Source organism: Oncorhynchus mykiss, chromosome 15, assembly GCF_057628025.1.
Source record: "Oncorhynchus mykiss isolate SJ-2025 chromosome 15, ASM5762802v1, whole genome shotgun sequence".
NCBI classification, from domain to species: Eukaryota; Metazoa; Chordata; class Actinopteri; order Salmoniformes; family Salmonidae; genus Oncorhynchus; species Oncorhynchus mykiss.
The window spans coordinates 55,844,093-55,988,271 of record NC_143036.1 but is presented as its reverse complement, the minus strand read 5'-3'; the positions used below and the strand labels follow the sequence as shown (position 1 = coordinate 55,988,271).

The window sequence follows — 144,179 nt, the reverse complement described above, 5'->3', positions numbered from 1 at the left end:
CTTAAAGATATCCATAAAAAGTGTTGTTTAAAGGTTGCCACAAGCCACCTGGGAGACACACCAAACATGTGGAAGAAGGTGCTCTGGTCAGATGAAACCAAAATTGAACTTTTTGGCAACAATGCAAAACGTTATGTTTGGCGTAAAAGCAACACAGCTGAACACACCATCCCCACTGTCAAACATGGTGGTGGCAGCATCATGGTTTGGGCCTGCTTTTCTTCAGCAGGGACAGGGAAGATGGTTAAAATTGATGAGAAGATGGATGGAGCCAAATACAGGACCATTCTGGAAGAGAACCTGATGGCGTCTGCAAAAGACCTGAGACTGGGACGGAGATTTGTCTTCCAACAAGACAATGATAAACAACAGCGTAGGGTTGGCTAATAAGTCCTTAGTTATGGGGTTATGCTCAGGTAAAACAATTAGACTAATCTATATTTCCATACAGTATTTCCAAGTCCTATTCTTGAAGATCAGGGGATATAACATTTATTGGAATGTGTCATGTATTGTCATGTTGTGTCTTGTTTCTGTCCTTTCCTTTCACCCTGTCTCCCTCTGCTGGTCGTACTAGGTTACCGTTTCTGTCCCTCTTTCCCCCAGCTGTTCCTTGTCTTCTCTGACTACCTCATTCACCCCTTTTCCCACCTGTTCCCTTTTTCCCTCTGATTAGGTCCCTATATCTCTCTCTGTTTCTGCTCCTGTCTTTGTCGGATTCTTGTTTGTGTGTCTCATGCCTGAACCAGACTATCATCGTGTTTGCTGCAACCTTGTCCTGTCCTGTCGGAATCTACCTGTCCATCTGAGCCCACGTGTGTTCATCATTAAAGAAACTCTGTTTGTTAATTCGCTTTTGGGTCCTCATTCACGCACCTGACAGAAGAATCCGACCAAGAATGGACCCAGCGACTTCGGATCCTCTCCACTCAGCCGTCGAGATCCAGGGAGCGATGCTAGGCAGACACGAGCAGGAATTGTCTGCTGCTCGACATGCCGTTGAGACCCTGGCCACCCAAGTCTCCAACCTCACAGAACAGGTTCACCATCTCCGCCTCGATCCACCGGCCACTTCCAGGGCTTTCGAATCTCCGGAGCCCAGAATCAATAACCCGCCGTGTTACTCTGGGGAGCCCACTGAATGCCGCTCGTTCCTCACCCAGTGTGATATTGTGTTTTCTCTCCAGCCCAACACTTACGCCAGGAGCACTGCTCGTGTCGCCTACGTCATATCTCTCCTTACTGGACGGGCTCGTGAGTGGGGCACGGCAATCTGGGAGGCAAGGGCTGAGTGTACTAACCAGTATCAGGACTTTAAGGAGGAGATGATACGGGTTTTTGATCGATCTGTTTTTGGGGAGGAGGCTTCCAGGGCCCTGTCTTCCCTATGCCAAGGTAATCGATCCATAACAGACTACTCTATTGAGTTTCGCACTCTTGCTGCCTCCAGTGGCTGGAACGAGCCGGCTTTGCTCGCTCGTTTTCTGGAGGGTCTCCGCGCAGAGGTAAAGGATGAGATTCTCTCCCGGGAGGTTCCTTCCAGCGTGGATTCCTTGATTGAACTCGCTATTCGCATTGAGCGACGGGTTGATCTTCGTCACCGAGCTCGTGGAAAGGAGCTCGCGTTCTCCGTTGCCCCCCTCTCCGCATCACTACCATCTTCCTCTGCCGGCTCGGGAGCTGAGCCTATGCAGCTGGGAGGTATCCGCATCTCGACTAAGGAGAGGGAACGGAGAATCACCAACCGCCTCTGTCTCTATTGCGGTTCTGCTGGTCATTTTGTCACTTCATGTCCAGTAAAAGCCAGAGCTCATCAGTAAGCGGAGGGCTACTGGTGAGCGCTACTACTCCTGTCTCTCCTTCAAGATCCTGCACTACCTTGTCGGTCCATCTACGCTGGACCGGTTCGTCAGCTTCCTGCAGTGCCTTAATAGACTCTGGGGCGGAGGGCTGTTTTATGGACGAGACCTGGGCTCGGGAACATGACATTCCTCTCAGACAGTTAAGGGAGCCCACGGCCTTGTTCGCCCTGGATGGTAGTCCTCTCCCCAGGATTCAGCGTGAGACGCTACCTTTAACCCTCACTGTTTCTGGTAATCATAGCGAAACCATTTCTTTTTTAATTTTTCGTTCACCTTTTACACCTGTTGTTTTGGGCCATCCCTGGCTAGTTTGTCATAATCCTTCCATTAATTGGTCTAGTAATTCTATCCTCTCCTGGAACGTCTCTTGTCATGTGAAATGTTTAATGTCTGCTATCCCTCCTGTTTCCTCTGTCTCTTCTTCACAGGAGGAGCGGGGGTTTTTTTTGTCAAGAAGAAGGACGGGTCTCTGCGCCCCTGCATAGATTATCGAGGGCTGAATGACATAACAGTGAAGAATCGTTATCCGCTTCCTCTTATGTCTTCAGCCTTCGAGATCCTGCAGGGAGCCAGGTTTTTCACTAAGTTGGACCTTCGTAACGCTTACCATCTCGTGCGCATCAGGGAGGGGGACGAGTGGAAGACGGCGTTTAACACTCCGTTAGGGCACTTTGAATACCGGGTTCTTCCTTTCGGCCTCGCTAACGCTCCAGCTGTCTTTCAGGCATTAGTCAATGATGTCCTGAGAGACATGCTGAACATCTTTGTTTTCGTTTACCTTGACGATATCCTGATTTTTTCACCGTCACTCCAGATTCATGTTCAGCACGTTCGACGTGTCCTCCAGCGCCTTTTAGAGAATTGTCTTTTTGTGAAGGCTGAGAAGTGCACTTTTCATGCCTCCTCCGTCACATTTCTCGGTTCTGTTATTTCCGCTGAAGGCATTAAGATGGATCCCGCTAAGGTCCAAGCTGTCATTGATTGGCCCGTCCCTAAGTCACGCGTCGAGCTGCAGCGCTTTCTCGGCTTCGCGAACTTCTATCGTCGTTTCATCCGTAATTTCGGTCAGGTGGCAGCTCCTCTCACAGCCCTTACTTCTGTCAAGACGTGCTTTAAGTGGTCCGTTTCCGCCCAGGGAGCTTTTGATCTCCTCAAGAATCGTTTTACATCCGCTCCTATCCTTGTTACACCTGACGTCTCTAGACAGTTCGTTGTCGAGGTTCTCAGCGCTCCCTCTCTGACGACAAGGTCCACCCATGCGCGTATTTTTCTCATCGCCTGTCGCCGTCGGAACGTAACTATGATGTGGGAAACCGCGAACTGCTCGCCATCCGGTTAGCCCTAGGCGAATGGCGACAGTGGTTGGAGGGGGCGACCGTTCCTTTTGTCGTTTGGACTGACCATAGGAACCTTGAGTACATCCGTTCTGCCAAACGACTTAATGCGCGTCAGGCGCGTTGGGCGCTGTTTTTCGCTCGTTTCGAGTTCGTGATTTCTTATCGTCCGGGCTCTAAGAACACCAAGCCTGATGCTTTATCTCGTCTCTTCAGTTCTTCAGTAGCCTCCACTGACCCCGAGGGGATTCTCCCTGAGGGGCGTGTTGTCGGGTTGACTGTCTGGGGAATTGAGAGGCAGGTAAAGCAAGCGCTCACTCACACTCCGTCGCCGCGCGCTTGTCCTAGGAACCTTCTTTTCGTTCCCGTTCCTACTTGTCTGGCCGTTCTTCAGTGGGCTCACTCTGCCAAGTTAGCCGGCCACCCTGGCGTTCGGGGTACGCTTGCTTCCATTCGCCAGCGTTTTTGGTGGCCCACCCGGGAGCATGACACGCGTCGTTTCGTGGCTGCTTGTTCGGTCTGCGCGCAGACTAAGTCCGGTAACTCCCCTCCTGCCGGCCGTCTCAGGCCGCTTCCCATTCCCTCTCGACCGTGGTCTCACATCGCCTTAGATTTTGTCACCGGACTGCCTTCGTCAGCGGGGAAGACTGTTATTCTTACGGTTGTCGATAGGTTCTCTAAGGCGGCTCATTTCATTCCCCTTGCTAAGCTTCCTTCTGCTAAAGAGACGGCACAAATCATCATCGAGAATGTTTTCAGAATTCATGGCCTTCCGTCAGACGTCGTTTCGGACAGAGGTCCGCAATTCACGTCTCAATTTTGGAGGGAGTTTTGCCGTTTGATTGGGGCTTCCGTCAGTCTCTCTTCCGGCTTTCACCCCCAGTCTAACGGTCAAGCAGAACGGGCCAATCAGACTATTGGTCGCATCTTACGCAGTCTTTCTTTTCGAAACCCTGCGTCTTGGTCAGAACAGCTCCCCTGGGCAGAATACGCCCACAACTCGCTTCCTTCGTCTGCGACCGGGCTATCTCCTTTTCAGAGTAGCCTCGGGTACCAGCCTCCGCTGTTCTCATCTCAGTTCGCCGAGTCCAGCGTCCCCTCCGCTCAGGCTTTTGTCCAACGTTGCGAGCGCACCTGGAAGAGGGTCAGGTCTGCACTTTGCCGTTATAGGACGCAGACTGTGAGGGCTGCTAATAAGCGTAGAACTAAGAGTCCTAGATATTTTCGCGGTCAGAGAGTTTGGCTCTCCACTCAGAACCTTCCCCTTAAGACGGCTTCTCGCAAGTTGACCCCGCGGTTCATTGGTCCGTTCCGTATTTCTCGGGTCATTAATCCTGTCGCAGTTCGACTTCTTCTTCCGCGATACCTTCGTCGCGTCCACCCGGTCTTCCATGTCTCCTGTATCAAGCCCGTTCTTCGCGCCCCCGCTCGTCTTCCCCCCCCCCCCCCATCCTTGTCGAGGGCGCACCCATCTACAGGGTCCGTAGGATTTTGGACATGCGTCCTCGGGGCCGTGGTCACCAGTACCTCGTAGATTGGGAGGGGTACGGTCCTGAGGAGAGGAGTTGGGTTCCCTCTCGGGACGTGCTGGACCGTGCGCTGATCGAGGATTTCCTCCGTTGCCGCCAGGTTTCCTCCTCGAGTGCGCCAGGAGGCGCTCGGTGAGTGGGGGGGTACTGTCATGTATTGTCATGTTGTGTCTTGTTTCTGTCCTTTCCTTTCACCCTGTCTCCCTCTGCTGGTCGTACTAGGTTACCGTTTCTGTCCCTCTTTCCCCCAGCTGTTCCTTGTCTTCTCTGACTACCTCATTCACCCCTTTTCCCACCTGTTCCCTTTTTCCCTCTGATTAGGTCCCTATATCTCTCTCTGTTTCTGCTCCTGTCTTTGTCGGATTCTTGTTTGTGTGTCTCATGCCTGAACCAGACTATCATCGTGTTTGCTGCAACCTTGTCCTGTCCTGTCGGAATCTACCTGTCCATCTGAGCCCACGTGTGTTCATCATTAAAGAAACTCTGTTTGTTAATTCGCTTTTGGGTCCTCATTCACGCACCTGACAGAATGACTGGAATTCTGATAGACTTTGGTTTTTAATGCAAAGATATAATTTAATAGTATTATTATGTTTAGTAGAAAGCAATGGTTTAGAAGAAGCCTACGTAACCAACCTATAAAATTTAACATCCATATGGCCAGCTATGTAAACCTTAACATGCAATAGATGCAATAGATGTCGTTCAATTGCTAACATACATTTGTGTCTTCTTCTAATGCCTCTTAAGGGGAACGTAATCTAAAAGTAACAATGTAATCAGATTACGTTTCCAAGTTTGGGTAATCCAAAGGTTACATTACTGATTACAATGTTGGACAGGTAACTGGTAACTGTAATGGATTACATTTAGAAAGTAACCTACCCAACCCTTCTCATGAATCATGAGACCAACAATTGACATGTTGCGTTTGTTTTTGTTCAATGTATCTCGGACACATAAAACCCTGAAGGGTTGTTGCTGGATGGTATCTGAGTGTTGCCTGTGGCGGTGTATGTACTGTACATTTTTATCATAGATCATTAGCGTAATGCTCTTTGACTAAGTCTCCCCTGTAGACATGAATGTTTGCCTGCTCTCTTCCCTGCAGATACTGCTAATAACATCCCTTTGGTTTGACTCACTCACTCATGATATCATAGTTGAATCTAATAATCTGCCTTTCATTTTGTGTGTGTGTGTGCGTCACATGATGTTAGGGGAATTCTGTCTGCTGAGTGCTCTATACGGACACATACAGTGAGTCTCTCGCTTGCTGATTGGCTGAGACAGCCAGTGATGCTGACAGGACCATGGGACTGAAAGGAGGGAGGAGAGAGTGGGAGAGTGAGTGTGTACATCACAGATGACGGGCATTGCCAGTGATTGTCTGCCAGCGATGCTGAGTGTATGTTAAGAAGTGCTCACCTCAGTTACTGCCACGGTAAGCATCTATCTACTGCTCTTTCTTGAGAGTGTTGTCATCTCCTTAGGTTAAAAAGAGACTGCCTCGTAATCACCATTGTGTCTCCTGGGCTATGTTTGACCTGTGCTTCATCTCTGGTTTTATATTATATTTATATTCAGCAGGTGCATTAATGTATCTACTCTCTCTCTCTTTCTTTCTTTCTTCTTGCTCCCCCTTACCCCCTCTAACTGCCAAAGCCAGGTTTATTGGGATGAATATACAGGTTATTGTGAATTTGAATTAGCCTGAAAGGACAGTCACAGCAGTACAGTAATAAAGTCGACAGAAGGGGACACAACTATAATGAGTAGAAAGGACGTTCCCATTAGCTCAGTTGACAGTTTGTCCTCTGTTGACAGATCCCTAAGAAATCCTGATTGATGAGTGTGGACCACTGGATGTGTGCATCCTCAGACGAAGTCAACTTGTCCTGGAAACAAATGAGTGAAACATTGCATACTACATCCTCCCTGACATACATACAGTTAAAGTCGGATGTTTACATACACCTTAGCCAAAAACATTTCAACTCAGTTTTTCACAATTCCTGACATTTAATGCCAGTAAACATTCCCTGTCTTAGGTCAGTTAGAATCACCATTTCATTTTAAGAATGTGAAATGTCAGAATAATAGTAGAGAGAATTATTTATTTCAGCTTTGATTTCTTTCATCACACTCCCAGTGGGTCAGAAGTTTACATGCACTCAATTAGTATTTGGTTGCATTGCCTTCCACAAGCTTCCCACAGTAAGTTGGGTGTATTTTGGCCCATTCCTCCTGACAGAGCTGGTGTAACTGAGTCAGTTTTGTAGGCCTCCTTGCTCTCACACGCATTTTCAGTTCTGCCCAAACATTTTCTATAGGATTGAGGTCAGGGCATTGCGATGGCCACTCCAATAGCTTGACTTTGTTGTCCTTAAGCCATTTTGCCACAAATTTGGAAGTAATATTGGGTCATTTTCCATTTGGAAGACCCACTTGCGACCAAGGTTTAACTTCCCGACTGATGTCTTGAGATGTTACTTCAATATATCCACATAATTTTCCATCCTCATTATGCCATCTATTTTGTGAAGTGCACCAGTCCCTCCTGCAGCAAAGCACCCCCACAACATGATGCTTCCACCCTCATGCTTTACAGTTGGGATGGTGGCCTTATTCCTCCATACATAACGATGGTCATTATGGCCAAACAGTTCTATTTTTGTATCATCAGACCAGAGGACATTTCTCCAAAAAGTACAATCTTTGTTCCCATGTGCAGTTGCTGAGTGGCCTTTCAGGTTATGTCGATATAGGACTCGTTTTACTGTGGATATAGATATTTTTGTACCTGTTTCCTCCAGCATCTTCACAGGGTCCTTTGCTGTTGTTCTGGGATTGATTTGCACTTTTCACACCAAAGTACATTCATCTCAGTTTTAATGACTCCAATCTAAGTGTTTGTAAACTTCCGACTTCAACTGTACATACACACATGCCAGTCTGTTCCAGTGACAAACACGTCACCAAACATACACCAGTCCACCCCAGTGACACACACACACGTCAGGTCTCTCCCTGGACTCAGACACCTCTTTGCACGAAAGACAACCCTCTGTGTTCCACTGTTGTGATATGTTTGCAATATTAATATGACACATGGCTTAATGTCATTATTTGTGTGTGTGTGTTTGGCATTTTGCTTGCTCCTCCCTCCGAGATCAGTTTCTTGTGACAATGACCAGGCCTGCGTGTGCATGTGTGTGAGCGTGACACTGCTCTGGGCCTAAGTCTAGCTAACCCCCAGCCAGCCCTGTGGTTAGATAAGGAATTGATGTGCGTGGTCTGTGAGCTGCCTTATCCCAGGGGCCCATGCTCTCAATAGAGAGAGAAGAGAGCAGAGAGCGTGTGTTATAAAACACATCATCTGGCCATGGTCCACAGGCTCCAGAGCACAATTCTTGTCCCTACATGCTGTACATACGATTCTGATTGGCCCATTTTCTGCCAGTATACTGTACATACAATTATGATTGGCCTAGGTGCAATACCATTCCCTCAGCCCATTGGCTCTTAATTCAGTCCCAATTCACATTCAAAGTTACCTTCCATGGTGGGCACACCGGCAGCCATATTTGGTACATAATTTGTAATCTGCCAATAGATGAGTATTGAATCACCTAGTTGAATAGCTGTCAATGACAGTAAAGTGTAACATAGACATACATGCCAGTTGAAGCTAATTCTGTTTTGACATACAGCAGAGAGTAAGAGAGTCGGCCCACAGTAGTGTGCCTTCGTCATGTAAAAAACTGCAAATGAGTGATTCCTCACGAAACTAGAACAAAACAAAAAATACAATTTTCACAACATTTAATCAATAAAAGCGTCATTTGGAGGAAGGATTGTTGACATATTTTTGACTTTAGTACTGTATCTTTAAAACATAATTGAAGTTGGACTATTTGTGACATTTTGGCCATACTCAGGCGTCCTTTAATAATACTCCATAACGTTTCATCTGTAGGTGCTACAAAACAAAAATTGGTGTCATATGAAGATTTACCGCTTGAAAATGGATTCAAAAGGGCCACCTTCTGCTGTTGATTAGCAGGATGTGCAACGATACAAGTAAAAAGAGGGCTGTGATTCATTACATTGCCTACTGTGCCAATTTCTCTGTATAAAATGGCCCGTAACTTTAAAACTAGCTCAGATTCCACTCTGTAGAGTATATTATGTTCAACAATATATTGAAACATTTGCAACACCAACATTTCTATATTCATGTTTATATTTTTCAAAATACATATATTAATGTAAGAAATTGTAATGGAAATCACAATACCTCTCATATTACAGAGCAAGTGGTAAAGCTTCATGACACCAAATTCTGCTTTGTAGCATCTAGTCTTAAAGGAGGCCTGGCTAAAGCCAAAATGTCACAAATATTCCAATTTATGCTTTACGATACAAATGTTAAATATATGTCAACAAAACCTCCCTCCAAAGCTCTTTTTTTTTTGTTCTAGTTTCGTGAGGAATCACCCAAAGTGTATAGTGTGTAGTGTTTGTGTGATGTATGTGTGTGTGATGTGCAGTAACAGTGCAGCTGAAAGGGGAGAGTGCAGTAACAGGCTTTTTTTTGTGCAGTGCGTTTGTTTGGTGCTTCACATGTGGCGTGTGTGTGCTTCTGTGCGAGCACTCGTGCATATGTGAGTAAATGTTTGCATGACACGAGCGGTGTGTGCATGAAGCATTGTGTGCATGAAGCATTGTGTGCATGAAGCATTGTGTGCATGAAGCATTGTGTGCGTGAAGCATTGTGTGCATGAAGCATTGTGTGCGTGAAGCATTGTGTGCATGTGTGGTGTGTGTGTTCTGTACAATAATCCTTCAAGAGGTGAAATACTTTCTAAGCATATGCTTTCATGTGAGGAAGTTGAAACACCCTATGAACACACACAACACCATACAGAACACCATACAGAATATCATAGTGAATCTCCCCATTGGCTTTCACTACCCAGGCAGCCGTTCATTGCATGCCTTCCACCCTGAATGTCTGACTCGAGAAAATGTAGCATGGAAATGATTTCAGCTTTACTATCATCAGGCTGTGTAACATTGGCATAACCCTGTGAGCGTCGGTGCAGGGCTTGGTCCACATCGTGCCCGCTGCCCAGACCATCAGACTGCTGCCACACAGGAAACAGCAGGGCAGACATGTTTCCAATTACATGCTATGAACCGACCTGCGCTGCAGCCATCTATGGCAATGTGCTGCTGATAAACGTCAAACAGCAGATTCTTTGAATTATTAATGGTGAGGAGGGAGCAGCGAGTGACGACAATGCATAGATGAAGCTGTAATTTAGGCACGACCTCGTAAGTGCTCCGCTCACTCACTCCGCAAAGAGGGGAATGCGCACACACCGCTTTTTTCCATTAGCTTTTGCAAAAGCTGGTAAGCTTGAAACATGGCTGATGGTACTTGTATGTTTGTGTGTGTGATTTTAATCTATTTGGTGAACAACAGTTCAGCTCAGTAGGCTAATCTGAAACTCCTTTGTGTGTTTTTGTGTGTGTTTACATTGTTATGGAATAGGTTAGGTAGTTTGGACAGCACACTCCCACACTCCATTCCCCCAGGGGACAGCACACTCCCACACTCCATTCCCCCAGGAGGCAGCAGCTACCACGTCCAGATGCTGAGCCTGGTTGATAAGGAGACGGTTGCTGCTAATTTAAGGTGGTCGTCAGTCAGAATGCCAGCTTGTAAAGCCGTGAAGCTGCTGGTTGGTTTGGTGGCTGGTTTGGTGGCCATGAGGCCTTCGTTTGGTTTTGAATCTTTAGTTTAGGTATGCCTGTTTGTAGTTTCTTTATTGTATATTTTTATGTTTAGCCACCATCTGAACAAACAATAGTTCGCTTGGAATGGCCAACCAAGAGGTCAAGAGAGACAGAGCTGGCCCTGGACCAACGTACGGTGACGGTCTCTCTGGGCCTCTGGACCAACGTAAGGTGGCGGTCTCCCTGGGCCCCTGGACCAACGTACGGTGACGGTCTCTCTGGGCCCCTGGACCAACGTAAGGAGGCGGTCTCCCTGGGCCCCTGGACCAACGTACGGTGACGGTCTCTCTGGGCCCCTGGACCAACGTACGGTGACGGTCTCTCTGGGCCCCTGGACCAACGTAAGGTGACGGTCTCCCTGGGCCCCTGGACCAACGTAAGGTGACGGTCTCCTTGGGCCCCTGGACCAACGTAAGGTGACGGTCTCCCTGGGCCCCTGGACCAACGTAAGGTGACGGTCTCCCTGGGCCCCTGGACCAACGTAAGGTGACGGTCTCGCTGGGCCCCTGGACCAACGTAAGGTGACGGTCTCCCTGGGCCCCTGGACCAACGTACGGTGACGGTCTCCCTGGGCCCCTGGACCAACGTACGGTGACGGTCTCCCTGGGCCCATGGACCAACGTAAGGTGACGGTCTCCCTGGCCCCCTGGACCAACGTAAGGTGACGGTCTCCCTGCGCCCCTGGACCAACGTAAGGTGACGGTCTCCCTGGGCCCATGGACCAACGTAAGGTGACGGTCTCCCTGGGCCCCTGGACCAACGTAAGGTGACGGTCTCCCTGGGCCCCTGGACCAACGTAAGGTGACGGTCTCCCTGGGCCCCTGGACCAACGTAAGGTGACGGTCTCCGTGGGCCCGTGCACATTCAACACATTCGCTGATTGTTCACATACAGTGCTGAGAAAAAGTATTTGCCCCCTTTCTAATTTACTCTACTTTTGCATATGTTTCATACTGAATGTTATCAGATCTTCAACCAAAACCTAATGTTAGATGAAGGGAACCCGAGAGAACAACTTATTTGATTTATTTCATAAACAGTTATGCAACACCCAATGCCCCTGTGTGAAAAAGTGATTGCCCTTTTACAGTCAGTAACTGGTTGTACCACCTTCAGCTGTAATGACTGCAGCCGAATGCCTCCTGTGGTTGTTGATCAGTCTCTCACGTCTCTGTGGATAACTTTTGGCCCACTCTTTCATGCAGAACAGCTTTAACTCAGTGACGTTTGTGGGTTTTCAAGCATGAACTGCTCGTTTAAAGACCTGCCACACCGCCTCTATTGGGATTAGGTCTGGACTTTGACTAGGCCATTCCAAAACTTCAAATTTGTTGCTTTTTAGACATTTTCATGTAGCCTTGACAGTGTGTTTTGTATCATTGTCTTGTTGCATGACCCAGCTACGCATCAGCTTCAGCTCACAGACGGATGGCCTGACATTCTCCTGTAGAATTCATGGTTCTTTCTGTTAAGGCAAGTCGTACAGGTCCTGAGGTAGTATAGCAGCCCCAAACCATCACACTACCACCACCATGCTGACCCCAAACCATCACACTACCACCACCATGCTGACCCCAAACCATCACACTACCACCACCATTCTGACCCCAAACCATCACACTACCACCACCATGCTGACCCCAAACCATCACACTACCACCACCATGCTGACCCCAAACCATCACACTACCACCACCATGCTGACCCCAAACCATCACACTACCACCACCATGCTGACCCCAAATCATCACACTACCACCACCATGCTGACCCCAAACCATCACACTACCACCACCATGCTGACCCCAAACCATCACACTACCACCACCATGCTGACCCCAAACCATCACACTACCACCACCATGCTGACCCCAAACCATCACACTACCACCACCATGCTGACCCCAAATCATCACACTACCACCACCATGCTGACCCCAAACCATCACACTACCACCACCATGCTGACCTCAAACCATCACACTACCACCACCATGCTGACCTCAAACCATCACACTACCACCACCATGCTGACCCCTAACCATCACACTACCACCACCATGCTGACCCCAAACCATCACACTACCACCACCATGCTGACCTCAAACCATCACACTACCACCACCATGCTGACCTCAAACCATCACACTACCACCACCATGCTTGACAGTTGGTATGAGCTTCTTACTGTGGAATGCAGTGTTTGGTTTTCGCCAGGCATAATGGGACCCATGTCGTCCAAAAATTGACATTTGTTTGCTCATCTGTCCATAGAACATTCTTCCAAGAGTCTTGATGATCATTCAGGTGCTTCCAGGAGCTTTTTGGCTAACTTGAGTCAACTTTTTGGACGACATGGGTCCCATTATGTCTGGCGAAAACCAAACACTGCATTCCACAGTAAGAAGCTCATACCAGCGGTCAAGCATGGTGATGGTAGTTGAATGGTTTGGGGATGCTATACTACCTCAGGACCTGGACCACTTGCCTTAATAGGAGGAACCATTTCTGCTCTGTATCAGAGAATTCTACAGGTGAATGTCAGGCCATCCGTCTGTGAGCTGAATCTGAAGCACAGCTGGGTCATGCAGCAAGACAATTATCCAAAACACACAATCACAATCAAGTCTTTAATCAGGTTACAGACCAGTTAACTAGGCCTAAGACCCCTCGACTTAGTGAGTGCACCAATATTAGCAGGCTAGTTAATGGTTTCATAACAACTCTCCTGGTTTTTCACACAGTTTGACCCTTTCAGTATAGGTCAATGGGATTGGGAGATACCAGGGCCTGTGGTCTGTGACTTCTTCTCTCAGCCCCACCATCTCTCTCTTCTTCCTCTCTCACATTCTCTCTTCCTCTCTCTAGCTCTTTCGTCCCCCCTTTCTCTCTTTTCTTCCTCTCTCTCTCTTTCTCTCTCCACTTCCTGTCGGACTCTGTAAGGTCACTGTAAGCCCCCAGCCCCCATGGGGAGGTGTTGGGTCGATATGAAGCAGGCGAGCAAGAGGGGAAAGAAGTAGGGATGGAGAGGAGAAAGGAGAGAGAGCGAGGGAGGAAGAGAGAGAGAGAGTAACATGGTGAAACAGCTGAGTCCAGTGTTCTACTCTCTTTATTCCTGATGACTCCCAGATGTTTCAACAAACTCCACTGACACTCTTGCTCTCTGGCCCTGGATAGGCTTGCAGTACCATTCTCAGGACATGTCCTCTTATTTCATCAGATATTTCCTCCCCATCCCTATTTCCCCTGCCTCTCTTTCCCTCTTTCATCCTCTCGATAATATCCCTTGGATGACAGGCATGCTTTTGTATTTTGAAATTCTTGTGGACTTTTATACATTCTGAAAGCAGTCAGCTTGAACAGAAGAGATGGATGCCATGGACAGTGTGTTATTTTTTCCTCTCACAGCGTTGAGGCTGACACCAGTACCGGATCATGCTCTACTGGGAGTGTGTAGTGACTGGGCTGTGCTGGTGTGAGTCTGCGTTGTGTGTCATACAGTTCTCTACTCTGTGTGTGTGATGGGGTTTAGTTAAGCATACTGTATTTTTCCCCTGGAGGAACAACAGGAGGTGAAGAGCAGATGATGGAACTTATTTTGACCCCGTCACAGCTCTCTTCGGGGACCGATTCCATGTAAATGAAGTCAACTTCTCTGCAGACTCCCGGGGATTGAGTGCAATTACCAAAATGCGCGTATCCACACACGCACACACCGACACACAAAGACTTCACATTCTGAGGTAGCTTGTTAATATTGAAGAACACAGTAAAAGTGCCCGGGCTTTGTTTTTTGTCAACCAACCTAAAAAAAAATTCTCTCCACTATTTCTAGTTGTAGTTGTTTTTTGGGAGCCGTATCACTAGGTACCGCCTGGTTAACGTTTTCTCATAAACCCGCTCTGGTGAGGAATGTTTATTGCTCTGTTTCCACTGTATTGTCCAGGAGCCATTTCACAGAGCAGAAAGAGTGTTTGTCAGTACTGAGGGAGTGAGTGGGACTATAATTGTTTTCATTTTGGTAGAAGTACAGCTCTAATGCTTCAGACAGTAAAAACTCTTCTTTCCTCTCTTTTTAACAGTGGCTACAGTTTCTGGCTCACAGCAAAATCACAAATCTGCTTTTATGAGCCTGGGGGCCTCCCGGTTTCACAGCCCTGCTCTGGAAAGCAGAGTGCACTGCCAAATGATTAGTTGGAGGGATTGAGATCTTGGAGGGATCGAGGTGGTGTGTGTTCCTTAACCGGCATCATTATTCAAACCCCATGATGAGACCTTAAGTGGATACATAAAACCAGTCAATGTGGGTCAGAACTCATCTACTGCTCTTTTCAATTAGACAGTTAAGTATGATGTCAGAGCCAGTTGGCCCAGACCTGAGGTCATTGTCTTCTGAACGCTGTGTGTTTTTTTTACATTCTCCACAGTCAGAAATATGCTCGGTCCCCTCATGTTACTGTTGTTGTTCTTCTGCACCATAACATGACAGTAATATGGGAAAGCAAGATGGTGGCTACCATCCCACATGAATAAACACTACACTATATAATACTACAGTACTTACTATAGAATTCTATAGTAAACTGTAGTATAATTTAGAATACTATGCTACACACGGTAGTATCCCTCGATCATAGTACTTTCTGTAGAATGGAATGTTGTAGTATATTGTAGTAAGTTCTACAGTATCATCCAGATGACAAAAAACACTGTAGAAAATACTACAGTATTGTCCAGAAAACCAAACACTTCTTTAACTTTAGGAAATACTACAGCATTTCATTAGCATATACCCTTCCCATTCCCCTCCCCCATATTGCAATTTTTGCCACCAATAAGTGAGAAACCAATTATAGACCCTATATCCAGCCATACCTACCTACAGGTTATACATTTGCTATTTTAGAATTTCTCCAGTAGATTTTCTGAAGGAGAAATCCTCCACTTCTAGGTCAAAGATAATAAAACAAAAACACTACAGTAAAGTCTGCAAAAACACTACATTGACTACTGTAGGTTTATGCCATAGTTTAATATAATATTTTTTTTCATGTGGGATGCAGCTGCACTCATCAAGCAAAAGACACACACGGACCATTTTGGACTAAGTGACTGACTGATTGACTTACTGACTGACTTACTGTCTGTTTGACTGACTGACTGACTCTCAATACGCTCCAATTCTTTCTCAATGTCCCATCACACAATGCAACTCTGGCATAACATAACACACAAAAACCACCTACTCAACATCCATCAGGATTATATTAGAAGCTCAATGATAACCCCATTACCCATGGATAGCCTCACATTTGGATATTCTCAATATAGTGCTCTGGCGCTACCCTGTATGAATCCTGTCCACACACCCTTTCCCATTAGATGAGCTCTTATAGATCCAGAATAATCCCTATAACTCCTGGGGACTTAGTTTGGTGAACACTGCTGGGTCCATCCCATTACGAATCAAGGAAATTTGATCTGTTCCACCTGGTTCTGGCAGGGTCTGTGCCCCAAATGACACCCTATTCCCCACGTACTGCACTACTTTTGACCAGATCCCTATGGGCCCTGGTCTGAAGACGTGTGCTATATAGGGAATGGAGTGCCATTTTGGTGGCATCCAGAGACAGTGTTATGGGTAGAGTGTGGCAGTAATGGCTGTGCCACAGATTAGCTCGATAAGGATGATGAGTAAATGGACCAGGCTTTTCCTGTCCTCCTGCCCGCTGTGCCGTGTGTGTGTGTGTGAGTGTGTGTTTGTGCGTCAGAGTGGGGTGGTATTTTGGGACTGGGTATGGTGTCTCTTCCAGCTGTGTCCTTGTAGTATTTATCGTACTCCAAAACGACCTCATCCACCTCCCCCTCGATTCCCATCTCCTTCTCTCCTTCACCCTCCCTGACTTCTCCTCCTCTTCTCCATCACACCTGCACCTCTCCATAGCCGCGGGAAGTAGGGGGGATGAGGGTGCACCCCCTAAAAAAATTGTTTACGCAATGTGTATGTGTAAATATATATGTGTGTGTGTGTGTATGTGTATATATATATATATATATGAGAGAAACTCTTTATTTTTACTTTTTTCTACATTGTAGAATAATACTGAAAACATCAAAAATTTGAAATAACACATATGGAATCATGTAGTAACCAAAAAAGTGTTAAACAAATCAAAATATATGTTATATTTGAGATTCGTAGCCACCCTTTGCCTTGTTGACAGCTTTGCAAACTCTTGGCATTCTCTCAACCAGCTTCATGAGGCAGTCACCTGCAATTAAGGATTTTTTTAAAAATGAATTAAAAATAAATAACAGAAATACCTTATTCACATAAGTATTCAGATACAGTGAGACCTGAAATTGAGCTCAGGCGCATCCTGTTTCCACTGATAATCCTGGAGATATTTTTACAACTTGATTGGAGTCCACCTGTTGTAGATTCAATTGACTGGACATGATTTTGAAAGGCACGCACCTCTCTATATAAGATCCCGCAGTTGACAGTGCATGTCAGGGCAAAAACCATGAGGTCGAAGGAATTGTCCGTAGAGCTCTGAGCTTTGTGTCGAAGTACAGATCTGGGGAAGGGTACCAAAGAATGCAGCATTGAAGCTCCCCAAGAACATAGTGGCCTACATCATTCTTAAATGGAAGAAGATTGGAACCACCAAGACTCATCCTAGAACTGGCTGCCCAGCAATCGGGGGAGAAGGGCTTTGTTCAGGGAGGTGACTAAGAACCCGAATGTCACTCTGACAGAGTGAGTCTGCAGAGAGTTCCTCTGTGGAGATGGGAGAACCTTCCAGAAGGACAAGCGTCTCTGCAGCACTCAACCAATCGGGCCTTTATGGTAGAGTGCCAGACGGACGCTACTCCTCAGTAAAAGGCACATTACAGCCCACTTGGAGTTTGCCAAAAGGCACCTAAACTCTCTCAAACCATGAGAAACAAAATGCTTTGGTCTGATAAAACCACAATTGAACTCTTTGGAGTTCCTGAATGCCAAGCGTCATGTCTGGAGGAAATCTGGCACCATCCCTACAGTGAAGCATGGTGGTGGAAGCATCATGCTGTGGGGATGTTTTTCAGCGGCAGGGACTGGGAGATTGAGGGAAAGATGAACAGAGCAAAGTACAGAGAGATCCTTGATGAAAATCTGCTCCAGAGCCTTCAGGACCTCAGACTTGGGCGAAGGTTCACTTTCCAACAGAACAGCGATCCTAAGTACACAGCCAAGACAACTAGGAGTGGCTTCGGGACAAGTCTCTGAATGTCCTTGAGTGGCCCAGCCAGAGCCCGGACTTGAACCCATTCGAACCCGATCTCTGGAGAGATCTGAAAATAGCTGTGCAGCAATGCTCCCTATCCAACCTGACAGAGCTTGAGAGGATCTGCAGAGAAGAATGGAAGAAACTCCCCAAATACAGGTGTGCCTAGCTTGTAGGAACCCAGGAAGACTTGATGCTAAAATCACTGCCAAAGCTGCTTCCAAATGTGTGTAGGTTGATGAAGGAAAAAACAATTTAATCAATTTTAGAATAAGGCCCTAGTGAAATGTGGAAAAAGTCAAGGGGTCTGAATAGTTTCTGAAGGCACTAGATTTTTATAAATAAGAAAACTTTACTTGTCCTGTGTTAGCTGACCGATAAACAAAATAATTATGCCCCCCCTCTACCCACAGCGATCAAATCGCAGCACCTCTCTCTTCAGACCACCTAATATTTCTCCTTCCTCCACCACTTCCTCTTCATCTTCGTCCTCCTTCGCTCTCATGATTTAGATAAATGCTGCAGGTCCTCCATCAAAAAATTATCTCTGGATTTCAGAGTGTGGAGGGCTCTGATCATGAGATGGGTGTTGAAATTGTTTACTTGTGTGACTGTGATCCCTCCAGTGAAAATGATTTCTGTTGACAGAGGAGAAGAGAGGCAGTCACACGCAAGCAATGTTGCATTTCAACGTGACACAGAGACCGTGTAGTTATATTTAGAAGACATTATGAATTATATACAGATAGACATTTAACCCTAGGATGCATAGTAAACATGGCGCTGGGTCAAAATGACCCAATAATGTAATATCTGTGTTTTATTTATATGGGTCTAAAATATTATCCATTTTGTGAAACACAATTATTTTGAGTAATGATTTGGATAATTATTTTATTGTTTGCAATGTTTTTAGTTGCTCCTCAACAGTTTGATACACAAATTATGGAAATTCATAATGGCTATTGAAAATATTAGCATATTTTTCTTATAATCAATCTTACAATCAAAGTTTCACATTCAACCTTTTAGTGTGAAGAACAAAATAAAACCACCTTAGGCATGTTTTATAATATTTCAAAAAATTTATTTGAAAATCACCCAGGACAGATTTAGCCCAGAGAGCCCACATCAAAGACAGAGCACTACTACGTACCCTTACCGCAGTGTATAGGACTCTGTATGCTGTGGGACCTACTGATAGGACTCTCCCGCCTGTGCTGAATGCTTTCAAAGAAGGCACCCAGGGAAATAGGGGAAGGGTGGAGGGGAGGGAAGGAGGGTCTTTCTCTTGGCCAGGTCACAGTTGTAAATGATAACTTGTTCTCAACTGGCCTACCTGGTTAAATAAAGGTTAAATAAAAAAATAAATATAAAATAAAAGGGAGAGAAGTGTGTGGACCAGAGGAGGCTGGTTTGAGGAGCTATTGGAGGACGGGCTCATTGTAATGGCTGGAATGGAATAAATGAAACAGTATCCAAAAGCATCAAACATATGGAAACCCCATGTTTGACTCCGTTCCATTTATTCCATTCCAGTCATTACAATGAGCCCATCCTCCAATAGCTCCTTCCACCAACACAAGATGCGTGGCAGAGTGCGGCTGTGTGTACGTGTGCATGTGTGTGTGTGTCCGTGCGTGTGTGTGTGTCCATGCATGCATTAGTGCATTTGTGTCTGCATGCCTCTGTATGTATAAGGCTGGGTAAGGTCTGTCAGGGACAGGAGGAGAGAGGGGAGGTGAGAGAACAGCTCTGTCAGCAGAGCTGTGATGTCTGGGGAATATGCTCCCTTTCAATAATGATGAGTGTCAAAGACAGCCGTTTACTGTCCTCTGCTCTGCCTGCCTCTCTTCGCCTCTCTTCCCATCCACATACGGGTGCTACTGCCTGGGGGCTACACTGACCTAATAACAAGAGCCAGGAGGAATCTGCATTCCTTTTTTTGTGTGTGTGTGCCCGTTGTGATGCATGCTCTCTGTGTGTTCTACGAATGCAAGAACAACATTGTTTTAAACATGAATGGTGAATTGCAGTCAACTAATAGATTTAATCAAATCAAAATAACATTATGTTTGTCACATGCGCTAAATACAACAAGCCCTAAACTTACAAGTCCTTAACCAACAATGCAGTTTTAAGAAAAAAAGACATAAAAAATCAATACAAGTAACAGGTAGTTAAAGAGCAGCAGTAAAATAACAGTACATAGGATAATTACAGGGGGTACCGGTCCAGAGTCAATGTGCGGGGGCACCAGTTAGTCGAGGTAATGGAGGTAATATGTACATGGTAGGTAGGTAGAGTTAAAGTGACTATGCATAGATAATAAACAGAGAGTAGCAGCAGCGTAAAAGGGGGAGGGGGGGGGGGGGGGGCAATACAAATAGTCTGGGTAGCCATTTGATTAAATGTTCAGGAGTCTTATGGCTTGGGGGTCGAATCTGTTTAGAAGCATCTTGGACCTAGACTTGGCGCTCTGGGATCGCTTGCCCGTGCGGTAGCAGGGAGAACAGTCTGTGACTAGGGTGGCAGGATTCTTAGACAATGTTTAGGACCTTCCTCTGACACCCCCTGGTATAGAGGTCCTAGATGGCAGGAAGCTTGGCCCCAGTGATGTACTGGGCCGTACGCACTACCCTATGTACTGCCTTGCGGTCGGAGGCCGAGCAGTTGCTATACCAGGCAGTGATGCAACCAGTCAAGATGCTCTCAATGGTGCAGCTGTAGAACCGTTTGAGGGTCTGAGGACCCATGACATATCTTGTCAGTCTCCAGAGGGGGAATAGGTTTTGTCATGCCCTCTTCACGACTGTCTTGGTGTGCTTGGACCATGTTAGGAACCTGAAGCTCTCAACCTGCTCCACTGCAGCCCCGTCGATGAGAATGGGTCGCGCTCGGTCCTCCTTTTCCTGTAGTCCAAGCTCATCTCCTTTCTCTTAAATCACGTTGAGGGAGAGGTTGTTGTCCTGGCACAACACAGTCAGGTCTCTGACCTCCTCCCTATAGGTTGTCTTGTCGTTGTCGGTGATCAGGCCTACCACTGTTGTGTCATCTGCAAACTTAATGATGGTGTTGGAGTCGTGCCTGGCCATGCAGTCATGGGTAAACAGAGAGTACAGGAGGGGGCTGAGCATGCACCCCTGAGGGGCCCACGTGTTGAGGATCAGCGTGGTGGATGTGTTGTTACCTACCCTTACCACCTGGAGGCAGCCCGTCAGGAAGTACAGGATCCAGGATCCTATGGTGTTGAACGCTGAGCTGTAGTCAATGAATAGTGTTCTCACATAGGTGTTCCTTTTGTCCATTTGGGAAAGGGCAGTGTGGAGTGCAATAGAGATGGACTCATCTGTGGATCTGTTGGGCGGTATGCAAATTTAGGTGGGTCTAGGGTTTCTGGGATAATGGTATTGATGTGAGCCATGACCAGCCTTTCGAAGTGCTTCAGATGTGGGTGCTATGGGTCGGTAGTCATTTAGGCAGGTTATATAGTGTTCTTGGGCACAGGGAGTATGGTGGTCTGTTTGAAACATGTTGGTATTACAGACTCAGACAGGGAGAGGTTGAAAATGTCAGTGAAGACACTTGCCAGTTGGTCAGCGCATGCTCGGAGTACACGTCCTGGTAATCCGTCTGGCCCTGCGGTCTTGTGAATGTTGACCTGTTTAAAGTTCTTACTCACATCGGCTTCTGAGAGCATGATCACACAGTCTTCCGGAACAGCTGATGCTCTCATGCATGCTTCGGTGTTAAGTAATTTAGCTCGTCTGGTAGGCTCGTGTCACTGTGCAGCTCGCGGCTGTGCTTCCCTTCGTAGTCTGTAATAGTTTGCAAGCCCTGCCACATCCAACGAGTTTCAGAGCCGGTGTAGTATGATTCAATCTGAGTTATGTATTGACGCTTTGCCTTTTTGATGGTTCGTTGGAGGGCATAGCAGGATTTCTTATTAGCTCCGGCAGCTCTACCCTTTAGCTCAGTGCAGATGTTGCCTGGAATCCATCGCTTCTGGTTGGGATATCTACGTACGGTCACTGTTGGGATGACATCATCAATGCACTTATTGATGAAGCCAGTGACTGATGTGACTGATGTGGTGTACTCCTCAATGCCATCGGAAGAATCCCAGAACATATTCCAGTCTGTACTAGCAAAACAGTCCTGTAGCTTAGCATCTGCTTCATCTGACCACTTTCTTTTTGACTGAGTCACTGGTGCTTCCTGCTTTAGTTTTTGTTTGTTAGCAGGAATCAGGAAGGTAGAATTATGGTCAGATTTGCTGAATGGATGGCGAGGGAGAGTGTCTGTGTGTGAAGTAAAGGTGGACTAGAGTTTTTTTCCCCCTCTGGTTGCACATTTAACATGCTGGTAGAAATGAGGTAAAACGGATTTAAGTTTCCCTGCATTAAAGTCCCATGCCACTAGGAGTTCCGCCTCTGGATGAGCATTTTCCTGTTTACTTATGGCCGTACACAGTTCATTGAGTGCAGTCTAAGTGCCATCAACAGTGTGTGGTGGTACAGTGTGTAGACAGCTACAAAAAAATACAGATGAAAACTCACTTGGTAAATAATGTGGTCTACAGCTTGTCATGAGATTACCTCAGGTGAGCAAAACCTAGAGACTTCCTTAGATTTCGTGCACCAGCTGTTTACAAATATACATAGATCACAACCACTTGTCGTACCAGAGGCCGCTGTTCTATCCTGCCGAAAAAGCTTCAAACTCGCCAGCTGTATGTTATTCATGTCGTCGTTCAGCCACTCCTCGGTGAAACAGAATTTATTACAGCTTTGACTGTTCCGTTGGTAGGATATCCATGATCGTAGTTTGTCTTTTTTATTATAGATTGATTGTACGTTTGCTAATAGGACCAATGGTAATGGTAGATTACCCTCTCGGTGACGTATCCTCACAAGACACCCGGATCTTCATCCACGATACCGCCATCTCTTTCTCCTGCGAGTTATGGGAATGAGGGCCTTGTTGGGCTTCTGAAGTAAATCCTTCCAGTCCTACTCGTTGAAGATATCAATCAGTTGTTTAGCCATTTATCATAATTGGAACAGACTGAGTGAATTACAGGGTTTAAACTAAGTCCAAATCTATAGCTAATTAATTAGCTTGTAATATTGTTGCTCACTCTCCCTCCGCTATCACTGTTTGGCCCAAAGCTTTCCGATTCTATTCTAGTGAAGCTGGGAGTACTGGTGCTGGATGACTTTGTGTCGTTAGCAGCTTTGATTAGTGCCATGTTTCATTGGCCTGTAGTGTTTTATATGGTTCTCAGAGTGATCACTGTACACAGAGAGGTGATAGATGGCAGGTGCAGAGAGAGAGGTGCTCTGTGGGAACCAAATTAACACTGTTTTGAGACTGAGAGCTTTATGACTGTGTTGCTGGAAGGTGATGAGCTGGGTTTGATGTTTATCAAGCCTGGCACAGTTATATTGACTCGTTTGATTTTTCTCTCTCTCGCTCTCTGTCTCTTGCTCGCTCACTCTCTTCCGCACTCTCTCTTGTTGACTCCCCCTTTCTCCCTCTCGTTCTCTCTCTTCCTCGTGCTCGCTCTTGCGCTAGCTCTCGCTTACTCTCTCTCTCTCGCTCTCTCTTGCTTTTCCTCTCTCTCTCTCTCTCTTCCTCATTCTTTTGTTGTTTCTCTCTCTCCCTCTCTCTCTCTCCTTCTCTTGTCTCTCTCTCTCCCTCTCTAGTCTCGTATCTCTCTCCCTCTCTCTCTCTCTCTCTTGCTCTTTCTCGCTCTCTCTATCTAGCTTTTTCTCTCTCTCGCTCTCTTCCTAATTATTTTGCTGTCTCCCTCTTTCTCTCTCCCTCTCTTCTTCTCTTGTCTCTCTCTTTCCCTCTCTAATCTCTTATGTCTCCCTCTCACTTCTCACTCTCTCTCTCTCTCTCTCTCTCTCGCTCACTCTCTCTCTCGCTCACTCTCTTTCTCACTCTCTTGTTGTGTCCCTCTTTTTCCTCTTTCCCCCTCTCTCTCTCTCTATCTCCTTTTGTATCTCTCTTTCTCTCTTTCTTGTCTCTCCCTCTCCCCCTCTCTCCTATTCCTACTCTCTGCTCAGTAAAGGTGTTGTATGGGCCTCCAGGTATAGTCCCTTCCTGCAGGTAGAAACTCCTCTCTGAGCTGATTCATACAAGGACTCTGAGTTTTGCCAGTTCATTAACCTAATCAAACTCTTTGCCTCAGAGCCAATCCCAGCCCTGTAGAGTGTTGTGTATGTCTAGAGGTTAATGAGTACCCTGGGTGGACAGGCTGTCTGCTAGGTATGAAGTCTTTACGGCTTCATAAGAGCCTGTAAATGTCCTGGGGCTGTTATAAACTTTATCAACTCATTACTACTGCTATCCAGACCAGAGACTGGACTTTCTCACAGTGCTGGACTATACAGTGCATTACGTTTGGCCAGAGTAGGAGTATCAACCCCTACAAATTTGTACATTTAATTATAATTAATCATATCTAAATAATAATTCACATTTCCTGTTGCTGCAGGACTATTTTCCTGCTTTAGAAAACTTTCTCAAATTAAGATCTTAGGTTATAGGATGCCATTTCAAACACCCCATTTGAAGATTACTGAGGTAGTAAACGGGGCTATTTCTTTTGGGAAATGCAGGTGATGTGATTTAGAGTGTGTTGTATATGTGTCACCAAACAGCCTGGTTTCATATACTTGCCATGACATGGTAAACGTACATCTGGGACACTAATGAATATGATACATTACGTTTGGTAGGGTTGCATAAGGCAGATGGTTACTTAAGGCAAAAACAAAAGTGTGCAGTTGGTCAGGGTGGATGGGTGTGTGCATAATGTGAATGTCTAGCAACCCAAAGGTTGTGAGTTCTAATCTCATCACGGACAACTATAGCATTTTTGTTAATTAGCAACTTTTCAACTACTTACTACTTTTTTATCTACTTTACAACTAGTTAGCATGTTAGCTAACCATTCCCAAGACGCAGGCCTCCTAATTGTCCCTAGAATTTCTAAGCAAACAGCTGGAGGCAGGGCTTTCTCCTATAGAGCTCCATTTTTATGGAATGGTCTGCCTACCCATGTAAGAGACGCAAACTCGGTCTCAACCTTTAAGTCTTTACTGAAGACTCATCTCTTCAGTGGGTCATATGATTGAGTGTAGTCTGGCCCAGGAGTGGGAAGGTGAACGGAAAGGCTCTGGAGCAACGAACCACCCTTGCTGTCTCTGCCTGGCCGGTTCCCCTCTTCCCACTGGGATTCTCTGCCTCTAACCCTATTACAGGGGCTGAGTCACTGGCTTACTGGGGCTCTTTCATACCGTCCCTAGGAGGGGTGCGTCACTTGAGTGGGTTGAGTCACTGATGTGATCTTCCTGTCTGGGTTGGCGCCCCCCCTTGGGTTGTGCCGTGGCGGAGATCTTTGTGGGCTATACTCGGCCTTGTCTCAGGATGGTAAGTTGGTGGTTGAAGATATCCCTCTAGTGGTGTGGGGGCTGTTCTTTGGCAAAGTGGGTGGGGTTATATCCTTCCTGTTTGGCCCTGTCCGGGGGTGTCCTCGGATGGGGCCACAGTGTCTCCTGACCCCTCCTGTCTCAGCCTCCAGTATTTATGCTGCAGTAGTTTATGTGTCGGGGGGCTAGGGTCAGTTTGTTATATCTGGAGTACTTCTCCTGTCCTATTCGGTGTCCTGTGTGAATTTAAGTGTGCTCTCTCTAATTCTCTCTTTCTCTCTTTCTTTCTCTCTCTCAGAGGACCTGAGCCCTAGGACCATGCCTCAGGACTACCTGACATGATGACTCCTTGCTGTCCCCAGTCCACCTGGCCGTGCTGCTGCTCCAGTTTCAACTGTTCTGCCTTATTATTATTGGACCATGCTGGTAATTTATGAACATTTGAACATCTTGGCCATGTTCTGTTATAATCTCCACCCGGCACAGCCAGAAGAGGACTGGCCACCCCACATAGCCTGGTTCCTCTCTAGGTTTCTTCCTAGGTTTTGGCCTTTCTAGAGAGTTTTTCCTAGCCACTGTGCTTCTACACCTGCATTGCTTGCTGTTTGGGATTTTAGGCTGGGTTTCTGTACAGCACTTTGAGATATCAGCTGATGTACGAAGGGCTATATAAATACATTTGAATTGAATTGAAAATTGAATTCCCCTAACATTAACCCTTTTAGTTAACCCTTGCCCTAATCCTAACCCTAATCTTAACCTTTTAACCTAACTCCAAAATGTTACCTTAACCCCTAGCCTAGCTAACGTTAGCCACCTAGCTAGAATTCTTAACATATCATACGTTTTGCAAATCCTGAAATAAACTATGTTTTGCAAATTCGTAACATAATACGGATTATAGTTCGTAACATATCATACGAAATGGGTCATGGACATCCACAAATGAATACATACCATAACATATCATACTAAGGGCATCTTGGATTTACATACAGAATCATTTGAAATGCTGTGAGACCAGGTTGCACCAAAAAAAATCAAGTGCTAAGGGACACAATAGGTCACCAGTATTCAAAAAGAATCTCAGACTAAGTTTGCTGATCTAGGATCAGATCACCCCGCTCCAAATCATCTTATTAATTACGATCTAAAATGAAAAAAACAATCCTAGATCAGCATGCCCTGTTTTTGAGTAGTTTTGACTCTAGAGTCACATTAACATGAAATGGCTGTTTAAATTGGCCAGCTCTAGGGTCAGCCAATCACAACTGTGATCACTTCTCATTAGCTCAAACATAGATTAATGAGGACATCACCTAATTAATTGGGGATCTGCCAGCTCCATGTGAAACTGAATCTGCCTAAAATTGTGAAATATAGAATATATCCGCACCCCAGAAATCAAACTGGCAATAAGTACTGCCAATTACAGGATGTGTGAGGTGTCCATGTTTGGTTATTGTCATGAGAAGCCATTGAGATGCTTGGTCAAAACATTGTATGACAAATGTCTCTCCAGACCCTTATGGTAGGTGTCCACAAGTGGCACCTCAGCTGAGATGATATGGGGTGTCTTTGACTTCATAGAATGTCTGTCTGTTTAGGCTCAGGGGCATGTTGAAATTCCAATTCAATACATGGAATTCAACACTCTTTAGTTATTGAATTTTCAATTAATTTCCTGAATTGACAATAGAACTCCACTTGAAGTCATTTAGCAGACTCTTATCCAGAGCAACTTACAGTAGTGAGTGCCTACATTTTCGTACTGATCCCCCATGGGAATCAAACGAACAATCCTGGCATTGCAAGCACCATGCTCTACCAACTGAGCCACATTGTAAAGTGAGTGTGTTTGTCTGTTTGTATCAGGCCCTTTAGCAGCCAGATCTGTGTCTGCAGCTGACATCTCTGTCCCAGTCCCATTCCCAGACGTCTCCCTGTGGACAAGACCATTAACGGCCTGAGGGAATGTCTGTAGTGTTTCTATCTGTCCCAAACCGTCAATCTTCATGTCAACTGATAATGACATCACCAGAGCTAGACAACCCTGACATTTCTGGACCTTCTCTTACTGATCCTGGCTGGGGCTGGGACTGACTGTGGAAAAAACAACCTGGCTGGCTGTTGATGGGAAAGGAACAGAAACGTTGAACATGTCCTCTGTTCAGCGGAAATGGGACCAGTTCAAAGCTTGTGTTCTTCCAAACTTTCTCAATACACATTGAGACAATCGTCCTGGACTAAAACTCCTTTATAACTACAATTTGCTACTTATTTTGACAACATACAGCACATCTATCTTGGCTGTTTGCTGTGATTCCCACACCAGGACGTTACGATTGCTCAGGTATTCACTCTTATATTCACAAAGTAAAAAACAACACACGTTTATACTTTCCTAAAGGGTGAAATTGTCACGTCACCTCCCGCTCCTCCTCCCCCTGGCACTCAAGGGTGCCAGACTGCCCTGCATTATGCACTTCTGCCACCATCATTACGCACACCTGCCTTCCCCCGTCACACGCATCAGCCATTATTGGACTCACCTGGACTCGATCACCTCTGTCATTACCTCCCCTATATCTGTCTGTTCCCCGCTTCAGCATTGATTGTTATATGTCCTTGTATACCCGTGTGCTGACGCTCTTCCTGTCTTATTTCATGTCTGTTCCTGATTAAATGTTTGACTCCCCGTGCCTGCTTCTCTACTCCAGCGTTGGTCCTTACAGAAATGGCATACTGAGCGTTGAAACGACAATCTCTTCTTCATTCAGTCAAATATTGTTATTTCTTATCATATTCTATTTGATATTGCATGGATGAAAGACCCATATAGCTGATGTCAGGATATTTTGCTGTGCTGCCCTTTTGTCATATGCTGTTTTGTTATGGAACTTGGATCTGAACTTGATGTAATCCCTCCACAGAAGTGGCAACTTTAAATGTAATATAAATCTATCTAGTGCCCTCTGAACTTATGATGTTGATAGTCAACATGCAGTGGTTCCTAATCTGCCATTAGAGAGAGCGATAATCTTCCTAAATCCTCTTAGCTAAAGATCAAGAACATAACAATAGGTACATATCCTTACATGTCCTTTTGACCTCTGCTTTCTCTGTCCCAAAGTATTCTGGGATAAGGTTCTGGGACAACAAATCCAACTGCCGACATTCCATCTCATTCTGTGTCAGTAAGCTTAGCATTTATCCTTTTGGGCATAAAACAGATGTTTATATATGTTTATATATATATATATATAAGAGTATGTTCCTGTGATTGCTACATCCTTTTCTATAATGTAAGTCTCTAGAATGATTTTTGATAAGAACGTGGAAACAACGTTGGTTAAATCAGTGCATGCGTAGTGGGGAATGTCTAAGATGAAGAATATAGGTGAATACATTTAGTAAATCTATTGAGTAAAAGTGCCGGCCACATCTTTTCTTTGTGGCAAGGTAAGAGGGTTAGCAAAACAATAGCTCTGACTGTAGAGCATATCATCTAGTCTTGCTGTTGTGGGATAAACAACATATAATCCAGAATATCAATCAGGTATTTCAATTAGCATAATGTTCAAAGCAACCAGAGAGTTGAATGATGCTGCGGATCTATGCCAGGATGACTACAAGGGCTCTTAGTCAAACACACAATGCTGATGAGTCTTGATATCACCCTCCCCCTTCTCAAGTACAGTCTGGTTTAGTGTGTGTGTGCACATGAGCATATACTGTATGTATAAATGCTGATCAGTCTTTAAGCCAGGCTCTACCCTCATTTCCTACTACCTCCCCTATCTCCTAATCCACGACACTAATACTACCAGTTGGCCCCAATCGAACCATGTTCAAGGGTTTTTGTTTTGGCCAGTTATGCAAATGTGTTGATTTACATATTGACGAAAGGCATGGATGGATATTGAGGTTGTGTGTGTTTGTTCGCGTGCATGAGTGTGTTATGTATGTGCACGTACGTGTGTGTGTTTTATTCATCAGTCGGCATGCTTGCTACATGGATGGCTACTGCCCTTGTTAGGGACTTATTTCATGGGTTGATGGGAAAACTGATTCTGCCATTATTGTCCAATATCCACGATAATAAAGATCAGATATCTTCGCTTGTGCATAGTTATCCCTTCCACTGACAATATGTCTTTGGTCATGGTGCCGACAAAGATAGTCGCCTCGCTTCGCGTTCTTAGGAAACTATGCAGTATTTAGTTTTTTTATGTATTATTTATTACACTGTTACCCCAGGAAATCTTAAGTCTTATTACATACAGCCAGGAAGAACTATTGGATTTAAGAGCCACGTCAACCTACCAACATTATGACCAGGAATACGACTTTCCCAAAAGGGATCCTCTGTTTGGACCACCACCCAGGACAATGGATCGGATCCCAGTAGGCGACCCAAAACAACGGCGCTGCAGGAGTTGCAAACGGAGCGGTCTTCTGGTCAGGCTCAATAGACAGACACATCACTCACCGCTCCTGAGTATACTACTCGCCAATGTCCAGTCTCTTGACAACAAGGTAGATGAAATTTGAGCAAGGGTTGCCTTCCAGAGAGACATCAGAGATTGTAACATTCTCTGTTTCACGGAAACATGGCTCAATTGGGATACGTTATCAGAGTCGTTACAGCCACCCGGTTTCTTCACGCATCGCGCCAAACAGAAACAAACATCTCTCTGGTAAGAAGAAGGGCGGGAGGGTATGCCTTATGATTAACGAGTCGTGGTGTGATCATAACAACATACAGGAACTCAAGTCCTTTTGTTCACCTGACCTAGAATTCCTTACAATAAAATGCCGACCCCATTATCTACCAAGAGAATTCTCTTTGATTATAATCACAGCTGTGTATATCCCCCCACTCCCAAGCAGACACCTCGACGGCCCTGAAAGAACTTCATTGGACTCTATGTAAACTGGAAACCACATATCCTGAGGCTGCATTTATTGTAGCTGGGGATTTTAACAAAGCTAATCTGAAAACAAGGCTCCCTAAATTATATCAGCATATAGAATGCGTGACCCAGGCTGGCAGCATTCTGGATCATTGCTACTCTAACTTCCATGACACATACAATGCCCTCCGTCGTCATCCTTTTGGGCAAATCTGACCCGACTCCCAGCCTATAGACAGAAACTAAAACAGGAAACGTATCCCCCTATCCCAGTCTACTGTTCCCACATGCTTCAAGAGGGCTTCCATTGTTCCTGTTCCCAAGAAAGCTAAGGTAACTGAGCTAAATGACTATCGCCCCGTAGCACTCCGTCATCATGAAGTGCTTTGAGAGACTAGTCAAGGATCATGTCACCTCCACCCTATCTGACACCCTAGAGCAACTCCAATTTGCTTACCGTCCCAATATGTCCACAGACGACGCAATCACACTACACACTGACCTAATCCATCTGGACAAGAGGAATACCTATGTACGAAAGCTGTTCATCGATTACAGCTCAGCATTTAAAACCATAGTACCCTCCAAACTCATCATTAAGTTTGAGACCCTGGGTCTCGACCCCGCCCTGTGCAACTGGGTCCTGGACATTCTGACGGGCTGCCCCCAGGTGGTGAGGGTAGGAAACAACATCTCCACCCCGCTGATCCTCAACACTGGAGCCCCACAAGGGTGCATTCTCAGCTTTCTCCTGTACTCCCTGTTCACCCATGACTGCGTGGCCATGCACGCCTCCAACTCAATCATCAAGTTGCAGACGACACTACAGGGGTAGGCTTGATTACCAACAACGACGAGACGGCCTACAGGGAGGAGGTGAGGGCCTTCGGAGTGTGGTGTCAGGAAAATAATCTCACACTCAACATCAACAAAACAAAGGAGATGATCATGGACTTCAGGAAACAGCAGAGGGAGCACCCCCCTAGCCACATCGACGGGACAGTAGTGGAGAAGGTGGAAAGTGTTAAGTTCCTCAGCGTACACATTTATGGACAAACTGAAATGGTCCACCCACACAGATGGTGTGGTGAAAAATGTTCAACAACCCCTCTTCAACCTCCGCCCACAACCGTAAGGCTCTCCAGAGGGTAGTGAGGTCTGCACAACGCATCATCGGGGGCAAACTACCTGCCCTCCAGGACACCTACACCACCCGATCTCACAGGACGGCCAAAAAGATCATCAAGGACAACAACTACTCGAGCCACTGCCTGTTCATCCCGGTATCATCCAGAAGGCGAGGTCAGTACAGGTGCATCAAAGCTGGGACCGAGAGACTGAAAAACAGCTTCTATCTCAAGGCCATCAGACTGTTAAACAGCCACCACTAACATTGAGTGGCTGCTGCCAACATACTGACTATAATCTCTAGCCACTTTAATAATTTAAATTTGGATGTAAAAAATGTATCACTAGTCACTTAATAGAATGCCACTTTATATAATGTTTACTTACCCTACATTACTCATGTCATATGTATATGCTGTACTCTATACCATCTACTGCATCTTGCCTATGCCGCATGGCCATCGCTCATCCATATATTTATATGTACATATTCTTATTCATTCCTTTACACTTGTGTGTATAAGGTAGTTGTTGTGAAATTGTTAGATTACTTGTTAGATATTACTGCACGGTCATAACTAGAAGCACAATAATTTCACTACACTCGCATTAACATCTGCTAACCATGTGTGTGACCAATAAAATTTGATACGCCATCCCATCTGGTTTGCGCTTAGTGGGACTATAATTTTGTTTTTCAACAGGACAATGACCCAAAACACACCTCCAGGCTGTGTATTTGACCAAGGAGGAGAGTGATGGAGTGCTGCATCAGATGACCTGGCCCCCACAATCACCCAACCTCAGCCCAATTGAGATGGTTTGGGATGAGTTGGACCGCAGAGTAAAGGACAAGCAGCCAACACATGCTCAGCATATGTGGGAACTCCTTCAAGACTGTTGGAAAAGCATTCCTCATGAAGCTGGATGAGAGAATGCCAAGAGTGTGCAAATCTGTCATCAAGGCAAAGGGTGGCTACTTTGAAGAATCTCAATATAAAATATATTTTGATTTGTTTAACACTTCTTTTGGATACTATGTGTTATTTCATAGTTTTGATGTCTTCACTATTATTATTCAATGAAGAAAATACTTTTTATTTATTTTTTATTTAACCTTTATTTAACCAGGAAGGGCTCATTGAGATTTAAAATCTCTTTTTCAAGAGAGTCCTGGCCAAGATAGGCAGCACCAAGTCATTACAAAAATTACAGACAAACAACATGAAAAACTACAAGTAATCTAGTAATGTCACGTTCTGACCTTAGTTCCTTTGTTTTGTCTTTTGTTTTAGTATGGTCAGGGCGTGAGTTGGGTGGGTTGTCTATGTTAGTTTGTCTATGATTTTCTATTTCTGTGTTTGGCCTGGTATGGTTCTCAATCAGAGGCAGCTGTCAATCGTTGTCCCTAATTGAGAATCATACTTAGGTAGCCTTTTCCCACATGTGTTTCGTGGGTGTTTATTTTCTGTCTTTGTGTATGTCACCAGACAGGACTGTTTCGTTTCGTATCATTCTCGTTGTTATTTTTGATTTAGTGTTCTGAGTTGAATAAATATCGTCATGAACACGTACCACGCTGCGCTTTGGTCCGATCCTTGCGACTCATTGTCAGAAGAATAAGCCGAGCGTTACAAGTAAAAACCATAGAATTCACAAGAGTATAACAAAATCAAAAACAGCAAATTAAAAACATTGACAGGTCAGGGAATCAGTCTCAAGATCATTCATCAGTGATTTAAAAATACCAATCAGGACAAGTGGTTCTTCCAGTTTAAAAGTATTTTGTAAGGCGTTCCAAGACGATGGCGTAGAGTACATAAAAGTCCTTTTACCAAATTCAGTTCGGACATTTGGAACAGTTAGCAGGATAAAGTCCTGCGAACGAAGAGAGTACCCACCACATTTCTGAACAATAAAAATGCCAAATAAAAAGGTAGTAAACCCAAAATGGCTTTGTAAATAAAAGTATACCAGTGTCTGAGCCTACGAGTGACTAGAGAAGGACATCCAACCCTGGAATACAAAGTGCTGTGGTGCGTAAGGGTTTTGCAGTTTAATATAAATCTCAAAGTGCCATGGTAAAGGGTGTCAATTGATCTCAAACACTGAGCGGAAGCATTCATATATAAAATATCCCCATAGTCTAGTAAAGGCATAAATGTAGCTGATACTAGCCTCCTTCTGGCTTCAAAAGAAAAACAGGCCTTATTCTTAAAATAAAATCCCAATTTCAGTTTACATTTTTTTGTAAGTTGTTGAATATGCAATTTAAAAGAGAGGCCATCATCAATTAAAATTCCAAGGTATTTATATGAGGTTACAACCTCAATCTCCTTGCCTTGACAGGTAGTAAGGTGAAAGGTTCAGAGGTCTATTTCTTGCTTTAGAAAACACCATTAGTTTAGTTTTGTCAGTATTGAGGATAAGCTTCAATTGACACAAGGTATGTTGAACAGTATAAAAAGCAGTTTGCAAGTTCTGGAAAGCTTTTGTAAGAGACGAGGCACAACAGTAAATAACAGTATCATTAGCATAAAAAGGAAGTTGCGCATTTTGGACATTTTTGTCTAAATCATTTTTCTAAATAGTGAATAAGAGAGGACCAAGTACAGAGCCTTGGGGCACACCATTAAAGACAGACAATTTAATTCTAAAAATAAAGAAAAACCCTGGAATGAGTAGGTGTGTTCAACCTTATATACTGGTACTGTCTGATACTGTACATATAAGTAGGAAGAAGGTGACAGATAGTAAACAGTAGCAGCAGCGTATGTGATGAGTCAAAAAAGTTCGTGCAAAAAGGGCCAATGCAGATAGTCCGGGTAGCTATTTGATTAGCTTTTTAGCAGTCTTGTGGCTTGGGTGTAGAAGCTGTTCATGGTCCTGTTGGTTCCAGACTTGATGCATTGTTACAGCTCGCTCTGCGGTAGCAGAGAGAACAGTCTATGACTTGGGTGACTTTGAACAATTTTAGGGTCTTATTCTGACACCGCTTGGTATAGAGATCCTGGATGGCATTCTGCTTCTTTCCTCTGTGTGTTTGCAGGCGGTAGGAACCCCTCAATGGCTATATCAATGATCCCTATAGTCGTGTTGAAGGTCAGGTGAAACTCTGCTCTATAAAGAGAGTGACCAGCAGACTGATGTGGAGGAGATGGAAGGTGAGGGATTGGATGGTGTCCACTAGGATCCAACTGGTTCTCGCTTCCTATCACCTCTCTGATGAGTTCATGTGTGTGTGTGTCACAAAGAAACATCGAAAGGGACGTTTGTATGTGTCTGCAAACATATAGACATACACACACACACCGTCATGTTCCCAGACTCCAGACTCTCTCTCACCTCACCTGTACGTAGTGGTCTCTGAGCAGGGACACAGACAGGAAGGGAGGGTGGGGCGAACAGCCCCAATCAGCTGCTGATAACCAGCCTTTTATCCCTGGATTCCTAAATGGTTAGCAGCCCTGGCTTATCTCCTGTTGACGCAAGAGAGGTCCGCACCGCAACGCTGCCTGGAGGAAAGGCTGTTTTTTCTATTTAGTCCAGCTAGTGAGAATAATAGGTTTTCCTTGGATTCCCTGCAGCTGTGTAGATTAGATCACAGAGTGATTGAAACGTCTGGGCTGAGAGAGGAGATGGACGTCACTGACTGAGTGGGTAGGAAGTCTCCTATCTCACTTTGGGTAGTCAGGGTTGCTCATATACAGTGGGGCAAAAAAGTATTTAGTCAGCAACCAATTGTGCACGTTCTCCCACCTGAAAAGATGAGAGAGGCCTGTAATTTTCATCACAGGTACACTTCAACTATGACAGACAAAAGGAGAATTATGGTGGAAAATAAGTATTTGGTCACCTACAAACAAGCAAGATTTCTGGCTCTCACAGACCTGTAACTTCTTCTTTAAGAGGCTCCTCTGTCCTCCACTCGTTACCTGTATTAATGGCACCTGTTTGAACTTGTTATCAGTATAAAAGACACCTGTCCACAACCTCAAACAGTCACACTCCAAACTCCACTATGGCCAAGACCAAAGAGCTGTCAAAGGACACCAGAAACAAAATTGTAGACCTGCACCAGGCTGGGAAGACTGAATCTGCAATAGGTAAGCAGCTTGGTTTGAAGAAATCAACTGTGGGAGCAATTACTAGGAAATGGAAGACATACAAGACCACTGATAATCTCCCTCGATCTGGGGCTCCACGCAAGAACGATCACAAGAACGGTGAGCAAAATTCCCAGAACCTCACGGGGGGACCTAGTGAATGACCTGAATGACCTAGTGAATGACCTGTAGAGAGCTGGGACCAAAGTAACAAAGCCTACCATCAGTAACACACTACGCCGCCAGGGACTCAAATCCTGCAGTGCCAGACGTGTCCCCCTGCTTAAGCCAGTACATGTCCAGGCCCGTCTGAAGTTTGCTAGAGAGCATTTGGAGGATCCAGAAGAAGATTGGGAGAATGTCATATAGTCAGATGAAACCAAAATATAACTTTTTGGTAAAAACTCAACTCGTCGTGTTTGGAGGACAACAAATGCTGAGTTGCATCCAAAGAACACCATACCTACTGTGAAGCATGGGGGTGGAAACATGCTTTGGGGCTGTTTTTCTGCAAAAGGACCAGGACGACTGATCCGTGTAAAAGAAAGAATGAATGGGGCCATGTCTCGTGAGATTTTGAGTGAAAACCTCCTTCCATCAGCAAGGGTATTGACAATGAAATGTGGCTGGGTCTTTCAGCATGACAATGATCCCAAGCACACCGCCCGGGCAATGAAGGAGTGGCTTCGTAAGAAGCATTTCAAGGTCCTGGAGTAGCCTAGCCAGTCTCCAGATCTCAACCCCATAGAAAATCTTTGGAGGGAGTTGAAAGTCCGTGTTGCCCAGCAACAGCCCCAAAACATCACTGCTCTAGAGGAGATCTGCATGGAGGAATGGGCCAAAATACCAGCAACAGTGTGTGAAAACCTTGTGAAGACTTACAGAAAACGTTTGACCTCTGTCATTGCCAACAAAGGGTATATAACAAAGTATTGAGATAAACTTTTGTTATTGACCAAATACTTATTTTCCACCATAATTTGCAAATAAATTCATTAAAAATCCTACAATGTGATTTTCTGGATTTTTTCTTCTCATTTTGTCTGTCATAGTTGAAGTGTACATATGATGCAAATTACAGGCCTCTGTCATCTTTTTAAGTGGGAGAACTTGCACAATTGGTGGCTGACTAAATACTTTTTTGCCCCACTGTATATACACAGACCTAGGTTCAGATTTGCTTACCCAATAGGGGAGGGGCTACTAAACTGACCTAAGATAAGTGTCTAGGGACTAGGGAGTTTGAGTTTATTTTATTTTTAAAGGGACAGTGCACATTAATCAACGTTTCAGTAAAGGTGCCGGTTTTAGCCAGCCGGCTAATTTTCAACAGCAATCCCTGGGTAGGTTATTAAAATCAATTACATTATAGACAATCATTGACAGGTGGGAAAAAGGGCTACCTAAGTATGGTTCTCAACCAGAGACAACGATAGACAGCTGTCGCTGATTGAGAACCCTACCCGGCCAAAACATAGTACTACAAATAATAGAACATTGAATACCCACCCCAAATCACACCCTGACCAAACCAAATAGAGACATAAAAAGGATCTCTAAGGTCAGGGCGTGATAGTAGCATACAGAGAGGGCAACATAGAACAAAAAGCAGCAGGACAAAATTCATAAAAGCAACAGTGTTTCCACACCTCACAAGCAACAAACAACATGGAAAGCGACAATACACAGCAAGGGATTATGTTCACAAATCTGATTGACCTTTAGCCATGTTTTCATGCATTTTGTGAAAGTGTGATGTGTGGTGCAGTTATGTGTGTCTGATGGCAGTGTATTCCAGACATGGGAAGCTCTCACAGAGAAAGCGGATTTACTAAAGGTGCTTTTCCTTAAGGGAACTATACAGTCACCTCTCATGGCAGACCTTGTGGATCTGCTGCCATATGTTTGGGTTTTCTGTTTAACAAAAATACTGAGTGGAGGGGGAGCCAGGCCATTTAGGATCTTGAATACAAGACAGGCCTCGGTGTATTGCACAAGATTTTCCCAACTCAGGAGCTCATGCTTTCGGAGGATATAACAGTGATGATGGCTATTGGGCTTCCTATCAAGCACTTTGAGAGCCTGTTTGTAGACAGACTGAATAGGTTTTAATGTTGTACAGCAAGCTTGGGCCCAACTAGTCAAGCAGTATGTTAAGTGGGGGAGTATCATAGATTTGAAGTACAGTTTTGCTACCACTGTAGTCAAACAATTTCGTATGAATCGAAATTAGCTAGGTTGAATTTGGTTATTTGAATTACCTTTCGCACATGCTTTTTAAAAGAGAGGTTGGAATCAAGTATGATGCCAAGGTACTTAAAATCAGATACCACCTGGAACTTCTCCCCTGACACGTAGACATCTGGCTCAGTAGCATCGGTTGCCTTCTTTGTGAAGAACATGCAAACAACTTAATCCATCTCATTAAGGAAAGGAGCAGAAGTCTAGAATGCAACTAAGCCAGCACATAGAGGACGTGGGGCAGGAAATGACCTGTTACCCAGCAGTAACACTTTAGAGGTCAGAGGTCAAAATCATTATGAGCGTGGGTAATGTCTCAATAGTCTGAAGTAGTCTAAAATAACTCCATTCCCTTTCTAACAAGGCCCAAGTACGCACACAGAGATACAGGTATTTCAGCAATCCATGGAGGACAGTCTTGTACATTAAAATGTTAACCATACTGTTGGTGTGAACAGGCCTGTCTGTGTAATTTACACTGCAGTACAGGAGAGAAAACAGGAAATGGAGAATTTTCTGCTCCACCAACGCATAAACAAGCCCTCTATCGTAAGGAAACAATTAGCAGAGGAGAAGAGCAGAGCAGTAAGAAAGATAATAAAAGACAAATCCAGTTTGACTATAAATCTCTACTCTCTCCTGGGGAAAAGAGTAAGCCTTGAAGCAGGAATTACTGGTGGTAATCTTTAAAGTGTATAGATTTAAAATCTATAGCAATGTTGAAACTGCTCTGTTCTAGGTTTACATAATTTTTAGTGGCTAGTTTGTCATTCTTATTTTTGGGATTTGTTGGATTGAAGCACAAGACAAAGCTGTCAGGGGCACAACTATACTGAAGAAAAAATATAAACGCAACATGCAACAATTTCAATGATTTTACTGAGTTACAGTTCATAGAAGGAAATCAGTCAGTTGAAAACAATTCATTAGGCTCTAATCAATGGATTTCACATGACTGGGCAGGGGCGCAGTCATAGGTGGGCCTGGGAGGGCATAGGCCCACCCCTACACAGTGGGCCAATCAGAATTAACTTTCCCTGACAAAAGGGCTTTATTTATATATACATACAGAAATACTCTTCAGTTTCATCAGCTGTACGTACGGGTGGCTGGTCTCAGACAATACCACAGGTGAAGCCAGATGTGGAGGTCCTGGGCTGGCGTGGTTACACGTGGTCTACGGTTGTGAGGCCAGTTGGATGCCCTGCCAATTTCTGCAAAACGATGTTGGAGGCGGCTTATGGTAGAGAAATTAATATTCAATTATCTGGCCCCCATTGATTTTTGTCACTCTAACTCAGATATCATATTAACAAGGCATAAGACACAAGTCATTGCGAAATGTGCAAAAATACAGGAAATTAGCTGTAAAACTGCAACATCAAAAAAATTATGCAAAGCAGTTATTTGTTTAACTTTTGTTAACAAAATACTTTTTCTGCTAACCTATCCCTTTGTACGCATTCAATTATAGTTTTTAATCCCGGTTTTCCAGAAATCCTGGTTGGAAGATTTAGGATCTTTGGCTTTATTCCCTCCTGAATCTGGGAATCTTCCAGCAGAGTTTTCTGGAAAACCGGGGAATTTTGGGAAAGTGAACATATTTTTGAAACCCTAAACAGGAGTGTGAGAAGTTAATTGCAGAGGTTGTTTTCTTGGAATGCAATTTCTAAACCGTTGTAAAAAATATGCACCACAAATCATGTTACCAAAAGTGTCTCTCTGAAAAAAAGTGAAAAAGCGTCTTAAACGCTTTGATATTAAAATCAGTACCCTCCATTAATCTTCAGGCTGAGGAACCAAGGACTCTTAGTAGAGGTTTAATAATCTCTGCCTGTCAGCAAAGTGATGAAAAATATATAAGTATATAAAAAATATGAAATCATAATGTACCTAGATCTCTGGTTAGGAGCAGCTTCCTCTAGCAGTAAAAACACTGAATTCTTAGCAACTCGAAAACAAACAGAGAGGGTCCACTTCCTCCAGAAGTTTGAGTGACCTATATGCAAATGCACTGTTGTGTCATCTATCCACAGACCTAGGCTGAATAGACAGTGCCTTGTGACAGTTATAGTTTTCTAGGGATATGTTTGCATGTGTGATAAAACCACAAGCGGCCAAGCAAAAGGTTGGTGGTATGTAAATGGTCAAGTGTTTGTTGAAGCCCTCTGTTACAGTATTGGTCAGCTAAAGGTGTTGAGGCCACACACACACACACACACACACACACACACACACACACACACACACACACACACACACACACACACACACACACACACACACACACACACACACACACACTATGTTTGTGAATTGAAGCAGATGAGCCTCCAGCTGGTATGGCTGCCCTCTATAATTGCTGTGTCCATTAGTATGAGTCATTGATTACAGTAATATAGTAACCATGCTGTAACCATGCTGTTACTGGATCATGTTCTCCTCAACAGACTGCAGCATGTGAAACCCTCAGATGGAATCTGTTATCACGCGCTATCATCAAAACCCATTCATGTTTATCTTCTCCATTTATAACAATACTTCGGGGATTAATTGTAGGGATACTGTAGCATAAAGGTACAGTTGAAGTCGGAAGTTTACATACACTTAGGTTGGAGTCATTAAAACTCGTTTTTCAACCACTCCACAAATTTCTTGTTAACAAACTATAGTTTTGGCAAGTCGGTTAGGACATCTACTATGTGCATGACACAAGTAATTGTTTCAACAATTGTTCACAGGCAGATTATTCACCTTTAACTCATTGTATCACAATTCCAGTGGGTCAGAAGTTTACATGCACTAAGTTGACTGTGCCTTTAAACAGCTTGGAAAATTTGAGAAAATGATGTCATGGCTTTAGAAGCTTCTGATAGGCTAATTGACATAATTTGAGTCAATTGGAGGAGTACCTGTGGATGTATTTCAATGCCTACCTTAAAACTCAGTGCCTCTTTGCTTGACATCATAGGAAAATCAAAAGATATCAGCCAATACCTTAGAAAAACAATTGTAGACCTGATTCATCCTTGGGAGCAATTTCCAAACGCCTGAAGGTACCACGCTCATCTGTGCAAACAATAGTACGCAAGTATAAACACCATGGGACCACGCAGCCGTCATACCGCTCAGGAAGGAGACGCGTAATGTCTTCTAGAGATGAACGTACTTTCGTGTGAAAAGTGCAAATCAACCCCAGAACAACAGCAAAGGACCTTTTGAAGATGCTGTGGGGAAGCAAGTATAAAAGTATCTATATCCACAGTAAAACAAGTCCTATATCAACATAACCTGAAAGGCTTCTCAGCAAGGAAGAAGCCACTGCTCCAAAACTGACATAGAAAATCCAGACTACAGTTTGCAACTACACATGGGGATAAAGATCGTACTTTTTGGAGAAATGTCCTCTGGTCTAACAAAAATAGAACTGTTTGGCAATAATGACCATCGTTATGTTTGGAGGAATAAGGGGGAGGCTTGCAAGCCAATGAACACCATGCCAACCGTAAAGCACGGGGGTGGCAGAATTACGTTGTGGGGGTGCTTTGATACAGGAGGGAGTGATGCACTTCACAAAATAGATGGCATCATGAGGTAGGGAAATTATGTAGATATATTGAAGAAACATCTCAAGACATCAGTCAGGAAGTTAAACCTTTGTATCAAATGGGTCTTCCAAATGGACAATGACCCCAAGCATACTTCCAAATTTGTGGCAAAATGGCTTAAGGACAACAAAATCAAGGTACTGGAGTGGCCATCACAAAGCCCTGACCTCAATCCTATAGAAAATGTTTGGGCAGAACTGAAAAAGCTTGTGCGAGCTATGATGCCTACAAACCTGACTCAGTTACAACAGCTCTGTCAGGAGGAATGGGCCAAAATTCGCCCAACTTATTGTGGGAAGCTTGTGGAAGGCTACCTGAAACGTTTGACCCAAGTTAAACAATTTGGGGCCTCCCGGGTGGCGCAGTGGTTATGGGCGCTGTACTGCAGCGCCAGCTGTGCCATCAGAGACTCTGGTTTCGCGCCCAGGCTCTGTCGTAACTGGCCGCGACCGGGAGGTCCGTGGGGCGACGCACAATTGGCCTAGCGTCGTCCGGGTTAGGGAGGGCTTGGCCGGTAGGGATGTCCTTGTCTCATCGCGCACCAGCGACTCCTGTGGTGGGCCGGGCGCAGTGCGTGCTAACCAAGGTTGCCAGGTGCACGGTGTTTCAGGGAATTTTTACTAGGATTCAAGGTGGCACTCCACTCCACTACTAATTTCTACTAGGAATAAATGTCAGGAATTGTGAAAAACTGAGTTGAAATGTATTTGTCTAGGGTGTATGTAAACGTCCGACTTCAACTGTAGATCACGATATAAGTATTCCATAAATACTCATAATAATGAATGCTCAAGAACAATCTCCCTATCCACCTTAGTAATAGGAGTAACTATACTGAAAATGTTTACAAAATAAACATGTTCTGTTTACCAGGCTAACGTTTAACACAACAAAATGCAGCAGCATCGCTCAAAACTGCTGATTTGAGAAAATCAGTTAGGAAAATCTACAATCTAGAATCAGTTTAGAACATCTACATTTCAGAACTGTACACAGAGGCTGTTTGTGGGTGACATGGCTCAGAGAGTAAAGCAGTGAAACAGGAGGTTTCCTAAATATGTTCTTGGAGGTTTCTTAAGCACGTTTAAGTGTGTTCCCCTGGACCACTGAGTGAGAGCATCAGAGCAGCACCTTCTAACGACATTCCTCAAGTTCAGGAAAACATCTAATCGCCCCGGCAGGAACAGAGCTGAGAGTGAAGTCATCTCTTTCTGGGCCACTGGAGCCCCCCCCCCCCCCCCCCCCCCCCCACACACACACACACACACACACACAAACACACTAACCCAGTGTGGTGTGCCCTCTCTCCTACAGAGGAGGGGGATGCTTGCTGTTTTTCCTGGCAGCTATTGAGCAAACACCGGTCCTATGACGTCGCACTGGCCAGAGAGTCAGAACATGACAAATAGTTTTATGTGGTATTATTATTCAAAAGGTTGTGGCAATAGCAGTGCATTCTGAATTGACCTGAGAAGCAGAAGTATTCCATGTACATACAGTGAAAGTGTAAATCTTGTTATAGAATAAGTGTCTTGTGACCGCGAAGCAAACAGGCGGCACTCCACTCCACTACAGCAGACTAGCCTCTCCCAGACATTCTGGTGGGTTTAGCCTGAAACAAAAACAAATCTCCACTTGTCCACTAAAAATGTATAGATCACCAGAGCATGTAAGCATGTTAATATAATATTTTTACTAGTATAATTGCAATGTTTCTACACGGGTATAAGTGGAATTCATTTTGAGTAAGTGTAACCAAAATATTATTGTTGATATTAAAAGCTTTTAATATTAATTACGACAGTTTCTTAGGAATTGACACAGCTGTGTTGATTCATTGGGAGTATGGAGATTCAAAATGTCCCCTCCTTTCTTTGCGGTAGCAAGCTGAGGCTGGGGGCAGTGTCTGTCTCAGTTCTGTAGACACACAGGGGCTGCTGATGCTCATTCAGCAAGCTTACAACATAAGTAAGTCTGGAGCAGACAGTGTGTGTGTGTGTGTGCGTGTGTGTGTGTGTGTGTGTGTGTGTGCGCGCGTGTGTGTGTGTGTGTGTGTGTGTGTGTGTGTGTGTGTGTGTGTGTGTGTGTGTGTGTGTGGTGTGCATGAGAATGTGTGAATGTGAATGTATGTGTCAACTATAATGAGGAGAGGGGGAGGAGAGGAGACCCATGGACATCAAAGTGACCCTGGTCATGTATACCTGGGAATCATCCACCTGGATATCTGCCATCAACATAATGATCTGCCCATGGGGTGGATTGAGTGCTGAAGTCCATTGTGAAACATTAGTGCTTTCTAAAAGTGGATATTTTGTCTGGTTGATGAGTCATCAGTCAGGCCTATTGACCGAGGGGAGCGTGCTCTGCCCTGTTTGCCTGTTTAAAATGTTCACATTCATACCCTGTAGGCTACCCAGAGCGAGAGTGTACCAGGCCTTCCTCACCTCATAATGTGTTATTTGACCCCGTGTGACCTTCAGTTCGACGAGCCAGTCTCTACACAACTAGCCTGGTTTCCTGAATGTTTCTGCTTAAACCAACAATGACTAAAGCCAACACATGGATAAAGAAGTGGCATCCAGTCTACTAACTACACAGCATAGACCACACAGGAGATTTAGGTACGTAGCCTCAGGCCTCTGCTCCCAGGGTCCAACCTTTATTTAACTAGGCACGTCAGTTAAGAACAAATTCTTATTTACAAACACAAGTCAACCTCGTTATCAGGAACCATGGTTTAACTCAACCGTGATATGAACTCATTATTGACCCTTAATTTAAACCCTGTTATGGTTACGAATCGCTGTCATTTGGGAAGGCTAAAAAATTCACGGTTATGTTTGGAAAAATATGGGATGTTTTTAGTAGCTTTTTGCTGCTTGGATGGAGGAACCTGTATCCCCTCCAAATGCTACATTGTTCCCAGAAATGGGATGTTTGATTTGTTGATCCAGTTGGGCTGGTCGGAGAGGAGTTTGAACTTTGAGCTCTGGCTGATTAGTAGGGGATAATTAGGTTCAAAAGTGGGCTACTATGTGTATCATAACACACGGCTCATACGGTTTATTAGTAGAGTTGTGCAGTCCCTCCTCTCCTCTCTTGTCCTCTCCTCTAATCTATCCTCCCCTGGCTTTTCCTTTTCGTTGCTCTCCTCCACTCTCTTCTAATTTCTTCTTCTCTTCTCCTTTCTTTTCTCTTCTTCTCTTCCTCTCTGACCGTTTCCTCTCTCCACTCCTTTGTTTTCCTGACACAGCTCCATCAATGCCTCCTCCACCCTCCTCTCCTCTCCCAGTAGTCTTCAGGGTGAGCCAGCTCCTCAGATTCCTTGATTCCCATTTGACCACATGAGTGTGTCTAGAGAGGACAACATGAAGGACCGGGACTGAAGGTTAAGGATAGTTTATTACCCCAGCCTGTCCCCTGCCAAGACAGGATTCATGTCAGCACCACTGATGTACCAGCAGTCAGAATTTAACCCTGTCCCAGGTTGGATTCTCCCTGTGCTCAGCCGCCCACCTGTAATGGGTTTCAGAGTCACGGATTTGGCTCTGGGATACAGTCACAGAAAGGGCAGGATTATTTCTCAAAACCCCAGTGCATAGCAGGGCATTGGCGGGAGAATCTTGTCTGAATGTTAAACACTCTGTCGCTGTATTTAGGCTTCTTACAGAGCAACAGGAGAAAGGTATTATTATATATTCAGTATCAGTCAAAAGTTTGGACACTCCTACTCATTAAAGGGTTTTTCTTTATTTTTACTATTTTCTACATTGCAGAATAATAGTGAAGACATCAAAACAATGAAATAACACATATGAAATAATGTAGTAACTTAAAAATCAAAATATATTTTATATTTGAGATTCTTCAAAGTAGCCACCCTTTACCTTGATGACAGCTTTGCACACTCGTGACAGTCTTGTCCCATCGCTGCAACTCCCGTATGGACTCGGGAGAGGCGGAGGTTCGAGACACGACCTCCGAGACACGACCCCACCAAGCCACACTGCTTCTTGACACACTGCTCGCTTAACCTGGAAGCCAGCCGCACCAATGTGTTGGAGGAAACACTGTACAGCCGGCAACCAAAGTCAGCGTGCATGCTCCAGTGATTCCACAAGGAGTCACTAGAAAGCGATGGGACAAGGACATCCCAGCCGGCCAAACCTTCCCCTAACCCAGACGACACAGGACCAATTGTGTACCGCCTCATGGGTCTCCCGGTTGCGGCCGGCTACGATACAGCCCGGGATCAATCCCGGATCTGTAGTGGCGCCTCTAGCACTGTGATGCAGTTTCTTAGAGTGCTGTGCCACTCTGGAGGTCCAGGAGAAAGGTTACATGGTCCAGCAGAGACAGACAGGGCCGTCCTGCCAAGGTTACAGAGACTGGTCCGACTTTGCATTACATTGACCTTGTATAGTAATAACGTTGTAATAATGTTATTCGGTATTACCATCTAGGCAACTCTTTTGGTTGGTTTGAAATGGATTTGTCCTACTGGGAAATGGAATTGGTCCTAATTGTGTTGAATGCTAGCTATTGTGTCTCATTAACAGCAATGCTGCACCCTTTAAAAAGGGGTCTGCCCTCAGCACCATTGAGCAAAGCATGGCTAGACAGAGAGGAGAGGTGCTGCACTCCAACCAGCCATCTTTACAATAACATTGTAACACCTATTAAAGTACAGTGTATTTACAGTGTAGGTATGCATAACAAGACTGTCTATGAACCATAAACAGATGATTTCAGCCTTCGTGGTAGGGCTCCGATGTAACACTCATAAAACTAGGCGACCAAAAAATACCTCAGGGTAATCACAACATGTACAGAGGTCTGCCTGTGCGTGCACACCTCCTTGTATGTTCTGATCTGGAGTCAGTCACGTGTTTATTTTAGCTTGGGTACATTAGCGGTGGTCTCTGTTTGACACATCACACTCTCTTCATCTTGGACTGCTTGGCGCTGTTTGCTTTGAGAAAGGGTCCTTGCCATGTGAGATCCATCAGCTTAGGCCTATTCCGTTCTTTTGTCCAATAAACATGTTAAGGTTAAGTTGGAGAGCAGGGATTTTCTGTTCATTTTTAAACGTCTTTTAGTGTTTTTGTATAACACCTGAGTGCCAATGTACAATGTTGCTTTTAAAACTAAGCAGGGTTGGTCCTGGTCGGTCCCTGGATGGGAGACCAGATGCTGCTGGAAGTGGTGTTGGAGGACCAGTCGGAGGCACTCTTTCCTCTGGTCTAGAAAAATATCCCAATGCCCCAGGGCAAGGATTGGGGACATTGCCCTGCGTAGGGTGCCGTCCTTTGGATGGGACGTTAAACTGGTGACCTGACTCTCGGTGGTCACTAAAGATTCCATGGCACATATCATTAGAGTAGGGGTGTTAACCCTTGTGTCCTGGTTAAATTCCCATTCTGGCCCTCATACTGTATCATCATAGCCACTTAATCATCATCATAGCCACTTAATCATCCCCAGCTCCCAATTGGTTCATTCATCTCCCTTCCTCTCCCCTGTAACTATTCTCCAGGTTGTTGCTGTAAATGAGAATGTTTTCTCAGTCAAATTACCTGTTAAAATAAGGGTTCAACCAATAAATAAAAAGTGCATGCATTAACAAGGTACAATGTGACAACACAGAGCTGGTAGGGAGGGAGATTGGATGTGTGACCTCTACCTGTGGCTCACTGTAAACACAATCTCAAACACCTTTCCTCTCTGAATACACTGCTCCCAAAAGTTGTTCTATTCTACCAAAATATGTAAGGAGTTTATATTCCAAATCCAACTTGGGTCCCAAATGGCACTCCTTCGTTATATAAAAGCACTATTTTTTACTATATAGGGAATAGGGTGCCATTTATGCCACTTCACAAACCTCAGATCCAGTCTTACATCAATCACATTTATTTATAAAGCCCTTTTTACATCAGCCAATGTCACAAAGTGCTGTACAGAAACCCAGCCTAAAACCCCAAAACAGCAAGCAATGCAGATGTAGAAGCATCATGTGAATTGCCCTTCAGTTGCCTGGTCTTCTCTTTCATGACAATAGATTTGGCTTACCCTAAAATAATTAACGCTGATAAGATCATAACAAGTGAAAGATAGTCTAATGGTTACCTTTTGAAGTTAATTCCTTTCATGAAATACGCTATGAGAGAAGAGGTGTACGTTGAGCTCATCTTTTTAGGATATGGATTGGATGACGTAGCCCATGATGCAAGTGAGTTTAATATGCATTATTCAAGGTACACCTTCCATAGAAAAAAACGTGGGATCTTCTGCCAGCGGTTTCCAACTGCACTGGGAATCTCACGAGCCATATTCTACTACCATGACATGGTATTTATTTCCAGCAGAGCATACAGAAAATGTTATAATTTAATTGATGAAATAGGCCCAATTATTGCAATCATTACCATAATTATAATCAATACCATCACGATCATTATTGCTTTGTTTTGTGACGCCTTTCGAGCCACCGGACCAAGCCGGGGATCTATTTCATCTCCGTAAAAAAATTATAATAATACCTCAGGAAATCTCTATGTAAACATGGTTTACGTCCGCGCAGCAGTATGCCACGCTTCGGCAAACTCCGCTGCTGTTCCTTCAATAGGAGAGTAGTAGCCTAGCCTATGAAGAGCAGAAGAAACGTGAGGGAGAAATAACACCGAGAGAGAAACAGACGGAGCGGCACAAAGGAGAGAGGAGAGTGTTGTGCGAGAGGGCGATATAGAGGGAGATGAGAGGAGATGCAGGCAGTGGCCTAGATGTGCGAATAGCCAAGAGTTGCTCTTTCTGGTTCACTGGATGGAGGCTGCTCCCGCGCAGGGAGGACTATAGAAAATATGGGGATGTTTTACGCGGTTTGTTGAAGTCTACACAGTGAACCGTTACTTTTTTTTCAGTACGTTTGTTCGTTCATTCGTGTTCTGTATTTTTATGTAGCCTACATTGTGTGTTTTGGGGAGAAATGGGTCAATAATTTGGAAGCGCCCATGCAGTAGCGCACACACACACTGCCGCGCGTTATGGCTCTCTCTGTCAAACATGGTATGAAAATGCACTGAGCCTTTTACATTTACACACGGCAAATATATAGTTCACGCCGCTTCCTTCGCTCCCCCTATGTGATGGCGATGGAAGTGGAAGCTGACAGCGGCAGAGGTATATCAAGGAGCGCTCATGAGAAATGCCCGCGGGCTGTGGAGCGCAACGGCTATGTGAAAACATGTGTCACCCCTCTGTATCAGGACGCAGGCTGCCAGTCTTGGCTGAGACTCGCAGAAATATGGAGTTCCCGGAGACTGTCGTCCGCAGTGTGTGTGGGCTCTGTATCGGTTATTCTCGCTTTGCTGGTCAGATTGGTTGACTGGGACGTGGAGCAGCAGAGTTGCGGCAGTAACAGCGAGAATAACGGCGAGTCTGGATCTCTAGTTCATTTCGTGGCGAGCTGTGTGGTGGAACTGTTGTTGAACATATGGTACCTGGTGTCCCCTGTCTTCACTCTCGTATGTGCCTTCTTTTGGGTTGGCTTGTACCTGATCCGTTGCGGGGTGCTGATCCGGACCGCCGTGTTTCTGTTGGCAGTGTGTCACTTGGGCGAAGCCGCGGCGCAGTCTCTCCTGCACGGTGCGGAGGACCAGTTGCTGTCGTTTACCGCCACCGTGGTGGTTCTGTCCTGTCTAGCCAGCGGGGCGCTGATGGTGGTCAGGCTCGGACAGGGGATTTCCGTCATCGTCTTCATCAGCATCATCAGGACTGTGTCTCTCATCTCCCTCAACAAGGTCCGGGCCAGCTGGAGACCCTACCTGGCGTACCTGGTAGGAGTGCTGGGGGTCCTGCTAGCGAGGTATGCTGACCGGCTCCTGACAGGCTCAGGGCCATTCGGGGCGGGTTGTTGCTACGTGACAGCGGGGAAGGAAGATAATATCATTCCCGTGTTTAAAAGGCGACGGAGGTCCAGTTCGGTGGTCTCTTCAGAGATGGCGCACAGTCACAGCAACAGCAAGTCCCACCGAAGGACCTCGCTCCCATGCATTCCACGGGAACAGGTAAAAGATTAGCTATAATTTGAATGTTTGGCTTTTTTTTTTAGGGCAAGGGAATGGCACAAAAATATGCCCACAATTAACGCATTGTTCCCAAATGTATTATTATTAATATGATTATGATTATTGTTATTATTATAAGGCCTATTATTATTACATTAGACGGGTCATTCGAGTTACTTTGCGGGATGCCTCAAAGCTCAGCTTCTTCTCCAACGCATATTCCTATAGGCTACTCTGAATATCGAACACATGTGTTAACTTGTGCTGATTCTATCATGAGCACTTTATCTAAGCTATTAAAGGGAAATACTCTCAGCATGCACGTTCCCAACCCCTTTTCCCTTTCCCGTTCTATTTTAAAGTTGGCCACTGTTCAAATGGCAAGTATGTGTTTGTGCTTTTGATAAACAACTGTATGCTACTGCCCATTGGTCAGTATAATGTATATACTGTCCTACCAGGGTGGGGAACCCGAGACAGAGTCAGGGCTGATAACCAGCCCTCAACCAGATAACCAGCCCTCAAACCCAGCCTTTTGTTTGACCTGGCTAGGTGGCTGTGGGTCGGAGGAAAGGCTTTTCACGTCAGCTCACACCAATTCTAGAAGGTTATCAGTAGTTAGAGACTGATATCAAACACATTTCCGCATGGTTTACTGTAATTGGTGTGCTTTTATACAGTAGTTACCGGGATTTGCATTCTCCAGACCGGCTTAAATGGATAAGGAATGAATCTTAAATGTGAAGGTACACATTCTAGAGTAGCTTTTTATTGTATTCAAGTGCATTTACTGACCTCGCCTATTGTTTTATTCAGCCTTGTGCTTTGTTTATTTTATGTCTAAGGACACTGTGTATCCTGAGAAGGGTTTCCTGTCTTTCAGGACAGATTTTGTTGGACTTTTAAAAATATCTCCCGATGTCTTTTCTCATCATTGAATTGCAATCCAAAGTTAGTACAGCTGCTACGTTTTAAATGCAGATGCACAAGTTGTGTATCCTCCTCAGCGTGAAGGATGTGAATGAACACATCCATATGAAGCTGAGGTACTCTAGTATGTCAACCAGACCTGTGGGTAGTGTTCATTAATGCATCATCTCCACTGTGATTTCTTCAACAAAGTGAATCAACAACGACTGATCTCTGTCATACAACAAACACCCTTCGCTCATAAATGTTGGATTTGTTGTCCCTGATCTTCAAGGGTAAACAACAGCTCTACCTCCTCCATAGCCTTCTCAGCAGTCACTACTGTGTTGCCTCCCAGGGAAGTTACGCCCTCTAGTGATAGATTAGAATAAATCAAAAAATAAAAAGGTGTCCAAATTGAGATAATATCCAAGCAGACGTTTTTGTGTTGGCAGAAGGCACGTCACACTATTAAAGATGGGATACGGGCCACTCCAAAGGGTTCCAACTTTATTTGTCCCAGAGGGCAATTGGTTTGGCAGCAAATGAGCATAAAAAAACAACATTGAACATATAAAATCCTCATGGATATCCACCAGGATTGTACTCTGGACTAGCACACTGTCTAAAGTCTCGACTATAATGACTTCTTTTTAAGTAAGAGGCCCCAGCTGGCCCATAGCTTCATATGGGTGTTTATTACAACATGTTTAGGCCATGTGTTTTAGTGTTGACTGTTGAGTGACTTTGGGCACATCCCTTTTGAACTGTACATGGTGTTAGTGATGGGGTCATCTGATCAAATCGTGTTCAAAGATGCTGACCAACCTCACTATCAACACACGACGACACGAGGTCTGACAAATTGTCCCCCTTCTCTCAGAGCACTTGGTTACGGGGGCTTTGATTCTCAAGAGACCTTGCGATTGGTCAGGGTGAGTGCTGTGCGGAGCGACAGGCCAGGCAACATGTCCCGTCCTCCACAGGCGTTTCCTTGACGTGAGTTGCGTGAGCCTCTTGAGAGAGAAGGCTAGCTACACCAGGAGAGGCTCGCTGGCTGGATCAGAACAGGTCTGTCTGTTAAACAAGGCCTGGTCGCCGGTCAGCAGAGTATGTGCTGTACAGTATGGGAAATGATCAAATGTCACCTATGATGGTAGGACATTATTCTGTATTCTCCATAGTGAACGGCTTTTTAGTGCAATACAAATGGAAGAGGGTATCATTTTTGAAGCAGCCTTTCGTTTTTCCTAAGGATTAAAAAAGAAAAAAAAATTTGTTTTGTGTGTGCGTGCGTGCTTGTGTGTGTGTGTGCGTGTGTGCTTGCATGTGTGTGTGTGTGTGTTTGTGTCTAGCTCTCCTCTGGGTGCAGGTCTCGCCCAACTCAGAGAAGCATAGATTTTCATAAACCTGCCCTCCTGCAGTATTTATGAGCCAGCCTCTGCTGACTGCCTGCCAGAATGTGTTCTTGCTTTACATTGCAGCATCCAGCAGCCCCAAGAATTCCTCCACTGCTACTTCAAACTTTCCTGTCACCATTGTTTTGCTCTCTGTAGCCATAATGTCAAGTTTACAATGCGTTTATAGATGTGTAAGATAGGCTTTATGAACAGTCAGTTCTTAGTAAATCATTACCATCTGTATAATATAGCATGTATAGTTTGAGGAAAACACTGTAATGTCAGATGAAACCGTTTCAGATAGATTACCGCTTCATAAATAGCTTTTTAATGAATTTCTGGGGGGGTTTAATGATTTCTTAGAACGTTAGAGCACTTCTAACAACATATCATGATATAAATCTCTTTTTAGACAGTGTGAGTAGCTCTGCGGTAGCGCTGCAGTGGACTAGCAAGCTGCAAAAATGGTTTGTATTTCAGCAGAGGCTTCTAGAGGGATATGATTTGAGGAAATAGCCTTTTCTAGTGAGTTTGGGGCTGATTCAATCCAAACTTTGGCTCAGTAATAGAGAAGTTGTAAATTGGACATTTAAAAAAGGCATTTTATATGAGATTAGTTTATGCCTTGGTTCTCCTTCTCATTTTCCCTATCCACACACATATTCTACAATGCCATACATTATAACAATGCTTCTGCTAAAATAGTTGAATGCTTGAAAAAGAGTTGGGGATCCAACAGTCCAAACAGTTCTGGATTTTGTTCAATTTTCAAACTGTATATTACCTAATTATCAAACGTCTAAATATTTCTATGCCACAGCGAGAGAGAGAGGGAATGACAGAGAGAGGGAGAGAAAGAGAGAGAAGGAGGGTGTGATTCAGTTAAATTTGAAGGAGAAAAGGGTGCAGCAAGAATCTATTTGAGGGAAACCCTATTCTCTCAATGACGCACATTCATTCCCACAGAGACCAGCCACATTACACTCTGTGCCATAGATTCCTGAATTTCTGTGCCACTGATACAAGGTTAGTAGGCTGAACTATTCTATCTGCCCTCATAGGTTTAGACTATAGTCCCCAAAAGAGCCTAGATCATGTACAGATGTAGGATCTTAATTTGATCACCCTGTTGCAGGAGAACTGCAATGTAAAGCTTATAGTGTATTTGAGGTTTAAAAAGGCTTCTGAAGTTTGTAATTCCCACTTTGAAATTTCAGACTTGATTTTCCCTTAAGAAAAATGTATCAACCCCTACAAAAATGTAGATGAATTATAATCCACATAATAATTCACATTTCCTGCTGCTGCAGGATTATTTTCATGCTGTAGCAAGATGGGTCAAATTAAGATCTTACATCTATACATAAAACAGATTAACTTGGAACCGGTTTGTACTTAACATGGTGGCTTGTTGTGTGTGTGTTGCAGCTAGGCAAATAAACTCACAACCAAAATGAGGTTGGCCGAGCTTGTGTGTGTGCTTGTGTGTGTGTTGAGCATATTCCTCTACATGTTGTCATAGTGTACATTCACCTGTTTTCATCTTGTCGGAAGCAGAGAGGGTGTCATTTCCACCTGACGACGAGACATGCGGCATGTTGACTTTATTAGTCTGCCTAGCCCTCTCTGTTCAATTGAGCTTGTCTGTGTGTGAATGGACAGAGGGATCTTTTACGCACACTCACTCACACACACACACACACACACACACACACACACACACACACACACACACACACACACACACACACACACACACACACACACACACACACACACACATACACACACACACACACACACACACAAACGCGCGCGCGCGCACACACAAGCTCAGCACGGCCAACCTTGTTTTGGTTGTGAGTGAGAGGGGCCTAGCTGCGACTGTGAGAGGGCGTCCGAGGAATGTGTAGCTTCAGCTGGATGATGAGGGTCCGCCGGCTGCCAAACCTCATTCATTTAATAAACCCAGCGCTGCACAGCGACCCGAGTCTCAGAGAACAGCACCACTAGAACACGGTCCTGAAGAAGAAGAGAGACAGAGAGGTTGAGGTAGGGAGGTACAGAGAGATGCGGGGGAAGAAGAGAGTGGGAGGGAGAAGCAACGAGAGAGAGGGGGAGATGCAGAGACAGAAGAGAGGGAGCGACAAAGGAAGATGTAGATTGATAGACAGAGGCAGGGGTAAAGGGTAGGGGAGGTAGATAGAGAAAGAGAGACGGAGAGCAAGCGAAGAGAGCCGTGCCCTCATGTCACCAGGTGTGCAGCACTTATGAAGAGAAAAAAAAATGAATGGACTGCCTCATTCAGACCAGAGGTAGGTGGAGAAGGAGGGAGGGAGGAATGGAGGGCAGAGAGCAAGTGAGGAAGAGAAGGATGGGGATGGAGAGTGTTGAAAGACGTAAGAGAGATGGAGAGAAATGAAGGAGGGAGAACAGTTTCCTGCCAAGTCTACCAAATATGTCAGTCGGAACAGGACAACAGCCTAGCTGGCCTGTGAAACCTCACCACTGTTATTATAAACACACCACAGCACCGCTCTGCTCACTAAAACACTAACAGACACCACGTTCAAATACTAACACACACTCAACTCCAAACACTAAAACATTTCTACAGTTTCTGCCGCGGCTGCCAAGACAGTGTCTCCTATATAGACAATGGTTCTTTTCCATGTACTTGTTTTTTTCTATCCAGTACCTGAAGGTACATTAGGATTTGAGTTGCTTTCTCTTTCCATTCACTAGTGAAACATAGCAGATGCCTGTATAGTCTCACAGTAGCCTCTGAAAAGCCAGTTTTGTGTCTGGAGTTAGAGACCAGAGTAATCCCAAAGAGAAATTCTGCCTCCGGTTGTCACCGTCTGACTTATCCTCCTCATTAGGAGTTCATTATCAGCCTCACGTCAACATCACTCACATGTGAAACAGGAGAGATGGGATGTGTCTGTATGCTTGCCTGGGCAGCCAAGCATATGCTCTATGTATGTTTTCATGCATGATTGTGAAGGCACGTTTATGTGTGTGTCCACTGGTTTGTCCACACACACATGTGTGTGCCTATGCAAGGTGTGCCCGCATGTGGATGTGTTTGTGTGTGTGTTTGTGCATCTGTGTGCGTTTCTGAGAATTTGCGTGTGTACGTGTGTACCAGCGAGAGAGAGAGAGAGAGAAAGCTTGAGCCCCAACTCTAGCTGACTAGCTGTAGCTGTAGGGCTGCTAAGCCCACTGCTGAGAGGCAGCTTGTTATTTAAACCTGGACTGGCCCCTGCCCAGTTCCCTTCTCCCCCGCTCCCTGCTCCCTGCCCTCCCCCTCTCTCCCCTGCAACTCACTCCCTGCTCCCAACTTCCTACTCCCCTGACCCTGCTCCCGGCTAGCCTCTCCTCTCTCCCCTCAACGCGCTCTCCTCTCCCCTCTCCCCATATACATAGTGGCTACCCTGCTGGCCAGCCATGTGAGCCCCTGGCCCCAGACAAGGAGCGTACTGTTACCCACTCAATGGTGTGTTTTAGTTTGAAAATCTGCCCAGGCAGATGGGGAGGGGGGGGGGGGGGGGGGGGGGGAAGAAAGCCAGCCTTTAACAGAAACCAGGTCTGTACATCTGTCTGTTTGTCCGTCTGAAAAGGAGTGAGAGCCAGGGGGAGCGAGGGAGAGGCTAGAGAAAAAAAGGTTGAAGGATTTTGGTGCAGGGTTTGTTTTCTCTGAGTCTATTTTAATTAGAGAGAGAAGTGGGCTAAATGCTGCCGTGCTACACAGCACAGTACAATGCCATGTTCAGGAGGAGAGGCGTGGAGGAGTCGCAGTCAGCATACGAGGAGGTGTACTGCTGCATGGTCAGATATTTTTGTTGAAAGAAGAGAAGTTTATTAAAATAATTATGTAAAGGGCGTTTCTATCAGTTCATTGGAGACAACAGACAGCCAATGTGATCAATTGTGTGAAATCGATTAATCAAGTGTAATGAGAAAATATGCTACATTTCTTCGAAATGTCTACAATAGCGTCCTGTTGTAAGAAATGGATGGCTTAAGCCCCTGTAGCAGCAGCATCGGAGAACTGTCCTTGAGGAGCCTCCCAGATGACCACAGTCCTCATAAACCATGGAGGAGTCCTCATAAACCATAGCTCCTGTCCACAGGTCATGTCACTGTGGTTGATTACCATGGCCTAGTTGAGCATGCAGCGTTACTGTGTTCGGTGTGTGTGTGTGTGTGTGTGGGTGTGTTTGAGAGATGAGTATTTATAAATGTTCATACTGTTTAACCAGGTCCTTGTTGTAAAATATAATTATTTCTCATTATTTCGCAATGGCTTACCTGTCCATATAAAGGTTTGAAAAATGAACATTACGTATTGTTGTTGCACCAAGAGGGTTCCAGGCTAGCCCAATGCTTCTGCGCTGTCATCAGTCTGCTGGGCTGCAGTGATTGCCCTCCCTGCCCCCTGCCTCCCTCCCTGCCTCCTCCAAGGCTCCACAGTGCCTGGTGCTGTGGTTGTCTATCAGATAATTGCCAGCATAATTGCATCACATGCAGCTGGTAGTGTTTTTCACTTCTATTACTCTCCTTGCTTGTGTAATGCTGCTTTTACGCACAGCACAATGGAGACGTGCGCAATGCAGTGAATTGCACAAAGCCGTCTGTTCCTGGAGCCAAAGAGAGCCTGCTTCTGGGTTACACTAGGTAGGACCAGATCTTTATCCTGAGAAATGGGTCTGGGATTAGATAGGGACAGTAGGCTACTTGCCTGTTTCTGCTTTAGCCAAGAAGTTGTTGTCTTGTTTTGGCAAGGCAACAATGTACTAGTGTTGGATGCAGATGTCTTGGAACTATTAATGAGTCATCAGTTAGCTCAGCTTAGTATATGGATGAAGGGATATTGCACAGATGCATCATGTTAAAAACATTGAATAGTATATAGGTCAACTTTGTGATGGAACGGAAGCTGTTTTGGACCTGGATATCTTTAAGGTCATGGGTTCTAACTATTTATGTAGAAGCAAAAGGGTATACAGTGCATTCAAAAAATATTCAGATCCCCTTGACTTTTTTTTTGCATTTTGCTACATTACAGCCTTATTCTAAAATGGATTAGTTCCTTTCCCCTATCAGTCTATACACAATACCCCATAATGACAAAGCAAAAACAGGTTTGAAGAAATTGCTGCTAATATATAAAAAAAACAAGAAGCTGAAATATCACATTTACATTCATGTGCGTTCAGACCCTTTACTCAGTACTTTGTTGAAGCACCGTTGGCAGCGATTACAGCCTTGAGTCTTCTTGGGTATGACACTACAAGCTTGATACACCTTTTTTGGGAGGAGTTTGTCCCATTCTTCTATGCAGATCCTCTCAAGCTTTAGAAGGTGGGATGGGGAGTGTCAAAAGTATATGAAATACAAATGGTGTAGAGAGAAATAGTCCTATAATAACTACAACCTAAAACTTCTTATCTGGGAATATTGAAGACTCATGTTAAAAGGAACCACCAGCTTTCATATGTTCTCATCTCTGAGCAAGGAACTGAAACGTTAGCTTTTTTACATGGCACATATTGCACTTTTAATTTCTTCTCCAACACTTTGTTTCTGCATTATTTAAACCAAATTGAACATGTTTCATGATTTATTTGAGACTAAATTGATTCAGTATTGTTGTAATTGTCATTATTACAAATATATGAATACAAATCGGACGATTAATTGGTATCAGCTTTTGTTGGTCCTCCAATAATCGGTATCTGGATCGGCGTTGAAAAATCACGAGAGGTCGACCCCTACTTCAGAAAATATTCATACCCCTTGACTTATTCTTGTATTGAAATATTTAATTTGATCACTTTTGGCAGTGATTACTGCTGTGAGTCTTTCTGGGTAAGTCTCTAAGAGCTTTGCACACCTGGATTGTACAATATTTGCACATTATTCTATTAAAAGCTCTGTCAAGTTGGTTATTGATCATTGCTAGACAGCCATTTTCAAGTCTTGCCATATATTTACAAGCCAATTTAAGTCAAAACTGTAACTAGGCCACTCAGGAACATTCAGTGTCATCTTGGTAAGCGACTCCAGTTTAGATTTAGCCTTGTGTTTTAGGTTATTGTCCTGCTGAAAGGGGAATTCATCTCCCAGTGTCTGGTGGAAAGCAGACTGAACCAGGTTTTCCTCTAGGATTTTGCTTCTGCTTAGCTCTATTCTGTTTCTTTTTACCCAAAAAACTCCCTAGTCCTTGCCGATGACAAGCATACCCATAACAAGATGCAGCCACCACCATGCTTTGGATTCAGGACATAAAGTTAATTTCTTTGCCACATTCTTTGCAGTTTTACTTTAGTGCCTTATTCCAAACAGGATGCATGTTTTGGAATATTCTGTACAGGCTTCCTTCATTTCAGTCTGTCAATTAGGTTAGTATTGTGGAGTAACTACAATGTTGTTGACCCATTCTCCTATCACAGCCATTCAATTCTGTAACTGTTTTAATGTCACCATTGGCCCCATGGTGAAATCACTGAGCGGATTCCTTCCTCTCCGGCAACTGAGTTAGGAAGGATGCCTGTATTCCTGTAGTGACTGGGTGTATTGATACACCATCCAAAGTGTAATTAATAACTTCACCATGCTCAAAGGGATATTCAATGTCTGCTTTTATTATTTTTTACCCATCGACCAATAGGAGGCCTTCTTTGTGAGGCATTGGAAACCCTCCCTGGTCTTTGTGGTTGAATCTGTGTTTTAAATTCACTGCTCGACTGAGGGACCTTACAGATAATTGTATGTGTGTGGTACTGTGTGGGGAGATGAGGTAGTCATTGTCATATTATTGCACACAGAGTGAGTCCTTGCGTCTTATTATGTGACTTATGAAGCAGATGTTTACTCCTGAACTCATTTCAGCTTTATATTTTTTTATTCATTCATGAAAATGTCTAAAAGCATACTGTAATTCCATTTTGACATTTTGGGGTATGCCAGTGACACAAAATCTCAATTTAATGACATTTTAAATGCAGGCTTTTCCACAACAAAATTTGGAAAAAGTTAAGGGAATACTTTCTGAGGGCACTATATGTTTTGTCTGCAAGTCCTGAAATGCACAGAGTGAAGTAGAGAAAGCACTAAGACAGTGGGTGTTCTCTCTGCCCTATCCCTCAGCCAGCCTGCCAAGCCTGCTCTGTTCTATGTGTTGTTGGAGAAGTAGTTATTCCCTTGTATTTGAGTGGTAATTTTGTGTACACAAGGCAAGGCATTCTGAGCACAGACGTATGCAGGGACTGAATATAGTGACTGAAGGCGCTTGAAGATGACATCATTAGGCCTTTTTTATTTGTTTGCTTTTCTTTGCCGACACACTGCATTTTCTCCGATTTTTCATGTGCTGGATACGTTTTATGAGGCCATAGGGATAAACAGGATTTTTTTTTTTTAAACAAAAAAACATTTCAGGTTCACAACCAGAGTAGTTTTCTTGACGGTTGTTTTGTGGTGGAGGACGGAGGGTGCGTTGTATCCTCAGGTGTGTCCCAGCTGCCACACACACACACACACACACACACACACACACACACACACACACACACACACACACACACACACACACACACACACACACACACACACACACACACACACACACACACACACACACACACACACACACACACACACACCTCCACCCCCCTTGAATTACTTCCAGAAGTCCTAATGGGTTCCAGAGCAGGGAGAGTCGCTTGAAAACCCAGGCCAGATGAATGCTCTGTAATAACAATTGTGTGTGTGTGTGTGAGAGAGATGGTTGACTGGTGGCTCGTTACCTCACAGCTGCTTGGCTGATGACGCTGTGCAGAATTTGCTTATAAATGCAAAATAACACAAACTTGGAACAACACAGCATGTGTATTTGTGTTTATCACAGAAAGCGTGTGTGTGTGTGTGTAGTTGAACAGTAAACACTTTACAAGTGTGTTACGTGTGACAGAGGGAGCTTGCGAGTACGGCTAGGCGTGTGAAAAGGGAAGTGGGAATGTGACATTTTGTGAAGGGAGGTGTCGCTGTTCCAAGTCCCTGAGCTGGAGAGATCCACAGAACCCCATCCAACTCCTCTTTCTCCTCCTCCTTTCTCTAATGTGCCGATGACACTTCCATGACCCTAAGGTACAGTTCCTGTTGTCTGAGCAGCAAGAGGTCTCTGAAAGTGACGCATTATGACATAGGGTAACGTGTTAACTGTAGAGGCACAGGGAGATGGGGACTGATATGAAATGAAGTGCAAACATCTCTCCCCCTTGCCTTCAACCAGAGTAGGAAAGGCCCTGTACCAACCCACACGAACTGTACTGGTCATTACATAAGACCCAATGTCCACTGTCCTGTTCCTCTACATCTCACTCTGCATGCTTAGATGTAAATGTGTGTGTCTCTCTCTCTCTCTCTCTCTCTCTCTCTCTCTCTCTCTCTCTCTCTCTCTCTCTCTCTCAATTCAAAGGGTTGTTGAGGAAGTAGTTATTCCCTGGTATTTGGGTGGTAATCTCTCTCTCTCTAACTCATTCCATCTTAGTCTCCCTCGCCCTCCAGTCTCTTTCCTCTTCTCCCTCTTTCTCTGTCCTTTATCTCTCTCTCGGTCCATCTTTCAGAGGACAGATGCCAGCGGCGGCATGGCGTCCTCAGCTGCCATCACACACTGTTATGTAAGGCAGATCTCTGTGTGTGTGTGTGTGTGTGTGTGTGTGTGTGTGTGTGTGTGTGTGTGTGTGTGTGTGTGTGTGTGTGTGTGTGTGTGTGTGCGTGTGCGTGCGTGCGTGTGCCCAATGTGTCTGTGATGGAACGGGCCATCATGTGGGGCTGTTGTGGAGGATGGTAACTGAAGGATGGTTGGTTGTGATTACATACACACTATTTATACTCATGCTTCTCCAAGTGCTGAAAGCCCTTGTCCTAGGCCCGTAACTTTGTTCACGGTCCCTTCCTGCCACCCCCACAGGAGACCCACAAAGTCGGCAGTTCCATCCGCCTGACGTGCTTTAGCTACCTTCTTCATCTGTGTTTTAGCATTTATCCATGCTTTATCCATAAATCCTATCTACAAGGTTTATCCTGTAGTCTATTTATTTACCATTACTGCTCTGATCTTATCAGAAAGGATGATCTGATGATGCAAATATATACTGTCAATAAATCTAGTTAGTCAGAACATTGGGCTAATCCAATCAGTCAGTAGGTCCCCGGGCCTGGGAGGGCTCATCGTAGGGCATGTACTGGAGAGTTGGCTTTGATCCCATTGTCCCATCTGCAGGGAGGATGTTCAGTCACAACATTCAATGCCTCTCGAATTGGTTTGGATAAAATAATTTTCTAAAACTTATTGTGTCTGTTTGATGTAAGCTTTGTCCGTTAGATGAGGAAGTTCACTGGTCTGGTGTGCTGTTAGACCCCATTGCCCAGTAAAAACTGTGTCACCAAACTCTCTAAATAATGAAGGGGCCATAAAGAGCATCGTTCTCTGGAAAACAAAGAGAAAGCTCTTTTCATCCTTTGAACATTTGTGACAAGTAAAAGGGGTGACATTTGCTCTTTGCAGCTGTTGGTTTATGTTTCATGTCCAGCTCCGAGGCAGAACACACACACACACACACACACACACACACACACACACACACACACACACACACACACACACACACACACACACACACACACACACACACACACACACACACACACACACCCCTCTCGTCCCTCCCTCGTTTTCTGCCCATCTGACATTTCAAACAGACGTGCAGAAGAGCGTACAAGGCAACGGGGGGCGGGGCAACGGGAGGGCTGGCCTGGTCAAATAAACACAGGAGCAGTGACGCTTGTAATCCCTACCAGACCTGCAAAACACACCCTGTGTGTGTGTGTGTGTGTGTGTGTTCTCGTGGCTTAAGTCATGATCGACATGTGCACCCAGGAGCTGTGTCCTGCCTCCATGGGTTGAACAGTGGTCACAGAGGTTGTGACAGGTTGGATAACCAGCTATAGTTAGCCATGACCTTTAACCCTGTATGTCAAGCATAGTGTGTGCATCACTAAGGGAAGCAAAACAAGGTGGTTCAAAACACAGCTCTCTGTGGTGGGCTTTCATACTGGAGCAAATCCTAGCTTGACGTGTGCACAGATGTTTGAGAATATTTAGGTGATCACTTGGGCCCACCGGGTTGGCATTCCACTGTGGTTGACTCGTGGTTGTTATGGTTGTCTGTGTGGTTGGAGTTTACGTTCTGCTCATGTTGAACACTGAACACTGACAAGCGTCAAACCATCACCCAATCCAACAAGCAACACACGTTGCACTTTCACACCCTTAAAAGGAGACATCCTCTTACACGTTCTATGTCCTTAGTTACCTCTCTCTGAACTCCTCTCTCTTCTCTCCATCTCACCATCTCTCCGTCTCTCTCTCCGTCTTTGTCTTCTCGTTTGTCTCTCCATCTCCTCTTCTCTTTTTTTGCGCTGCTGTTTTTTTTTGTGGCTGTGGGAAGACATTGTGAGAGGCAAGGAGCGTCATCGTTAATGCTCATCTGTGGAACAGACCAGGGGACAGACTACGGCTCTGACGTCTGTACGGGCAATTAGGAGGGGAACGCACACAGAACACACACACCATGCGCTTCCTCTCTCACACACACACACACACACACACACACACACACACGCACACACACACACACACACACACGCACACACACACACACACGCACACACGCACACACACACACACACACACACACACACACACACACACTCGTCAGGATCATGTGGTTAGCTGTGCTGTTTGGCACCGTGGGGCCTGTTACTGTCTGTGTTTATGTCAGTGTGGTCCTCCAGGCATGATGTTTCTCCCGTCCATTCACCGTCCATTCACTCTTCCCTGCAGCCATCCATTCCCTCCCAATTCCTCTCTTTCGCTTCCTCTCTATTTCTCCCTTCTCTCTCATTCTCTCTCCCTCGATCCCACTCTCTTTGTCTATCTACCCCTCTCTCTGTCCCCCCCCCTCCCTTTCTCCAGTCTCATTCAGGGCAGAAGCCCTTCTTATATTGGATTATGTTGTTGTGGTGTGATGGGTGTTGGGGCGTCTGGTGGTGGTATTACTCGGAAGCAAAGGATTAAGGGAGTTCAGTTTTCTTAGAAAAGCTGTTTTTATCAGGGTTTGGAACCGGTTCAGGGGACAGAACTTAAAACCTGAAAAGAAGGTTGTTTTTCAAGGAACAGAATCAGAGCCAGAAAAGTGATCTACAGTACATTCGGAAAGACCACTTGACCTTTTCCACATTTTGTTGCGTTACAGCCTTATTCTAAAATGTATGAAATTGTTTTTTCCCCTCATCAATTGACACATAATACCCCATAATGACAAAGTGAAAACAGGTTTTTTAGGATTTTTCTAAGTTATTAAACAGAAATAACTTCTTTACATAAATATTCAGACCCTTTGCTATGAGACTCGAAATTGAGCTCAGGTGCATCCTGTTTCCATTGATCATCCTTGAGATGTTTCTACAACTTGATTGGAGTCCACCTGTGGTGAATTCAATTGATTGGACATGCTTTGGAAAGGTACACACCTGTCTATATGAGGTCCCACAGTTGACAGTGCATGTCAGAGCAAAAACCAAGCCATGAGGTCGAAGGAAAAGGCACATGACAGACCGCTTGGAGTTTGCCAAAAGGCACCTAAAGACTCTCAGACCACGAGAAAACAAGATACTCTGGTCTGATGAAACCAAGATTAAACTCTTTGGCCTGAATGCCAAGCGTCACACCTGGAGGAAACCTGGCACCGTCCCTACAGTGAAGCATGGTGGTGGCAGCGTCATGTATTTGGGGATGTTTTTCAGCTGCAGGGACATGGAGACGACTCAAATCAAAATAACATTTTATTTGTCACATGCGCCGAATACAACAGGTGAAATGCTTACTTACAAGCCCTTAACCAACAATGCAGTTTTAAGAAAAAACAAGTGTTGAATAAATTTAATTTAAAAAATAATAATAATTAAAGAGCAGCAGTAAAATAACAGTAGCGAGGCTATATACAGGGGGTACCGGTACAGAGTCAATGTGCGGGGGCATAGCTTAGTCAAGGTAATTGAGTAGCAGCAGTGTAAAAGAGGGGGAGGACAATGCAAATAGTCTGGGTAGCCATTTGATTAGCTGTTCAGGAGTCTTATGGCTTGGGGTTAGAAGCTGTTCAGAAGCCTCTTGGACCTAGACTTGGCGCTCCGGTACCACTTGCTGTGCGGTAGCAGAGAGAACAGTCTATGACTAGGGTGGCTGGAGTCTTAGACAATGTTTAGGGCCTTCCTCTGACACCGCCTGGGATAGAGGTCCTGGATGGAAGGAACCTTGGCCCCAGTGATGTACTGGGCCGTACGCACTACCCTCTGTAGTGCCTTGCGGTCGGAGGCTGAGCAGTTGCCATACCAGGCAGTGATCTAGTTTACTAGATATTACTTGTCTTTTTGTGAACCATCATTTGAATGAAAACAATAGACAACTGGATGTTCATTCATTAATATACTGTATGTAAAATATACAGGAGAAATAATCTTCTTCCCCACTTGAGCTCATGATGTGAATTACACTTTTACCCAGTTTTATGTGTACTCTATATACAGGTCTGATAAAATCTTTTCACCAACATGTCTCTTGTGGTTGTGCTGTTCTTGTGCCCCCTGAGGACAACACTCTGACTCTGAAGTCTAAGCTCTGAGATGTAACACTCAACAAACAGGCCCCTGGGGGGGGGGGGGGGGGGGGGGGGGGGAGACAGGCTGCGTCTATGGTCTAAGCACCACAACACAGAACCTCCATTAGTGCCATTAGAGCCAATCCTGCAGGGGTCACACACACACACACACACACTCACACACACACACACACACACACACACACACACTCACACACACACACACACACACACACACACACACACACACACACACACACACACACACACACACACACACACACACACACACACACACATGATGGAGTTTCCTGCTGTGTTGACATGTGGAGAAAGCCTCCTTGGGTTGGCTGAGCACTGGTTGATCCATGGTCACAGCAGGTAGAGAGAGCAGGGGTAGACCCGTTATGGCATCTAGAGAGAGAGAAAGTACTATTACATGGAGAGGTCCAGGAGAGCCGGAATGGTGGTCAGGGAAGTCGGTGTACACCTGAACCAGATTACCCGGGTCCCGACCGGGCCGGGTCCGAAATTCTGTTGTTGACCCTCGGTGCCGGGTCGGATCGGATTTGTTTGTCACGGGTCTGATTTGCTGGTAAGGACCCATACAGACCTGAACGTGACTCATGCTGCTGCTCAGGCTTTTCATGAGAGTACTATGTGTAGCATTTAGTTGTCGAACAATCACGAGTCATCAAAGCACCACTATCCTCTGGCTCTGTGTGTGTCGTGGCAAGCAAGTTAGATCAATGGAAGATGGAATTAAAATGGGGGAATTAAAAGTTAAATGAGAAGGATGTTTCACCAAGAACCAACAGGCAGGCTGATAATACTCTATAGAGTTGTTGTAATTGTGTAGGATGGGGGAAAGTGCAGCATGTGTAGTAGCCTCAATTTGCCAACCCAGCTACAGTAACTTAACTAGCTTATTTTTTCAGTTTGTTACAGTCAATCTTAAACCATTATTTAACTAGGCAAGTCAGTTAAGAAAAAAATCGTAATTACAATGACAGCCTACCAGGGAACAGTAGGTTAACTGCCTTGTTCAGGGGCAGAGCAACAGATTTTTACCTTGTCAGTTCCAGGATTCAATACAGCAACCTTTTAGTTACTTGCCCAACGCTCTAAATACTAGGCTACCTGACGCCTCTATTGGTACTATGTTATCAGATTGGATGATAACTAACCTAGCAGGAGGTCAGGAGATGCCATAAAAACCAGCCACTAGGGGCAACAGTGAGCACTATTACCATCAAGCATGCTTGAGCTTTGCTAAGGTGTTGTGGACGGGAATGGTGGATGGGCTGTGTAAGCTGTGAGCTCCGATGGTTGCATGTCCAATTCCAGTGCTAGGCACTAATTTTATATAAATGTTTTTAACCCTATCCCAAACTTTAACCCTTAACTTGACCATTTAGAATTCATGCCTAAATTTAACCTTGGAAATGTAACTTTTATGCATAAGGGTTTGGACATCTGATTCTGCGGTGAGACTGTGAAAGCTTGTTGCTCTCCCTCCTCCCCGATGCCTCCCCGATGCCTGCACCACTCACACACACGGCCCCTCCCCTGCATTCTGCTAGAGCTCCTGTGTTTCCCTCTCCCTCAGCTTTTGCATTAACAGCTTCAGTTAAAAAGGTAGCTAAAAAAAAACTTTTCTGCTGCTTCCCTCACTCGGATAGGACCCGACCCGGTCTTTACAGGACCAGGTCTGGTAGTCGTCTGGTTCGTTCGGATCGCGTTTCCATATATTTTTTAAAGTGTTTATTCAGGTAGGATCCGGAGAGGAAAGTGCTGGGTCCATTTCGTAATGGGTCCAACTTTTTGGATCCGAGAAGACCTCTAATGTACACACAGTTTCCAGGAAGCCTGAACACTTTCCATGAATGGCTTGGGCTGCTTGACCTTCTGGGTGCTCACCCACTGTCTGAGTGAAAGCATATTAGCAGAGATGATTATATGCCTGTTGTTTCATCCATGTAACAATGATCTAATAATTTAATCTAGTGTATCATTTTATTCTCCATCTCTCAGACCAGTATGCTGCTATAATAAGAATCATTTTGGTAGGTGCTTATATTTGTCCTATTTCACGTGGGAATTGTAAATGTGTTATTTTCATATCCCAACTCTCCCTGAGACACCCTTGGAGAGTGGGGTCATGGCCAGTGTCAGCCATTATCAACGGCGACGCTGGAGCAATTAGGGTTAAGGGCCTTGCTTTAGTGGCACATGGACAGATTATTCACCTTGCCAGCTCGGGGATTCAAACTAGCGACCTTTCGGTTATTGGCCCAACACTCTAACCACTAGGTTATAGACACGAATTGATTTTGTGCACATCAATCTGCCATATGAAACATGGATTGGTCATTGCCTTATGAATATAGTTTTACATAGCATGAGATGTGTGTACAGTACCATTTAGATACGACCATGAACACTGCACAGTGATTGTGCAGAAATTCTGTTTTGATTAGTTGTGTGTGTGTGTGTGTTTAGCTTCCAGCTGTGTCTTATTAAGCTTCTCTCAGGACTGTTAGAAAGCTGAATGAGTTCACTCAGGGTTGGGTGAATTATCTCTCTCTCTTTCTCTCCATCTCCCTCCTCCTCTCTCTCCCTCTCTCTCTACCTCTTGCACTCTCCCCCAGCTCTCTTCCTCTCTCTCTCTCTCTCTCTCTCTCTCTCTCTCTCTCTCTCTCTCTCTCTCTCAATCCCCCTTCTGTTTCTCCCTCCCTCCATCCCTCTCCCCCTCTCCTCCAGCGATCTAAGAAAACAGAGGCAGAGTGTTTGTATAATGCCTGGCTAAACTCTGGCTGTTCCACCGAGACCCACACGCCCCCAGTTAAAATGTTGACACTTCCAATCCTGCACAAATTGTCCAAGAGCTATTCTTCCTCTGAACATAGGGTGTTCTGTGTTTATTTAGATAATCAAGGATATTTCCTCCCCTCCACGTCGGCAAAAACAGATGTCAACTTCACTGGCGCTGTGTTCTTTATAAAACACCAGCACACTACAAAAAGTACAGTCAGAATCACCCATACAACCCTTATGGGTGCTTCTACTGTTATAATTTGAATAGTAAGTATGCTGGATGATATTGGACCATAGAGTTTGGATATATTTTATTCATCTGCTGATGAATATTATGATTTTGATAATTCATAGTATTATATGATTCTATAGTATTTTGCAGCAAAAGGAAACGAGGGCCCACATTATGGAATAGATTTTCATCCATTCTTCTCAGAGATGGAAGCATGCACCACATAGGCCTACAGTAGGGATATTAAAGTAAATGGAGTTCCTGTGTCTCAATCTTCACTTCGCATGAGAAGTTAATGACTCAACTGACGTTCACGCCACACACCACATCAATCATTGGGCGGTGAAAGGGGATCGCACGTCACGGAGGATGCCGCTTTCGCGAGCCGTGACGCACGTGATGTGATGCTCTCTGACAGTAATGGCAGTAAAGAGGTACACGACACCAAGACTGGCTTGCCATTAGCACGGGAAACACTCCACTTAGAGGGAACCAGTGGAAGGAAGGGCGTGTGTGTACATAAAGCCATTGGATGCATGAAGCCATTGGATTGCCTCTTAATGCGGCTTGGCAAATGAAGTGAAGGGGTGCACGTTGCGGAAACCACGCATCATGATTCTATCATCTCCAGTCTAGCGTTTCCTATGAAAATAACCCAGATTCAGGGCCAATGTATATCAGACCTTGAATTTCTCTTAGATGGAAGAACAGGGCCTTTTCCAAATGGCAAAACTCTAACACATACAGTGGGGCAAAAAAGTATTTAGTCAGTCACCAATTTTGCAAGTTCTCCCACTTAAAATGAAAATCACATTGTAGGATTTTTAATTAATTAATTTGCCAATTATGGTGGAAAATAAGTATTTGGTCAACAACAAAAGTTTAAAGTTTATCTCAATACTTTGTTATATACCTGTTGTTGGCAATGACAGAGGTCAAACGTTTTCTGTAAGTCTTCACAAGGTTTTCACACACTGTTGCTGGTATTTTGGCCCATTCCTCCATGCAGATCTCCTCTAGAGCAGTGATGTTTTGGGGCTGTTGCTGGGCAACACGGACTTTCAACTCCCTCCAAAGATTTTCTATGGGGTTGAGATCTGGAGACTGGCTAGGCCACCCCAGGACCTTGAAATGCTTCTTACGAAGCCACTCCTTCGTTGCCCGGGCGGTGTGTTTGGGATCATTGTCATACTAAAGACCCAGCCACGTTTCATCTTCAATGCCCTTGCTGATGGAAGGAGGCTTTCACTCAAAATCTCACGATACATGGCCCCATTCATTCTTTCCTTTACACGGATCAGTCGTCCTGGACCCTTTGCAGAAAAACAGCCCCAAAGCATGATGTTTCCACCCCCATGCTTCAGAGTAGGTATGGTGTTCTTTGGATGCAACTCAGCATTTGTTGTCCTCCAAACACGACGTGTTGAGTTTTTACCAAAAGTTATATTTTGGTTTCATCTGACCATATGACATTCTCCCAATCTTCTTCTGTATCATCCAAAAGCTCTCTAGCAAACTTCAGACGGGCCTGGACATGTACTGGCATTGCAGGATTTGAGTCCCTGGCGGCGTAGTGTGTTACTGATGGTAGGCTTTGTTACTTTGGTCCCAGCTCTCTGCAGGTCATTCACTAGGTCCCCCCGTGTGGTTCTGGGATTTTTGTTCACTGTTCTTGTGATCATTTTGACCCAACGGGGTGAGATCTTGCGTGGAGCCCCAGATCGAGGGAGATTATCAGTGGTCTTGTATGTCTTCCATTTCCTAATAATTGCTCCCACAGTTGATTTCTTCAAACCAAGCTGCTTACCTATTGAAGATTCAGTCTTCCCAGCCTGGTGCAGGTTTACAATTTTGTTTCTGGTGTCCTTTGACAGCTCTTTGGTCTTGGCCATAGTGGAGTTTGTAGTGTGACTGTTTGAAGTTGTGGACAGGTGTCTTTTATACTGATAACAAGTTCAAACAGGTGCCATTAATGCAGGTAACGAGTGGAGGACAGAGGAGCCTCTTAAAGAAGAAGTTACAGGTCTGTGAGAGCCAGATATTTTGCTTGTTTGTAGGTGACCAAATACTTATTTTCCACCATAATTTGCAAATAAATTCATTAAAAATCCTACAATGTGATTTTCTGGATTTTTTTTCTCATTTTGTCTGTCATAGTTGAAGTGTACCTATGATGAAAATGACAGGCCTCTTTCATCTTTTTAAGTGGGAGAACTTGCACAATTGGTGGCTGACTAAATACTTTTTTTGCCCCACTGTACATACATATTACACGCTAGATACAATTGAATGCATGCAGTGAGACACGCAATGTATGAAATATAGACAGTTGCCCTCAGGCATCCAGCTTTGATGCAAAATGTACATACACCACACACGCCAACGCATGCACAAAGACACGTAACACTCACTTTGAACGCATAGGTCCTACTCACCCCCGGGCCACCACCACAGCACTGTGATGACTTGTAATGTAATTGCTCAAAATGTATTGGTCACACACACTGTTCTGCAGATGTTATTGCAGGTGCAGTGAAATTCTTATGTTTTCAACTCCAACAGTGCAGCAATGTCTGGCGATACAATAACAACATTCACTTAATCCAAAAGTAAAACAAATAAAATAAAGACTTATCAGAACGAGCAACGTCAGAGTCCGGAGTATAAATAAATATAGTACCAGTCAAACGTTTGAACACAGCTACTCATTCAAGGGTTTTTCTTTATTTTTTACTATTTTCTACATTGTAGAATAACAGTGAAGACATCAAAACGTTGAACCAACACATATGGAATCATGTAGTAACCAAAAAAGTGTTAAACAAAATATATTGTATGTTTGAGATTCTTCAAAAAAGCCACCCTTTGCCTTGATGACAGCTTTGCACACGCTTGGCATTCTCTCAACCAGCTTCATGAGGTAGTCACCTGGATTCTCTCAGCATACACGATTCCATGTGTGCTGTTTCATAGTTTTGATGTCTTCACTATTATTCTACAATGTAGAAAATAGCAAAAACAAAGAAAAACTCTGGATTGAGTAGGTGTTCTAAAATGTTTAACCGGTGGTTATTGTGGAGTCCATTGCTCCCCCTTCCTCTCCCCTTACATTACGTTTAGATGTATCCGTGTTTTTCATTTGGTCTGTGTAAGGATGTTTTTACAGTGATTCAGACTGTTCTGTGAGAAAGTGAGAAATGATCCATTGACGTATGTATGTGGTGCACCGCAGCAGATTGGGCCGACTACGCAGTCCAACCTCATTCTTTGCGTTTCTGAGGTCAGGAGGGTAATTATTTGCATCTGATGCACAGTGGGACTGGTGTTGATGACGCAGGCAGCTAGGGAGAGTGCGAAACCATGTGATATATAGTTGATTTACATAGGACCAGAGGGAGTCTGTCTGCTTTAGGTGTTTTTCAGCATTGTCATGGAAATGAATCCAAATCAAATCTGATGAAAACAGAAACCACTTTTTGAACCAGAGGGAACAAAGTTTATCCTAGGACTAAGTTTAGACTGATGTATCCGTATCTGGAGCTGAGATAATGACTGTTTGTCCGTGTGTTCGTCCCTGTAGACCACTGATTCCTGCTGCTTGGGTGTCTGCTCATCCTGATGGAAGTGATTTAGGACACCAGACACGTCCCTATTACCGCTCCCAATGTAATCAGTGGTGTGTCCAGGCAAGGGGTGAGATGGTTAATGTAGCTCCTCAATAGCCGGACCATTAGACCTGCTCTAAGCCAATCACAGTCATCCAGAGCCCCTCTCTGCCCCTCTCAGTAGCCCTGCCACAGGGACTGTACCTGCCCCAGGGGACTGGACAGGGACAGAGGGCTTCCAGACACACACACGCAAGCACACACGCACGCACGCACGCACGCACGCACACACACACACACACACACACACACACACACACACACACACACACACACACACACACACACACACACACACACACACACACACACACACACACACACACACACACACACACACACACACACACACACACACAAGACTGATGTCACTCACACGCACTCACAGGAAGCAACAACATGAGTCATGGTCTAGAGGGGGATAGAGAGGCAGGTCAGTGTCAGAGAGTGATACACCTGCAGTGTATTTCCATCAACATTTGTAATACTATCTCACCCAGCTTTCATACTTTTACATGTCTGTTTTAGTGTACAGTATACTTCAAATGTTCCTGTGTGTCTTGTCTAGACGAGTGTTCCTTGCTTAAAAGGAGTTTGTCCTATTCTCTGTGTATGACTTTGTTTTCTGTCTGTAGAGTGTCAATCCAAGCCTCTTTCTAACACGGTAGCTCCAATTCAGACATCCATGGGAGTCGTGCCAAATAGCAGACTTTTAACCTGCCTCTGTGTCTATCTGTCTGTCAGTCTGTGTCCATTGATCTGACCTCTGTCTGTGGTTCATCGCGGTTCTCACGGAGCACTAAGAGTGATTTGTCTGGTTCTGTTCAATTAATCTGCAGAGCAATAACCTCTGTCATAAAAACATTCCCAGATGGAAAAAGGTGCCCACTTGCCCAAATATGCCTGGTTCAGGGTGGCCTCCAACTTTACAACGTTAATATGGGCACGAGCCCATATTTCACATTTTGAAGGAATTCTAATGGTTTCTTTTATTTTATGGTGTGTTTTTCCTGGATATGTTTGGAAATTAATTTAGATTTTTTTCCCCCCCTTATTTTACATTTACAGCAACGGCCTGGGGAATATTTACAGAGGAGAGGAGGGGGGATGAATGAGCCAATTGGAAGCTGCCCTCTAATTTCTGCCTACTACATACGTTGCAGTTCTCAGAGAAAATGTAACAAAGAAATGAAATACACTCGTATGGGTAATTTTAACTGGCGGGCAAGGTCAGGAAAATCACTTTGCACTCAAACGTCTTGTTTAATTCTGTAGTGTAAATTAGATTGATACTGTAGTAAAATAGCCTGTCAATGTTCCACCTCTGGCAGCCTGTTGTACGGTATTGACTCTATACTAATTCAGAGCATTGATTGAGAATCATTCAAGTTTAATAGGCCTGTAGGTTGGTAAGTTTTCAAACTGTAAATACCCCCAGACAGATGATTACGATCTGATGTTCAGGCTCTGAGTTTAATGTCTCCTCTGACCCAACAGATGCTTCACCTAGATCCACATGCTCCTAACGTGTGGTCTACCCACTCCTCCCTCCCACAGCCTCTCCTCCTCCTTCTCCCTTCGTCATACCAACCTCTCCCCTATATCTCACCCTTCACATCCCCTTCCCCTCTCCCTGACCTCACCCCTTCTTCCTCTCACACCTTTTCCCACTCTTTCGTCTCCTCTCCGCCTTCCCTTAGTCACCGTCACACTCACCTCTCCCCTCCTTCCCCCAGTACACAGCAGGTCCGTGAGGTACTGAGTGACGCAGGAAGATAATGTGATCAATAAGCAATCCCAGAACAGGCTCCGTACTGATCGACAGGACCGACAGACAGAGGGACAGACGGCCAGACACAATTAGCATCAGTAAGCACAGCTGATGGCCCATGGTGACGTAGATGAGTGGTCTCTCTCCGTGAGTCATCAGCCCCTCCCAAGGGTCCCTTCAACAAAACCCACCAGCATGACTGCCACTGTGAGTGAGAGAGTGATGGTGAGAAGGAGTAGACGTAGAGTGAGGGAGGAGGAGAGAGAGAGAGGGACATAAATGATGTGAGATTGAGGTAGGGGGGTACAGATGGAGTGAGAGTGTGAGGGACAGGGGGAGTATGAGAGGAAGCGAAGATGGGAGGAGGAATATAGATGAGAGAGTGAGGAAGGAGAGGAGTTGTGATGTAGTGAGTATGTGTTCCAGCTTGACTGAACCCAGATCAGATGTGCAGAATCAGGTATTTCCTCCAGGGAGAAGAATGCTGTATAATCCCACCGGGGACACCGAGTGTTGTCTCTCTGCAGACTCTCTCTCTCCCTTCTTCTCTCTCCCCCCTCTCCCTCTTTTCCCCTGTGGACTCTCACCCTCTCTGGTGGCTAAGATATAAGCTGCAATCTTCAGATGAAGAGGTCAATGGCGATACCAGCTTCTAGGAAGGAAGCTCCCAGTGGCACATGTTTTCTTGGGACCCCTCCGTCTCTGTCAAGCAAAATCTTGGCCCTGAAACTTAACCAACGGGGACACACACATGATTAGATAAGAACGCACTGCACTGAAGAATGGAACAGGGAGACAGAGGAGGATGGAGGAGCCCTAGACAGATGTTAAAATAAAGGAGGAGGCCTGTGGCGTATAATGCTCTTAAGGTACAGAGTCAATGTGGCAGTGAATCAAAGTTTTAGATTTATTCGGGTTTAGATTTATTAGGATCCCCATTAGCCTACGCCAATGGCAAAAGCTAGTCTTACTGGGTGCCGACACAACGAAAAAGACATTACAGACAAAAGTTCATTTGAAGTTGAGACAAATAGTTTGAGACTTTAACGGGTTAATAACTGCACTCGTGAGATGTAGCTAGCTGTCTGATGTACATGATGATGTAAATGTAAATGTTCCCTGGCCCTGTGTCTGTTGTTTACAGCTGAGGCCACTCGTAGCAGCTGCTGGCCAGAACGGCTTTGTCTCACCTCGTTATGTAGATGAGCCCTGGGCCCTCTTCGGGCCTAGAGTGGTCCAGTCGTGACCCGCAGGGACGGCAGAGGGGAGGGAGAGAGGGCTATCTGCCTGTCACTCAGCCAAGGGCTCTCTCTCTCTCTCTCTCTCTCTCTCTCTCTCTCTCTCTCTCTCTCTCTCTCTCTCTCTCTCTCTCTCTCTCTCTCTCTCATTCGTCAATAGTGTAATGGTGTAGTCGTAACGTGCGGGTGCGTTGTGACGCAGGCCTGTCCGTCATGTTATTCAGCCAGGGGTCCTTTCAGAACAGTCTAAAGACACTCTTACAGGGGCAGGCCATTCACAACACATACCCTTTATTCCTTACAAGGACTTGTTTATTTGGGTGACTTCAACACCTGTTCCCTTGTTTAGTCCCATCCCCTACACACCAGCTCCATCTCCAGTCACATATACCCCAGTTTATTTCTCCAGCTTCACAACCCCAGTCCCAACTCTGGGTTTCTAGCAACCAGGTTTTTATAGGTGTGTCCACGGTCCGAGTGGTGTAGTTCATCCATTCTCTATAGTCGTCTATGGGTTTTCCTGTCCGGTGGCTGGGGGTGGCCGGAAGCCTAGTGGTTAGAGCGTTGGGCCAGCAACCAAAAGGTTGCGGGATCGAACGCCAAGCTGACAAGGTAGAAATCTGTCATTCTGCTCCTGAACAAGGCAGTTAACCCACTGTTCCCCGGTAGGCCGTCATTGTAAATACGAGTTTGTTCTTAACTGACTTGCCTTGTTAAATAAATCAGAATAAGATAACAGGGGCAGGGTTGTGCTGTTGCAGCATGCATGTCTCTTAGTGTTTCACAGCTCTGTCCGTGTATGTGGTCCCTCCATTACTCACCTATCGCTCCAACATGTAAACATGTGGTGTGTGAATGCTGCCATGGTGCCACTGATTTTGTCGAATGGTAAAATTGAGAAAAACACATGGAGTCCTTTTCAGAGTTGCGTTTAATCAAGTGTTTTTGCATGAACATTTACTGTACGGAACCACTGGTTGGTTTTAAAGGTCTTGGTCGATACAGGATATACAGGCAGTCAGTCAGATTTGCTGGCGCTGTAAACGATTTACACTGGGAATGTAACACACAGGCCTGGTGTGTGTGTGTGTGTGTGTGTGTGTGTGTGTGTGTGTGTGTGTGTGTGTGTGTGTGTGTGTGTGTGTGTGTGTGTGTGTGTGTGTGTGTGTGTGTGTGTGTGTGTGTGTGTGTGTGTGTGTGTGTGTGTGTGTGTGTGTGCGTGCGCATGGAAGCAGACTATAGTAAACACAGTAAAATGTGTCAATATTCATAATGTGTATGAGAGCTGCTAAAAAAATCCATGGCAGAAAAATTGGGATCAACTTCACCCGTCATTTATGAGGCATTTACCAGACTGTTTCATTCAAAAGGACTCATATTAACTTTACATATTCAGTACGTGTGACCCCTGCAGGAATTGAACCCACAACCTTGTCATCTTCACCAGTTGAACGTGTTGTGTTTTCACACAGGGAAGTGTTGGACTAGGCAGATGCGTGAACCACAGAAACACCAACCCCATAGTTGAAATGACCCTCACGCTAAGTAATTTCTATGGGCAGCATGAATGTTCCATTATTTGTTAATGGGCTTGGAAGGCCTTGAAACCCTCAGGAGGATAACTAACAAGGCATCTAGATACTGTTTAGTAGCCAACACTGTTAAAACCACACCCAGATCCAGTGTGTGTGTGTTTCTGTGTGTTGGTGCGCGTGTCCATGCAAACGCAGGTGCACCTGTGTGTGTGTGTGTATGTGCACATCTGTGCGTGTCTGCATGGGAGGCAGATCATACAGCATCCAAAAGTGTTAAAAGTAAACCTCCAGCAGCCCTGCCTTTCCTCTCCTGGCTGTCTGATCCCCCCCCCCCCCGACCAGAGTTAATGAATCTATGCCAGGAGTCTAGCAGCAGCAACCCCCTCTCTTCCTCCCTCCTATAAAGTGTCAGGGTTTCAGGCTTCAGGCCAAATTCTCACTGGTGCAAGGAGGCCTGATGAGGGTCCAGGGGATTGGCTGGCAGCGTCTGTCGTCCAATTCCATGTCCAGTTGGAAGGCGTCTGTGAGCTCTGTGCTGCGTTTCATTCCAAAATGTTTTGTTAGCGTTTGCCTTCGTTCACTTCCCTTTGTAGATCTGAGATGATTGGATTGGTGAAAGGGGAGGGAGTAACTATCTGGAATGAAATGTAGCCCAAAACTCAGGTGCATGACTGGTCTTTTCCAGAGTCCAGAGAGAGAGAGAGGAGAGGAGGGATGGACTATCTGGGGTAGAGTTTAGCTGAAATACAGGGGTAGTTTAGAGTGTCTAACGCCCTGAGAATGAGTCTGGAAAGAGGCTCCACCTGCAGGTGTAAAGCAGCACCCCACATTGTTAGCAATCTCCCCTAACGAGGAGAAACAAATCAAGTAGATAGAGAGACAGTCATCCCAAGTCCGGGAATGTAACTGATTGAAATCCAGAGCTTAAATTACTAGAGAGGAGAGAGACAACATAGAGGGAGAGAGAAGGGGAAGTTATCCCTGCTGGCACTAGATTGGAAGTGAACATTTTATGCGCCATGCGTTTGGACAGCCAAGGAGCCTAAATTGATATGAAGCTATCGTTAGAGAATGATATTACCGTGGCCCCGGGCATCATAAAACAAGTATTATGCTGGTTATGAATGAATCATAGAGCTGTGAATGGTAATCTGGCACAACACTGCATTAGGCCCCAGTGGTTTCCTACCCTCCCATAGTCTTTACATTATCACAAGTGCATTAGAGCCCTAATGAAGGCCATCTGAGAGAGCAGTGGGGCTGGGTGGAGGGCCCACATACAGGTTTGACCAGGTGGAGGTGTGTGTGTGTGTGTGTGTTAGTGACGCGTGGGTCAGCTGTTTGTTCACCCATCCGCAAACGGCCAACTATATGTGATCGAGTGAAAATCTGAGGCCCAGACCCTAACCCGCTAATATAGAAAATACGCTGTACAGTCAGAGATGACGAAGCAATGTTTTGACGTACCATTTCAGACAGGCCTATGTTTGTTCTTGTAATTTCGGACATTTTGGTAGGCTATTTGTTTGTCAACTATACTTAGATACATGCAGCTTCTCTTCTGTCATTGCTTGTTGCCCTAGAATACTAAATAAGTCCTTGCTCACCAGGATAATGTTATACATTGATAGAATGAATGATTCAATCTAGTTGACATTGGTCAAGTTTTCCCTTTCTTCTCAGCTTCTCTCGCCCTGCAAATACTTTTAGGGACCGGGGATAAAATGCAATAACCCCCAAAAAACGAAATATTTTTTATGCACAATTTCCAAATGACATCAGTTTGACCCGTTTTAGAGAAATTAAAAGCTGTCAAAACTACCCAACATGTTTCTGATATGATTTCGACGTAGATGCATATTTTATGTAGTTGAAATACTATCAGATTTTATGAAGCTGATAAAGAGATCACCTTCATAGACCTTTATTCACTCAAGACACTGAAAAAAGTCAATCATATTTCTCCACTCCTTCATCCACACAATATTTCATGACCCTAAACCCGCCCACCCTGCAGATGTAACCACGGTGATTGTGGGTTCTGAGTCAAACACGCATCACTATTGTATGTGACTACAATGAGCAGGGCAAAGAGACAGAGGGAGAGATAAGGAAGACACGCAGAGAAGAGGGAAAGATGAGAGAGATGAAGATAGAGGCTGAAGAGAGAGAGCAAGCGAGATACTGAATTGAGAGCAAGCGAGATACTGAATTGAGAGAGAGAGAGCGAGCGAGATACTGAATTGAGAGAGAGAGAGAGCGAGTGAGATACTGAAGAGAAAGAGCGCACAAGATACTGAAGAGAGAGCACGCGAGATACTGAAGAGAGAGACCCAGCGAGATACTGAAGAGAGAGAGCATGCAAGATACTGAAGAGAGAGACACAGTGAGATACTGAAGAGAGAGAGCGAGATACTGAAGAGAGAGACCCAGTGAGATACTGAAGAGAGAGACCCAGCGAGATACTGAAGAGAAAGACCCAGCGAGATACTGAAAAGAGAGACCCAGCGAGATACTGAAGAGAGACCCAGCGAGATACTGAAGAGAGAGAGAGCATGCGAGACACTGAAGAGAGAGCGAGTGAGATACTGAAGAAAGAGACCCAGCGAGATACTGAAGAGAGAGAGCGAGATACTGAAGAGAGAGACCCAGCGAGATACTGAAGAGAGAGAGCGAGATACTGAAGAGAGAGACCTAGCGAGATACTGAAGAGAGAGAGCGAGATACTGAAGAGAGAGACCCAGAGAGATACTGAAGAGAAAGACCTAGCGAGATACTGAAGAGAAAGACCCAGCAAGATACTGAAGAGAGAGACCCAGCGAGATACTGAAGAGAGAGCGAGTGAGATACTGAAGAGAGAGACCCAGCGAGATACTGAAGAGAGCGAGCGAGATACTGAAGAGAGACCCAGCGAGATACTGAAGAGAGAGAGCGAAATACTGAAGAGAGACCCAGCGAGATACTGAAAGAGAGAGAGTGAGATACTGAAGAGAGAGACCCAGCGAGATACTGAAGAGAGAGACCCAGCGAGATACTGAAGAGAGAGACCCAGCGAGAATCTGAAGAGAGAGACCCAGCGAGATACTGAAGAGAGAGACCCAGCGAGATACTGAAGAGAGAGAGCAAGATACTGAAGAGAGAGAGAGCGAGATAACGATACCAGAGAGAGAGAGAGCGATACGAGAGAGAGAAAGAGAGCGATATGAGAGATAAGAGAGAGAGAGCAATGTGAGAAAGAAAGAGAGAGAGATCGATACGAGAGAGAGAGAGATCGATACGAGAGAGAGAGAGAGAGAGAGAGAGAGAGATACGAGAGAGAGAGAGAGAGAGATATTAGAGAGAGAGTGATACGAGAGAGACACTGACTGATGAGAGAAATGACTACAGGACAAAATATACTGATACTGAAGAGCGAGAGAATGAGACACTGAAGAGAGAGAGTGAGATACTGAAGAGAGAGAGTGATATACTGAAGAGAGAGAGAGTGATACGAGAGAGAGAGACAGAGAGAGAGAGAGTGATACGAGAGATAGACTGACTGACTGACGAGAGAGAACTGCAGGACAAAATAAAAACCCTCCAACCCAAAAAGGCCTGTGGTGTTGATGGTATCCTCAATGAAATTATACAATATACAGACAACAAATTCCAATTGGCTATACTAAAACACTTTAACATCATCCTTAGCTCTGGCATCTGATCAACCCAATCCACAAAAGTGGATACAAATTTGACCCCAATTACTACCGTGGGATATGCGTCAACAGCAACCTTGGGAAAATCCTCTGCATTATCATTAACAGCAGACTCGTACATTTCCTCAGTGAAAACAATGTACTGAGCAAATGTCAAAATGGCTTTTTACAAAATTATCGTATGACAGACCACGTATTCACCCTGCACACACTAATTGACAAATAAACAAACCCCAAAAAATGCAAAGTCTTCTCATGCTTTGTTGATTTCAAAAAAGCGTTCGACTCAATTTGGCATAAGGGTCTGCTATACAAATTGATGGAAAGTGGTTTTGGGGGAAACATACAACATAATAAAATCCATGTACACAAACAACAAGTGTGTGGTTAAAATTGGCAAAAACACACACATTTCTTCCCACAGGGCCATGGGGTGAGACAGGGATGCAGCTTAAGCCCCACCCTGTTCAACATATATATCAACGAATTGGCGAGGGCACTAGAACAGTCTGCAGTACCCGGTCTCACCCTACTAGAATCTGAAGTCAAATGTCTACTGTTTGCTGATGATGATCTGGTGCTTCTGTCACCAACCAAGGAGGGCCTACAGCAGCACCTAGATCTTCTGCACAGATTCTGACAGACCTGGGCCCTGACAGTAACCAAAATAATGGTGTTCCAAAAAAGGTCCAGTATCCAGGACCAAAAATACAAATTCCATCTAGACACCATTGCCCTAGAGCACACAAAAAAACTATACATACATTGGCCTAAACATCCGCGCCACAGGTAACTTCCACAAAGCTGTGAACGATCTGACAGATAAGGCAAGAAGGGCCTTCTATGCCACCAAAAGGAACATAAAATTTGACATACCAATTAGGATCTGGCTAAAAATACTTGAATCTGTTAAATAATCCATTGCCCTTCATGGTTGTGAGGTCTGGGGTCTGCTCACCAACAAAGATTCACAAAATGGGACAAACACCAAATTGAGACTATGCATGCAGAATTCTGCAAAAATATCCTCTGTGTACAACGTAAAACACCAAATAATGCATGCAGAGTAAAATTAGGAATTAAAATAGATTTTTTGTTGTTTTTTGTTGTTGAATTTTACCCCTTTTTCTCCACAATTTCGTGGTATCCAATTGTTTAGTAGCTACTATCTTGTCTCATCGCTACAACTCCCGTACGGGGTCGGGAGAGACGAAGGTTGAAAGTCATGCGTCCTACCAAACACAACCCAAACAAGCTGCACTGCTTCTTAACACAGCGCCATCCAACCAGGCAGCCAGCCGCACCAATGTGTCGGAGGAAACACCGTGCACCTGGCAACCTTGGTTAGCGTGACCTGCGCCCGGCCTGCCACAGGAGTCGCTGGTGCGCGATGAGACAAGGATTTTCCTACCGGCCAGACCCTCCCTAACCCGGACGACGCTAGGCCAATTGTGCGTCACCCCACGGACCTCTCGGTTGCGGCTGGTTACGACAGAGCCTGGGCGTGAATCCAGAGTCTCTGGTGGCACAGCTGGCGCTGCAGTACAGCGCCCTTAACTACTGCGCCACCCGGGAGGCCTCACAATAGATTTTTGGGGGGTTTGAAAGATTTGATTTACACAACATGCCTACCACTTTGAAGATGCAAAATAAGACAAAAAAAACAGAACTTGAGCGTGCATAACTATTCACCCACCCAAAGTCAATACTTTGTAGAGACACCTTTTGCAGCAATTACAGCTGCAAGTCTCTTGGGGTATGTCTCTGTAAGCTTGGTACATCTAGCCACTGGGATTTTTGCCCATTCTTCAAGGCATAACTGCTTCAGCTCCTTCAAGTTGGATGGGTTCCACTTGTGTACAGCAATCTTTAAGTCATACCACAGATTCTCAATTGGATGGAGGTCTGGGCTTTGACTAGGCCATTCCAAGACATTTAAAGGTTCCCCTTAAACCACTCGCATGTTTCCTTAGCATAATGCTTAGGGTCATTGTCCTGCTGGATAGTGAACCTCCGTCCCAGTCTCAAATATCTGGAAGACTGAAATAGGTTTCCCCTCAAGAATTTCCCTGTATTTAGTGCTATCCATCATTCCTTCAATTCTGACCAGTTTCCCAGTCCCTGATAATGAAAGACATCCACACAGCATGATGCTGCCACCACCATGCTTCACTGTGGGAATGGTGTTCTCGGGGTGATGAGAGATGTTGGATTTGTGCCAGACATAGCGTTTTCCTTGATGGCCAAAAAGCTACATTTTAGTCTCATCTGACCAGAGTACCTTCTTTCATATGTTTGGGGAGTCTCCCACGTGCCGTTTGCTTATTTTAATTTATTTTTTAATTTGTATGTACACTCTTCCATGAAGCCCAGCTGTGTGGAGTGTACAGCTTAAAGTGGTCCTATGGACAGATACACCAATCTCAGCTGTAGAGCTTTGCAGCTCCTTCAGGGTCATCTCTGATTAATTCCCTCCTTGGCTGGTCCGTAAGTTTTGGTGGGCTGCCCTCTCTTGGCAGGTTTGTTATGGTGCCATATTCTTTCCATGTTTCAAAAATGGATTTAATGGTGCTCCGTTGGATGTTCAAAGACCCGTCCGCGATGGGGCTGGTTTTCTCTTTGTAATATGTGATTGACTGTAGACCCTGCCACATACAGTTGAAGTCGGAAGTTTATATACACTTAGTTTAGAGTCATTAAAGCTCCACAATTTTCTTGTTAACAAACTATATTTTTGGCAAGTCGGTTAGGACATCTACTTTGTGCATGACACAAGTCATTTTTCCAACAATTGATTACAGACAGATTATTTCACTTATAATTCACTGTATCACAATTCCAGTGGGTCAGAAGTTTACATACACTAACTTAACTGTGACTTTAAACAGCTTGGAAATTTCCAGAAAATGATGTCATGGCTTTAGAAGCTTCTGATAGGCTAATTGACATCATTTGAGTCAATTGGAGGTGTACCTGTGGATGTATTTCAAGGCCTAACTTAAATCTCAGTGCCTCTTTGCTTGACATCATGGGAAAATCAAAATATATCAGCCAACACCTAAGAAGAATAATTGGTTCAAGTCTGGTTCATCATTGGGAGCAGTTTCCAAACGCCTGAAGGTACGCAAGTATAAACATCATGGGACCACGCATCCGTCATACCACTCAGGAAGGAGACGCATTCTGTCTCCTAGAGATGAATATACTTTGGTGCGAAAAGTGAATATCAATCCCAGAACAACAGCAAAGGACCTTGTGAAGATGCTGGAGGAAACAGGTACAAAACTATCTATATCCACAGTAAAACAAGTCGTATATCGACATAACCTGAAAGGCCACTCAGCAAGGAAGAAGCCACTGCTCCAAAACCGCAATAGAAAAGCCAGACTACGGTTTGCAACTGCACATGGGCACAAAGATCGTACGTTTTGGAGAAATGTCCTCTGGTCTGATGAAACAAAAAAAGTTGTGTCAAAATGGCTTAAGGACCAGCAAGTCAAGGTATTGGAGAGGCCATCACAAAGCCCTTACCTCAATCTTATAGAAAATGTGTGTGAAGAACTGAAAAAGCATGTGCGAGCAAGGATGCCTATAAACCTGACTGAGCTCTGTCAGGAGGAATAGGCCAAAATTCACCCAACTTATTATGGAAGCTTGTGGAAGGCTACCCGAAACATTTGACCCAAGTTAAACAATTTAAAGGCAATGCTACCAAATACTAATTGAGTGTATATGAACTTCTGACCCACTGGGAATGTGATGAAAGAAATAAAAGCTGAAATAAGTCCTTCTCTCTGCTATTACGACATTTCACATTCTTAAAATAAAGTGGTGATCCGAACTGACCTAAAACAGGGAATTTGTGCTAGGATTAAATGTCAGGAATTGTGAAAAACTGAGTTTAAATGTACTTGTCACGCCCTGGTCGAAGTATTTTGTGTTTATCTTTATTTATTTGGTCAGGCCAGGGTGGGGCATGGGTTTTTGTATGTGGTGTGTATGTATGGGGATTGTAGCTAGTGGGGTGTTCTAGTTAAGTCTATGGCTGTCTGAAGTGGTTCTCAATCAGAGGCAGGTGTATATCGTTGTCTCTGATTGGGAACCATATTTAGGCAGCCATATTCTTTGAGTTTGTCGTGGGTGATTGTCCTTAGTGTCCGTGTTTATGAGCACGAGAATTAGGCTGTTTCGGTTTTCGTTACGTTTATTGTTTTGTAGTTTTTGTATTTATTTGTGTTTACGTTGTGTTATTAAACATGGATCGAAATCTACACGCTGCATTTTGGTCCGACTCTCCTTCTACCGAAGAAAGCCGTAACAGTACTTGGCTAAGGTGTATGTAATCTTCCGACTTCAACAGTACGTCTCGTGTCTGAGCCATTGGATTGCGACTCTACTTTGTCTCTATAATGACGCTAAGCTTGTTTGATTGCCCCGCGGAGGGAATAGCTACACTGTTTGTATTCGGTAATGTTTTCATGTTTTTTAGTACACAGAGTTGTACGAGATCTTCAGTTTCTTGGCAATTTCTCGCATGGGATAGCCTTCATTTCTCAGAACAATAATAGACTGACGAGTTTCAGAAGAAAGTTATTTGTTTCCTGCCATTTTGAGCCTGTAATCGATCCCACAAATGCTGATGCTTCAGAAACTCAACTAGTCTTAATAAGGCTTCTTTAATCGGAACAACAGTTTTCAGCTGTGCTTTTAAAATTATAAACTTGGATAAGCTAACACAACGTGCCATTGGAACACAGGAGTGATGGTTGCTGATAATGGGCCTCTGTACGCCTATGTAGATATTCCATTAACAATCTGCTGTTTCCAGCTACAACAGTCATTTACAACATTAACAATGTCTACACTGTATTTCTGATCGATTTGATGTTATTTTAATGGACAAAACATGTGCTTTTCTTTCGAAAAACAAGGACATTTCTAAGTGTCCCTAAACTTTTGAACGGTAGTGTACATAATATGACATTTGTAATGTCTTTATTCTTTTGGAACTTCTGTGAGTGTAATGTTTGCTGTTAAGTTTTATTGCTTATTTCACTTTTGTATATTATCTACTTCACTTGCTTTGGCAATGTTAACATATGTTTCCCATGCCAATAAAGCCCCTTGAATTGAACTGAATTGAGAGAGAGATACTGAAGAGAGCGAGAGATGTACCAAAGAGAGAGTTAGCGAGAGAGATATTCTGAAGAGAGAGAGATACTGAAGAGAGAGAACGAGAGAGATAGTGAAGAGAGAGAGCGAGAGTGAAGAGAGAGATACTGAAGAAAGAAAGATACTGAAGAGAGAGAGAACGAGAGAGAGCGAGAGTGAAGAGAGAGAGATACTGAAGAGAGAGAGAGAGATACTGAAGAAAGAAAGATACTGAAGCGAGAGAGATGGAGATCGAGGCTGTAGAGAGAGAAAAAGAGACTTGAGAGAGAGACTGGAGAGAAGAGAGAGTCAATACCAGTGTTGGTGTTTTGTTCATGGTAAATTAAACACACTGCATCATCATCCTCTTATTAGGTAGATTGCCTCATCTGTCATTTAATAACACACAGACAAACAGAGTTCTCGTTTGCACCTCTGCCTCTCCATCCTCTGTCATCCTCTATCATGCTCCCTTCATCCTTTGTCATCCTCCCTGAGAGTTCTTTAATGCTCTACATTTCTCTTTCTGTCTAAATGAACAAAACACTTAGAGAGTTAGTAGGAGGACATATCAGGCTCTCTGTTTGCTCATTAGATTTTCATGAGCTGTACACTCACTGCTTACTCACTCCCCTCTGGTTCAGTGGTGGTCCAATGTCTCCTGTTCTTCTGACCAGGGACTTCTTTTTAACATTTGAGTCATTTAGCAGACACTCTTATCCAGAGTGACTTGCAGTAGTCAGTGCAAGCATTTCTATACTGGTCCACCGTGGGAATTGAACCCACAACCCCTGGCTTTGCAAGCGCCCGTGCTCGACCATTACGGGACTCAGACTGAGCCACACGGGACCCAGTTACTCTGTTACTGGTAACTTGTTTAGAACTGGTTGGTTCTGATGGCTCTGTTGATTAGCGTGTCGTGACTAGTACACAGTCTCTATCACTGGAGTATAGTGGGTTTGATTCCTTAGTGGGCTACTGTATCATGTGTCAACTGTAAGTCACTTTGGATAAAAGTGTCTCCTAAATGACTCTATTATTTATACGATACATTAAAGCGGTCCCTGGATAAAACTGGAAACAGTTTAAAATCCTAAACCATGGAAAGGAACACTGCTCTCTTTCAAATGCTACTTCTCTAATGATTTTACCAGAGAACTCAATCAAATGAAAGGTACAGCCCCGGGCCTCTATTTTTACTGAAAGTTACTCTGCTGCACTTCTAGGAAAACAGCCCAGACAGACCATAATATAACATATAGACCTACAGGTTTTTATTGGAAGTCTAGGAAAACAGTCATAAACAATGTTGACGCTTGAGAGACGTCTTTGACAGATGAGAGAAGCTCAAAGCTGTCGGACATAGCCTACATTGTAGACTTGGTTCACTTAATGGGCATTTGGCTGAGACTCCCCATCCAACCACGGAGAAGATCAGGTGGGTCTTTCTCTGATCATTAGCCTCTCTGTATGTTTCCTGGTATTAAAACCTATGTGTGTATATATATTGTAACAACATACGCAGCTAACTACAGTGTGGTCAGAGGGAGAGAACACATATGTGGACTAGAAGCAGAATATGTATTTTTTCCCCCTAAGTAGATACAACACCTGTCTAGTTAATCAGGATGTTGAGTGGTGGTTAGGGGCTTGACTGGCGTTGAGTTGTCATTAGTAGGGGTTAGGGTAAGGGGACTCAGGACAAAGACTGGGGTCAGTGTTACTGAGGGAGGGAGACGACTACAGTACCAGCCTCTCCTCTTCGCGGAAGAGTGGAAGAGGCAACAAAAAAAAACACCCAGAGAAAAAGTATCGGAATTATCCTTTTATAAATAAATGTTGTTTCCCCTGACTCTCTCTCTCTTTTTAAAAAGGTTGTGTTAAAATAATCGAGGTTGAGTTTGTGGCTCAATGGGAATCTGGGTGAGGACCCCACCAATAAGAAGTGTTACGTAATGTTACTGTAGGTAACGCACAGCCGGCCGTCCACAGACACAGTCAGCTAGTCAATGCAGGACTCATTCTCAACAGCTGAGTTAAGTCGCCCCATCAGACTGCAAAAGACTGGACACTTATAATACGAGGACACCTCTTTGCTCCCTGCAAGCAGATACTCAAATCAGAGACAATATAACTGATTTTAGAGGGACTCGTTCACCTTGTTGTACATCGGTTCAAACAGTGAGAATATTCAAGCTACTGTATATTTCAGTCAGTTTATGGATTCCCTCTTCGCGGCAGGTAGCCTAGTGGTTAGAGCATTGGGCCAATAACCGCAAAGGCTGCTGGATCGAATCCCCGAGCTGACAAGGTAAAAATATGTCGTTCTACCCCTGAACAAGGCAGTTTACCCACTGTTCCTAGGCCATCATTGTAAGTAAGAATTTGTTCTTAATTGACTTGTTAAATAAATAAAGGTTAAATAAAATAAAAATATATAATAATTATCCTGCCCCTGCCTTACCATGAAGATTATGCCAGGGTAAACTAGTCTCTGTAACTGTCAGCAAAATGGCAATGATGCTGTGATGTTGATTCTGCGATGCTTCCTATCTGGCGATGCGAGTGTAAACGAGCCTGCACTTAGCATGGCGTGCCTTCAGGAGGGAGGTTAGTGTGTGTGTGTATGTTAGTACTGTGTGTTGTCTATTTGCTAATTAGAGTGATTAAAGTTTTAGCCTGGCAGAGGCCATTATGCTGTGCTGAAAGGCTCGGTACGCCCCAGCCTCACTGTGAAATGACGTTAAAGCCTTGTTGAACAAAATAGAAAGTGTTGAATAGAGGAATAGAAGGGAGGAATGAGAGGGGGACGTAGATGAAGATGAAGCCTGCAAGCGTAGGTAATGCGCTCTTTTCTTCATCAGCACCGCCTCGCATTTATTTTTAGCCCTCAGCGGAGGGAGGGGGGGGAGGGGGCTTGGAGAGATAGTGGAGGATGATAGAGAAGAAGATACTGTAATACAGTAGTAGACTGGAGTAGACTGGAGGGTAATGGTGAATGCACTCTAAACTGGTGTCTCTCTCTCGTCTCCAGATGATCTCACAGACTGAATGGGACCACAAGAGGGGTGCCCGGGGATCCCAGGTAGGACAGAGAAGGGGAGAAAGGGGGAACATGCTTAACTCTTTATTGAATGAACACTTCAGGTCAGTACAGTGATGGGGAGGGAGGAGGGGGAGAAAGGATGGAGAATACTTCTGTCTCTAACCGTATTGAATGAACACTGACGGAGCGAGAAATCGATAACACTACTTCTCACTTCTCCACCTGACTGACCAGTGCTTGCGTGCATATCCCCTCCTCTCCTCCTTTCCGCCTCTCCCCCTCTCTCCCTCCCCCCTGGTCAGATGGAGCAACTGCTGTCTCAGTCTGATCAGGAAATACTTAAATACGTTCCTTTAGGTGGGTGGTTTTGTTTTAAGAGTCAGGCAATTACAGAGCAACATAAAATTGCATGCCTCAACATTGATCTAAAGTCAGTTTGTGGTTTTCTCCCCTAGTGGTTAAGGTTAGGATTAGGGGAGGATAAACTAATCCTAGATCTGTGTCAATCTCAGTAACTGAAAAGTCAATAGTTAAAATCCCGAGCTGGCCAATTGGAAAAATCTGCCATTCTGCCCTTGAACAAGGCAGTTAACCCCCAACAACAACTGCTCCCTGGGCACCGATGATGTCTATTAAGGCAGCCCCCCCAGCACCTCTCCGATTCAGAGGGGTTGGGTTAAATGTGGGAGACACATTTCGGTTGAATGCATTCTGTTGTGCAACTGACTAGGTATCCCCCTTCCCCTAGTTATTATTAGAGATGATGGTGATGCTATAGGCATACAGTAGGAAATGCAACTCTGTAGACTGCAGTAAATGGGGAATAACTGGAGATTATTGATTTTATAGGCATACGTTCCAAAAATATATGTAATAATGGAAACATGTAGAGAAATAAATGACACTAGAACTGGCTGAACAATGTGTCTGAGTGTGCATAAGCATTGGGATATTGGGATATTGACATTATTCCAGTCTTGTCCCATCTGGGAATGGGAGTGTCTATATGTGTGTATTTTAGCTCAGAAAAGAGCAGGTCTAGAAAGAGAATGTATCGCTCATCCCACAGTGTCTCTTCAGTCCCTGATATGAATGCTCGGCTATGCAAAGCCAACTGACATTTACTCCTGAGGTGTTGAACTGTTGACGCTGCTGGTCATCTATGAACATTTCAACGTCTTAAACAACGATCTTGCCTACATGACCATGTAATCTTATAATCACCACCCGGCACAGCCAGAAGAGGACTGGCCACCCCTCGGAACCCAGTTCCTCATAGGTTCCTGCCTTTCCAGGGATTTTTTTCTTAGCCTCTGTGCTTCTACCTCTGCATTGCTTGCTCTTTGGTGTTTTAGGTTGGGTGTCCAGCCAGGTCACTCGAGATCCAAGGAGATATTTGACATTCGTCCAGGTACCCAGGGCGTCGGGAGATGCCTTTAAAACTGGCCACTAGGTGCAACAGTAAGGACTATTACCATTAAGTAGGCTTGTGGCTTGCTGAGGCATTGCGGATGGGGATAGTGGATAGGAGAAACCAGCGAGCTCCGGCTCTGAGGGTCGCCTGCTCAGTCCCAGCACTAGGAACTCTTTTTTAAATATATATTTTTTTTAACCCTATCCCAAACCTTAACCCTTACCGTACCCATTCGGAAATGAATTCCTAAACCTGGAAAACACTTGAATACCTGTCACGTTTACTCCCACTCCCCCACTCCTGTCACCATCGTTACGTGCACCTGCCCCTCATGAGACTCACCTGGACTGCATCACTTCCATGATTTCCATCCCTCTACCTGTCACTCCCTCAGGTTCATTCCCCAGTCAGCCTTGTTGTTATTTTCCTGTTCTTATGTCCAGATGCTGTTCGTGTTTAGTTCCATGTTTATTTATTATTAAATCCACACCCGTACTTGCTTCTCGTCTCCCAGCGTCTGTGTTACAATACCGAAGTCAAACCGTGTCAAACTGTGAGATCGTGTTATCTGTATATCCCTTTGTGACAGCTGCTGCTCTTAAAAAGGGCTGTATAAAATACATTTGATTGATGAATGCACTGCCATGCTCTCAATAGTCTAACGTGGCTTCCTCTCCTCATCTCTTCTGCTCATATCCTCCCCTTCATCGCTCCTTATTCATTGTTTACTCATGAGAAAACGTTGTACTAGTGAAAGCAAATACCTGGTAAAAAGCCTCATCCTATTGCTCTCAGCTGTGTCTTCAGTGTCACAGAAGATGAAAGATGGGGGACACGAGGAGAGGATGAAGCCACTTTAGACTACTGAGACATGTCTGTGATGTGTGGGTAGCACTGTACTAATGCAAATCACCCACTTGTATTATTTCTCGTCTTTTCACACTATTAATAATCAAAGGGAAACTCGTAGGACGGGATGACGCGTTGTTGCGTCCAATTTAACCCAAATAACTATTTTTATTGTGTAGCACTCACTTTGCTCTTTATCCCTGCGTCTCCTAGCAACAGGCTATTTTCTATATAAATGCTTCCTGTCTGTCTGCCCACCTCGGCGGAGCGACGAGTGGAGGAGCACCTAGGAGCATTCTCTCACAGGATTGGCTGAGGCAGGAGCAGGCGAGGGCCAGAGGGTTGTCGGGACTGACTGCACATGTGGTACAGTTGGGGCAGAGGAGAGAAGGGTGTGAGAGAGGAAGGGAAAGAGAGAGGGAGAAAAGAGAGGAGTGACAGTTTACTTTCTGAGGAGGGAGGGAGGACAGGCACCATAGTAGGGCAGCTACTGCGGCCGAGACGAAGAGATTCAGGAGTCAGGCATCGGGTGTTTAGTGTTAGGCATTGGTCCCTGGTTGTGTGCATTGGTGCTATGATGAACAAGGCGTACACGTTGGGTACCATGAGATGCTATCAGGAGACCACCCATCCTCCCAAACAGGTGGGCTCTTTACCGGTGTGTATGTTTTCATCTGTGTACACTGTACTTTTTGTTGTTGTTGTTGATTCAACCAATTATTATTTAGTAACTGGTTCCACAGACTTTTATAGTTTACTAAACTTTTCGGGTCAAAGTGATACCTGAACATAACATTTTTTGGTTAGCCCAAACATAGCTTTAACGTGACAAGACGTAAGTTAGGAACGCCCACACATTAAAATTGTGCTCATAACACAGAATGTTTTCAACATACTTGATTACATTGTGCATTTATATGGAAATTATTATTCAACATGTCCTCACCTGGGATTGGAACTCACAACCTCTTGGTTCATACAATTCCAAGCTACGTCACGTCAGTGTCAATGACTGGTTTCACCTGTATTCCTAGACTTTACACTTCAAAGTGAAATGCAGCTCTGTTAAAAGTCAACTCCCGAAAAACGATTTGATTTATCGTAGTGATTAAGGGTCAACATTAAAACAGAAAACCCTAGAATAAGTCACGTGGTGGTGTGTCAGGAAGTTAAGAATGCCGTGAACCAGGAGGTTGTGAGTTCAAATCCCATGTAAAGAAGCATAGAATCGTATCTGTTATGTGGTACGCATATCTGTACCTGCTTCAAAGATAGTGTCTGACAGGGAAGCAGGTCAGCTTGGGCTTCCACCCCTAGAGGATTTGAAGAGATCTGTGCTGGCCTAATGGCAAACTATACATTGAAATGTAAATGATGGCACACTGGTTCACATCACCTGTTGAAGTCAGTAGAACCCAGGTAGCCTGACACTAGCCTAACAGTAATCCAGAAACAGTGAGGAAGGGTTTGGGGAAGCTACTTCAAAGTTCACAACAGGGCAGAGCGGCAGGAACATTGTGCAATTTTAGGAAAATAGAGTTAAGAAAATATTTACTAAATAAACTAAAGTAAGAAAAAAAAAGTTGAGGTCATTTGTACATGTAGGTAGAGGTAAAGTGACTATGCATAGATAATAAGCAGCGAGTAGCAGCAATGTAAAAGCAAAGGGGGTGGGTTTCAATGCAAATAGTCTGGGTGACCATTTCATTAATTGTTCAGCAGTCTTATGGCTTGGGGGTAGAAGCTGTTAAGGACCCTTTTGAACCTAGACTTTGCGCTCCAGTAGTGCTTGCAATGCTGAAGCAGAGAGAACAGTCTATAACTTGGGTGACTGGAGTCTCTGACAATTTTTTTGGCCTTTCTCTAACACACTGCCTAGTATATAGGTCCTGGATGGCAGGAAGCTTGGCCCCAGTGTTGTACTGGGCTGTACGCACTACCCTCTGAAGTGCGTTATGGTCGGATGCCAAGCAGTTGCCATACCAGGTGATAATGCAACCGCTCAGGATGCTCTCGATGGTGCAGCTGTAGAGGATCTGGGGACCCATGCCAAATATTTTCTTCACAACATTCTTGTTGTATTTGGACCATGATAGATTGTTGGTGATGTGGACGCCAAGGAACTTGAAACTCTCAACCTGCCCCACTACAGCCCTGTCGATTTGAACGGGGGCATGTTCGGCCCTCCTCTTCCTGTAGTCCACGATCATCTCCTTTGTCTTTCTCACGTTGAGGGAGAGGTTGTTGTCCTGGCACCACAATGCCAGGTCTCTAACCTCCTCCCTATAGGCTGTCTCATCGCTGTCGGTGATCAGGCCTATGATCATTGTGTCGTCAGCAAACTTAATGATCGTGTCGTGTTTGGCCACACAGTCTTGGCAACTCACTCCTGAGGGGCCCCCATTTTGAGGATCAGCATGGCAGATGTGTTGTTGCCTACCCTTACCATCTGGGGGCGGCCCGTCGGGAAGTCCAGGATCCAGTTGCAAAGGGAGGTGTTTAATTCCAGGGTCCTTAGCTTAGTGATGAGCTTTGTGGGCACTATGGTGTTGAACGCTGAGCAGTAGTCAATGAACAGCATTCTCACATACAGTTAAATTCGGAAGTTTACATATACTTAGGTTGGAGTCATTAAAACTAGTTTTTCAACCACTCCACAAATTTCTTGTTAACAAACTATAGTTTTGGCAAGTCGGTTAGGACATCTACTTTGTGCATGACACAAGTCATTTTTCCAACAATTGATTACAGACAGATTATTTCATTTATTTCACTGTATCATAATTCCAGTGGGTCAGAAGTTTACAAACACTAAGTTGACTGTGCCTTTAAACAGCTTGGAAAATTCCAGAAAATGATGTCATGGCTTTAGAAGCTTCTGATAGGCTAAATGACATCATTTGAGTGGATGTGGATGTATTTCAAAGCCTACCTTCAAACTCATATTCCAGTCTGTGCTAGCAAAACAGGCCTGTAGCGTAGCATCTGCGTCATCTGATCACTTCCATATTGAGTGAGTCACTGGGACTTCCTGTTTAGTTTTTGCGTGTAACCAGGAATCAGGAGGATAGAATTATGTTCAGATTTGCCAAATGGAGGGCGAGGGAGAACTTTGTACACGTCTTTGTGTGTGGAGTAAAGGTGTTTTTTTCCTCTGGTTGCACATGTGACGTGCTGGTAGAAATGAGGTAAAACGGATTCAAGTTTGCCTGCATTAAAGGCCCCGGTTACTAGGAATGCCATTTCTGGATGAGCATTTTCTTGTTTGCTTATGACTTATACGGCTCTGTGTCGTCGTTCAGCCACGACTCGGTGAAACATAAGATATTACAGTTTTTAATTTCCCATTGGTAGGATAGTCTCGAACGAAGCTCATCCAGTTTATTCTCCAGTGATTGCACGTTGGCCAATAGAACGGATGGTGGAGGCGGGTTACCCACTCGTCGACAAATTCTCACAAGGCCTCTTGATTTCCGCCCCCTGTATTTCCTTATTTTCTTCATGTGAATAACAGGGATTCGGACTTTGTCTGGGAACAGCATTATGTCCTTCTCGTCAGATTCATTAAAGAGGTGAGTAATCGCTGTTCTGATTTCCAGAAGCTCTTTTCAGTAGCATCAACATTATTGTCACGCCCTGACCTTAGAGATCCTCATTATTATCTATGTTTGGTTAGGTCAGGGTGTGACTCAGGTGGGAAAGTCTATGTTTACTATTTCTTTGTTTTTGGCCGAGTGTGGCTCCCAATCAGAGGCAGCTGTCTATCGTTGTCTCTGATTGGGGATCATATATAAGTTGCCATTTTCCTTTTGGGTTTTGTGGGATCTAGTTTTCTGTTTAGTTACTGTTGCCTGCCAGAATGATGCATTTTTCGTTTTTTTGTCTTTGTTATTTTGTTTTGGTGTCGTCAATAAAAAGACGATGTACGCCTACCACGTTGCGCCTTGGTCCACTCTTCATTCTACAAACGAGAGCCATTACAATTATGTACAAAATAAGTGACAAACAATGCGAAAAAAACGCACAAAATAGCACAATTGGTTTGGAGCCCATAAAACGGCAGCCATCCTTTTTTTAACTAGGCAAGTAAGTTAAGAACAAATACTTATCTTCAATGACGGCCTAGCAACAGTGGGCTAACTGCCTTGTTCAGGGGCAGAATGACAGATTTTTACCTTGTCAGCTCAGGGATTCAATTTGGCAACCTTTCGGTTACTAGTCCAATGCTCTAACCACTAGGCTACCTGCCGCCCCATTCTGGTATATCCTTCTGAAAGTAGGATAAACCACCCTTCGTCGGAGGATAACTTTACCACAAAGTTGTATTATTGCACTTTTATTTGACTAATTCCTTCTGATTGTTCTGTAGCTATCGGAATGTGTGAGTATTGTACTGTGTCAGTGAATGTTATTGACTGTAGTAATAGTGTAGAGCAGGGCTCTCCAACCCTGTTCCTGGAGAGCTACCATCCTGTAGGTTTTCACTCCAACCCCAATCTAGTACAGCTGATTCCAATAATTAGCTGAATCAGGTTAATTACAACTGGGGTCGGATTGAAACAGGAACAGGGTTGGAGAACACTGGTGTAGAGTACTGTGATAATACTGTATTAGAGTATTGTTGACTGTAGTAAGTGTAGAATTCTGTAGTAATACTGTAGTAGAGTCATATTTACTGTAGTTATAGTGTAGACTAGAGTACTGCCGTAATACTGTATTAGAGTATTGTTGACTATAGTTATAGTGTAGACCAGAGTACTGTAGTAAAACTGTATTAGAGTATTGTTGACTGTAGTAATAGTGTAGACCAGATTACTGTAGTAATACTGTATTAGAGTATTGTTAACTGTGGTAATAGTGTAGAGTACTGTAGCAATACCGTATTAGAGTATTGTTGACTGTAGTAATAGTGTAGAGTACTGTAGTAAAACTGTATTAGAGTATTGTTGACTGTAGTAATAGTGTAGACCAGATTACTGTAGTAATACTGTATTAGAGTATTGTTAACTGTGGTAATAGGGTAGAGTACTGTAGTAATACCGTATTAGAGTATTGTTGACTGTAGTAATAGTGTAGAATACTGTAGTAATACCGTATTAGAGTATTGTTGACTGTAGTAATAGTGTAGAGTACTGTAGTAATACTTTATTAGAGTATTGTTGACTGTGGTAATAGTGTAGAGTACTGTAGTAATACTTTATTAGTGTATTGTTGACTGTGGTAATAGTGTGGAGTACTGTAGTAATACTTTATTAGAGTATTGTTGACTGTGGTAATAGTGTGGAGTACTGTAGTAATACCGTATTAGTGTATTGTTGACTGTAGTAATAGTGTAGAGTACTGTAGTAATACTGTATTAGAGTATTGTTGACTGTGGTAATAGTGTAGAGTACTGTAGTAATACTGTATTAGAGTATTGTTAACTGTAGTAATAGTGTAGAGTACTGTAGTAATACTGTATTAGAGTGTTGTTAACTGTGGTAATAGTGTAGAGTACTGTAGTAATACTGTATTAGAGTATTGTTGAATGTGGTAATAGTGTAGAGTACTGTAGTAATACTTTATTAGAGTATTGTTGACTGTGGTAATAATGTAGAGTACTGTAGTAATACTTTATTAGTGTATTGTTGACTGTGGTAATAGTGTGGAGTACTGTAGTAATACTTTATTCGAGTATTGTTGACTGTGGTAATAGTGTGGAGTACTGTAGTAATACCGTATTAGTGTATTGTTGACTGTAGTAATAGTGTAGAGTACTGTAGTAATACTGTATTAGAGTATTGTTGACTGTGGTAATAGTGTAGAGTACTGTAGTAATACTGTATTAGAGTATTGTTAACTGTAGTAATAGTGTAGAGTACTGTAGTAATACTGTATTAGAGTATTGTTAACTGTGGTAATAGTGTAGAGTACTGTAGTAATACTGTATTAGAGTATTGTTGACTGTGGTAATAGTGTAGAGTACTGTAGTAATACTGTATTAGCGTATTGTTGACTGTGGTAATAGTGTGGAGTACTGTAGTAATACTGTATTAGAGTATTGTTAACTGTAGTAATAGTGTAGAGTACTGTAGTAATACTGTATTAGAGTATTGTTGACTGTGGTAATAGTGTAGAGTACTGTAGTAATACTGTATTAGAGTATTGTTGACTGTGGTAATAGTGTAGAGTACTGGGGTAATACCGTATTAGTGTATTGTTAACTGTAGTAATCGTGGAGTGCTGCAGTTTGGATGTCAGCCAGTCTGTAACTGTCGGGCTGTTCATTTTCCACCTGGCTAACTCAGTTCTGCCTGTGGACCCAGCTCACCATCTGTACACACACACATACCGGCACGCACACGTGCACATAGACACATACATGCACACACACACACACACCACCACACACACTCACACATTACACACAGCCGTGCTTACGCCTGAACTGGTCTCATGTGCCTTTCAGTGTCTCTGAGGAGAAATGATGAGAAAAAAAGAACAAGAGGAAGAGAACACGTCCCATTCCGATGGAAAGAACAAACGCTGCTCTCTAGTGTACTGGAAAATGGATTCCTCTAGTTTGCATAGCTTTCTTCCTCTATATGCAGTGTTAAACCTGTATGCAGAATCACATAGGTAATGTAGTTACTGTGAAATAAGGGCCTGGGTTTACAGTACATGCTTCTTGTACAACCCTACAGCTGTTCAATCAATGACAGATATTGACAAGCTGTTCCCTTGGGTCTCTCGTGTGTGTGTGTGTGTGTCTGTGTGTCTGTGTGTGTGTGTGTGTGTGTGCGCGCGCGTGTGTGTGCGTGTGTGCGTGCGTGCGTGTGCGTGTGTGTGTGCGTGTGTGTGTGCGCGCGCGTGCATGTGTGTGCGTGTGTGCCTATGCGTGCACTCAGTGACTTCTCTCTGTGTTCTTGGTCTGTATGCGACCTGTGTTTAAACCCATCAAGATCAATACTTCTCTACTCCCTGATCTCTGTCTCCGCTATAACTGCTCCCACTATCACTTGATTGGCCTAAATACACACATACTCACGTAAAGGCGATGCACACAGGCACACACTCTCTATCTTGTTATCAACAGTATCGTTCTCTCTCTCTCTCTCTCTCTCTCTCTCTCGCACCCGCCCTCCCTCTGTCCCTCGCTTTCTCTCTCCCAGGGACATGAGCCAGCCACACAGAGTCCATTACTGCCAGGTAATGGTTGAATGTCGCAACCACAGGATGTCGTTAAAGACCTGAGTGAAGAGAGCTCTAATGGGTTTTGTTCAGGTTGAGCTGATTTCGCACAGCAATAGAGATAGGCCGCGTCTCAAATGTACCCTATTCCCTATGTAGTGCACTACTTTTGACCAGGGCCCATAGCTAGGGTATCAGAGCATCAGGCCACTTTGAGGAATCTATTAGCTCTCTCTTTCTGCATTGCTGTTCAATCTGTTTGGTGAGTCAGTCATCAGGGTCACGGTGTTTGAGGAGTTAATACGAGGTGTTTAAGTAAGCAAGATGATCAGGATGAATCAGTTGTACTGCTTACATAGGAGTTTCTGTACAGCAATGGGACACCGGTGTCTATCCCTGTTTCAACTCTCTGTAACTGCTATAAAACATCTCTGAAGTGCTGTTTTTGAATCTGTGTTTGTGTGTGAGAGAGAGAGAGATTTATTTATCTGGTATCTCATCTGATCACACAGCCGTTTGACCTGAGAATGTGGGAAATGTCCGTCCTGTGCTCTGCTGCGGTCGGTTGTTTATGATGCTGCTCTGTTTACCGAACACTGAGAGAGAGTATTATTGGAGGCCGACAGAGACATGAGAGATAGAGAGAGGAGAGAGAGATGGAGTATGCGGAAGCCTCCCACACAAAGGATTTGCAAGGTCTCCCGTCCACTTACCCTCTCTCCTCTCGCTCACGCTCAAAATAAATCACTCAATATAGAGTTACTGTGTGCTCTCTTCCTTTTTGCCACATCTAACCCTGAAGCTTGTGATGAAACACACAGACACACGTCGACAAAGTCATAAAACCAACTAGTGCTGTGTCTCAATAGTATATAGTGGCTTCCTCTCCTTGTCTCCTCTCCTTCATTTGCTCTGACCTAAATGCACAGAATGGGTTAGAGTGATGCAGGTTGACGTTGATTGTCAGGAGTCTTGTCCTGGAAGCCGAACTGTTTAGATAGATCAGTTGCAAAGTCAAAATGGGCTATATTGTAAAAATGTAGGAAAACTAAAATGTGCTCTTTGGTCTTCATTTCGAAAATCAGATTTTATGACTTTGTGGCAATGCCAGCTAGTGACCACTCTGCATAGCTGCCTCCAGAGCAAGATTAATGACGGAAAAAAACGAACCTGCTAGAGGGATATGGTGGATATCTACTAGGTTCACAAATCCAGTACTTTCACATCAGTGCATTTAGATGTAGGATCTTCATTTGATCACTCTTTTGTTGCTCAGAATTTTACACATACACACTTTGTGATTTACGTACATTCTATGAAAACCCACACTAAGACACGGTTATATTAACAGTATTTCACTTTTCACGTAGCATACTTTTGGCGTAGCCTATCCACCAGTCAAGCAACATTATGGACTACACTGTTGCTGCATGATTTATTTTGCTGTGACAATATAGGTCAAATTAAAATCCAACATCTGTAGGAAGGAACGTAGATATGGGAAGGATACCACTTTAGACAATTGAGATTCACCCTATGAAGCACAGTTTATAGTGGCTATTTACTTTCACAGATTCCCTGGTTGAAATGGCTTCACTATGAAATATGAAAAAACCTCTCCTCTCAGTTGCAAAGGTGTGAAAAAAGTTCCAGAGGAAAATAATGGTCAGAAAGAAACTACAGTTTATGTTTTTGCAGTAATTCAGGACAGGAAATACCAGATTGAATGTTGTGACGCTTTCCCTGAGCACTGTGTAATTGGCCATGGCTGTTAGGGGAGTGTGTTAGGGGAGTGTGTGTGTGTGTGTCTGTTATTTCCCAGGGCTGTGGAGAGTGATTCTTGGCACTTGGATCTGATTCTAATGATGTTGCTTACAGTAAATCCAGCTATGCTCTGCACCGTAAAAAAAGGGTGTCTTCCACATTTAACCCAACCCAACCAAGAGCTACTGCTGTGGACATGCCTTTTTACTAAACTAAACCTTTTTGTTTGCTGAACTGGTCTAGACCGGAAACAGAGAGTAGAGAGGAGAGGAACGGAACTGAAAGGAAAGGAGCTGTAGGGGGCCAGGAATATTGGAGAGCAGCCTGGTCACTAGAAATAAACTTCAATTTCGGACGTTTGAAAAGGTCCTGAGAACGTCGATATATGCCTTCCTCCACGCTCACATTTTTTTTTTCACAAGCGATTCCCGAGAACTCTCCAGGAGCTGGAGCTTGCAGCTTAGAACACTGCACCACCGCAGATCACAATGCTCTAGCAAGCCGTGAGAATAATTCCTGCTAATGTTGCGTTGTTTTGAATTATTTTTGTTTTAAGCCTTTCCAAAACCATAGCCCTAACCTTAACCAATCGGAATGAATGTCCAAACCCCTCAAATGAACTGTTTTCATTGTTCCCCCCTAATCAGGGACTGATTTTGACCTGGGACACCGGGTGGGTGCAATTGATCATCAGGTAGAACCGAAAACCAGCCGACTCTGAACTTCATAGGGTAAGAATTTGAATACCCCCGGCCTAAACGGTTACCATTTGAGTTGTTTCTGTTTTAACCCTATAACCACGCGGAATTAATGCTGGAAAAACAGACGTTCATCCATAATACGTTGCATTTCGAGGGGAAACTATGAGATCTTGTTGCAGCGAGAGCGGCATGTTGACATTGACAGGCGACTGGCGTCCAGGCGTCCATTATGGCCCAACTCTGCTATGACAAGAGGTGCCCATTATGGGTCTACTCTGACACGGCAGGGATGACCTTTTGACAGGAAGCATGTGCTGTATTGGTTAACAGGTCAAAACACTGATCCGCCCTGGCGACTGCTGTTGGGTGGTCTCAGGAAACTCAACATGGATTTATTGTAAAGTTTTGTCTAACGTCTGGACTTCAAGGAATGAGGTCCATCTCCATCTCCGAAAACAAGATGAAACACCATCTGTCCCTCTTGTCTTATTTGTGGTAAACAGAACAGGGTTTCACAACTCTCGGTCCTAGCAGGGGATGTTGCTGCCTGGTCCCTCAGATTTCACAAGTGACAAATACAAGGGGGTCTTGACACCAGCTCTTCCACTCTTCCACTGAACACTCACCAGACCTAGCCAGGTAGCTGTGGAGTTGTTATGTTATTGTGTTATTGTTATGGTGACTCCCTCTACTGTCCCTGTGTGATTGAGTTAGTCACTGCTACCCAGGCTGCTCTCATCCTCTCCCATCCCTCCCTAGGTTATTTATACAATTATCACCTCTGTAGGAGTAGAGCGGTCACACACACGGGAACGGTCACACACACACACGCACACACAGCAACAGAGACATGGTCACAAAGCCGGAGATGTTCCAGACAGCAATAGTCAGTACTCTAACGGTGCACTATTATGACGCGTTAGATTAGTTTAGTCTAGTCTCCAGTGACTCCTGGGGATGGCAGCTAGTGGTCCTGTACGTAGCTCAGTTCATAAGAGCATGGCACTAGCAACACCAGAGTTGTCGGTTCAATTCCCACTGGGGTCATATACCAAAATGTGTGGACTGTTGTCACTTTGGGTCAAACTGTCAGCTACATATATTGCATTACAGTACTGTATTGGCCAATTGTATTCAAGCATACTAGACTTTGGATACATGTTTACTGTATAGGAGATACTTTTTTTCTTGTTTTGGACTTTTTTCTTGCTTATTGGTATTGTGTTGATATTGTATTACTGCACTGTAGGTGTTAGAAACACAAGCATTTTCGCTGCACCTACTGTAATCTGCTCATCTGTGTATGTGACCACTAAACTGTGATTTGATATATACAGCACATCTCTGATCTTGTCTCTCAGATAAAAATAAAAAAAAACTTGCTGTGAAGTAAAATCATAGTAGTCATCATCATAGTAGTACATTCGAGTATATATCATACTTGTTTCTACTTTACATACTGATAGGTTTGGATTGATGAACTTTAAATCCTTATAAATCATTAGTTGTAATAGAGAAATGCCATAGCCGAGGGGCTACACCAGAGGTTCATGGTTATCTGTAGGAGGAAAGTATACGGCGGGGGCAATTAAGCTTGGAATGTACTGAGTGCAGGGAAAGTGATCACATGTGGCAGGAATTGAAAAAGGGAGAGAGCCAAGGATTAGTGATGAAGGGGGGTCGAGATCAGGTCAGGTCACCTTAAGGGAGAAATAAAAGTCTATGGACCCTATTACTTAGTTTCCTGCTTAAGCAATAAAGATAGAACGTTTGTTCAGATGTGTGGGAGGAGACTCAGCACAGAGGAAGGGTTAAATATCAGTGCTTATGTGAACAATGTCTTTTGTCTAATGTAGCTGTATGGATCCTGTGGGAAGAATTCAACTGGGTTAATAAGCTTTCATAGTGTCCATGGAGTTTTTTTACTCTGAGAAATAGAACCGAACACTACCATTTTCATTATGTAGGTCTCAAAATATGTAGTGAATTATAACAGTTTACATGTCAAATTCTATACATTTACCAGACGTTGAAGTGATCATCAATTAAGAGTAGTCGGATTAAGGGCGTTTCACACATCGTTTTGAGCTATAGTTCGCATCAGAGTTTGACTATGTATTACATTGTATTTTTGTCATTTGGTCCGGTTGGTTTCACATTGCCAAAATTGTCAAATGAACAGAAATTCCTAAACAACCACTTGTCTATGCACGTCATTTGTTTATTGGACAAAAATGCTCGAGCTACATCCATTTAGGATTATCATAAAGCATCACTTGTGCGTCCCAATCTTCCTATTACTTTCGCTTTGGTCTTCCAACAACATGCATTAGAGGAAACAGCGCAAACCACTCTAACTGCGACACGAATAGTCTATATTCAGTACCCTATTTCCCCGGTATAGACCCGGGCTCCTTTAACCTGCATCGGATGCGCTCATAACTGCCCTGATATTAACAGAACGTTTCAGAGAGCTCAAATTATGATCATGTGTGTATTTCATGCTCGCAGTCAAACAACCAATGACAATGCGCAATTTGGGTTATTTTCCTGTCTTTGGTCCAGACTGCGTTCTCACCTGCAGCGAACCGCACCACCTTAGGAATTGAATTGGAGCGAACCACAGAGCGTTTAGTGCGCTCCCGAGTGTGGATAGTTTTCACACCAGTCCAAACTTACCGAACAAAGAGGTTAAAAAAAAAAAAGTTAGGAAAAAAACAATTTGGTGTGAAAGCCTCTTAAGTAATAGTAAAATGTATTTTAACAAAAGAGAATAGAATCATAAAAGTAATGTGAGCATTGTATGAACATGTATTGCAATGTGAAACATGTATTTCTACATTTTGTGAAAAGTTGACTGTATGGTTTGTTGTGTTGTACTTTTAGAAAAAAAAGCCTTTTTGATGATCTGTTTTGAGTTTTGTAGGAAGAGTCGTAAAAATGTACCACAGACCAAAGCAATTCAAAAAACGATGTGTGTTTGCGTGTGTGTGTGCGTGCCCGTGTGTATGTGACCATCTAGCGGAAGCTTAACCTTCCTTGCCTCAGTACACACAGCTGTGTGGATTCGTATGGAGTTAGGAGTTGTCTTGGATAAGATTAGTTGCTTCCATGCTTAGAGAGTAAACAATGTCAGCTGCTCTTCCATCATCTTAATAAGAGATCTATGGTATCTAAGTATTATTTTGACTAGTGCTAGTAGTAGTGTGGTAGCCAGGCGTTTGGTCTGAATGTTTTATGCATTTTCTTTATATGTCTCTCTGTGTTGAGCAAGTTTTGTCTTGAGCCATAGCTGTCTTTGTTAGTTCCAGCTTTACACTGGCAAGAGCCCACCTCAATGGGCTCCAAAATGGATAACATGTGTTGCAAACGCAAAGACATCCCATTGAAGAGCAGTGTCCTGCTGTGAAACTGTCTCCCCGACATGGCTTCCTGTCTGCTTTAATGTCAGATTTCAGAGTGCATGCATCTGGCTGCCAAAACATAGAAGCCCCTGTCACAAACAGCGTGTTTAGTATGTGTGTGTGACCCACAGAAGCTAGTCTGTTGCCACAGCAACCACTGGTCTGTCTATTCTATCATGGCCTTGCCAATACACAGTTGTTAATGGGCGCTGGAGTGACACAGAAGCGCACACACACACACTGTCCTGGGATATGTATGGGATGAATGTAGATTCCAAGGAATGGCAGGATGAAATGCTAAGATTCAGACTCATCCTTCCTCCTTACTCTCTGGTTGTGTTTTCTCTGACACTCTTACAGATATGAAATGAGTTAAAGGAGGATATAATGTCCCCTCCTTCCCCCATTACTCCCTTTAACATCTCTCCCCCCCCCCCTCTCTTAACCTCATTGTTGGCGCTCTTTGTCTCTCCTCCTCTGCACTCCCCCGTCCCCCCACACACACAGGTAGGTATCAGGGTAGAGGCAGAAACGGTGTGCGTCAGCGTGCCGTGACGTCTGCCTAGCAAAGTAATAGCGTCACCTTTGCACAGCTTTCCTGCGCTAATTGACCGTCTTTCTCTCCCCTTACACTCCCTTGCTTATTGTCCCCTCTCCTTCCCTTCCCTCTCTCTCTCTCTCTCTCTTTCTCTCCCTCCCTCTTGCTCTCTCTCCACCCCCTGTCTCCCTCCTTTTCTTTTCCTTAAGTCGTCGGGCACCAGTGTGTTGGTAGACATAGCGGTGATGGGGGAAGCCCATGGATTGATCTCAGACCTGCTGGCGGACCCCTCTCTGCCCCCCAACACCTGCAGTTCCCTGCGGGCTGTCAGTAACCTGCTCAGTACCCAGATCAGTTTGCAGCCGCTGCACCGGCCTCGAATCAGCCCTCTGCAGGCACTCAGCGACACACACACCTGCTCCGACTCCGAAGACTGGCCAGAGCGAGAGAAACTGGCCATCCCAAAGGTAAAGGCTACTGTACTTTTATAGACACATGTAAGTATGTATAGTATGTGTGCATAAACACACACATACACCCACACAGGTTATGAGCGCGCGTGAAAAATCGGAAATGTTTTATTCTGCCGATTTAATGAACTAACTTTTCAATGAGAACGCTTTGAGCTTTGAATGTTCATTTTTTCTGTTAGTTAGCACTTCTCTCTCTCTCACACACACACACACACACACACACACACACACACACACACACACACACACACACACACACACACACACACACACACACCTCCTCTCAACCTCATCCACACAACCCCGTATCACCTCCCCATGCTGGAAAGACCCTATAATGTAGTGAACAGTGACGCACATTCCCACAGAAGGCCTTTAATGTTTAACAAGGCCAATACTTCAAAATGCATGCAGGCACTTAGTGTGGAGGTGAGACTAAATAAAGCGTGTGTGATGCTATGCAGGATACCCCGAGAAGCTTTAAGCAGCCTCATTGAACTCTTTATTGATTCTACTGATGTAGTTACTGTCGGGTTATGTAGGCTGTAACTAGGGCCTGGTTTTTCCTTGTCGGGTGACGTTTTCAAGTCGGGGAAAAACGTTGGGTTCGTGGTATGGCTCATGGACACCAAAGCATTGCACTAGTGATTGTGGCTAGTCAACTATGAACATAGCCATAATGCCGAGTGTATGCTGTGTATTCGGTCAAATGCTATATATTTAAAAAAAACTTGAATTGAATTCCATCTCTGGGGTTAATATATCATAACAGGAAGTTCTTTGCAGACATATAGCTCCTGTATCGGTCCTCAAACCCTTACCCTACTCCCTATAACTACTACGAACACGTGTGCTTAGCTTTACATCAGCAGTCTAGACCCCACTACCAATCTGTCTCTTCCTCTGTGCTATCTCACCATCTACTGTATCTGATACTGTAGCGCTCTACTCTCCTAGCTAGGCTGTTGACCACATTTCTGGTCTCCACTCACTCCAGACTCTCAGCCTGTGAATTAAAGGTGATATTCTGGCATTTCTGAGTGCACACAAACACCACTGAGAGTCTCTGGTTCCTGAGCTGCTGCTGTTTTATCTGGGGTTCTCCACACCTGTGTCAACACAGAGTCTATCTGAATAAAACAGTGTCCGTCCAACATAAGGGACGAGAGTTCACCCCCCCCCCCCCCCCCCTTACTCTCTCTGATGGTTAAAAGTAATCAAAACACAATTTAGAGAAGGTCGTAGTGAGGAGGTGAGGCCCTTACATCTGCTACCCAGTCCTCATTGCCCCTTTACTTCCTTCCTCCTTCCCTCGGATCAGGATACTGTCTGGTTGTGCAGTTCTGTTTCTTGTATAAGAGCCGTTTCAACGTCGTGAAGCTTGGTCTGCTAGACAAAACACTTTCTGAAATTCCAGAGAAGAGATGTGCTACTCCGGAGTATTGGAGTTTTCCCGCCTGAAGACTGTGTGTGTGTGTGTGTGTGTGTGTGTGTGTGTGTGTGTGTGTGTGTGTGTGTGTGTGTGTGTGTCGTTGGTAACTCAGTCTGAGGGCCTAAGGGCCTAGGACAGAGAGAGGCTAGCTAAATGCAGTCCAGAGGAAAAGCTGTTTTGCTTGCACTGTGTGCCTCTGACGATAATGGGTTTAGATTAGAGACGTTATTTATGCTTGAATGCTCCCCAAAACCTTTTTCTTTGGACAAATGCTGCCAAACCAATGTTTTGTATTAGACTGTGGTGAAAAACAAACACATCGTCGCTTCAAGTTCAGCATCCCAGGCGTATATAACAATTGTATAGTAATGGAAAATGTAGCTTGTTCTTAAACCAAGGCTCTCTCACCAGAAAATGTATTAATTGTATTAAATATACTGAACAAAAATATAAACGCAACATGTAAAGTGTTGGTCCCATGTTTCATGAGTTAAAATAAAAGATCCCCAAAATGTTCCATACGCACAAAAAGCTTATTTCTTCCAAATGTAGTGCCCAAATGTGTTTACATCCCTGTTAGTGAGCATTTCTCCTTTGCCAAGATAATCCATCCACCTGACAGGTGTGGCATGTCAAGAAGCTGATTAAACAGCATGGTCATTACACAGGTGCACCTTCTGCTGGGGACAATAAAAGGTGAAGTTTTGTCACACAACACAACGCCACAGATGTCTCAAATTTTAAAGAAGCGTGCAATTGGCATGCTGACTGTAGGCATGTCCACCAGAGCTGCTGCCAGAGAATGTAATGTTAATTTCTCTACCATAAGCCACCTCCAACGTAATTTTAGAGAACTTGGCAGTATGTCTAACCGGCCTAACAACCACAGACCACGTGTAACCATGCCAGCCCTGGCCCTCCACATCCGGATTCACCTGCGGGATCACCTGAGACCAGCCACCCGGACAGCTGATGAAACTCAGGATTAGTTCTGTCTGTAATAATGCCTTTTTTTTGTGGAGAAAAGTAATTCTGATTGGCTGGGCCTGACTCCCTAGTGGGTGGGCCTATGCCCTCCATGGCTGCGCCCCTGCTCAGTCATGTGACATTCATAGATTATCGCCTAATGAATTGATTTCATTTGACTGATTTCCTTCTAAGAACTGTAACTCAGTAAAATTGTTAACTGTTGGATTTCGCTGATATATTTTTATTCACTAGTACTTCATGCATCGCAAAGTAGTATTGACATGCTATTAGACCCAGATAGATTTCAGAATAGATTCAATGAGGCAATGTTTAGAGCCCATTAGACACAAACCAGGGGTGATATGAGGAGGTTGACCCCTCCCCCTTGGCCGTGACACAGACTGTCTTTGTGAGTAACTGAAAGAGACATGGCTCACCTCGATAGCATCAGACATCTGGACCTCTGTAACCCTTTAAATCCTGCTCCGAGACGCTGAGTCTGTGAGCCAATCACCCTGTGTCTATCTCACCATCAGGTCGTATTGAATGTCATAAGGACGGCAATGACTGTACTCAAATTATAACCAATGGAAATACTAATCCATGGTCCTGAGAGAGAGGCTTTAGAAAGAGTAGGGTGACAAGACTGACCTGGTATGCTCTCCTGTGTTTCAGATGGATTAATATGCCAGGAAGCACACACACACACACACACACACACCCACACACGCACATATGCATACACACACACAAGCCCAGGAAAGAGTGAAATATTAATGTTCCTGTCAGCAAGGCTTTTCTCTGGTTCTGTTCTCTCTCTCTTTAGTCAATGAACAATGGTGCTTTTATCCTCTACTTTAAAACATATCTATCCAAATCGTAGATAAAATGAGTTTCATTAAGATGGAGTTAGTACCAGACTATACAGTATGCTTTGTATCATCACAACCTTTTTTTCCATTCAAACTAATCTCTCAAGCATATGTGTTATGTTATATGAACGGATAATAATGAATCATGCAGTCATTGGAAGATTTGACCTGGTACCGATTTTTTTGCCACATGATTCTGGGGGCCTTCCTCCAGGTCTGCCATCTGTCACGTTCCCTTATCAACCGGAAAACCATCATCTGCCCACCTCAAATGTTCTTCTCCTTTCACAATGTTTGTCTGTAGAGGTGGACCTCTGGTCTTCCGTCCAGGTTGCTGTTGGTGCACAGCAGAGGATCAAATGTTGACCAGTAGATGCATTTTGCTACACCCACAATAACAACTGCTAAATATGTGTATGTGCCAAATAACATTTGATTTGATTGGCTGTTCAGAGAGCTGGACCTGACCCACGACTTTATGTGCGTCTGTGTGTGTTGTAGCGTCTGAGACGGAGCCTGCCTCCAGGCCTGCTGAGAAGGATCTCCTCTACATGGACCACCACCACCTCAGCTACAGGTCTTCCCACCATAGAACCAGGACCTGTACGCAGAGACCGCTCTGCCAGCATCAAACCCCTCCACGACAGTCCACCATGCAGGTAGCCTACACTATCCCCCACTACCCTTTTCTCCCCATCGCTCTTTCTCTCTCGCCCCTCTCTCTCTCTCCCTCTTTTTCCCATTCTCCCTCTCTCACTCCTTTCCCTCTCTCTCTTTACATCCAGACGTCAGACTTGCTTCCTGCTGCTCCAGTAGCTTCTCGTTGGGGTCACCCTGAGGCCAGCGGTCCTCATAAGGTCCTCCCCAGCTGCAAACCCTCCTCCTTTTATGGCCCGTCGTGAAATATTAGACCTGTAATGCACGTGCAACACTGATATATTTTCTTAGTGGTGAATGATGGATGAGTCATGTGGGAGTTTGAACTGGAGAACGTAGGATGTTCTATGTGTATGTCTGTCTTTGAAGGAGACTGTTCTGTTTGTGGCTCCAGTCCTGTGGAGTGCTCCTCCAAGTCAGCTGGCCTACATCTGTACAGAGACTGCGTTTTAGCATCCAGCAGTCTGTTGCCCAATCCTAAACTGACCCTAGTCCTCTACTTCCCACCATATACTCTCTTACCCCTACCTCCTTCCACTTTGTAGATCCTAAAGATTTGGTGCATGTGTAAGAATATGTGTAAGAAATACGCAGAATAAACCACTTAGCCTGAGATGATAACATTGTTTGAGACATACAGATGATAATGCACACCACTTTTGGGATTCATTCCATTTCCACTTTGTGTCAGGCTCAGAACTGGCTGTTCTCCCCGGGGACCAGTCTGTGTTGTTCTGGCCAAAATAACGTGCCTCTTGGTGCTATTATTTATCATCTAAATTGTTCCTCTGTTTGAGATATTGGTTGAAGGTCAGAGATGAACAATTAATCCTGAAGTCAGATCGGTATCTGCAGACTTCAGTCTGGCTCTATGGCGGCTTCCTGGAGACAAAACATTCTAGAATAAATGTCCCAGGGAGATTTTTATCCTGTATGTCAGAGCAGGCTTAAAATATTACTGGGGTCACCACCCAGTACACTCATAGAAAAAAGTTATTCGGCAGTCCCCATCGGAGAACACTTTTTGGTTCCAGGTAGAACCCTTTTTGGTTCCAGATTGGACCCTTTCGGGGGCCCACAGGCTGCTTCCTTTTACAGTGCAGACAGTCTGAGGTTTTGATATCCCGTGTGTTTTCCAGCATGGGGAACAGTGAGTCGTGGAACAGCTCTGTAATGCTCACCATCTCGAAGAGTCGCTCCATGTCTGCCTCCTACTCTGCTTCAGCCACCTCCAACCACCTCTACAACAGACGCATGACCAGACCAGGTGTGTGTTCGTGTGAGTGTGTGTAGACACTTTAAGTGACATTTGTGTCCCATCAGAACAGAACAGGTCATTTAGAATGATTCAAATGTTACGGGGCCATGTAGGAGATGCAAGAGACGGGTTAACCCATTCTTTGTCCATTCAGTTTGTGTGTGTGCCTGTGTCGGTGCATATGTGCACTTGTGTGTGGGCAGTATGTGCAATTTCTATTTTGTCTTTGTTTAAATCGTGATCTGATATTTTACATTTCATTGAACCAGTCTTCCCTCCTAATAACCCTGTTTTCTCTTCAGGTTACCCCACTTCCAACATATCACCTCTGGCCTCTCCCTGCCACTCCCCTCCAGTCCAGGGGACACCTGTCTCCAGCCCCACCACCAAGTCCTGCTCTGTGGACCTACCAGAGCCTGTGGACAGCCAGGGAGAGAGGCCTGTGGGCCCCCAGACCCCACACAGAGCCTTAACACACAGCATCAGTGCACCTAGCTCCACCACACCGCACTGGGGGCCACCATCTTTCTGCAGCAGGTAACAAACACAGACTTACAGATATACACAAAACAGATACCGTCCCTGTTGCTGTCAGAAAGAGGTACCACAAACAGAATATACACACAGAGAAAAGCTTGATCTTCGCATTCTTGCCCGTTACTTCACTGATAATTGGCAGCGTTGTCTAGAAGACACTGAAGCAGAGACTGAGGAAGTCGTGCATGTAGCTCGGAGACGTTGTTTAACGGCATCATGCTGGTTCACTGTCCTGTTTGGGTGCATGTGTCTTACAATGGGAGATAGATGAGTAATAGATGAGATAGATGAGTAACCAGTCACGTCATGAGCCTGTACAGAGAGAAAGAGAGAGACAGAGAGACAGAGAGACAGAGAGCGGAGAGACAGAGAGACAGAGAGCGAGACAGAGAGAGACAAAGAGAGAGAGACAAAGAGAGAGCGAGAGAGACAAAGAGCGAGAGAGAGACGAAGAGACTTCCTCTGAGGCACATGGACTCATGCCATAGAGAGAGCGAGAGAGAGAGAGAGAGAGAGAGAGAGAGAGAGAGAGAGAGAGAGAAAGCAGTGAGATAGTCAAGGAGAGAGAGAGAGACGAAGAGACTTTCTCTGAGGCACATGGACTCATGCCATAGAGAGAGAGAGAGAGAGAGAGCAGTGAGATAGTCAAAGAGAGGGAGAGAGAAATAGATAGAGACTTCCTCAGAGGCATATGGACTCACGCCAGTGAGTCACAGAGAAGGTCCCGCTGCAATGTTCTAAGACAAGAGGACATGGATAAGAAGTACAGGTTGTCTTAATAGGCGACAAGATGTTCAGTTATTAAGATGAGTGATCTAAGGAAGAGAAGTCCACCACAGAAGAAATACATAAAGACAATAATGAAGGGCTGGATGTGGGAGGGTTATAAGTGTTGAAATGGTGGACATAAAGGAAACTATAAAGTAAGTGATGGAGGCCAGGGTTGTGTTGTTGACATGGGAAGGGAGTACTGGGGTCTATTCACTCGGAACCAAACTGAAAAAAATGGGGAGGGACATACTGTACTGAACTTGTCCAATAGAAACTCTCGTTTCCATTGTGAAACGTTTTGTTACGGTTTGCATTAGTGGATATGATTGTCTGAGAGAACTTGATGACCTCAGTGCGGCTTTTGACGTTATCAATGTCTAACAGAAGACAGAGGGTGTTCTTTAATGAAAGCCTCTCCAACATAATCGAGGTAGAATCAGGAATTCCCCAGGGCAGCTGTCTAGGCCCCTTACTTTTTCAATCTTTCCTAATGTCATGCCACTGGCTTTGATTAACAATCTATATACTGTATGCAGGTGACTTAACACTATACACGTCCGCTACTACAAGGAGTGAAATTACTGCAACACTTAACAACGAGCTGCAGTCAGTTTCAGAATGGGTGGCAATAATTAAATTAGTCTTAAATATTTAAAAAACTAAAAGCATTGTGTTTGGGTTAAATCATTCACTAAACCCTAAACTTCAACTAAATCTTGTGATGAAGAATTTGAACATTGAGCATATTGAGGTGACTAAACTGCTTGGAAGAACCCTGGATTGTAAACTGTAATGGTCAAAACATGTTGATGTAACAGTAGCTAAGATGGGGAGAAGTCTGTCCATAATGAAGCGCTGCTCTGCCTTCTTAACACACTATCAACAAGGCAGGTCCTACAGGCCCTGGTTTTGTCACACCCGGACTACTGTCCAGTTGTGTGGTTAGGTGCCACAATGAAGGACTTAGGAAATTGCAATTGGCTCAGAACAGGACAGCATGGCTGTCCCTTCAATGTACACAGAGTGCCTAGATTAAAAAGTGAGACAGCGCCGATAGAGATGGCAGTTTCGCTTCTAGTCCTGTGCAGTATTTAGTTTTTTTAATGTATTATTTCATACATGATTCTTCCAGAAAACCTTAAGTGTTATTACATACAGCCGGGAAGAACTATTGGATATCAGAGAGATGTCAACTTAACAGCACAATCGGCACTACGACCAGAAATACGACTTTCCCAAAGCGGATCCTTTGTCTGCACCTCCCAGGGCATTTTAACTGATTCCAGAGGCCGACCCAAAACAACTCCGCCAGAGGAGAGAGTTCCGGAGCGGTCTTCTAGTGAGGCTTCGGATGCGCGCACACCCCCAACCGCTTCCGAGTATATTACTCACTAATGTCCAGTCCCTAGTTAACGACTCATTGATGTATACGCTGACTCGGTGAGCGAGTTTATAAGGAAGTGTATAGGAGATGTTGTATCCACTGTGACTATTAAAACCTTCCCTAACCAGAAACCGTGGATTGATGGCAGCATTTGCGCAAAACTGAAAGCACGTACCACCGCATTTAATCATGGCAAGGCGACATGGCCGAATACAAACAGTGTAGTTATTCCCTCCATAATACAATCAAACAAGCAAAGCGTCAGTATAGCGACAAAGTGGAGTCGCAATTCAACCGCTCAAATACGAGACGTATGTGGCAGCGTCTACAGACAATCACAGATTACAAAAAGAAAAAGAAAACCAGCCCTGTCGCAGACATCGATGTCTTGCTTCCAGAATAATTGAACAACTTATTTGCGCGCTTTGAGGACAATACAGTCCCACCGACGCGGCCCGCTAACAAAGACTGTGGGCTCCCCTTCTCCATGGCCAATGTGAGTAAAACATTTAAACGTGTTAACCCCCGCAAGGCTGCCGGACCGGACGGCATCCCTAGCCGCATCCTCAGAGCATGCACAGACCAGCTGGCTAGTGTGTTTACGGACATATTCAATCAATCCCTATCCCAGTCTGCTGTCTCCACATGCTTCAAGATGGCCACCATTGTTCCTGTCCCAAGAAAGCTAAGGTAACTGAACCAAATTGACTAACGCCCCGTAGCACTGACTTCTGTCATCATGTAGTTCTTTGAAAGACTAGTCAAGGATCATATTACCTCCACCTTACCTGTCACTCTAGACCCACTGCAATTTGCTTACCACCCCAATAGGTCCTCAGACGATGCAATTGCCATCATACTGCACACTGCCCTATCCCATCTGGACGAGAGGAATACCTATGTAAGAATGCTGTTCATTGACTACAGCTCAGCATTCAACACCATAATACCCTCCAAATTCTTCATTAAGCTTGAGACCCTGGGTCTTGACCCCGCCCTGTGCAACTGGGTCCTGGACTTCCTGACGGGCCGCCCCCAGGTGGTGAAGGTCGGAAACGACATCTCCACTCCATTGACTCTCAACACTGGGGCCCCACAAGGCTGCATTCTCAGCCCCCTCTCAGCCCCCCTGTACTCCCTGTTCACCCACGACTGTGTGGCCATGCACGCCTCCAACTCAATCATCAAGTTTGCAGACGACACTACAGTGGTAGACTTCATTACCAATGAGGCAGCCTACAGGGAGGTGAGGGCCCTCAGAGTGTGGTGTCAGGAAAATAACCTCTCACTCAATGTCAGCAAGACAAAAGAGATGATCGTGGACTACAGGAAACATCAGAGGGAGCGCCCCCCCACATTGACGGGACAGTGGAGAATGTGGAAAGTTTTAAGTTCCTCAGTTGCCGTATCACCGGCAAACTGAAATGGACCACCCACACAGACAGTGTGGTGAAAAAGGTGCCACATCACCTCTTCAGCCTCAGGAGGCAGAAATAATGTGGCTTGTCACCGAAAACCATCACTGACTTTAACAGGCGCACAATTGAGAGGATCCTGTCGGGCTGTATCACTGCCTGGTACGGCAACTGCACCGCTCAGAACCGCAGGCCTCTCCAGAGGCTAGTGCAGTCTGCACAACGCATCACTGGGGGAAAACTACCTTCCCTCCAGGACACCTACAACACCCGATGTCACAGGAAGGCAAAAAATATCATCAAGGACAATAACCACCCGAGCCACTACCTGTTCACCCCGCTTCCACCCAGAAGGGGAGGTCAGTACAGATGCACCAAAGCTGGGACAGAGAGATCTCAAGGCCATCAGATTGTTAAACAGCCACCACTAGCACAGAGAGGCGGCTTGCTACCTACAGACTTGATATAATTGGCCTCTTTAATAAATGGAACACTAGTCACTTTAATAATGCCACTTTAAGAATGTTTTCATATCTCGCATTACTCATCTCATATGTAAATACTGTATAATGTTTCCTTCACTATCTATTATTTACTATCTATTGCATCTCAGCCGCTCTGTCACTGCTCATCCATATATTTTATACTTATATATTCTCATCCCATACCTTTACTAGATTGTGTGTATTAGGTTTTGTTGTCGAAATTCTTAGAAGTTAGGTTTTGTTGTGGACTTGTTAGATATTATCTGTTAGATACTGCTGCACTGTCGGATCTAGAAGCATAAGCATTTTGTTACACTCGCAATAACATCTGCTAACCATGTGTTTGTGACCAATAACATCTGCTAACCATGTGTTTGTGACCAATAACATCTGCTAACCATGTGTATGTGACCAATAACATCTGCTAACCATGTGTATGTGACCAATAACATCTGCTAACCATGTGTATGTGACCAATAACATCTGCTAACCATGTGTATGTAACCAATAACATCTGCTAACCATGTGTATGTGACCAATAACATCTGCTAACCATGTGTATGTGACCAATAACATCTGCTAACCATGTGTATGTGACCAATAACATCTGCTAACCATGTGTATGTGACCAATAACATCTGCTAACCATTTGTATGTGACCAATAACATCTGCTAACCATGTGTATGTGACCAATAACATCTGCTAACCATGTGTATGTGACCAATAACATCTGCTAACCATGTGTATGTGACCAATAAAATGTGATTTGATTTGAATAATATTCATGTTAATCTCTCATGGCTCCAAGTAGAGATGTTGACTTCATCATTACTTGTTTTTGTAAGAAGTATTGGCATGTTGAATGAACCGAGCTGCCTGTTTAAACTACTGGCACACAGCTCAGACACCCATGCATACCCCACAAGACATGCCACCAGAGGTCTCTTCACAGTCTCTAAATCCAGAACAGACTATGGGAGGCACACAGTACTACATAGAGCCATGACTACATGGAACTCTATTCCACATCAGGTAACTGATGCAAGCAGTAGAATCAGATTTAAAAATACACCTTATGGAACAGCGGGGACTGTGACGAGACACAAACACAGGCCCAGACACACGCATACAGATGCACATGATAACAAACACACTCTACACACACATAAACATGGATTTTGTATTGTAGATATGTGGTTGTAGAGTACTGGCCTGAGGGCACACACTTATTAATATGTTGTGAAAAGTGTTATGAAATGTAATGTCATGTAACATTTGTTTTGGTAGATAACTGCCTTTCATGTTGCTGGACCCCAGGAAGTAATGGGGATCTTTAATAAATACAAATACAAAATATCCACCCCTGGATCTGGCTGTGATGAGAGGAATAATGTCGTTGATCCTGGTTCAGCTAGAACAGCTGACCTTGGTTCCTCTCACGCTAATGATGCGGCTAACTCTTCACTTATCCTCTTGTTCACTTTTCTCCTCTCCCATGAGATATAAATGTCGAGCCTTTTGTCATATTGTAGTTATTTACATGTTTTGAATATCCTTTGTTTAGCTGTCCTCTGTCCCTCTCTCAGCTGTGGCAGACCGTACAGCAGGCTGAGCCATGGGGAGGGGTCTATGGACAAAGGGGACGTAATACCCCACCCTGGTAAGCAGTAAAAGGACACTTATCTACTTCTCCATATATGTCTTCTTTCTTAGTGTTACATTTATATCTGCCACGTTCCGAGCGTGTCAACCACCTGACTTAACCCCTGACAACCTGATCTGTCCTGTCCTATAAGATGACCCGGCAGTGGCATCGTCAGACTATGAGAGCACCTACGAGACCAACCACAGTGACAGCAGTGACTTTGCACAGAACGAGGAGGACGGGGAGGGGGCCAAGAAGCCCTCAGACACCCAGGACGGGTGTAGGTCGTACCAGCCTGAGGGCATCGTCCTGCACCCCCTACTGCCACCTCCGGAGGTAGGTTCCACTATAGAAATGCATTGAGTGGAATGAAAATGGGTCTACAAATACGCTAAACATTTCATGACTGCAATATCAATCTATCAACACATTATAAAATGATGCATTTGATTCGAAGAACAAATACCAAATAACATGCTATAACATGCTATTTCCCTATACATTACCTTACTTGTAACATACTATTTATTACCCATAGCCACTTGAAATTACCCTTGATCCTGACCCCTGACCTCTAGGACACACAGCCCATCCTGGCCCCAGAGCCTCTGGTGATGTCAGAGCTGGATCCTCTGATGACTCAACTCAACAACTGGAACTTCCCCATCTTCAACCTGGTGGAGAAAACACACGGCCGCTCAGGATGCATCCTCAGCCAGGTGAGAACAGGCCTCAGCCAGGTGAGGACAGGCCTCAGCCAGGTGAGAACAGGCCTCAGCCAGGTGAGAACAGGCCTCAGCCAGGTGAGACTTAGCTAGATTAGAACCAGTGAGTACAGGTGAGAACAGCACATCTTCAACCTGGCGGAGAAGACACACTGACAGTCTGGCTGCATCCTCAGCCAGGTAAGGATAGATAAAGCCTTAGTCAGGTGAGAACAGGTGAGACTTAGCTAGGTGAGGATAGTCTTCAACCCGGAGAAGATTAGGTTGCATCCTCAGCCAGGTAAGGTTAGCTACTGCATAGCCAAGTGAGAAAATTCCAGACCTATTCAGGTAAGGATAGTTATACAGGTAAGAATGAAAACAGTCCATTGTGAACCAAGTGAGAATGGCGCAGACTTCAAATCAAACTTAATTTAAAATGCATTTTAAATCGCAACACAATTGAGAAAATACATTACGACAATGCAATGAAAAATAGTTAAAGCAAACAGGAAGCAGTAAAAAGTATGAATAAAAAGAATATAAGACAAAGATGATGATTGATTAAAACAGTTACTGGTTGAAGTCCAAGCTATAAAGGTGGCGTTTTAAACGTGATGTGAAAGCCTCAATGGTGTCTGTCCCTCTTACCTGACAGGAACAGCTATTCCATAATTGAGGGGCTTTGGAAGACAGAGAAATCTGCTCCCCCGATGTGTGCATGGAGTGATGCTTGTGAATAAAGCACTGTGAGAAATGGGTGGGATTACACTGCCATCTACTGGTTGAAACAGGAGTTACAAGTTATTGGAATTGCGGTGTACTGTAAACCAAGACAGCAGTAGGGTCTTGGTTTACACTCAGTTTTCTACCACAAAACACCAGAAAATGACCAGAAAGAGTAGAACCAGCTCACCTGCTTTTACACTATGATTTGATTATTAGATGTTACATTTGTCTTTTGAAACAAATAGTTTCACCATGTTAAAATTAGAATTCAATTCAAGTAACAGGGCTGACCTTAAAAATGTTTTCTTCTTAAAATGAATCACTAATCGCATGAAATAAATAATAAGCTTTGGAAATTACTTTATCGAAGCAACACAATAACTATGGCTTTACGATGATACTGAATGATGTGATATGATGCACAGAGGCATAGCCACAGGAAGTAGGGTGCTGGGGGTGTGCACTGGGCCTTTACTAGTCCTGTTTTAGTGGACCTATATAGCCGTCTGTAGCGTGGGAAAAATAACTTTCTCCACCCACCCCTTCCTTGTCGACCCAAAATTATACACAGAGGGACATTTCAAAGTGCTGAATTTTGCAGAAAATCTTTAATCATATAAAACAATCAGATTTATTGAATTTCCCATTTGGTCTATATTAAAGAGCACTTGGTTTAATATAACAGGCATTTAATTCAATATTGGTGCACAGTTTCTACTTAAAATGGCTCCTGAGTGGCACCACCCACCCCTTCCTTGTCGACCCAAAATTATACACAGAGGGACATTTCATTGCTGAATTTTGCAGAAAATCTTTAATCATATAAAACAATCAGATGTATTGAATTTCCCATTTGGTCTATATTAAAGAGCACTTGGTTTAATATAACAGGCATTTAATTCAATATTGGTGCACAGTTTCTACTTAAAATGGCTCCTGAGTGGCACAGCGGTCTAAGGCACTGCATCTCAGTGCAAGAGGCATCACTGCAGTCCCTGGTTTGAACCCAGGCTGCATCACATCCGGCCGTGATTGGCCCAGTGTATCCCCGGTAGGCCGTCGTTGTAAATAAGAAGTTGTTCTTAACTGACTTCCATAGTAAAATAAAGGTAAAATATCAAAAGGGACCCATTTTGTGGAAAGAACCAAGCAGCAGCATCAGAGCTTTAGGTGTGAAGAGAATAACTTGCTGGATGGGATAAGGCTGCTCTATGTGTGTTCCAGGTTTCCTACCGCCTGTTTGAGGACACGGGACTGTTTGAGACGTTCAAGATTCCTGTCAGGGAGTTCATGAACTATTTCCATGCTCTGGAGAACGGATACAGGGACATCCCATGTGAGCAAACATTACAATCAATCCTCTTTGTGAATATGCCTTGTAATACACACAGATCCATCAAGTACTCGAGAATATCAGAAACATTTGAATGAAACTATCGTAATCCAAACTCAGTGGTAGCACTGTCTATTCTATCCACAAGAGGGAGGTGTTGGCTTTCTCAATGCAATCACAGCACTAGTTCTGTTCCCTTTACCTCCACCTGTCTCATTATCATCCGGTGGACTAAGTTAGTATTACAGTTGGCATCTCCTCTCCCTCCCCATGCAGACCACAACAGGATCCATGCCACTGACGTGCTGCATGCCGTGTGGTACCTCACCACCCAGGCCGTGCCAGGCCTGCCCAACCTCCTCACAGACCACAGCTCAGACTCTGGTGAGGACACACACACATGCATATGCAAATACAAGCATACACACATGCACGGACACAAACACACACACACACACACACACACACACACACACTTCCTCCTTTCCTCTGCTCTCCATTCCTTTGTGTTCTGACTGAGGCTAATACTGTATCCTATGTCTATAAGCCTACTGTTGTATACCTGTTGCTGATGGCAGCCAGGCAAACCCAGTCCTTCTGAAGCTCATTTAGCTACTGTATATTCAACCATACACACCAACCACATCAGTAGCTTATGTCAAATGGCATAATATTGTAGAACATCAGCCTTACAGTTTGCAGACTGGAGGCTGTGGAAGTTCCCAGAACCGTGTTTCCAGTGAGATCGGTTAACCGTTAGTTCATAGTCATCGGCAGTTATTTTACCTCTCGTTCTCTATGTGGAGCTTCACAGCTTCCATAGAAGCCTATCTCCTCCAGTCATAGGAACACAACAGACACCAATGTCAACACGCTGATCGTGACCTGTTTGTTCTTTACACAACCTGTCTGACTGGGCTGGCCTACTCTGATGCCTGGGGTCTGATGTCTGTCTAGGGCAGGGTGGCTGGCGGTCTGCCAGTCATGTTGTTTTCTGATGCTCATGTCATCCCATACACACATTTGCCCACACATTAGCACACAGACACACACGCACGCACATGCAGACTACACCCATTGACCCAAGTGTTTTGTACTAAAGTTTCCGTTTTGTTACGACAAAGCCCAGCACCCCTCACCTCATTTACCTGTGTATTTATCTCCCTGACCCTTCTATCCCTGTGTGTGTGTCCCCAGACTCGGACAGTGGGCTCCTCAACCCAAGCCATCCCAGCCATATAGGCCATACAGGGTTCCTGGTCTCTAAGATGTCTGCGGTGATGGAGGAGGGTTATGGATGTCTGTCTGGCCTCATCCCATCCCTGGAGCTCATGGCTCTGTATGTGGCTGCAGCCATGCACGACTACGACCACCCTGGACGGACCAACGCCTTCCTCGTGGCGACTAGCGCTCCTCAGGTAGGAAGGGAGAGAGGGAAGGAGGGAGGAAGAAGAGGGAGAGGATGGATGGACTGATGGATGGTTGGATGAATGAATCTAACGAAAGGAACTGGAAAGGTGAAAGCAAAGTCCACCAATGATACTTTCATATCTTGTGTTCTTCTCAGATCACTGAAGAGATAAATGGAGGAAGACAAAGGGACCACTGAGATGCACCAATGATAACTAATGAGTGACGTGTTGCTCTCTGTCTCCCCCTGTAGGCCGTGCTATATAACGACCGCTCAGTGTTAGAGAACCACCACGCTGCGTCGGCCTGGAACTTGTTCATGTCCCGGCCAGAGTACAACTTCCTGGGCAACCTGGAGCATGTGGAGTTCAAACGCTTCCGCTTCCTGGTCATCGAGGCCATCCTCGCCACCGACCTCAAGAAACACTTTGACTTCCTGGCAGAGTTCAATGCCAAGGTAAACAGAACCGATGGTCATGAGCTTCTAATCCATACATTTCTTTTCGATGTACAGCGCATCTACAGCTGAATGGACTGAAGCGCTGTGTCATTGTCTCTGATGGTTGACAACTTACACTATGTCAGTAACAAGCCTGTAGAAGTTGTGAGGTTCTTTTACTCTGAACTTGTCCTCTTATGCTCTCCTCGCTTCTCTCTGATAGGTTGAAAGGAGGTAGGGATAGAGGATGTGAGGACACGAGGAAAGACATTTGAGATTCATTTAACCCTTGCTTCTCTCCAGGTGGGTGATGATGGCTGCTCGGGCATCGACTGGTCCAATGAGAACGACCGGTTGCTGGTGTGTCAGATGTGCATCAAACTGGCGGACATCAACGGCCCACTGAAACACAAGGACCTGCATCTACAGTGGACCGAGGGCATCGTCAATGAGTTCTATGAACAGGTGAGATCCAAATCGATCACTAGCCCCTACACCCTCTACACCCTAGCCACCGATTTAGATTTGAAACACAAGGACACGCATCTACAGTGGACCGAGGGCATCGTCAAATAGTTCTGCAAACAGGCACATCTATTGGGTCTAGGTTTTGCCAGAAGATACTGACCCTACCGTCACGCTTGTTTACACTGAGCTGCACTGGGGTCAGAATGTTAGGACACAGGATATCCTTCAGAAAACATAACTCATTGCAGGAATGGAATATGACACTGTTCTCGAAATTTGACCTTTATCCACACTGCTCCATCGAGAAGACTGAAATACTGCCAGTTTTCCCAGAAAACTGCCCTTTTCATCCTCATGCTAGCTAGCAGTAACCACCGCTAGGGTGACCTGAAACGAATGAAATAAACGTCATTGAGCCTCAGTGAGGAAATTAGGTGAATGATTGCATCTTGCCATGGAGATCCGACGTTTACAAAACTACAATGATTGGTTCAAGGGGGGAGCTGCATCATTTGTGGGGGGCGACATGCGGTATGCAGTTGCCTTGTTGTTGTCGTCTTGTGCACCCATGCCCCCACCCCCATGAAACTGCCTGATCATGAAATGGCCATTACACTACCTTCTGCATAAATAGCTATGATAGACTTGACAGGACGTAGAGGTGCAATGACATTTCTCCATCAAATGACATTGACATGTGTTCCACTTGGTACTAAGATAAAAGGCAGGCCACTTCATGAGTCCATCACGGTACTGCACAATGTGAAGTGGTACAGGTGCCTGGAAACAGCCCACTCTCCAGTAACAATGCTGCTCATTGGTCAGAGACTAACGGGTGCCTAGCAACCACACCGCTGATCAGGAAGAAAGACTCTTAAGTGGTCAGAGAACGAACGATCAGCGTGTAGGCAGATATATTACAGAAAGGAGGAGATAGGAATCCCGTTGGGCAATGAAAAGAGGAACGTATAATGCCCCACCCAGCAGACTGTCGACCAATCTCGTTCATGTTGTCATGCTGTGTCACGTGGTTGCTAAGCTAATCGTCATGCAATCCCTTCTAAATGTCAGGGTATGAGTCGAGAAACCTGCCTATTTTCCTCAAAAGTACGTAATGTCACGATTCCAAAGCTACCTGTATATGATATTGCAGAGACAAAGTTAATTATCTCACATCTCGGAATGATTTGTAATGTTGTACTTATTGTTCACGTAACTCATGCTTATGTTGGGCTTTTGAACTAGCGCCCAATTGACTCCCATTCGCTCCTTGAAGGAGTGCTCTTCTTGACCCAGAATCGACCAGAATGTACGGCGTGGCCCATTGACGACGCACGGGCAACGTTAACAATGGCCGTTAATACGATTCCCATCATCAGAATAGATAGAAGCAATGGATACTCCCATTCAAATCAAAGTTCTCTGATGTGAAGTGTGGAATCGTGGCCGTTCTGGGTCTACCACTTCTAGAATATTCCATGCCAGTGTTTCCCAAACCTGTCCTCGGGTACCCCAAGTCAGTCCATTTATTTGATGTATTTCAGAATGGACACTTTAAACTAATGAGGGGCTTGATGATTAGTTGACCATATATTATGTGGATTGGTTGGGGGTACTGAATGAGAGGTTTGAGGAACACCATTCTATTCATTGACCATTGATAGACTGAGAAATAATATGAAATGTAGAACTACTTTTGTTCTTCTGTTTCTTTCTCAGTAATGTCGATGTGACACCCATCAACACACATGCATTGAAGAAGCCATCCTTGTATGCAGGCAATGTACTGCATAATGTACCATCTATTCAAAATGGGACCCTGGCATTGATGGAGAGACGATTAGATTGCCACTTGGAATGGAGAGTGTTGATGTATTGACACAATGTGTCACTCTACAGTGATAGGAGCACCAAGTGTGTAGGTTATAATCGGTGCTACTGTGATTGACAGCGCAGTCATCTTGTTTTTGTCTGTCTGTCTCTTCAAAGCCTGATCTCACTCAATGATGAAACCCAAACCGTCGCTCAAATGTCAAATCTGCTTGCGTCCTTGGAGGAAGAGAGAGATAGAAAGACCAGGAAGTAAAAGAGGGAGTGGGAAAGACAGGGAGGAGAGAGGGAGAGAAAGACAGGGAGGAGGAAGAGGGGGAAAAGAGGGGGAAATAGAGGGAGGAGAGAGAGAGAGGGAGGAAAATAGAGGGAGGGGAAAAAGAGGGAGGAGAGAGAGAGGAAGTGTTGTGCTGCAGTTTAGCTGACCTACTTGTGTCATCAGTGACAGTCCTCGTTCACACAGACAAAGATACAGCTGCAACACATCAGATCACAGAGTGAACTGTGCTATGCCTCAAGACATGCACACGAAGAACAAACATAGCAGGGTCAGTGGTAGTATACCCACAATTCTAACGCTGACCATTACCGCAGTATAAACATCTTAAAGATCTGACCCTGTATCAGTGGTTAAGTTGTACCTTTACCATCTCCTTGACACCCGTCTTTAGAAGGCGTTTTAATGGTTGAATACGCCCCTCTACTCTAGAGTAGCACCTCTCTCTCTTTCTCTTTTTCCCTCTCTCTCTCCCTCTTCACTTCAGACACTCATTTCAGGCCACTGCACTGACTGGCAAAAGCTCTGCTGGTTACTATGGCAACAGGAGCCCTTGCCTGCTGCGGTCCACTTTGAGTGTATAAGCCCCTGACGTCAACAGACACATATATATGTATCCTGCTATAAATCACTTTACTATACATGCATATACATGATCTTGTCAGTCAGCCAATACTGGACCTATAGATGTAGGCTTCCTCGAGCTAGATAGACGTGTGCCTTTTGCTGTTTATGTTCTTGACCCAGTTTGAAGCTTTGATTATTCAGTAGCTAATCCCACAGGCTCTGCGCGCTGGCGGTTGCTCTTGGTTTACCACTTAGAGACTGAGACTGGCTGGTGAACAAAATGAGAGAGATACAAATGTTGATGTGTTTTCTACCATCAGTTGGAATGTGGTTGAATGTGTTTTTACATAATTTCTGATGGTTATTTTTCTCTCTCTGTGTATTAGTACCTTAGCTGTGACTCCCTCAGTGCATTTGATTCCAATTTCCCTCATATCAGCAGGGTAAAGTGGTTAGAGCGTTGGACTAGTAACTGGAAGGTTGCAAGTTCAAACCCCTGAGCTGACAAGGTACAAATCTGTCGTTCTGCTCTTGAACAGGCAGTTAACCCACTGTTCCTAGGCCGTCATTGAAAATAAGAATTTGTTCTTAACTGACTTGCCTAGTTAAATAAAGCTAAAGTAAAAAAAATGGCTGATTGATTGACTTTCCTCAGATAGTGTCAAATGGTAATTCATATTATATTTGCATTAGTCATTGAGCAGAAGTGCTTACCCAAAGCGACTTAGTTAGTGCACTGCATTTATTTTAAGATAGCTAGGTGAGACAACCATACAGTTGAAGCCGGGAATGTACATACACCTTAGCCAAATACATTTAAACTCAGTTTTTCACAATTCCGGACATTTCATCCTAGTAAAAATCCCCTGTCTTAGGTCAGTTAGGATCACCACTTTCTTTTAAGAATGTGAAATTTCAGAATAATAGTAGAGAGAATTATTTATTTCAGCTTTTATGTCTTTTATCACATTCTCAGTGGGTCAGAAGTTTACATACACTCAATTAGTATTTGGTAGCATTGTGTTTAAATTGTTTAACTTGGGTCAAACGTTTCGGATAGCATTCCACAACCTTCCCACAATAACTTGAGGGAATTTTGTCCCATTCCCCCTGACAGAGCTGGTGTAACTGAGTCAGGTTTGTAGGCCTCCTAGCTCGCACACGCTTTTTCAGTTCGGCCCACAAATGTTCTACAGGATTGAAGTCAGGACTTTGTGATGGCCACTCCAATACCTTTGACTTTGTTGTCCTTAAGCCATTTGGAAGTATGCTTGGGGTCATTGTCCATTTGGAAAACCCATTTGCGACCAAGTTTTAACTTCCTGACTGATGTCTTGAGATGTTGCTTCAATATATATAAATAATTTTCCATCCTCATGATGCCATCTATTTTGTGAAGTGCACTAGTCCCTCCTGCAGAAAAGCACCCCCACAACATGATGCTGCCACCCCCGTGATTCACGGTTGGGATGGTGTTCTTCGGCTTGCAAGCCTTCCCCTTTTTCCTCCAAACATAACGATGGTCATTATGGCCAAACAGTTCTAATTTTGTTTCATCAGTATATAGATACTTTTGTACCTGTTTCCTCCAGCATCTTCACAAGGTCCTTTGCTGTTGTTCTTGGATTGATTTGCACTTTTCGCACCAAAGTACGTTCATCTCTAGGAGACAGAACGCGTCTCCTTCCTGAGCGGTATGACGGCTCTGAGTTTGAAGGCAGGCCTTGAAATACATCCACAGGTACACCTCCAATTGACTCAAATGATGTCAATTAGCCTATCAGAAGCTTATAAAACCATTACATAATTTTCCAAGCTGTTTAAAGTCACAGTCAACTTAGTGTATGTAAACGTCTGACCCACTGGAATTGTGATACAGTGAAATAATCTGTCTGTAAACAATTGTCGGAAAAATTACTTGTTTCATGCACAAAGTAGATGTCCTAACCAACTTGCCTAAACCATAGTTTGATAACAAGAAATTTGTGGACTGGTTGAAAAACAAGTTTTAATGACTCCAACCTAAGTGTATGTAAACATCCAACTTCAACTGTATATCACAGCCATCGCAAGTACATTTCTTCTCAGTAAAGTAGCTATCAGCAAAGTCAGTGCTAGTATGAAAAGACAAGGACATGTGTTTAATAAAGGCAAGTTTTTGGGGGGGGGGTGGTGAGGGATTAATCAAATTACTTTGTGAAGAGGTGGGTTTTCAGACGCTTATATCTAACATTCTGCCATGCTTACCCATACTGCACCACTCCTCAGGGCGATGAGGAGTCGAGTCTGGGCCTTCCCATCAGCCCCTTCATGGACCGCTCTGCGCCACAGCTCGCCAAACTCCAGGAGTCCTTCATCACGCACATCGTGGGTCCGCTCTGTTCCTCCTACGACTCCGCCGCCCTCATGCCGGGGAACTGGGTTGACCCCGCCGACGCACGGAGGAAGGAGGGAGAGGAGGAAGAGGAGGTGGGGGAACGAGAGACAGAGGAGGAAGAGGAGGATACAGCAGAGGAGGATGAGTCGACTAGCTCTGAGAGTTCCCGTAAGAGCATGTAGACGTTGATGTTGAACTTCTTTGAGTTGAAAGAAGTCCGTTAACAGAAACCTATTGAAATCAATGCTCAGTTTGAAATGGCCCAGGTATTGAGTTGTTGACAGAGTGCCGACTGATAATACATGTAGTGGATTTAAGCAATAAGGTCCAAGGTGGTGTGGTATATTGGCATGACGCAGAGCGGAATGCCTGGATACAGCCTTTAGCCATGGTATATTGGCCATATACCACAAACCCCTGTGGTGCCTTAATGCTATTATAAACTGGTCACCAACATTAATAGAACAGTAAACCAAGTCAGCCAATAAGCATCCAGGAACCAAACTACCCGGTTTATAATTGGTAGTAGATACAGAAGCCTCATATACACGAGGCTACCTGGTCTGCCTTAAGGGTATTTGGTCTTCCCAGGTTATCAGACCCTGCTTTGTAACCCCTGCCCAGAGGTTGTATGATAAGGGTTTGCGTGTACAGTATAGGGGATAGTAGGTTTTGTTCTGAGGAATTGTTTTCTTCTTCCCTATAGAGAAGCACGTGGTGAAGCTTACGGAGAGCAGGAGGAGAGTGTTCTGTCCCATCACTCAGCACCTTCTGGACAACCACGAAATGTGGAAGAGAGTCATTGCCTCCGAAACCCAGGACACGCCGGACAGAGAGGCGCCTAACTGCCTCAGCAACCCCGCCGAGCCAATCACAGCCATCCACGAGGAGGAGGAGGAGCCAGCCAGCAAGGAGGAGCCAATAGATGGCCAGGGAGAGGAGACGGAAGGGGAAGAGACGGGGCTTGCAGAGGAAGTGGTCGAGCAATCAGAGACTGCGGAGAAAAAGGACGAGGAGCTGGAGTGAGAGGATTATCTTTGACGCTTGAAGATCAGGAAACGGAACATTTATCCAAACTCATACCCTCTCCCAACTAGACTTTCTGACTCATGTCAGAAATGATACCCTATTCCCCATGTAGTGCACTAGCTGGCCAAAAATAGTGCACTATACAGGGATTGGGGTGTTGTTTGAGACGCAGCCCCTGATATTTGGTTGCCAGCAAATCACTTAGACACAACACTGTAGAAGTTTGGAGTAACATGTGCCTAAAGAAAACAGGGTGGAGGGAGGGAGGGCACGCTGAGGAGGAGGATGAGGGAGGGGTGGGATTTGTTTTACACACGTATTATATTGGATCAGGTTTCCATTTCAGAAGCCCTCTCCCTGACGAGGTTCCCACACGGCAATACGGACCCACAGAACACTGACCCCACTGCCAGCCTCAAGACACAGCCGGCCATACTAGTGGTCTGCATCCACCTGTCCTCCCCCACAGAACCAAGGTGTACAAAGTGGACTGTACAAACAGTACAAACACTAGCTCCTGAGGACAATGAGATGAAAGGGCGGGTAAAAGCTGTGTCCGCTCTGTGTTGGTTCTCAGGGAGCGAGGAGAGGACTGAGGACTGGGGAGAGGAGGGTCAGTGTTGATACAGAGTGGGATCACACACACGCATGGAGCAAACACACACACACACACACACACCCGTCAGAAGATTTGCTAGCTACCCCAGGAAGAGGGAATGGGAAGTCTAACATAGAACCCTGTAACCCTGAAAAAGCTTTATATTCACTCAAGGAAGAAAATCCAGAGCACAGTGTTTCTTCACATTCTTCATCTCTCTAATTGTTCCAAATATACCATGTTTTCTCTCTTTCTTTCTTTCACTCACTCCACTTTTGTGTCGGTCATTCAGGCTCTTTTTTTCCCTCTCACTCCTACACAGTTCCACAGGACTTAGGAACACAGACACACCCCACTGGGCACACACTGGTTGAATCAATGTTGTTTCCACTTCGTTTCAATGAAATTACGTTGAACCACAGAGAAATTGGCATTGAATTGACATCTGCCCAATGGGACACAACACAGACCCCTCAACCTTGTACCCTTTGTCATTGTTATGTCAACCAACACAAGTGATTGTTCGTTCCTTTGTGTTATTGGTTTGTGGTTATACTTTCTTATTTGTTTTCCAACATCAGCTGTAAGATTTTCTCTCTGTGGCGTTTGTGTTTGGTAAATATGGTGTGGGCTTTTCTTATTTTACGTACCCTGTCTCCTGATGATCTGCACACTACAAAGGGAATCACTTTGAATCTGAATCGCACGGTTTCTTATAGAGTTAGAGCTTCCTTTTATTCAGACGCCTAGTTAACTATTCCAATGTCAGATGCTTTTTATAAGTGCAGAATTTCTCTCTTCGTAGCTTTTGACCCAGTAGATGTATACATGTACCACCTCGGTAGAGAAGAAGCATTCACATTAGGATTCATCTGTGGATGTCAATCTGACCATGACACTGAAAAAGCTATTCACCTTTTTGAAAGATTCTCTACAGCCATTTTCATTGATAAACTCTTTCGTGGAACTCTCTCGTAGAACACTTTTGACGGTACACTGACCTCTAGCCTGTGTTTCAGTCCTCTCTCACAGTGGGATCTACCACCCAATACCCTGACAGGAAGTTCAGCCAAGAGAGCCAATGTCAAAAGTAAAATGATTCTCTTTTAGTCTCTTGAGCGAGCATTATTCCCCATTATTCCCCATAGTGCCGCACTCAGTTCCCTCAGAGAACCAAAGTTACAGTCGTAACCAGGCATTTTCTATTTAACTCTGGGAAATCATCTATTTCTCCAATAGGCTGAAATGATAACAGATAACAGACCTTGGGCTCCAATAGCTTTCAGCGAGTCAAGTGATCAAATAAAGTTGCCGAGTGAGCCTTGGAAAGCCTTGAAGGAGATGTGGAGGAGCCCAGAGGTTCAACCAAGAGAACAAGGTTACAGTTATACTCCACATACACTCAGACTGTGCTGCTCTATAGAACATGGTGAATCACGCAATGGGGCTGAATGCAAACAAAAGTACGAAGAAAGATGATGCAGTAAAAAATATCCATGCCATGAAAGACATACAGTGCCTTGCGAAAGTATTCGGCCCCCTTGAACTTTGCGACCTTTTGCCACATTTCAGGCTTCAAACATAAAGATATAAAACGCCCAATTTTTCAGTTTTTGATTTGTTAAAAAAGTTTGAAATATCCAATAAATGTCGTTCCACTTCATGATTGTGTCCCACTTGTTGTTGATTCTTCACAAAAAAATACAGTTTTATATCTTTATGTTTGAAGCCTGAAATGTGGCAAAAGGTCGCAAAGTTCAAGGGGGCCGAATACTTTCGCAAGGCACTGTACGTCTTCTTCACTGTACGTCTTCAACACATGGACCAGTGCTGGGCTCCCTGTGGCTGTCCATAGCTCCGTAGGTCCATTTGATGTCCAGAGAGAGAGACCAATTGGTGGTGACAGAAGGATGAGAGGGAAACGGGAGAGGAGAGAGGGAAGAGGATGAGAGATAGAAGTGGATCAGAGAGAATGGTATAGGAGAAGGAATGGGATGAGAGAGGAAGGGAGATGGAAGAGAAGGGAGGAAGAGAAGCGTTTAGGGGTATTCTGAGGTTGGTCAGTCTCTTTTTTTGTTCACTGATGGTCTCTGTGAAAACGTCACTTTGAATGAGGAGCCAATTAAAATGTCTGTCTGTCCGTCCATCTGCCTGTCCGGTTCTCCTTGAAGATTTTACCCTTGACAGCTTGTTGTGAAACGTTAACATTATCAGGAAAATGTATTTGTAGGATGACAATGTTTAAAGCAATACTGACACTTATTCTGTATCTGGAGCGTTTGAGTTGCACTTTGTGACCTGCAACGTCAAGGGAGTTTATGTACCAAATTCTTGAATTTTATCCAAATCATGTGCCTCTCTCTCTATCTGCACTAACTGACCCTCTTTCACTCCCCTACACTCCCTTACCTGCCCCTCTCTCTCTCTCTCTCTCTCACATTGTGTGATCTGTTATGGGTCATTATCTAACAGTGGCATTTAGTGTTGTAGCTGACATAACATCTTGTGATGGGCTAGGGGCCAGGTGGTTGCGTGAATCGTTATAATAGTTATTGGCCCATATTAAACGATACAGAGGAGAGGAATCAGACATTGCTAGTCAACCCCTGACCTATACATCTGCTGAGTCACTGCCTCATCTGAATAAGGCCTTTCACAATTTCAGTGTGGCCTAGGGGGAACTGAACAGTAACAGACCCAATGGAGTGAATGCAAAAGCAATATTCACAGCCTATGATGACCTGTGTGCATGCGTGGTTGCGTCTGTGTTCTGCGGTAGCATTTGTTCAAGGGGTATTGTGAATGTGATTTGGTGGCCAACATGAATAAGCTACTATGGTAGGACAGCACTCTATTGCTTCTCCTAATATGTATTGAGTAGTCCATCTCTAATTCCTCGATGTGACCACACTTTCCACTGTATCTGTTCAAGTGTGACAACACCTAACCAATGTCAACGTCACCTACAGGGATTTCAGATAGCTTTTGGAGTGGTATATTTCAACGTGGATTTCTAGAAACATCCGTTTCTCCACTGCTTGGTGTCCATGCTGACTACCACAGATGGAGGTGGATGGGAGATGGAGAGAGACAAGAATCCGGAATTGTAGCTATACCTTAATTGAGCTGTGGACAAAAGGAGTGCACATGGTGGGAAATAGGGTTGGGGCCTTTCAGATGCTGGGCCTTGGAACAATGATTCATTCTTTACACTTTGTCCTCTACCTCCCTCCTTCTCGTCTACTGTTGCAAATCATATTGTATTTGTCACATGCGCCGAATACAGAGAAATACTTACTTACAAGCCCTTCACCAACAATGTAGTTTAAGAAAATACCTAAAAGAAAAAGTAAGAGATAACCAAAACAAATAATTAAAGAGCCTCAGTAAATAACAGCGGGGCTATATACAGGGGGTACCGGTACAGAGTCAATGTGTGGGGGCACAAGTGTCGAGGTAATTGAGGTACATGTAAGTTGAGTTATTAAAGTGGCTATGCATAGATAGAGAGTAGCAGCAGCGTAGAAGTGTGTGTGTGTGTGGGGGGGGGGGGGGGGGGGGGCAATGCAAATAGTCTGGGTAGCCATTTGATTCGTTTTTCAGGAGTCTTATGGCTTGGGGGTAGAAGCTGTTTAGAAGCCTCTTGAACCTAGACTTGGCGCTCCGGTACCGCTTGCCGTGTGGTAGCAGAGAGAACAGTCTATGACTAGGGTGGCTGGAGTCTTTGACAATTTTTAGGGCCTTTCTCTGACACATACTGGTTTAGAGGTCCTGGATGGCAGGAAGCTTGGCCCCGGTGATGTACTGGGCCGTACGTACAGTGCCTTGCGAAAGTATTCGGCCCCCTTGAACTTTGCGACCTTTTGCCACATTTCAGGCTTCAAACATAAAGATATAAAACTGTATTTGTTTGTGAAGAATCAACAACAAGTGGGACACAATCATGAAGTGGAACGACATTTATTGGCTATTTCAAACTTTTTTAACAAATCAAAAACTGAAAAATTGGGCGTGCAAAATTATTCAGCCCCTTTACTTTCAGTGCAGCAAACTCTCTCCAGAAGTTCAGTGAGGATCTCTGAATGATCCAATGTTGACCTAAATGACTAATGATGATAAATACAATCCACCTGTGTGTAATCAAGTCTCCGTACAAATGCACCTGCACTGTGATAGTCTCAGAGGTCCGTCAAAAGCGCAGAGAGCATCATGAAGAACAAGGAACACACCAGGCAGGTCCGAGATACTGTTGTGAAGAAGTTTAAAGTATCAGACCACTGCAAATCTACCAAGACCTGGCCGTCCCTCTAAACTTTCAGCTCATACAAGGAGAAGACTGATCAGAGATGCAGCCAAGAGGCCCATGATCACTCTGGATGAACTGCAGAGATCTACAGCTGAGGTGGGAGACTCTGTCCATAGGACAACAATCAGTCGTATATTGCACAAATCTGGCCTTTATGGAAGAGTGGCAAGAAGAAAGCCATTTCTTAAAGATATCCATAAAAAGTGTTGTTTAAAGTTTGCCACAAGCCACCTGGGAGACACACCAAACATGTGGAAGAAGGTGCTCTGGTCAGATGAAACCAAAATTGAACTTTTTGGCAACAATGCAAAACGTTATGTTTGGCGTAAAAGCAACACAGCTGAACACACCATCCCCACTGTCAAACATGGTGGTGGCAGCATCATGGTTTGGGCCTGCTTTTCTTCAGCAGGGACAGGGAAGATGGTTAAAATTGATGGGAAGATGGATGGAGCCAAATACAGGACCATTCTGGAAGAAAACCTGATGGAGTCTGCAAAAGACCTGAAACTGGGACGGAGATTTGTCTTCCAACAAGACAATGATCCAAAACATAAAGCAAAATCTACAATGGAATGGTTCAAAAATAAACATATCCAGGTGTTAGAATGGCCAAGTCAAAGTCCAGACCTGAATCCGATCGAGAATCTGTGGAAAGAACTGAAAACTGCTGTTCACAAATGCTCTCCATCCAACCTCACTGAGCTCGAGCTGTTTTGCAAGGAGGAATGGGAAAAAATGTCAGTCTCTCGATGTGCAAAACTGATAGAGACATACCCCAAGCGACTTACAGCTGTAATCGCAGCAAAAGGTGGCGCTACAAAGTATTAACTTAAGGGGGCTGAATAATTTTGCACGCCCAATTTTTCAGTTTTTGATTTGTTAAAAAAGTTTGACATATCCAATAAATGTCGTTCCACTTCATGATTGTGTCCCACTTGTTGTTGATTCTTCACAAAAAAATACAGTTTTATATCTTTATGTTTGAAGCCTGAAACGTGGCAAAAGGTCGCAAAGTTCAAGGGGGCCGAATACTTTCGCAAGGCACTGTAATGACCTCTGTAGTGCCTTGCTGTTGGAGGCCGAGCAGTTGCCATACCAGGCAGTGATGCAACCCGTCTGGATGCTCTAAATGGTGCAGCTGTAAAACCTTTTAAGGATCTGAGGACCATGCCAAATCTTTTCAGTCTCCTGAGGGCAAATAGGTTTTGTAGTTCCCTCTTCACAACAGTCTTGGTGTGCTTGGACCATGTTAGTTTGTTGGTAATGTGGATGCCAAGTAACTTGAAGCTCTCAACCTGCTCCACTACAGCCCTGTCGATGAGAATGGGGGCGTGCTCGACCCTCCTTTTCCTGTAGTCCACAATTATCTCCTTTGTCTTGATCAGGTTAAGGGAGAGGTTGTTGTCCTTGCACCACACGGTCAGGTCTCTGACCTCCTCCTCCCTATAGGCTGTCTCATCATTGCCGGTGATCAGGCCTACCACTGTTGTATCGTCAGCAAACTTAATGATGGTGTTGGAGTCTTGCCTGGCCGTGCAGTCATGAGTGAACAGGGAGTACAGGAGGGGACTGAGCACACACCCCTGAGGGGCCCCTGTGTTGAGGATCAGCGTGGCGGATGTGTTGTTACCTACCCCTACCACCTGGGGGGCGGCCCATCAGGAAGTCCAGAATCTAGTTGCAGAGGGAGGTGTTTAGTCCCTGGGTCCTTAGCTTAGTGATGAGCTTTGAGGGCACTATGGTGTTGAACGCTGAGCTGTAGTCAATGAATAGCATTCTCACATAGGTGTTCCAATGCTAGCTTCTCTCTGTATCGGTAAACACAGGATTAATATGACCCGTGGCAACAGCACTGTGCGTCCCTGACACATGGATACAGTGTAGGGAGGCAGCGGGAGAGGGGAGGGAGGGACAGCAGCAGAAGAAAGAAGGATGAGAGAGGGATGTTGTGTGTCATACCGGATAATTGGTTTGTCTTTAAGTGACACTCGCTGTGTCTCAAATGGCACCCTTTTTGTGTGTGTGTGTGTGTGTGTGTGTGTGTGTGTGTGTGTGCGTGTGTGCGTGCGTGGTCTGACAGTCCTCTGAGCGCCTAAAGAGAAAAACCCTTCAAATGTTTGTCCTCCAGAACATCTCTCCCTTCTTCATCTCTCTTTTTTTCATCCCTCCATTTCTACATGCATCTTGTTTAAAACACACCCAGGATTTATATTTTAAACGTATGTTTCCATACAGTTGTTTTGATCACATTTCACATTTCCGTATAGGTTAGTTATGTGGGGATTTTTGTTTTGTGGTATAATCGAAAGGCTGTGTTTATTCATAACATGCAAAGGTCAGCTACGTAACTGGTATGTGAGGGAGATTATACAGTATGTGTCGCGGCTATATGCGTGTGAGAACACAGTTATTCATGTGACTACCAATCAGATGAGAGGTTAGCTCTGTTTGCTCCTATTCCATCTGCCTGAGCTGGGGGAAGCTCACACGCGCACACACACATACACACACATCAACTGTAGACTGCCTCGTGCAATTACAAAGTCATGTGCAATTGTCTAGGGGAGCTCACTTGCACGCAATTCCAAAGTGTGTCATAATACATCCTATTCAGAACAGAACCTTAGATTAAGAATAACATCTTGGCATTTAGTATTTGACAAGGACGTGATAGTGGTCACATGCTCTTGTTGACACATTTCTTTCAGAGTACTACTATTGCCATAATTCCACCCAATCAGTGGGCAGCAGCAACTCTACAATAGGAACCAAACATGGACAATAGGGCATTGAAAGCATTGCGCTCCCGTGGTTTAAACAACAACAGGCACAGTTTGAAGCCCAACATCCTTCCTCAGACTTTGCTTCATGTTTTAACTCTGTCCTGTGTGATGTTTTTTTAGGCTATTGCCAGTACTGTGCCATTCATTCTGTCTGTGTCCTAAATGACTCCCTATTGACCAGGTCCCAAATGGCTCTGGTCAAAAGTAGTGCACTATACAGTATAGCGAATTGGGTGCCATTGGGAACGAACAATATGTCTCTGTTTGTGGGCATATGTTTGATCACGTTAGCCACAACGAGAACCAAACAAGCTTTACACATTCTTAAACGAGACATATGAGACTTGTTTTATGTATTTATCTATAGCCGGCACTTCACAAACGGAATAATTATTACTGTTTCTTCTCTCTTGTATCTTGCACTTAACACATGTAGCAATACCTATAGGACGGGGAAAACAGACGTGTGATTCACCAGTATTTGTGAAGTATTTCATTTTATTACTAGTTTATTGTTCCATTTTGTACAAAATATATGCTGTACAGATATAACAAATTAAAATGACAACAAAAGTCTTTTAGATAAACTTTATTTATTTTTTACTGTTTTTGTAATTTAGACACTATACTGTAGCTCCTTTTTGGCCAGACTTACTGAAAGTGCCTCTTGGTATAATGTATTACAAAGTAAATATACAGTATATTGAGATTGTTAGAAAATTGTCACTAGCTGAACAATGTGGATGTTGTAATGTGAATACTGAATAACATGAGTTAAATGCTGTGGTAATCGTATGTTTGTTCTCTTTGCCTCGACTTGCATTTATTTTCCTCATCCTCATTTTCAATTTCATATAACTACGTCAACATGAAGTATGTAAATGCATTTCAACTTCTCAGGTACGTCCTCAAGGTTACTGATACGTTCAATATTTGATTTGATTTATGCCTCCCCGATAAGCCAACAGTCATAGTTGACTAGAAAGATCCCCCTCTTTTCCAATCCTGATGTTACTGAGATGTTAACAGTAGTGACGTGTCAGTATGGGGGGATTAAAAGAGAGAAAAAATATGGTTATGTTACGAGATTATAACTCATTAGTTGAGGATTTGTCTTAAAGCATAGCTTTATACTCTGACAGCCGGGGTTTAACACTGTTTCTATACCAGATTAGCCACCATCCACCAGACCTACCTGGGTTCCAACAGTATTGGTTTTCTGTCAAGTACTGTTTTTGAGCGTTAGATTGAGTGTGCCTGGAGTGCGAGATGCCACGTGTGTGGGTTTGCACTTTTGAGACTATTTCATTGGCTCCATTGCGTCACGCAAGCTCAATCAAACTCAGCTAATGTATTTAAAAGAGAACAGATTTGAACCCAGGTCTGCCGAACACACTGGTCTCTGTCTTTTGGTCCTGAGACCTGAGCTATGTGGAGGTGCAGGTAATTAACATCTACAAGTCTCACTTCCACCATAGAGATCAGCCAGCCATGGGTTGAACCCTGACCTGTAACCCCTTCACTTCCTCATTCACTAATCTAAAATAATGTTGATCTGGCAGTTCTTAAGGCTGTTGTGTTGTTTCGATTCAAAGACAAAGGGATTGAGGCAGCACTTAACACCAAGTTACCCTCATATGTACAGTACCAGTCAAAAGTTTGGACATACTCATTCCAGGGTTTTTCTTTATTTTTACTATTGTAGAATAATAGTGAAGACATCAAAACTATGACATAGCACATAATCATGTAGTAACCAAAAAAGTGTTAAACAAATCAAAATATATTTGAGATGATTCAAAGTAGCCACACTTTGCCTTGATGACAGTTTTGTACACTCTTGGCATTCTCTCAACCAGCTTCACCTGGAATGCTTTTCCAACAGTCTTGAAGGAGTTCCCACATATGTTGAGCACTTCTTGGCAGCTTTTACTTCACTCTGCGGTCAAACTCATCCCAAACCATCTCAATTGGGTTGAGGTCGGGTGATTGTGGGGGCCAGATCATCTGATGCAGCACTCCATCACTCTCCTGCTTGGTCAAATAGCCCTTACACAGCCTGGAGATGTGTTGGGTCATTGTCTTGTTGAAAAACAAATGATAGTCCCACTAAGCGCAAACCAGATGGGATGGTGTATCAATTCAGAATGCAGAACCTCCTCTTCCATGCTTGACGGTGGGAACCACACATGCGGAGATCATCCGTTCACCTACTCTGCGTCTCACAAACACACGACTGTTGGAACCAAAAATCTCAAATTTGGACGCATCAGACCAAAGGACAGATTTCCACCAGTCTAATGTCCATTGCTAGTGTTTCTTGGCCCAAGCAAGACTTCTTCATTTATTTGTCCTTTAGCAGTGGTTTTCTTTGCAGCAATTCGACCATGAAAGCCTGATTCACGCAGTCTCCTCTAAACAGCTGATGTTGAGATGTGTCTGTTACTTGAACTCTGTAAAGCATTTATTTGGGCTGCAATTTCTGAGGCTGCTAACTCTAATGAACTTATCCTCTGCAACAGAGGTAACTCTGGGTCTTCCTTTCCTGTGGCGGTCCTCATGAGAGCCAGTTTCATCATAGCGCTTGATGATTTTTGCGACTGCACTTGAAGAAACTTTTAAAGTTCTTGAAATTTTACAGATTGACTGACCTTCATGTTTTAAAGTAATGATAGACTGTCGTTTCTCTTTGCTTTTTTGAGCTATCCTTGCCATAATATGAACTTGGTCTTTTACCAAACAGGGCTATCTTCTGTATACCAACCCTACCTTGTCACAACACAACTGATTGGCTCAAAAGCATTCAGAAGGAAAGAAATTCCACAAATGTACTTTTAACAAGGCACACCTGTTAATTGAAATGCATTCCAGGTGACTACCTCATGAAGCTGGTTTAGAGAATGCCAAGAGTGTGCAAAGCTCAAGACAAAGGGTGGCTACTTATATATTTAATTTGTTTAACACTTTTTTTGTTACTACATGATTCCATATGTGTTATTTCATAGTTTGATGTCTTCACTATTATTCGACAATGTAGAAAATAGTCAAAATAAAGAAAAACCCTGGAATGAGTAGATGTGTCCAAACTTTTGACCTGTACTGTAATTGCTCTGTAATTACTTTGGTAACTAAAAGGTAATTACCTAGACATGTTACTGGCTGTGCTGCTCTTCCTGACACCCACTGGAGGACTTCCCTGGGGATAGTTAAAGCCCTTTGGCAGCTGGCACAGATCTAGGATCTGTTTACAATCCCCAAATCCTATCCCTAACCATTAGGCGGGGAGCAAAACTGACCTAAGATTAGCTTCTTTAATTATAATTTAATTATCCTTGAAGAACGAGGAATAATGAAAGCTGTGTCTGACAATCAAATTTAGTCTGCAGTGAGACATCATATGACTCTCTGTCTACCACTCTTGCTCTACCTCTCTTCTCTGGTCTACTCTCCCTGCCCTCTCGTATTCTCTCTGTCTTTCTCTTTCTCACCCTCCCTCCCCCCTTTCCCTCTCACTCTCAAGCCCTCTGCTCTCGTTCCCTTATCTCTTCCCCCACTCTCACAAGCTCTCAGATAACTTGTGTTCCTTCATCCTCTGCTCTAATCTGTTCCCCTCTTGAGATCAAACAAAAATACTGTTAATGACCATGGGAATGGGCCTGGAGACGGCGATAGATGTAGAGAGACCGAGAGAGGGGAGCATCAGTCACAAGATCACATACAGTGGGCTCCAAAATTACTGCCACCCCTGACTGGCAATGCACAAACAATACTTTAAAAAAGATTAACAGGGGCCTCCCGTGTGGCGCAGTGGTTAAGGGCGCTGTACTGCAGCGCCAGCTGTGCGCCCAGCTGGCGCCAGCTGTGCGCCCAGGCTCTGTCATAATGGCGATGCACAATTGGCCTAGCATCGTCCGGGTTAGGGAGGGTTTGACCGGTAGGGATATCCTTGTCTCATCGCGCACCAGCGACTCCTGTGGCCGGCCGGCGGCAGTGCACGCTAACCAAGGTTGCCAGGTGCACAGTATTTCCTCCGACACATTGGTGCGTCTGGCTTCCTGGTTGGATGCGCGCTGTGTTAAGAAGCAGTGCGGCTTGGTTAGGTTGTGTATCGGAGGACGCATGACTTTCGCCTCTCCCGAGCCCGTACGGGAGTTGTAGCGATAAGACAATCTAGGAGCTACTAACAATTGGATACCACGAAATCGGGGAGAAAAAGGGGTACAAATTCAAAAAATTAAATAAAATAAATAAAAAATGTGAAGATTAACAAAATAATTATAGAGATAAACTCAAAATACCGACTTACTGTACTTTATTAATGTTTCAGTGGAACCTACCAAAATAATTTTTGATTAAAAATCAATGGCCTCCAAATCAAGGTTTCACAATTAATGGCACCCTTAAAGATTATTGTAAATAACATCTACCAACATTAAACTAGGAATTAAATTCTACTTATTTAGGTTTATCTAAGGAACTATATTGAGCCATTACATCACTTCCTGTTTCACTAGAAGTGAGGTAACACGCATGCAATATCCCTTTGTCATCCAACACCATGAAGAAAACAAAATAACTGGCAGTTCAAAAGAGACAGATGGTTGTAGACTTTCATAAATCTGGTAATGGGTACAAGAAGATCCACAAACGATTGAACGACTGAGCACTGTCAGGGCAATTATAAAAATAAAAAAATGATATGGAACAGATGAAAACTTCACGGGTAGAGGACGCATCCTCCTCCAGGATAGGGAGGAGGATGGTGAGAGAAGCAACAAAATCCCCAAGAATCACTGTGAAAGAATTGCAGGCCTTGGTGGCGTCTTGGGGTCACCAGGTTTCAAAAATAACCATCAGACGCCACCTCCACAACCACAGGCTCTTTGGAAGGGTTGCCAGAAGAAAGCCATTTCTGACCCTAAGACACAGACGCAAGCGCTTGGAGTTTTCCAAACATAATTTAAATTATGACTGGAAGAAAGTGCTCTGGTCAGCAGAGACCAAAATGGAACGTGTTGGTCAGGTACAGCATCAACATGTTTTGCGTTGAAACAGCGATGCATATAAGGAGAGGCACCTCATACCCACTGTGAAATATGGTGGTGGGTCAGTTTTAATTCCAGAGGTCCAGGGGAACTGGTTAAGATTGATGGGATAATGAATTCCACCAAGCATCAGGCAATTTTGGCTGACAATCTGGTTGCCTCTGCCAGAAGACTGGGACTGGGCCGTAGGTGGATTTTCCAACAAGACAATGACCCAAAACATAAAAAGCAGTGTTCTGCCATGGCCATCTCAGTCGCCGGACCTCAATCCAATGGAAAACCTGTCGGCTGAGTTAAAGAGGCCAGTTGATAAGCGCAAACTCAAGAATGTGAAGGATCTTGAAAGGATCTGCATAGAGGAATGGTCCAAAATCCCTCCAAATGTGTTCCTTAACTTTGTCAAACATGACAGGAAAAGACTCCATGCTGTTATTCTTGCCAGAGGTCATTGCACTAAGTACTAAATGAGGAGTGCCAATAATTATGAATCCTTGATTTTGGTGAAATGTATTTTGTATTAAATAATTGTATGATTTTGGTAGGTTCCATTGAAACATTAATAAAGTACAGTATTTCTCACATGTTGGTATTATCTCTATAATTATATTTTTTCTATTTTCTTAAGTAATGTTTGTGCATTGCCAGCCAGGGGTGCCAGTAATTTTGGAGCCCATTGTATGCCTGGTATTAACAAGGCCTTTGCTATGAGACTCGAAATTTATCTCAGGTGCGTCCTGTTTACATTGATCATCCCTAAAATGTTTCCACAACTTCAATTAAGTCCACCTGTGGTACATTCAATTGATTGGACATGATTGGGAAAGGCACACACCTGTCTTTATAAGGTCCCACAGTTGACAGTTGTCGTGTCTTTGGCTATGCCGGATTAAGTGATATAACATGCTATTCTATAAAATTCTAATTTGGAGTTTTCCAAAAGGCACCTTAAGACTTTCAGACCATGAGAAGCATGATTCTCTGGTCTGATGAAACCATGACTGAACTCTTTGGCCTGAATGCCAAGCGTCACGTCTGTAGGAAACCAGGCACCATCCCTACAGTAAAGCATGGTGGTGGCAGCATCATGTTGTGGGGATATTTTTCAGCGGCAGGGACTGGGAGACTAGTCAGGATTTAGACAATGATGAACCGAGCAAAGTAACGAGAGATCCTTGATGAAAACCTGCTCCAGAGAGCTTATGACCTTGGACTGGGGCGAAGGTTCACCTTCCATCGGGACAACGACCTTAAGCACACAGCCAAGACAATGCAGGAGTGGCTTCGGGACAAGTCTCTGAATGTCCTTGAATGTCCCAGCCAGAACCCAGATTTGAACCGGATCGAACATCTCTGGAGAGATCTGAAAATAGCTGTGCAGCAACGCTCCCCATCCAACTGGACAGAGCTTGAGAGGATCTGCAGAGAAGAATAGGAGAAACTCCCCAAATACAGGTGTGCCAAGCTTGTAGCGTCATACCCAAGAAGACTCTGTGCTGTAATTGCTGCCAAAGGAGCTTCAACAAAGTACTGATTAAAGGGGCTAAATACTTACGTAAATGTGATATTTCCGTTTTTTATTTGTAAAAAATTTGCAACAGTGTACAAAAACCTGTTTTTAATTTGTCATTATGGAGTATTGTGTGTAGATTGAGGACATTTGTTTTGTTAATCAATTAAATAATGAGGCTGTAACTTAACAAAATGTGGAAAATGTCAAGTTGTCTGAATACTTTCCGAACGCACCGTACACACAGACTCATGTACGGAGGAAAGCACAATGCACACCCACAGATGTGCATGTATGACAACATTCTGTTTCGCTGCAGAATTAGATGTTCATCCAGGTTCTCCAACTGTAAAATTCTAAGTTGCTCCTAACATCACATTTCTACGTGTTTTGTTCCTCCTCCCCCTCCGATCCAACAGGTGCCAGATGTGCTCAATGGGATTGGGATCCAGGCCCTTCCTTGGAAACACTGACATTCCTGTCTTGCAGGAGATCATGCACAGAATGAGCAGTATAGCTGGTGGCATTGTCATGATGAGCCTGCAGGAAGGTTACCACATGAGGGAGGAGGATGTCTTCCCTGTAACGCACAGCGTTGAGATTGCCTACAATGACAACAAGCTCAGTCCGATGATGCTGTGACACACCGCCCCAGACCATGATGGCCCCTCCACCCCCAAATCGATCCCGCTCCAGAGTAAAGGCCTTGGTGTAACGCTCATTCCTTCGACGATAAACGGAAATCCGACCATCACTCCTGGTGAGACAAAACCGCGACTCGTCAGTAAAGACCACTTTTTGCCAGTCCTGTCTGATCCAGAGACGGTGGGTTTGTGCCCATAGGCGACGTTGTTGCCGGTGATGTCTGGTGAGGACCTTCCTTACAACAGGCCTACAAGCCCTCAGTCCAGCCTCTCTCAGCCTATTGCGGACAGTCTGAGCACTGATGGAGGGATTGTGCGTTCCTGGTGTAACTCGGGCAGTTGTTGTTGCCAGCGGCATTAAGTACTGCAGTGCATCTCCTCCTCATGGACTGCACCAGATTTGTCCGTTCTTGCTGTGAGATGTTACCCCACTCTTCCACCAAGGCACCTGCAAGTTCCCTGAAACATAGACTGTTCTCTCTGCTACTGCACGGCAAGCGGTACTGGAGTGCCAAGTCTAGGTCCAAGAAGCTTCTAAACAGCTTCTACCCCCAAGCCATAAGACTCCTGAACAGCTAATCAAATGGCTACCAAGACTAGTTTGGGGATCTTTAACAAAATGTGATTGTAGGAACGGGGTGTTGTATGTGGAGGATTAAAGGCTGCAGGAGATAGGGAGGAGTGAGGCCTAAGAGTGTTTTATGAATAAGCATCAACCAGTGGGTCTTGTATATGAAAAATAGAACATGGTCAAATACAATTAATTTCAAATACTTGAGGTGCACTTGATTTATCTATTGGACCCAAGTCTGGTGAATGGGGAGTAATTTGGCCAGAAAATGACAATGCACAGCTTGATCGGGGTGGTTCACATAACATAGAGTTTGTATTCAGTCAGTATGTGCTGAAACCTGTACCTGTCTAATATTTTGGTTTTGTCTGCAAGGTATGAAGAATAAGCTATATCTCTGGGAGACAAATTACACTACAGAATAAATAAAAAATCCCTGTTGGATTTCAGCAATCAGTTACAGTAAATACCTCACAAATACTAGTGTTGTCAGTAGGAGACAATGACTCAAGGTTGAGTGAAAGCACAGAGAGGAGCAGAGGAGGGTTAGGAATTAGCTTTCTTCTGTATGGCTGCTGGCTGAGAGAAAGTCATTCCTCCAGTGTATTGTAGAAGAAGGAGGCCTGGCTTGTTTAATCTCTGCTCAAATCCCTCTCTAGGGATCCCTACTTAAAGCACAGCAGGGCACTTTGATAACCACACCAGTGCAAGCCACGAATACTGTTCTGCATATCATGCTTTACCCCTCTGAATCTGGCATCGTAAAGATAGGCCAACATGTAGAAGAGTCAGGGAATACTTTAAGGGTGATGACCACGGCTGGGCAGAAACATCCTATGGAATCAGACTGACCCACTTATTCCAACCCACCAAATTCTCACTCATTACTTACGACAGATACATATGGTCGCCATGGCAACAGAGAAACACAGGACCGAATTCCAACCCCACAGACCGTAGGGGACAGAAGGATGCTGGGTTGGCGCACATTCAACAAATCTGATCTAACAAAGAATATTTGTCAAATCTGTCATGATTGATGTATTGTAACAGGCCCAATGTGGTTACTACAGTCCCATTTGGATATATATTTGCATTACATTTAGACATAGTCCCTTTTCATGTTTAGAAGTGACGCCTAAATGCTAACTCCCATTCGATTAAATACGTAGCTTAGCTAGCTTAGAGAAATCGGTGGTGTTAGTCAAAGTCATTTTTAACTGTAATGCAGTTGATCCTATTTTTTTTACCTCAACATAGTATGAAATACACAAATAAACAATAGCCTAAATGTAGTCTAGTTTTGCTGGGGGGTAATGAGGATATTCGGGATCTTTCCCCCATGGCATCTTTCCCCCACGAGTTTCCATGGTCCTTTCCATTGTTTGGGTCGAGTTCCATTGACCTCTTTACCGCATCTATGTGATCCTTGAGAGTTCTGTAAACAGCTATTTGAGTGTAATGCCTATAGGCCTGCCTACTGTAGCATGGGCTAGTGGTCCCAGATCTGTTTGTGCTATCTTACCAACTCCTATGGTTAAACTCCTATGGTGAAATGAATCTCAATAAGTAGTCATATGCTGATAAATTATTAGGAGGTGATGAGCACTATGTGATTCAAAATAAATAACTTTTATTTCCTAAGAGCTAAGTTCATATGTGGTGACTGTTTGGTACATATGAGACACATAACAACATACACTGTCAGAAAAAAGGGTGCGGACTCTATTCAAAACATATCGCAGAAGGTCAGCATTACAGCGTGATTGGAATTTAAAGGCTGTGTTCCTTCACAGCTTCAGCGATACAGATTGAATAGAGTCCCTTGTATAATGGTAATTTCCTTATCCAATATTTTGAATATTAAAGTACAATTATCCAAGATTATTATAGTTGTTATTTTATATCAAGTTTTTTTTTTTAAATAATTTTTAATTTTTAAAAAAATTGAATTTCATTTTAGTTTCAGTTCGTTTTCCGACTTGATTTACTATTTTTTTATTCAGTTTTAGTTTTTGATAAAAACATTCCTATTTTGTTTTTGTATTATTTAGTTTCAGTTTTAATGTTACTCTGTTAGCCGTTTTTGTAATTTGATCAGTAACTTACTGTATTAATCAACAGTATGATACTGTTAAAACTGAATACAGTATATTACCGTAGAATGCAAAGTAAAATACCATATATTTGTTTTACAACACACTCTAAGACCTTTCTGTCATTTTAACAGTAAAACACTGTAGAATGCACAGTAAAATACTGTAAACAGTACTCATTCAAATATTTTAAGATGTGCCTTGTAAGAGTGTGATGACCCTCACACTC

The 144,179-nt window shown here is 44.3% G+C and overlaps 1 protein-coding gene across 2 annotated transcripts; it reads left to right on the top strand.

Annotated features, from left to right (window-relative positions):
* The first annotated feature begins 44,433 nt into the window (after nucleotides 1–44,433).
* LOC110490286 (phosphodiesterase 3A, cGMP-inhibited) lies at nucleotides 44,434–128,685 on the top strand. 2 transcript variants are annotated; one of them, XM_021563586.3, is made up of 16 exons: nucleotides 44,434–49,308; nucleotides 87,484–87,534; nucleotides 103,545–103,802; nucleotides 107,583–107,740; nucleotides 108,878–109,005; nucleotides 109,299–109,533; nucleotides 115,176–115,249; nucleotides 115,386–115,570; nucleotides 115,813–115,953; nucleotides 117,892–118,003; nucleotides 118,277–118,384; nucleotides 119,198–119,418; nucleotides 119,664–119,867; nucleotides 120,153–120,314; nucleotides 125,260–125,536; nucleotides 126,075–128,685. In XM_021563586.3, exons 1-16 carry the CDS (start codon nucleotides 48,388–48,390, stop codon nucleotides 126,392–126,394), a joined length of 3,555 nt encoding a protein of 1,184 aa, XP_021419261.3. In that variant the 5' UTR covers nucleotides 44,434–48,387; the 3' UTR covers nucleotides 126,395–128,685. The 2 variants fall into 2 exon arrangements, with proteins under 2 accessions (XP_021419261.3, XP_021419262.3); XM_021563587.3 differs by lacking the exon at nucleotides 87,484–87,534.
* Nucleotides 128,686–144,179: the final 15,494 nt, after the last annotated feature.

What these genes read in the sequence shown, in the direction of transcription:
- LOC110490286 (XM_021563586.3), top strand. Translation starts at nt 48,388, where the DNA reads ATGGCGATGGAAGTGGAAGCTGACAGCGGCAGAGGTATATCAAGGAGC. An exon ending in AGACCACAGCTCAGACTCTG is followed by an intron (nt 118,385 to 119,197) that starts GTGAGGACACAC and finishes GTGTGTCCCCAG; the next exon opens with ACTCGGACAGTGGGCTCCTC. An exon ending in TGGCAGAGTTCAATGCCAAG is followed by an intron (nt 119,868 to 120,152) that starts GTAAACAGAACC and finishes GCTTCTCTCCAG; the next exon opens with GTGGGTGATGATGGCTGCTC.